Consider the following 129,518-nt stretch of genomic DNA (forward strand, 5'->3'; position numbering starts at 1 on the left):
TTATGAAGATCGACTTTGAACACAGTGAACCATACAACTTTACAATCACACTGTATCATAGCGTTAAAGTGTTGAGTGAAGCTAGACATGTTTCGAATATTTTTGTTACCATGTGTGTTTATTCCTGCCGTTACAAAAACTAGCATCTCAGTTAATGTTAGCGATTAGAGCTAGCTCACGTCACAGGCGACATGTAGTCTTTCTCGTTATGTCTTTTCCACAACTGATAGCCGAAGAATCTTATAATATACTGTCAAACTCGTAACATGAAAGATTATATTAAAAATTCACAGACAACATATGTTCACATTCATGGCACAATTCAAACGGGACCAGAAAATAATTATTTTCTCACATTCACTTGCATTGACGATTTTGGTCCACTGGGGGTTTAGCGGATGGGCGGGACTTACCAGTTCTATACTGTACACTAGAGATGGGAGATATTGCTTAAATGATAATTGACCATGAAGGCAGATGGCACATGCCACCAATACATCAGCAGTGGTATGGGGCCTTGCCAAGAGCAGCTTTATAATTCACCCCATTCTGTCCCCATTGACTGCACCAATGCATAGTATTATATTTAGTATATCATATTATATATAATCACACAAGCAAATATAACAGAGTCTGAAGCTTTGAAACGAGAGAGTGCAGATCAGTACATCAGGCAAACATTACACATAGAAATACACCATTTGAGTGTAGACCACATCAAATATTACATACACAGATAGACCATTTGAGTGTAGACTACATCAAATATTACATACACAGATAGACCATTTGAGTGTAGACTACATCAAATATTACATACACAGATAGACCATTTGAGTGTAGACTACATCAAATATTACATACACAGATAGACCATTTGAGTGTAGACTACATCAAATATTACATACACAGATAGACCATTTGAGTGTAGACTACATCAAATATTACACAGATAGACCATTTGAGTGTAGATTACATCAAATATTACATATATAGACCATTTGAGTGTAGACCACATAAAGGAGTGGAGTATACACAGTGGTGGGATGTTCACTCTGTACTCTTGAGTAAGATGCAGCAGTACACTAAAGATGTGTTATTAAGATAGCATTATACCTTTGTGCCTAAATGATTTGACAAAGCGATTCACTTCAGGATAAGATCTACTTGCAGGCAGTCTGAGGCTCACCTTATCAAAACCTTTCTCCTCCAGACGCTTGCCGAGAACCTCTCCGATGCCTGCTAGAGCATTCACCGACTTCTCGCCCATGGGCTCAGCCACAAACTCTTTATGCTTTTGGGATGTTGACGACATCTTGGTTCAGGTGACTTCCGTCAAGCGCCTCTGTGTAAAACAAACACAAATGCATCCTATTGCTGCAGCCTGGAGTCAACTGAATAGTCTATAGACAAGGCCTCTGTGTAAAACAAACACAAATGCAATCCTGTAACTGCAGCCTGGAGTCAACAAAATAGTCTTTAGACAAGGGTGTCATGCATGTAGCACTGCAAGGAAATGAAACTGAGAGTTTTATACCTTAATGGAGCTTTACTGTGTGGATAGGTTTCATTTTGAGTTTTTGAACGTAGTCTACATAGTTAGTAGGGGTTAGTTTTAATCTGTGACTAAGTGCAAATTTAAAGATGGCTGATTGTTATTGTTAACAGAGTTAGCTAACTAAGTTAAATCAGTGGGGATCTGCCAAAAGTAAACCTGTATTAAGAGTTCACAATAATATTAACTTTCCAAACGGAAAATGCAGCGATGCTAAATGTGCGTACAAAACTGGCAACGTTAAGCTTAGACTGGGACGCGAACCAATACCATCAGGTTGAAGTATGCTAACCACGACCATTAAGTTCCAAGGGGTAACGTTAATGTTAAGCTAGCTGATACGATTGAAACTGCGCGCCAAATCGCTCGGACACACTGAACTGACTGTTCAATCACAAGCTGATACCACATTTATATAATTAGTACATTTGCAAACAGCGGCCTCCACTTGCAGAGGGACTGGCGTTATATTACACTAGCTAAAAAGATACATTTAGTTATAGGAGTGTAACAACGCTTAGTTAGCCATACAGCTAGCTAACAAAAAGAACAGCTGCAGCCATGGAGTTGGAGGCATTTCCAGATAGCTAGATAACCGGTGGCTGCAGCTAACGTTAACTAGCTACAAATGATCTCATTCAAATTACACACTTATAAGAATTCTTACAACACAGACAGAAGACAAACAAGTTGCCATATAACTGATCAACACAACTACTAACTTTACTATGGCTGAAATAAAAAATAAAAGCATTGGCCTTTCTACCTTTTTGATAGTGTGAAGTCAGCAGTCTCTCCACTCAGCGTTGTCTACAAAGTAAAGGCGCTCTCAAATTCCAACATAACTTCCTGATCCGTTAGTGACATCACTTCCGCTTACACTGCCCTCTGAGGCTGGGCCCTCTGGTGAAACTTAAAACATGCAAAACAGGTCAGTCAGTCATATCTGATCACCTAATATCACTCTCTCTAACTGATCAATTATCTGATTTTCAGTGTTCCTTTTGTATGAATGAACAGAACATTTTCTTGGTTGCTTATACAACAAATATGTATGTATGTATGTATGTATGTATGTATGAATGTATGTTAGATCTACATAATATAGGCATATGTTAACCCTCAGGGGGCAAGCGTTATAGAACCTATTTGAAGAACTATAGAGCCTACTTTGTGCTTCTCTGTGTAACCTGTGGATGGTTATGGCATGGGATTTGGCAGACGCTTTTGTCCAAAGCGAAGGATGGTGTCTCCCCCTACAGCTGGATTCTCCCTGAATGAACAGTGCAGAAGCAGGTAGACTAGAGTCTATTCGCCTTAAGTAAACTTAAAAGTAAAATTATTCGACGACCGCTTTTCTAATTAATATAATGGGCCACGTTAAATATTTCATGGCCACCAGATGGTGGCACTGCACTTCGGGCCTTATTTGGGTGTATGCAAGCAGTGAAATGCCGTCATCTGGTGGCCGTGCAGCGCAATAGCGCCATGACATATTTAATTTAACACGAAATTACGGTAGAAAATCTTGTTGTTCCTTACAAATTGTTTGTCTAATCCATCTGGTGTTGTTCTTTTAAAACTTCATTCATTTATAAATTGTTATGTAGCCTAATATTAAGCTACATTTTTGAATGTAATTACTCTGACATTCAACATAAGATGGCCATCAATTTGAGCAAAGGGCAGTGTTAGGGGCTAACACTTTTGATAAGATTTCTCCACATTGCTTAAGCCAAATTCTGTTATCTTTGAGGTATATATTTTATACCAAAATGTAGTTTATTATCAAAGTGAAATGGTTGCTGGCATAAGTCAGCAGCGTTAGATTTAGCACATTTTCAAAGTATTGTTTTGATGTGTTGAATAGAAGTCAGTGGGAGCAGTAGATCTCAGAATAGCGGTGACCAAAGAATATTTCTCCAGATAGTGTGACGGCGGTTCGTTCCCCCTTTTCATTCTGCATCTCTGGATCCCCGAGTGAGGACAGTTCTATTGCAAAGGTAAATGGACGGGGATGTGGAAAAAGATTAAGAGATTACGAATTAAGTTAAAGTAATATGTATAACTTAATCTAAAGGGTAGGCTAGATCGCAGAGCTTTGAAAATGCCAATATCTTGCAATATTAATCTAAATGTTTTTATAGGTTACCATTATAAGGTTATCATTTTAACTGCCTGTCTTTTTTGATCAGCATTTATTTTTATTGCAGAAATTTAAGTGTGTACAACAGTTTAAATGCCCTCAGCCCGTACCAACCCTTCCACCCCCTATTGCAATAATACACACATCTACTGTCAGCCTGATCCAGTGCAGTAATACACACATCTACTGTCAGCCCGTAGCGATCCAGTGCAATAATACACACATCTACTGTCTGATTCGTCTGACTTGTCCTTACTGATGTCACCATAGACCTCTGAAGTTCGCCTACAAACAGGAACCAAAGCTGTCATCTTTGCCCATATAAGGAGATCCAAGTTTGAATTGAAACTAACTACCTATGGCAAGTTGCATTGCAAGTTAGTTCTGGGGTAGCAAAAATCTAAGTTTGCTGTCTTAACCGAAGATCACAGTATCCATTCGAAGGCAGTGGACATAAGTGTGTAGAGCAAAACGTCTGCATTTGAGATCTCTTGTCCCCTCGAGAGTTTAACAGGTGAGATAATTCAAATTCCATATGTTATTTTCCCATAGGAAAAATCGCAAGATACCAGATCTCCTTATAGGGGCAAAGATGGTAGCTTTTTTGTAGGCGAACATCAGAGGTCTATGGTTCATCATGCGCACTGCTCAGGCCCTTTTATAGCCTCCAGAGGGCAGTAGAGAGCCCCCTGGTGGTAGGAGAGGAGAGGCCATGAGAGGAGAGCCTGGTCAGGATGTTGCCTTCTGGCCATTTAACTGACACAAGGAGAGACATGTCTGGAGTTTGGACACAAGGCTGCATTGTATTCAGATGCAGGTAAGTTAAAACTAAACTAAACTTCAAAACCTTTTCCATTTTTGACAAATAAGCTCGCTGCTGTTCGTTCAGGCCCTGCTGGAGTCTGCTGGCCTTCTTCTATTTTTGACCAAAACAAAATGTTGCCTTTAATGAATTTCTTTGTTGTACTCTTTTCCATTTCTCCCTGTGTGAGAGATGCAATTCAATAGCATGGCTTTTTAATCATGCGTGCATGCATGAGAGTATTTTTTAGGTGTAATCCGAGATGAAACCATCTAAACCAATAGTATTTTAAAACATTTATGAACAATAATAACTAACTAATAACTAATAATAACTAACAGGCCACAAGGCCACAAGGTTTGTGGGAGGGTTGCTAAAATGAAGCCTCTGCTCTCAAGAAAGAACAACTGCCCGATTCAACTTTCAGAGGCCTTCTGGAAGTCTATTCTCTGGACAGGTGAGTCCAAAATAGAATTATCTGGTCCCAATCCAAATCATTATGTTTGGAGGAAAGCCAACAGAAAATAAAAGAAATGTGGAGGTGTGTTTTTCTGCCTCTGGAGCTGGATGACTATATATCATCCAGGAAACCATGAATTCTCAGGCCTAACTTCTTGATCTGAACCTCATGTCAGTCAGGGAGATGAAGCTAGGGAGGAAATAGATTTTATAACAGGACAATGACCATATAAGCATTCAAACAAAATGACCAAGGAATGGCTTGAAGGGAGAAATCCGGTGTGAAATGGATTTTGGATATGTCGGGCTACTTTGAGCCTTGTAAATGGTATAAAGGTCCCATATTTTACTTATTTTTTCAGCAGGTCAAAATAGACCTCTGGGTTGCACAAAACATGTTCCCGAAGCTGTTTGCGCAAAATTCCTCTCACATTATCAGCAGCTCCATTCTTGCCAGTTTCAGTCCCTTTCAGAACAGGCCATTTCTGGGACCTGTTGCCTTAAATCAGTGGTCCCCAAACTTTTTCTTCAGATGGCCAGCTCACTATGCCTGGCTCTAAGAGAGGGCAAGAGACTCGGAGTATGTCCGTAACCGCAAATAGCTTAATGCTGTGAAATAACAGCAATCTAGTAGAATATTAATCTATTACATTTAATTAGGCTATTGCAATCTAATACCATTGTTATCTGCGTTTATTGTATTGTCATCATGTCATATCAATATAAAATGTAGTTAGACATGGAAATACCTCAAATTAAATAATACTAATAAAAAGACTTTATAGCATTCCCAAAATTTTGCATACACAGCTCAAGTTGTGAACAAGCAATATCCTAAAAAATAGAAATAATCATCCCAGAAAGTCCCAGAAATATGACTTGAATAGAAGTTAGGCCTATTAACAATTATATGATAAACTTTTAGAATAATTTGAGCCCCGATGCAGTCAGCATAGGCCTATCTTTAGGTAGGCCTACATCTCATTTCGTTTTCAATGGCAAACTCGAAACAGCGCCAAAACAACCACTAGTGGACAAAAAAGTATTACATGTGTACTGTTATGACTCGCCATAGAGAATGAATGGGGATTGTTAAGGCGGTGCAAGATACAGCAGGCCCTCCATCAGTAGCCATCACACAGGTCCCCTGCTCCATCACACAGGTCCCCTGCTCCATCAGTAGCATCAGTAGCCATCACACAGGTCCCCTGCTCCATCACACAGGTCCCCTGCTCCATCAGTAGCATCAGTAGCCATCACACAGGTCCCCTGCTCCATCAGTAGCATCAGTAGCCATCACACAGGTCCCCTGCTCCATCACACAGGTCCCCTGCTCCATCAGTAGCATCAGTAGCCATCACACAGGTCCCCTGCTCCATCAGTAGCATCAGTAGCCATCACACAGGTCCCCTGCTCCATCAGTAGCATCAGTAGCCATCACACAGGTCTCCTGCTCCATCACACAGGTCTCCTGCTCCATCACACAGATCCCCTGCTCCATCACACAGGTCTCCTGCTCCATCACACAGGTCCCCTGCTCCATCAGTAGCCATCACACAGGTCCCCTGCTCCATCAGTAGCATCAGTAGCCATCACACAGGTCCCCTGCTCCACTCTCACCACCAGGATGCTCTCCACGTCTCATCGCTACCTAAACTCACTGCTGTTTTTTTCAGGCCTGATGGAGCCTGCTGGCCTGATACACCTGCTTTTATTTTATTTTTTACCAAAAAATGTTGCCTTGCATCGGAATTTCTTTGTTGTACTCTTTTCATGTCTCCCTTTTTAAACTATCTACTGTATTCATGTGTTGATGTTACTGTATGATTTTCAGAAGCAAACATGTATGAGTTCATGTCCAGCGCATTTGCTTATTGAGGAACTGTGCTTTAAAGGCTGATTTTATTAGCCCGACAGTTACCTCTGTAGACTTTTTTGTGAGAACAATTAAAGGACTCACACTTTGAATTGACCCCTGCATGCATGCACATAGTACAGGAACTACACCTGCATGCAAGTCCCAATACCTCGGATTTACAGATTTTTAATTCATGTGTCCAGTATAATAATGCGTCAGAAACAATTTCACACCATGTAAACCAGTACAAAGGTTGTTTTATTTTCAACAATATCAATATGTCAGTATGTTTTCAGAAGATCAGTAACTTCAATATAGTAACATATTTACATGTTATGTGTGTTTAATATCATAATGCCATGCATTAACTATTACCATCATACAAAAACTATTACAGTAATATTTTCTTAATTGTTTGAATCTCACTCATTTGAATGATATAATCGCAACAAAAACTAAACTACAGGAAGAGCGAGAGCAACCATATATATATATATATATATATATGGTATATAGTATATACAGTATGTATATATATATAGAGATAGATAGATAGATTAACTAAACTTAAGGAAGAGTAACTATGTAGGCCGAGTGAAAAACTGACTTCTTCTATTTGTTGAACTCTGGATTTGCTCGTGCAGTTCGTTACATTTCTGAGCACTGTCATCATATCCTATCTCCTTTGTCTTGTCAATGAAGTAATTTAGATGTGCAAGAATGGACATGCAATCCCTCTTTAAGCCAGTCGTCTTCAGTTTAAACATGCACCTGTAGGCTTTCTCCAGCAAATTTGATATTTCAGCCTTCGATTTATTCAGCTCCTTCTCAACTGCTTTCTTAACGTCCACTTGTTCACCATAGTGTTGTTTCAACTCCACAGCGTGCTTCACAACCTGTCTCTTTTCAGGTATGAAGATCTTCCGCTGTTTGACATGACTGGAGGCTGGGCACTTCCCAGTACACACTGTACACCTGTTATTTTTCATAACAATGCAAGAGGATGCACAATGGATCCATCCACAGTCTGGATAATGGCAGTTCTCCTGGCATGTGGTGCAACACATTGCTCCACTGGTCCACTGCCACAAAGACTTAATTGGAACCATCACTTTGTTGGTTCATCAACTTCAAAGAGAACATTTTTGTTGTTGTTCAATTTTCTTTTATTCTTTTCAAAGGCCTCGTCTGTCTGCTGAAGCTTGTTCTGGTTCATTATCTCCATGGTCAGGGTATCTTTTAGGTTACTGACACAAGCTTCCAGCCTTTTACGCTCTCTCACACTCATTTCTGATTCTGATGCATCTGTAAATCCCAGTTGGCTGTCTTCCAGAAAACCCCAAAACTCCTTCATGCTGTCCCTTCCTAGGTTCCATGCTGCATAGTAGGCGTGCTCTTGGTCCTTTTCATAGCGCTCGGTTTGTTGGTTGTTGAACAGAAAATGGAGTGGATTCCCATCAGGTTCTGTGGCACAGGGCACCTCAGCTTCACAGAGGGACGTTAGGACATTTGTAGCAGGTATTCCCTCAGAGTGAGTGATGAACACTGCGGTCTTCTTCTCTATACCTTCACCAAATTCTGAGAGAATGGGCTCAAAGATGCGGCGATGGAATTGTGAGAGGCGATTCTGTGTAGATTTCACCACAAGTCCCACAGCATCAATTTCATGGATTCCATCTGCACATCTGAACAAGAATCGCAAGTTCTCTGCAGTCTTCTGGTCAAGGTCCATCTGATCAGCACGTATATATCCCGGAGTGTCAATAATTCTCAGACATGAAGAACTAGTTTCCATAAAAACTTCATAAACTGTTATTTCAGTCGTGTGAGATTCTACTTGTGATGTGCAGCTATTGTTTTCTACTGTGATCTGAAACCAGACTCTGTCCTCCCATTCCACTCCCAGTATGAAGTTGATAATGGTGTTGATGAGAGTGGTTTTACCAGCGCCGGTTTCTCCGATCAAGAGGACCGTTTTAGTAGGTACAGTCTTGTCTCTTTCTCCAAAAGTCCATCTTCTAAGTGCTGAATTTCCATCAATGTCACTCTTCTCTGTTGGAAGCAAATAACATGCTGGTGTGCCTGTTTTTATTGGCTGACATTTCTCGATTAGTTGTCTTATGCGAGGATTCACTCTGAAAATGTACAAAACATATTTGAATAGTATTGATCTAAATGTATTATTCAACACAGTCATTGCAACAGCTAATCAGAAAGCCTCAGGATCATCATGATTTTTAAAAAATTCTAAATGTTCTGTAACAAGCAGTGTACAATATTTTACAAATTCCAGGTAATTGACATTTTATGGAATTAAATAAAAGAGACCAATTTAATTTTGTATTGTGATTTTATAGATTCAACATATTTGTCATTATGTATTTGTGAATCCTGTCATTTATTAATATTTCAGGTAATATTTCAGTAGATGTCATTTGGGCTCAAATTTCATTTAAGTAGAAAGAAACATAAACATATGCTTCAGCAACTCACTTGTCAGGTCTGCCATTGTTCCAGTGTTCACATGCTAAAGGATTCCCTGCAAATAATGTTGATTTGCTCTTTAATTAATTAGGTTACATAAGGGAAGAGGGATGTTACAGTAACACAAGTTATGGTTATGTCTAGACCCACAGTGATTTACTGATACTGAATGATTGGGACATCGTTTTCAACCGATACAACTCAATCAGGCCAATGAAATCGTGTATAGAGTCGTTAGGTGGGCTTAACATAATGATTGATGGCAGAGTTGAGTTGAAAACAAATAAGATGGATGTTGCTGTTGGCGAACAGTGTGACACGAGTTAAGGTTTTATTAAGTTGGCAAACGTTTGAACTAGCCAACTAGCTCCGCTGGTGGGAAACGCATGGGACTCATAGCGCTGCCGCTGTCCTATTGCGTGCAGAGGGAATTTGAAAGACAACTGATTATCCCGCCCCTCGAACTGAGCACTGCGAACGGTGAGTGCCCAGACCCTACATTTTAATGTGGGTCTGGCTCGTCAGGCCAGTGGAAAAATGCATCTGCACACAATTGGATATAACAAACCAATCAGAGCAATGAAATCATTTAGGGAGAACAGCATTGGAAAATGTCTTATTTGGCGTTTACAGGCTTTTCCCAAATCACGGAAGTAATGTTGACGCAGCAGTAAATAGTAGCAGATAGTAGCTTCCATCAGGCAAGTGTTATTTAAATAAACTCCTGGTGTACTTACAAACTTTTCAAAGCCTCGTTTTATGAGTAAAGAACATAGTTGTACTACTGTAGAAGTTTCGTACCATTCAGGGCATTATTAGTGGGGTAATTTACGAGATACTAAGTTGGTTCCATTATGCCTGCAGAAAGTCATTCGTTTCTGACAGCGCTACTCGACCAGGGTTCGACCAAGGGAAAACAGGTTCTGGGAGGGTGTTCGGCTCGGGGTCATGGTGCAAAGGACCCTAGGGTGAAATTACTCCGAACCATAGCTTTAAATGGCCAGTGTTTTCTTTATTCATTGAAACCTCTATGTTTACAGACTTGTGGCGATGCACAATGTGCTATAGTTGCCAAAATCGATGTTTGGTACTGCCAAATTGTTTTGTTTTGCCATGGTTCATGTGTGCAATAAATATTACACTTCGTGAGGGGGAAAAATCTATTCCTACAAGAATAGGTAGGCTCTAAGGTTAACTTGACATGCAGGACAATGAACTTGCAGTTGCAGAGCTCGGGGTCATTGCAGGGGAGTACAGCTTGCAGTTGCAGATCTCGGGGTCAAGGCAGCAGGAAAATATGATTGGTGCAGTTGCAGATGTTCATGGCACGTGATTAAATTTCAATTTTCACTTTTCACATTCAATTTTATGTGAACAGTCTGTGCCAATTCCAATATGCGTTGGTAGATGTTTGAGTTGTGCTTGAAAACAATGAGCGTTAGCTAAAATGTGCATTTGTAGATAAGGATATATGCTAAGGGAAAACATGGTCAGAATATAAGGATAGTTATTGAAAGTGATAAATGGGTGTTCCTGGTTTCTTCTTTGCAATATATATTTCTAGAAAACACTGATCTACCAAGGCATTATGGTAGCTGAACTGGAGAATAAATATGAACCTGCAGCATACACTTCAATGCAAAAAAAGCTCCTGCCACTTTAAAGGAGAAAAATTCCTTCCTTGTCCAATGAGCGACAGAGCAACGGCTCCTGTACTGTATATCAGCTGCCTTGAGTTTGGGCAAAAGCGATGCTCCCTTAAATACATTTGTGACCACCACATAGATTATATTTTGTTACTATTTCATGTAGACATGAAATGTCTTCTTTTGTTTCATGCAGCGGCAGAAAACTGACCTTATCTCTCTCACACACACACAGGGACTCCCCTCCATATTTGCGAATGCATGGATTAGAATGATCCCAGATTGTTGAATCCGGCTGAATGACAGTTCAGGTCGGTGTTCACTAAAGGTTGGTATCATGAACGCCGCAGCGTAAATTAAGTTCAATACTCATGCAAATTAACTTGTTCTAATCGCAGGTCAATCGCCGAGATAAAACTCTTTAAACAGGCAGCAGCAGTTAGCAGCTTGCATGTAAGAAACCTTAGCTGTTGAACACAGCTGGTTCTACAATTAAGGCTTCTTAAATTGAGACTTTAATATTAGGACTATAATCATATAGCCGGAAATAGCCTACAAGCTATGCTAGAAACCCATACAGAACTGCATAGCCTACATTGACACACTTAGGAGCAATACAAGTAGTAACAGTACAGTCCTGAGCTGAAACTGTTGTTGTTTCTCCTGCTGGATGTTGTGATTGAAATATGATACCTGTGTGTGTGGTGTGGATGACAGCCAGACCAGGGGCGATTCTAGATCTAGAGCTTTGCTGGGGCACAGGCCCCCAACTCCCAATAGCCTACATTAAAAAAAAATAAAAAATGTGCGCGCAATATGAAATAAATGGCTAGCCTACGGGTAGGCTACAAGCTTCAAAATCATTATTGCCACTGTCATACTGTAGGACCAGCACTCTCCCTCAATTGTTGTAGCAGCCACTATCCAGCAACATTCAAACACATAGGCATAAGTAGGCCTATACTCACTGCATGAATTTAATATGCTTTCCTACTAACACAAGGGAAGCTTATTTTTTGTCAAAATTGAGATATACTTCCCTCCCAGGCAAGGGTCCTATAGGGTTGTGGCTAGATGGGATACAGCTAACAACGGAAGTCACGTAACAGATAGTGAAATCTCCAGTGAAATCTCCATAGAAATAAACAGTATCAGGACAGGAAGTACCCTAACCCTAATCCTAACCCTAACCCTTAGCTGTATCCCTTCTAGACACCACCGTCCTATAGTCATCCTGGCAATACTGCAGTTCTTTGTAGCTTAAATAGTCTACTAAAGCCTTCATACTGACTTGATACTGACTGGGTGATCATTTCCAAATGTAGCCTATAATAATCTGCACAGAATCAGAGTCTGATTCTGTGTAGATTATTATAGGCTACATTTGCAAATGCAGCAAACTTATTTAAGTTTGCCATTAAACCATAGATCAAATCACAGCACTGGCTACCAACATAAATGTTAATGTTATCGTTAATGTGGGCAGTTATCATACCTCCCTCGTCCTCCTCATCTCTCCTCACTGTTCCTCTCCCTCTGCCCCTGTTCAGGAAGAATTTTCTAATGTCCATCTCTGAATAGTTAATCAGAAGGCTATGTTTAGTTTTACAGTAGGACAGCTTCACAAACAGTATAAGCTACTTTTACAGGACTCTCTCTACAGTATACGTAAATCATTATTAATTCTCCGCATGTGTGCATGCAGCCTACGCATGGTGTGAGGGAGAGAGCACAAGCTGGTAAACTGTTGCTAAATTTAGGCTATAATGACGCTAAGCATTGAAAAACAGATGCTAATTATGTGGGCAACATTCTCTAACAGCGATCAACTTGTCATTTTTTCTGTCAAACAAGCTGTGAATTAGTTGTAACATTAAAACAGGGGACGACTTACTCTGCGCTCAAAGTGATGTGATGAGCTCCAGCAGTTTCCACAATACAATAGCCTGGCCTTAATTGCCTTCCTACGTACTTCCGCTCGATTTTCATCTCCCTCCACCACTCCGTCTGGGATTCCGGCCATTGGCCGCGTTCGCAGCGGTAGATTCGACTCCGCGCCAATCAGCGAGCAGGAGGCGGGAGTTGTGAGAGACAACGTCGAGATTCTGCGCTGTGTTTGAATTGTTGTCCTCGAGGAGTTTGGCAATGGCATAAGTTAATGAAGCAATTCAGTCCGTGCTGGCTACGCTTCCAAATATTCAGGAACTGAACTCCGAACAAAAAGAGTGTTTAACACATTTTATTTCGGGCAAAGATGTCGTGGCCCTACTCCCTATGGGATTTGGGAAACGTTTGATTTGTATCGCGCAGTAGCCTCGATATTAAATTACAGCATGTGCGGCAGACCCGGTATGAATGAAGCGGCGTGTTTTCAATGATGATCACATCTATCTTTGACAGTTGTGATGATATTGTATCGCCGAGGCTATTTGCCCCAGTGTTGGGCTTTCTGTGTTCCCGGCGTGTGCGTGTGTGTGTGCGCGAGTGTTTGTGTCTCCCTCTCCCTCCTGTGTCATGGAATGTGTCAATGAGTTCTGATGTGTTTTGATTGGGGGGAGGTGTCCGGGAGGGAATATTTAGGTGTATGGATAGGTTAGCGATTGCTAAGGGGAGGGAATAGAATAGGGCAGCGTTTCTCAAACTGTGGGTCGCGACCCACTACTGGGTCGCGGAGACATGCCAGGTGGGGCGCGAACTGACGTGAAAAACAGGAGTTTTTTTAATTTATGCGCAATGGACGCACTGTGTTATTCACAGGGAAGCGATCGTGTCAAGGCAGCTTAGTTAGTCCCGACCTACATGAGATTTTGAACGTTGTTGTGAGAGTGGTGAATTTCATCAAAACCCGGCCCTTAAAAATCGCGTCTATTCTCCGCGCACTTTGCGAAGAGATGGTAGCTGACCAAAAGGCTGTACTGTTTCACAGCGAGGCAAGGTGGCTTTCCCGAGGTAAAGTGCTGTCGCGCGTTTGAGCTCCGAGTCGCCTCTTCTTGGAGGAAGAGCGCATGTTTGAATCTGCAAGCACGTTCACATAATGAACATTTCTTGACGAAGCTGGCCTATCTTAGCGATATATTTGATATATCTTAGCGATACATTTGAGTTAAATGTCCAGTTACAAGGCAAAGACAAACACCTACCTCACCTAGCAAATAAGATTACTGCATTCACCAAAAAAACTTGAGTATGGGACAGGCGCCTCGATTGCGCCTTTGAGATTTCTGAGCGAAATCGCTGAAACGTCTGATTGGGAGGCACTCTTGTGATCCCATGTATTAAACAGTAGGCCTACATCACATCCCTGCAAAGTTTATTTAAAAAATATTTCCCAACCAGCAGTGCTCAGTATGACTGGATTATGGATCCATTTAATGCAGCATGTTGGTATTTCATTGAATATATTGTACAATGCTGTAAAATGGCCTATGCTTCCTAATAAGTTGCTGGAAAACAGAAATATGTGTGTTATGTATTTATTTATTATTATATCTGCAGCACCAGCTGATGTTAACTCTGTTGAAGAGGATATATTTAGAACTTGTCATTATTTCAATAAATTTGACAATTGTAAGCTTGACCTACCACTTTCTTAGAGCAATGAGGGACGGGTGGGGCTCGAGAATGCCCCCTTGATCAAAGTGGGGAATGAAAGAAAAAGTTTGAGAACCACTGGAATAGGGGGTTCTAAGACGTCTAAGTTTAGTCAGAGTAGAAGTGGATTACGTGCGACTGAGTTGTGTTGCGTTGTGTTGTTGGCCGATGAGTGTGAATGACGAGTGATTGAGACCGTGATTTATCAGCGATCATTTTGTTGTTTTGTAGTGGACACCCCTGTTGCCCGTGGACTAGCCTGTACATCTATAGGAAATAAATTACCGGAGTTTTGGAACGATATATCAGCCTCCCCGTCTCCTAACTTCTCATCGGCGTTACAATATGTTATCTTCAACCTTACTGTTTAATAGTTATTTGCTATTCTTCCACTAACTTACATTTGTATCGCAAAGCTGGCATGGTCATTTACATCCATCTTGTTCACTTTGGTGGGGAATGATTGTTGTTGTGGGCAATTTCTGAGTGTTGTAGTGTAGCTTACTTCACGATCGAGCTGGCGCATAACATACGTCACGGCCAAACTTTAGCGATTGGGTGAAATCAGATCCAATCGTTTCAAACTTCTACAGAGTCCACGCATCCAGCTTGCAAACGTTCGTCAATAGCCGAGATCCCAGACCCTTGTAGAAGCGAAGCGTACCAAGGGGATGGTAAATTGCCAGGCTAACAATACAACGAAACACTCGGAAGAATCATGTGAACGATTTTCATTGGTTGTTGCGTTCAATCTTACCCAGCTACAGAGGTGCTATTTCCTGATTGGCTATTATGGCCCCTTTCTTTTTTTCCTTTTTTATTTTTATTGGCTGGTAAGTGACAGGCTCGAGTCATGACTAAAGCAGGCACGGAGATGCGCTCATGAATGCCGTTTACAGCGAGAGCAGCGCTAGAATTTTACTGGGGCACTGGAGACTTTTACTAAGGCACGTGCCCCAGTGAATAAGGTCTAGTGACGCCCCTGAGCCAGACTGTGATCTCCATTGCTCAGTGTGGTGCAGACACTGATGGTGTATTCTGTGTCTGTCTGTAGGTCGGAGAAGTTGTATCTGAGGGATTTTGTGTAGACGGTCTCGAGAGCTTCCCTATCTTTACTAAGGGTCAGCGAGTAGGAGAGCTGGTCTAGTCCTGCTGGCTTCCCCCATGTCACTGACACAGATGTCTCACCAGCTTCAGCAGTTAGGGTCTCTGGTGCAGGGATTTCTAATAAAAAAATGGATTGAAAATAATTGTGAAGAAGTCTTTTTTATGAAAAAGTATACAATTTTTTGTTTTAAATTAGACACAGCATTCTGTTGTTAAAGGAGAATTCTAACAAATTTTCACCTAGATCAATGTTTATCAAGGTCACAAGTACTGTCGCTGCAAACTAAAACTAAACAAATCAGTGCTACCTAGTTCAAGTTATGATTATGGTTGGTTATGGTTACGCTTTTGTCCAGAACCATGCAGCTACAGCAGTCAGGCAGCTTCACTCTGGGGGCATCTTAAACATCATTCTCCCACAGTGTAGCTGTTGGCTGCAGCGCATCAGGCTACTGTAGGTAGAAGCGTTTTTTTTGTTTTATTTCATATTGACTGTACTCGGTGACCTTGAGAAACGGAGATCTATGTAAAAAATCGCCAGAATTTTCTTTTAAGTTCGACGTCACAGGCCCAATAGCTCTTTCGACCAAAAACATTTACTAGCGCAGCCAGCCAGTTTTCACAACCTGTAAATCTTGTCACCATCACCTCTGTTTTAGTGAGGGTAAAACAAACCGCTTAATTCCAGTATTTAGCACTTTGAGTCCCTTTTCTGGTTTGTTTTGGATGAACTAGAGTGGTGGACACCAACATTTTGACGACGACTCGTTTTGAATCGCCTCTGAATGTTTCAGAGTGGCTGGCTATGGGTATGCACAAACATGTCCTTAAAACAACCCTTAACGTTCCTTTTTCAAAACTGTGCAACTCACCGAGTGGTTAGTGGTGTTTGTTGATTATTAAAAACAAACATATCTGTGCAATGTAGGATTTTGTAGGACATTGTTTTTGATGGTCTATATTCAAATTTGGTATCCGCCATACTGGATTTCAAAATGGCCATCATCAGGTTTGTTTAGAAATCATGTTGATAACTTCCTTGTTAGAACTTAAAATATTTTTTTGTCTAGTTTAATTTTGAAGTTGTATCAACAATTCTATTAAGAATGGTGGCCATATTTGAATTCAAGATGGCATTTAAATTTTTGATCACTAGTAGTATAACTGTGCCAAGTTTCAACAATTCCTTATCTTAGCCGCTATCATGATTTAACAGCCGGATTGAAGCGTATGACTGGAGGGATGTGAAGAAGAGATTCCAATTTCAACTTTGTTAAAAAAAATGCAATTCCTTGGCGTGAATTATGTATGAGTTAATTACCAAAATGTGATCGATCATTTGTCACTAATACACCTTAACATCTGAGGAGCTAGCTTAAAAGGCCCTTCAGGTAAATGTTGGGGAAAATTCAGTTGGCAGTTTCACTCTTGGCAATTTAAATGAAATAGTCTCAAGAAGCCAAAAGTCCGAATGTCATAAAACGTACACACCCGTGCATCCATTGTATTGTACTAGTAATTTAAAATGGCAAACCTGTGTGGACAGTAGTGACTGCAGCTTGGCTCTTTATTCCGTGCAGTAGCTGAGTGGATACAGAGACTGTGTACTCGGTGTTTGGCTTCAGCCCTGTGATGGCTGAACTGCGGCACTCTGAGGAGAAGGTTTGTGGCTCAGTCCCTTCACTCTGGTAGGAGATCAGGAAGCTGTGTGGAAGCTGCTTCGTCTCACCTGAGAGGCCTCAGCTAATGTTAGCCGAAGTTGCTGTCACTGAGTCTACTGTTAAATTCTCAGGGAGTAAGTCATCTGCAAGAAATGTAATGTATTGTGTAATGGTATTTTTGTATTGCTATGTTTACTAGATCATAATAATATTCTGAAACGTTAAAACAATATATTGAATATTTTAAATTGATAGTTCTGATCTTTGATTGGTTAAACCTTGTTCGCTGTTGTTAGTTTTAGAACGGCTTCGAACAAGGCTTAGCCAATCATAATCAAAGACTGGAACTGGAAAAATGTATTACCAATACCAATGTACTATTAACAAAATGTATGCATTTCATTAGCCTAGGGATCTGAGTAAAAATCACGCTCACTTCATAAGGTATGAGAAAACAATTTTTTACGAACAACAAATTTTACAGCTAACCAATACAAATAAAATGTATAACAAGCTTCTTCTTACCTGCCAAGTGAGCCAATGTGATTTTATTTGGAGCTTGAATAATCTTATTGAGTTCCTCTAGTTTCTGAACCTTCTCAATGGCTCCGGTTTCCTTCATCTTCTCAATGAGGAAGTTAATATCGCAAGCTTTGGAGTTCCTCTTCAATGCAATGTCTTCCAGTTTGACAATACACTGATATGCCTTATCCAACAAAGCGGCCTTCTTAGATATTGATTTCGTGAGTTCTTTTTCAATTTTTTTCTTGCACTCATTTAAATTTGTATATTGTCGCTTCAGTGTCTCGCTGGTCCTTGTAACCTCTCTGGTTTTAGGCTCATAGATCATCTTCTGCTTGACATGGGCTGAGACAGGACACTTGTTTGTACACACAGTGCAGCGGCCATCTTTCATGACACTACACCAGGAGAGATCTTTCACCCACCAGCAGCCTGGGTAGTGGCAATTCTTCTCGCAGGTGGTGCAGCATGTTGCTGCCTTGGATAAATGGCACCATGGGCCTTAGATTGGGACCATGGCTTTGTAAGGCTCATCAACTGCATAGGTGAAGTCTTTCTTTTTTCTTGATTTCCCTTTATTTTCCTCCAGGGCTCTTTGAGTCTGCTGTAGCTCTTTCTGTTTCAGTTCCTCCATCTTGATGGCGTCTTGCAGGTTGTTGACACAGGCCTCCAGCCTTCTGCGCTCTCTCAGTACACCCTTTGTCATCTTCAACTCTTTTGCGTCAATACACTCCAAAAAACTGAAAAAGCTTTCCATACTGCGCTGTCCCAAGTCCCAGGGCCTCCTGAAGTGTTCTTCTTCATGGTTTTCAGTTTGTCGGTTGTTGAACAGAAAATGGAGTGGTCTCCCACGGTCATCTTTGGCACTCAGAGGCACTTCAGCCTCTCTGAGGGCAGTGAGGATGTTTTCAGCAGGTAGACCATCTGAGTGTGTGATGAACACCACTATGTTTTCCTCTATATCTTTACCAAACAGGGAGAGAATGGCATCAAATATATACTTCTGAAATTCGGTAAGGCGATTCTGTGTAGACTTCACCACAAGACCCACAGCATCGATTTCATGAATACCATTTTCAGAGCTGAAAAGCATGTGCAAGTTCTGTGAAACCTGCTTGTCAAGCTTCTTTGAAGTAGTATCTCCATAACCCGGGGTGTCAATAATTCTGAGATAAGAAGAGGATGTTTCCATCTCATACACAGTGATTTCACTTGTATGAGATTCCGTAAGCGGCTTCTTTTTTTTTCCCTCCGTAATCTGAAACCAAAGTTGGTCATCCCATTTCACCCTTAACATGTGGTTGACCATGGTATTGATGAGAGTCGTTTTCCCAGCTCCAGTTTCTCCAACCATGAGGACTGTTTTAATCTTCGTACTCTTGTGTTTTCCTCCGAAAGTCCATCTTCTGACAGCTGAATTTCCATCAATGTCACTCTTTTTTGTTGGAAGGAAATAACATGCTGGATTAGGATTACTGTTAGTTGTTGGCATCTCTCTGTGAGTTTTTCAATTGGGAAAAATTCACTGGGATGGCTGTGAGAGAAAGGAAACATACTTAGGCTTTTGATGGGCTGTGTACAAGACTGGTGGAGGACTAGTTAGATAACTACAGAGACATTACCAAGATACACAAGTATCCCCTACAGGGTCTTTGATATCCCTAGCAAAATTGGTAACACTTATCCAGTTGACACTTTTCACTGTCAACTGGAGTTTTGGTCGGCCCATTTCCTACGGATAGTTTGATAATGGTGATCAAAATAATTTCATATTTCATGAAGTTATGACGCTACAGAGACTCTCTGCTCTACACTGGCATCTTGTCTGAATGCAGCATGTCCTCTTTCCTCAAGACCTACTCGTTCTAAACCTCGCCATCCATGGCTGACGAACAGTATAGTCTCAGTACGAAAGGAACTTAGAGCTGCTGAGAGGAAATGGCGTAAATCCAGAGATGGAAATGATCTTAGTAACTACCAGTCTTTGCTGTCATCCTTTTCATCCACTGTTACACTTGCAAAAAAGGCATTCTATCAAAGCAAGATTGAGAGCGCCACTGACAGTAGACAACTTTTTTCTACTTTCAAATCTCTCCTCAATCCTCCTCCACCACCATCAACTACTTCACTGTCAGCAAATGACTTTGCAACATTTTTCACTGAAAAAGTTGCTAAAATAAGTGCTCAGTTTGATGCTCCTATAAGGAGGGCTTTGCCTTGTGTTAGTATGACCCCATCATTTGACTCTTTCTCTCCTCTTGATGAGGAAGCAGTCTCTCAATTGCTTCAGCGATGTCGTCCAACAACATGCCCATTAGATCCTGTCCCGTCCACTCTTCTACAGTCTATCTCACCCGCTGTTCTACCAGCAGTCACACATGTATTTAATGCTTCACTCAGTTCTGGAATAGTTCCTTATTCTTTTAAACAGGCTAGGGTTACACCTCTGCTAAAGAAAAGTACACTTAATCCAACTGAGGTGAAGAACTACAGACCTGTCTCCCTTCTTCCGTTCTTGTCAAAGGTTTTGGAGAAAGTGGTCTTCAAGCAAGTTTGTGACTTTCTTCATCAGAATAATCTACTAGACCCTATGCAGTCTGGTTTCAAGAGTGGTCATTCTACTGAAACTGCTCTTCTGTCTGTGACTGAAGCATTGAGAGTAGCTAAGTCCTCTGCTCAGTCATCAGTATTAATTCTACTAGATTTATCTGCAGCCTTTGATACTGTTAACCATGACATTCTCCTATCTATACTATCTGAACTGGGAATTTCTGGAAAAGCTCTTGACTGGTTTGAATCTTACCTTAAAGGGCGTTCTTTCAACGTGTCTTGGCAGGGACAAGTATCTAAGTCTCATGCCCTCACCACAGGTGTGCCTCAGGGATCAGTATTAGGACCCTTGCTTTTCTCTATTTACACCACTTCCTTAGGTGATACCATTCGCTCCCATGGATTTGACTATCACTGTTATGCAGACGACACTCAACTTTACCTGTCTTTCCCACCTGATGACTCTAGTGTTTCCCACCGGATTTCTGCATGCCTTAAGGATATTTCAGCCTGGATGAAAGATCGGCACCTTCAGCTTAATCTCTCAAAAACAGAGTTTTTGGTGTTTCCAGCTAAAACAGCTATTCCCCAACAGATTAACATCCAGCTTGACTCAACTTCACTGACCCCAACTAGATCGGCACGAAACTTGGGCGTTGTAATTGATGACCGACTTAACTTCTCTGAGCATATAGCTTCTATTGCAAAATCATGCCGGTTTATGCTTTACAACATTAGGAAGATCAGACCTTATCTGACACAAGATTCCACACAACTTCTTGTTCAGACCATGGTCATCTCTAAGCTGGACTATTGTAATTCACTATTAGCTGGCTTACCCGCTTGTGTAACAAGATCATTACAGCTGATTCAAAATGCTGGAGCACGCCTGGTCTTCAATCAGCCAAAGAGGACACATGTAACTCCTCTCCTAGTTACTCTCCATTGGCTCCCTATAGTAGCCAGAATTAAATTTAAATCTCTCACTTTGGCCTATAGGACACTAACTAGATCTGCTCCTAGTTATTTTAATTCAATAATCAAGCCTTACATCCCCAACCGCCCACTGCGGTCTTCTGGTGAGCGTATGTTGTGTCGACCAGTCATAAAAACTGGGTCTAATTCCAGACTCTTTTCTTCAGTGGTTCCATGTTGGTGGAATGAACTGCCCAGTGCTCTCCGTTCCTGTGGTAGTTTTGGGTCGTTTAAGAGGGGTCTAAAGACATTCCTATTCAACATATACTTAGTTGTTTAAGCGCTTATGTGTTATGGTTTATATAATGTTGTTTTATTTTAATTGGGCTGTTAATTAATTTGACATTATTGTTTATTATTGATATTCTCCTTAATGTAGTCTTAGCATGTTATTGTTTTTATATTATTGATTGAATTGACATTATTGTTTTATTATTGCCTTTCCCCTTTTTTTACATTGCTTTTTTTATTAGGCTATTGATTGAATTGATATTATTGTGTACTACAACTATTCTCCTTACTATATTTGACCTAGATTTTAATCTGTTCCCTGTTCATTTTTAAATATTATTATGTTGTTTTGTATTTATATGTCGCTTTGGACAAAGGCGTCTGCTAAATCCATAACCATAACCATAACCATAACCATGAAGTGCTTGTCTATCTCAAATTCATAAACTAAGTAATGCACACAAATTAATCTAAGAAGAGGCTGTACATCTGTCAACATCCAACAACCAGAACAGCCCAGAAGTAAATAAGTGCTGTGACAGTGGCTGACATTCTATACTGTCAAAAAACCCAGTTCAAACCATCCATATAGCTGCTACCACTGATCATCTTTACTGGTGTACCCATCCATATTAACCTCATAAACCACACTCTTGACTACGTTTCGCTACTCTTCGGCAAAGAGTCTGGCCAAGCTCCAAAACGTTTTTTTGCAGGTGGGAGGGCACTAGTTTGAAGTTTGAAATCATTGGATTTCCTTTGAACCAATCACTAACAACCGGCATTTCGTCATACTGAGAAGTTTCTCTGCATCATGCCCTTAGCAAGCAAGCTTGCATCTTATCATTGATTCCAATGGGAAAGACAGCTAGCAGTCACATGTTTCTTTAAGTATAGTTATTAATTCACAGGACATTCAGTCCTTTCACTAACTCAACGGCTGACTTATTACTGACTTATCCCAAGACTACATTCATTACCAACATAATTCACTTCCAACTATTGCAAGGATTCCTTGTACTGTCATGTTTGGTTAATCTATTATTCGTGCTGGGGTTGGAGGAGCTGGTAGGGGGACAGTTGGCAAGTGTTCTTAACAGTCTTTTGTAACTCCGGGTTCGCTAACTACATTGTTGGTGCTACGTTTTATGTGTAGAGACCCTGAGCAAGCTACTGACAAGGTTTGGTACTGTTTTGAGCAATATTACTGATTAAAAAATGCTATTTGGGAAGCGTTTCGCTCATGGCCCTTAGCTAATCCACTGTTTGCGATTTGGGGCTATAGTGTATACCGTAGCAAGTTCTGGAGTGGTTGGTCAACAAAAAATACTGTCTCCACGGCTTACTTGATGTGTTTTTATGCAGAAAAACACCCTTGAGTCAATTTTCGCTGGAATTACACTTTAAATACATTTGTGACATGAAATGTCTTCTTTTAAATACATTTGTAGACATGAAATGTCTTCTTTCGTTTCAAGCAGCTGCAGAAAACTGACCTTGACTCCACATCTCTCTCACATGCATGGGGACTCGCCCCTCCCCTCCATATTTGTGAATGAATGGATCAGAACGATCCCAGATTGTTGCGGCACAGAATCCGGCCGAATGACAGTTCAGCTCTGTGTTCATTTAAGGTTAGCATCATGAACGCCACAGCACAAATTAAGTTCAATACTCATGCAAATTAACATGTTCTTATCGCAAGTAAAGCCCTCCTTACACTGACAGACTTTGGAAAGATTTGCAAAGATTTGGAAAAGATTTTTGAAAGACTACAGTCTCAGACCCTCTCACATCTAAAGACAAGTAGTAGAGTTTTAAGTCACAGACTATGATTTTGCAATGACTAGGGATCTTGCAGGGTCACTATTTACAAGACTGCAACTAGATTCCTTTAAATTATTACCCATCGTGCAATAGATAAACAGGAACTGAAATGATAGCATACTAAACTCAAAGTCTTATTTTCGTGTTTCTGCAGCAGTTTCATGCGTGACATCCCTAACCGATATAGAGTTGTTCCGTCACGCGGAAGAGCCGACTAAATATGTATAAGAAATGACAAATATTATAAGAATAACAAATAATCATATAGGCTACAGCTGTCGCCTACTTTGCCCCTTCCTGTTTGGTGTTGGAGAGAGGTCACTATTGGTTTTTATAGTTCACGTCACTATTTGCATGAGCCACGACTAGAAAGACTTACGATAATATCAAACATGTTTGATATTGTCGTAACGGCAAAACTAGAAAAAGACTGACTCGTACAATGTAAGGCCGCCATAAATCGCAGAGAAAGAGATTGCAGAGATCGCTACTGCCATGAGCAAAACACTTCTCAAATAGCATTTTTTTAACCAGTAATATTGTTCAAAACATCATCAAACCTGGTCAGTAGCTTGATGAGGGTCCTTACACATAAAACAAAGCACCAACAACATAGTTAGCGAACCCGTAGTTTCTTACAGAAGACTAAAAGAACACTTAGCCTATTAGCTCCTCTCGAAGGAAAGTCTGTATAAGGCATTACCTTGAGGCAATAGACGTCATGTCCCATGTGAAATCTCAGTCTTCTGTGAGATTAACAGTCTTCTGTGATAAACTCTGGGTTCGTTAACTACATTGTTGGTGCTTTGTTTTATGTGCAGGGATCTTGAGCAAGCTACTGACGAGGTGACGCTACATCTTTTCTCTCCCCATCATCTCCCATTCGCATCCCTTTCCCTCCAAGTTTTCACTTAGCATGTATTCGATCTTATCTACAAATGCACATTTTAGGTAATGCTCATTGTTTTCAAGCACAACTCAAACATCTACCAACGCATATTGACTCCTGCCAGCGCAGTACACTCCTGCATGATCCCTGCAATGCACTCCATGACCCTGGCTAGCGATCTTGTTAAACAAGTTTTGCTTGTTTGTTTTTTTCAGAATCCCAGCAGATTGTTACTCATTGAATCAGGGGTCATTGCAACTACAAGCTGTATTCCCCTGCACTGACCCTGAGCTCTGCAACTGCAAGCTATATGCCCCTGCAATGAGCCCAAGCTCTGCAACTGCAAGTTCATTAGATCAGTCTTTGTACCCATCCATATAGCCACTGATCAGTTTTTACTGATGTACCCATCCATATAGCTGCTACCAGCTGGCCCGGGTAACACTGTTACTTAAGAAAACGTCTCTCAACCCTGCTCAAGTTGAGAACTACCACCCTGTCTCACTCCTACCTTTCCTATCCAAAGGTATCGAACGAGCAGTCTCCAAACAGGTCGCTGAATTCCTTTCACAGAACAACCTTCTGGATCCAAATCCGTCTGGGTTTAAAAGCGGCCACTCTACCGAAACGGCTCTGCTGTCTGTAACAGAAGCCATAAAAGAAGCCAGGGCAACAGCTCGGTCATCAGTACTCATTCTGCCTGACTTATTGGCTGCCTTTGACACGGTTAATCACTGTATCCTTCTCTCTATACTCTCAAACATGGGAATCTCCGGCTCTGCTCTCTCGTGGTTTGAATTTTCACCTCAAAGGACACTTGTTTAATGTATCATGGCTTGGACAGCTGTCCGCACCTCACTATCTCACCAAAGGGGTCCCCCAGGACTCAGTGCTGGGCCCCCTTCTCTTTGCTATCTACACCACCTCTTTGGTACAGATTATCCGTTCGCATGGCTTCTCATACCACTGCTATGCAGACGACACACAGCTCTATCTGTCCTTTCCACCTGATGACCCCCTGGTCTCGGCATGGATCACGGATTGCCTCTCAGACATATCTACGTGGATGAAGGCACATCATCTCCAGCTAAACCTCTCAAAAGCTGAACTGCTGGTCCTCCCAGCTAAACCTACCATAAATCATGATAACAACATCAAAATTGACTCCTTGTCTGTTGCGACTACCAGGACTGCAAGAAATTTAGGAGTCGTTCTTGAAAACCAACTAACCTTTTCCGATCATGTTGCCTCTGTCGCCCAGTCGTGCCGTTTCACACTTCACAACATACGGAAAATCAGGACTTACTTGACTGAAGATGCTACCCAACTCCTGGTACAAGCAATAGTCATCTCACGACTTGACTACTGTAACGGCCTCCTGACAGGTCTCCCAGCCTGCACAGTGAAACCCCTTCAGATGATTCAGAACGCAGCATTACATTACATTACATTACATTTGGCTGACGCATTTTTAACCAAAGCGACTAACAACATGGTAAACAGTTTAAGTTTTAGAGCAATTCTCAACAATATTAGGACAATTTAAAAAACATAAGAATAAGTACAGTAAGAATAAGTGCATCAGTGAGTGCTGTTTTTAACAGTTACGTGTCCGTTTAAGACGGCTGGTGAGTGCTAGGATCAGCAAGACTTGTTGTAAGTGTTGCTATGAGAGGAGATGTTCTCTAAAGAGCTGGGTCTTCAGGAGTTTTTTGAAAATGGAGAGGGATGTCCCTGCCCTTGTAGGAACTGGCAGTGTGTTCCACCAACGAGGAACAACAGATGAGAAAAGTTTGGATTGGCCTGAGCGTACCGGAGGTAGAGCTAGACGTCGTTCGTCTGAGGAGCGCAGCGGTCTGGAGGTAGCGTATGTCTGTATGAAGGCATTCAAGTAGGTGGGAGCAGAACCGGAGACTACTTTGTAGGCAAGCGTTAGAGCCTTGAATTTGATGCGGGCCGCCATAGGTAGCCAATGTAGCTGGATGAGTAGCGGGGTAACATGTGCCCTCTTGGGTTGGTTGTAGACCAGGCGCGCCGCCGTGTTCTGGATCATCTGAAGTGGTTTCACTGCGCAGGCTGGGAGACCTGTCAGGAGGGCGTTGCAGTAGTCGAGTCGTGAGATGACTATTGCCTGAACCAGAAGTTGGGTGGCATCTTGAGTTAAGTAAGACCTGATTTTCCGTATATTGTAGAGTGCGAAACGGCATGACCGGGCGACTGAGGCAACATGATCTGAGAAGTTTAGTTGGTTGTCGAGAACAACTCCTAGATTTCTTGCAGTCCTGGTAGGTGAAACAGACAGGGAGTCAAATTTGATGTTGATGTCGTGGTGTATGGTAGGTTTAGCTGGGAGGACCAGCAGTTCAGTCTTTGAGAGGTTCAGCTGGAGGTGGTGTGCCTTCATCCATGTAGCTATGTCTGAGAGGCAATCCGAGATCCGTGCTGAAACCAAGGGGTCATCAGGTGGAAAGGACAGATAGAGCTGTGTGTCGTCTGCATAGCAGTGGTATGAGAAGCCATGCGAACGGATAATCTGTCCCAAGGAGGTGGTGTAGATAGCAAAGAGAAGGGGGCCCAGTACTGAGCCCTGGGGGACCCCTGTGTTGAGATGGTGAGGTGCAGATAGCTGACCAAGCCATGATACGTTAAACGAGCGTCCTGTGAGGTAGGATTCAAACCAGGAGAGAGCAGAACCGGAGATTCCCATGTTAGCGAGTATAGAGAGAAGGATGCGGTGATTAACCGTGTCAAAGGCAGCCGATAAGTCAAGCAGAATGAGTGCTGATGACCGAGCGGTCGCCCTGGCTTCTTTTAAGGCTTCTGTTACAGACAGCAGAGCCGTTTCGGTAGAGTGGCCGCTTTTGAACCCAGACTGATTTGGATCCAGAAGGTTGTTCTGTGAAAGGAAGTCAGAGACCTGTTTGGAGACTGCTCGTTCAATGCCTTTGGATAGGAAAGGCAGGAGTGAGACAGGGCGGTAGTTCTCGACTTGAGCAGGGTTGAGAGAAGCTTTCCTAAGTAACGGTGTTACCCGGGCCATTTTGAACGCTGTTGGAAATGTGCCGGAGGTTAGCGAGGCATTGATCACGTGTGTGATAGCTGGTGCGATGGTCGGGCTGATGGACTGAAGTAAGCTCGTAGGTATAGGGTCCAGCGAGCATGTGGTAGGACGGCTGCATGTCAGGAGTCTAGATACTTCATTCTCGGAGAGAGGCGTGAATGCTGAAAAAGATGATCTAGCAGTCCCTAGAGGTTGTAGGAGTGCGGTATCTGAGTCAAATGCGTTGAGTGGGCATGTAGAGAATTGACTGCTGATTGCCGCCACTTTGTTTGTAAAAAATGAGGCGAGGGTATCTGCAGTAAGGCTGGATGGAGGAGGAGGCATCTGAGGGTTGAGTAGCGATTTGAAGGTTGAAAAAAGCTTTCGAGTGTCTGTAGCGCTGTTGATTTTGTCATTGTAGAAAGCTGTCTTAGCAGCAGTGATGCTGGCTGAGAAGGAGGTCAGGAGTGTCTGGTAGTTTTTGAGGTCATCAGTTAGTTTGGATTTGTGCCATTTCCTCTCCGCGGCTCCGAGTTTGGTGCGCTGCGATCGGAGGGTATCATTTAGCCATGGATGAGAGTGTTTTGGATCGAGCTGGCCTTGTGGTAAGAGGGCACAGCTCGTCTAGACACAAGCTCAGTGTGGAGCAGAGCCAGTCTGTGGCCTCATTAACCTCCAGAGAGGAGAAGGTGTTGAGTGGAGGTAGACCGGAGGCAACCACAGAGGAAAAGTGCGTTGGAGACAGGTTCCGGATGTTGCGGCGGAACGTGACCATCGGCTGAGGAGCCGGAGGCTGTTCTGTCAGGCTGACGTTGAACTGGATGAAGAAGTGGTCAGAAAGATGGAGAGGCGTCACCGTGAGGGTGTCTGTGCTGCAGTTCCGAGTGAAGATCAAGTCAAGCTCTTTGCCAGCTTTGTGTGTCGGTGGGCTTTGAACCAGTTTGAGGTCAAAGGAGTGGATCAGGGCCAAAAAGTCCGCTGAGCCTGGGGCATCTAAGTGGATGTTGATATCGCCGAGAACAAGAAGCGGACAGTCATGCTCAGGGATGGAGGACAGCAGAGTGTCAAGTTCGTCCAAAAAGTCGCCTAGTTGGCCTGGAGGGCGGTAGATGACCAGCACGTAGAGTTTTGCTGGGGCGATCACTGTGATGGCATGGAATTCGAATGAGACATATTTGTTTGAAGGCAGTAGCGGGGTGAATTTCCATTTGTTGGAGATCAGCAGGCCCGCCCCACCTCCTCGTCCAGATGGACGAGGGGTGTGGGATAGTGTAAGGTTAGTGGAGAGTGCAGCCGGGGTGGCTGTGTTCTCTGGTTTGATCCAAGTCTCAGTGAGAGCAAGGAGTTCCAACGAAAGATGGTTGGCATAGCCAGCTATGAAGTCCGTTTTGTTGACTGCGGATTGACAGTTCCACAAGCCCATGGAGAAAGAGGTTTCTGTAGGTGAGGACCGTTTAAGTTGCTGTAGGTTAAGGCGATTTCTGCCCCTTTTGGCATGATGCCGCAGCAGCGCGTCTGGTCTACAACCAACCCAAAAGGGCACGTTACCCCGCTGCTCATACAGCTACACTGGCTACCTATGGCTGCTCGCATCAAATTCAAGGCTTTAACGCTTGCCTATAAAGTAATCTCTGGTTCTGCTCCCACTTATTTGAATGCCCTCATACAGGCATACACTACCTCCAGACCGCTGCGCTCCACAGACGTTGCGCTAGCTCTGCCACTGGTACGCTCAGGCCAATCCAAACTTTTTTAATCTGTTGTTCCTCGTTGCTGGAACTCACTACCAGTTCTAACTAGAGCAGGGACATCCCTCTCCATCTTCAAAAAACTCCTGAAGACCCAGGTCTTCAGAGAACATCTACTCTTGTAGCACTACCTTGTTACTTGTACCACCTGACTAGAACTGACTCTCGATTGTTTAAAAAACAGCAGCACTCACTGATGCTCTTATTCTTATTGTACTAGACCTTTTTTTTTAAATTCTCCTAGAACTGTTGAGAAAATTGCTTTAAAAAGCTTAAACTGTTAATCATGTTGTTAGTCACTTTGGTTAAAAATGTAATGTAATGTAACAATTTGTTGTGTTTTTATGGTCTAGGCTGGACCAAGTTCATTTTGTTGCTGTTTTGGAGCCTGGGCTGTCCACAGAGACTGCGTTTTTTTACAGTGTATTCAGGGAACAGGTAGCTAGCGGATGGTAAGGTGATTCTTCAAGTAAACTGATCAGTTTTTACTGAAGTACCACTGACCACTTTCTCCATTTCACACAGCCCAATGGCTATTAACTTATTGTATTGAGGATTGTGGATGATATAAATTCTAAAATAAAGCTCGCAACACAGAATGCATTGCATTTGATCAGGCTTTTGTATTAATAGTGTTTATGTTTTTGTTTTATAATTTAAGAAACCATCTTATCTGTTCTTGTCTAAGCAGAAGTATTTTTATTTTTCTATGATGGGAAACCTGTTACCTGTGGTTATGTTGTGGAGGACAGCCGTACTCCGATTTCCATTCAGGGTGGTACAAACACTTCTTGTGTATTCGGTGTCTGTTTGTAGGTTGGGGAATGTGTATTCCACAGTAGCTATGGAGACATTCTCCACACATTCTCCATCTTTGCAGAGTGTCAAAATGTACGAGACTTGATCCAGTCCTGCTGGTTTCCTCCATGTTACTGACACAGATGTGGCATCAGTTTCAGTCGCTAAGTTCTCTGGTTCAGGAACTGTCAACGCAAATTATTAAAAAATAAAATTCTAATATTAGAAATTAAACTGGAATATTTAAATATCATTATAATGTTTAATGTTTGTTGGAAACCTACATGGAGTTGTTGAGTCAGACTAAGAATAATATAATAAAATAAAACAAAGAGACACAAAATCCTAACTACCCCCACTTCTTTCCTACTAAATTTTGTGCGCAGCGAAGGTCATATAGGTTTAGTCAGATTTTTTTTTTTCTTTTTCGCATGCCCAAATTTCCGTCAAGGATTCCTGGGACACTGAAAGACCGGGGTACACGAAACTTGGTGGGCATGTAATCCCACATGGATAGCATGGAACCATCATTTTTCGTTTTGATCCGTAGCCCCCCCGCTGGACTGGACCCCCCGAAAGGAGGGTAGGGCAGACACAGTTTTCTGTGAATATCTCGAGAACCGTAGGGTTTAGGAGGACCATTTTTTTTGTATGTTGATCTCAAGGGGCCATGTCAACCCATTCCATAACCACTCATGTATTCATGTATAGCGCCACCTAGTTAAACACAAAAAAGTAAAAATGAGGTGTTGTAATCGCAGGTATCTGTGATCTAACATAGTCAAAACTGCACGAAATTGGAAGTGTAGGATCATTATGACACCCTTTGAATGCACGCCAAGTTTTGTGGAATTCCGTTCATGGGGGGCCACACAATTAATTAATTTATGTTACTATACACCAACTGGCCTGTAGGTGGCCGGAGACAGTTTTCTGTGAATATCTCGAGAACCGTAGGGCCTAGGAGGTCCACCTTTTTTATGTATGTTGGTCTTAAGGGGACATGTCAACCCATCTCATTACCACTTATTTCATGTATAGCACCACCTAGTTAAAAATTAAAAAGCAAAAAATTAGGTTTTTCATCACAATATCTCTGGCTGACAAGGTCAAAACTGCACAAAATGAAAAGTGTAGGATCATTGTGACACCCTCCGAATGCATGCCAAGTTTTGTGTACTTTCGTTCACGCCTTACAATAAAATAATTTATGTGTACATTTAGTGACGTACACCAACAAGGATTCCCGGGACACTGAAAGACCGGGGTACACAAAACTTGGTGGGCATGTAACCCCACATGGATAGCATGGAACCGTCGTTTTTGGTTTTGATCTGTAGCCCCCCCGCTGGACTGGACCCCCCGAAAGGAGGGTAGGGCAGACACAGTTCTCTGTGAATATCTTGAGAACTGTAGGGCCTAGTTAACCCATTTCATGTGCACACATGTGCACAAACAGATACACACGCACACACATACATTCACAGTAATCATAAGTATGACACATACTCACACAGTAGACATATGTATGCATGCATGCACAGGCACATACGCAGGCACACACACAAGCACGCACACACACACACACACACACACACACACACACACACACACACATAACATAAACATGTACATGCACACATGCACACAATTCAAGAATTTCTCAGAATTATGAACAGGCAAGATGGAGGTGGGGTTGTATAAAATGAATTTTACATGTGGAATCTATGAACTAATCATGTTTTGGTACTTGTTGTCTAGCAGATACCAGTGAGAATTGAGTGTGGATAATGCAATTTAGTGAGACAGTTAGAATCATATAGGCCTTTCAGCTTGATTTATTTTTGTGGAAAAAATGTGCTGGACTGGACGGCAGTCATATTTTGTACCGCTCTGCGGTACATCTAGTTTATTTATTTATTTCTCAGATTTTGTAGATTGCCTTATAGGCAGGGTATGTCTCTTACCTGAGGAATGTTAGAGGTTGTGAAACAGAAAGACAAATATGTAACTCTATTATGACAAACATGTAATTGTGATATAATCTGACACCTGTCATGATCGTACAGATAGCTTAGGTAGACGATAGATAGAGGATACTGAGAGTGTAGCTGAGTAGAGACAATTTTTTATGCTACTCTTCTTTACCTCATTTAAATGTGAGGCAAACTGTTAAGTTAATTATAACCAAAGCGATCCATTTTTTCTTTTTAACCTTATATGTTTGATTGGTCATTGTCGGGCCTTCAGGAGGGTGTACATCTGCTGGACTGGAGGCATCATCATCACTAAATATGCCACAGACAATCATTAAGAAGCCATAAATAAGCATTACTCTATAAACAATCATATACATGCCATAAACAATCATTAAGATGGCATAAACATTAAGGCATAAATATTAAGGCATAAACAATTATTATGCCATAAACAATTATTAAGATGCCATAAACAATCATTACGCCATGAACAATCATTATCACAATGTCATGAAAAATCATTATGACGTCATAACGATCTGCTAGCCTATTACGTGAGTAGGCTAGACTGAAAAAAAAACTTGGGGTATTCCAGAAAGCGGGGTTACTGACTTAACTGGGTATGTTAATCTAAGCCGTAAACCTGGGTTTTCAGTTCCAAAATGGTCAGGCATTGTAAGTCACTATGGTACCATAGGCTCTAAATTTAGAGGGGGTAGGTTTGTTCAGGCCATACTTGCCAGTTGCACAGTTTTGAAAACGAACGTTAAGGGTTGTTTTAGGACATGTTTGAGCATGCCTGTTGGCAGCCACTCTGAGTAGCCTAGTCAAAGGCGATTCAAAACGTGTCAGAAAAGTCGAGACAGGACCAATCGTCAAAATGTCGGTGTCCACAACTCTAGTTCATCCAAAACAAACCAGAAAAGGGACTCAAAGTGCTAAATACCAGAATTTTCCTTTAATTACAATGATATACAAATAAATATGTCACTTATGTTTTACCAACTCTTTTTCCATTTACCATCTTTGTGAATGTTTTTTCTGAGAATACTACATTAAATATTTACACTTTTCAGTATCACATACACATCAACAGGACGTGTTTTCAAATGACAACTACAAATGACAACTACAACTACAACTACGTTCAGTTCTGAAAAGTGTAAGCCAAACAGTAACTGTGATTGTTTCGTCCATACCTTTATCTGAAGAGAGGCGAAGTAATGCGTCTGCGTTCACCAAAGCGCAGATTTATATAGTGTGATGCTCCTCCCTAGCCAGGCCCGTTGCTAGAAGGCAAGCAAACCAAGCAATTGCTTGGGGCCCCGAGCTGGCCAGGGGCCCCAAGACAACGACTGGTTAAAAATAAAATGACAAACTGTGAGCGCCCCTTTGATAGTCAATGCAGTAAAGTGCAACGACACTGTTACCGGCAATACCGGGATCCCCCTCAAGGGGGCCCCTCTCAGTAGTCGCTGACAGCAGCCAGCCAGCCAGGTTTGTGGTCTCTGCTGCTGCCGCGAAAATATAAAACCTCGGCAGTCATAATGAAGCGGAGTTATGCGTCCGGAAGCCAGAAGAGAAAGGAAGAGGATGACAAGAAAAAACAAGATAGTGGTAAGTGATAAATACACTGGATAAAATAGCTCTACTTGTCTTGTACAAATGGTGTAATGTCGCAGCAGGAAGGCTAGCCTAGCAAAAAATGTGTATGTTAACTACCTGCCTGACGGCCCATGCTGCTTTCCGAATGGACGGAATATGGTTACATACTGTAATATGTTTATTAACGGGATAAGGAAGACACAGATCTGTTCCAGAATCACTGTTTATCGTATTTAATGACATAACATTGCTATAGCTTTGTAATAGGTTTTGATGAAAGTGGCATAGCTTCTCTGCTATACTAACTATTTGACCGTGATAATCTATTTACCAAATGGGGGTTAGGAAAACCACACGATAAATTCCGTGCATCAAAGCAGACTGGAACTTTCATGTCTAGTAGTATTCATGCACGCCAGCTGTTTACTGTCTTTAAAGCCAAGGGCGTCGTAGTGGGGGGACAAGTGGGAATAAATTACCCGGGCCCCAAGTAGGGGGAGGGCCTCTAAGGAGTTGAATTTTATTTTCCTTAATAATAAATAATTTCCTTAATTTAAAGATCTTAATAAATGTTATTAACTAATATAGATGCAAATATTTCGGGTAAATGCATCAGTTGATTGATGTATTAAATTGTGTCCAAGCCAACATTGTTTGAGGGCAGGCACCCTCTCCCTTGCACGAAATGGTTCAGTCCGCCTTCCCCTGCTAGGCGCATTTTTGAAGTAACGTTCATTCTGCCGAAGCGGCAATGCAGACGGTCACGGTGTGAAGATGTCTAAGTCTAAGAAAGCTAAATCCGGTTCCCAGAAAAGAAAAGAGAGGCAAGAAAGGGAGAAAAAAAGAAATGAGGGAAAACAAGTGTTAACAGCCGTCTTTCCCAAGAAAGGTGAGCCCAATGTGATAGCAATAGTCTACAAATGAAATGAACTCCTGAAGGTTACAAAACACTTCAATACCACCGCGAATCCGCGATTATCAGTGTTAAAACAGCATTAACACAACATTAGAAATAACATGATGCCTGATTTATAGCCTACCACAACATTTCAATAGCCTACTAATTCGAAAATTATTATGAGCTAATAGCTTAACTTAGTAGGCTCAATGTTATATAGGTTCATGAGGAAAGACTGTCAAATTAGTAGCAAAGCTAACTTGTGAAACGCATCACACTCAGTTTCAGAAACTGTCACAGAGGGTGATGTATGGAGGGGGATAGCTGTCAAAATATTCGTGTCCATAGATTTGATACACGTGCGTATTTGTCTGTAGTTGTGCATACAATAAATATTTGTGAATTCTCAAATGAGTCCAGTCGTGCATAAAATATATTGTGTGTATTTTATCCATCAGAATACGGATGGAAAAAAATATGAATTCAAAAATTACAAGTACGAAATCAAACTTTACAGTTAGGCTTTCTTTGGTACGAGTACGACTTCGCACAAGTGACTCAACTGTCAAAATACGTCATCGCCGCATTCACAGGCATTACTTGTTGAGAAAAGAAACATAGATCGAGATTCAAGACTGCGCATGCGCTGAGACGAATCCGGCGGGGGGAGTGCCATTACTGCGGGTTAGGCACGTCGGCGCTAACGTTTGTGATAGCTGATAGCTACCTGTGGAGTTGAACAAATCGTCTTTTCCCCCCTTCGTTTATTGTCTTACGATGTCGGGAAGAACCTGTTGTGTGTTCGGCTGTTACAACAGCAGTGGGAAAATACAGATATGGAACAAAAATATATAAGTTCCCCCGCCGTTATTACACAGCCTGCCCCTGTGTAACACCATACATAAGCACTACACAGATTCCCAGGGCGAGCCGAAGACCAAGCTGTTCGTCAGAAGTGGATTGTGAACATCAACCGAAAGGATTTTGTTCCGAACAAACATATCACGGTAAGTTTTGTTTAACAGTATTAATCTTAAATCTTGCCAGTTGCCACAATGACTAGCATGCTGTTGTCTAGTCTTGCATGGCGATACTTTAACGCTATCTATTGGTGTGTTAAGACATGGCACCAAATATTTGACGTAGAAGTAAAACTGTAAAGTAAGTGTGTGCTAGGAACTTCAGTAGTGGCCAGAATAATTATCTCCATCAACTAAATGGAACTATTGAAAAATTATTCGCTTTAACTACTAACGTTAGGGCAGCCATGGTGGCCATCAAATCAACATGATTTGGCATTGCAAACAGAAAACGTATGGAGTTCGGGGGCAGGCGACACTATGCTAGTTGCAAGATTGCTTTCCTTCTTTGGTAACGTTAGGCTAACCATGAAAACATCAGTCATTTGGAAAGATCTTAGTGCGTTTTCCTCCGATTCAGTATTGTAATAAACAGTTTTTGGGTAGCACTCACATTTAAAACTCGCTTGGATATTTAATGTAGATGTTTGTTTTTGGGTTAAATTTGTTGTTGTGCTGAGTTATAGTCTACATGTAAGTCAATGTCCTTTTCTCTATGTTTGTATTTTATCAGGGGTCAATGTCATCTGGAAGAGCACCTCCCAAAAGATGTGTTCAGCCCTCACAAGAGGACACATGTGCTTGGAACTTGTGCACAATGGAATAAAGAACAGTTGTTGATGTATTAATTACAGTTTATTTGAACTTGACACTTCATTTAATTTATACAATACATGTATCACACATACCAATTGTTGTTATATTATTATTACTACAATTACATTACATTACATTTGGCTGACGCTTTTTAGCCAAAGCGACTTGCAACATTTAAAACTTTTAAGAGCAATTCTAACAATAAAAAAAACCCATAAGTGCATCAATGAGTGCAATTGTCTGTAATAGTGCTATGAGAGGAGATGATCTCTGAAGACCTGGGTTTTCAGACATTTTTGAAGATGTCGAGGGATGTCCCTGCTCTAGTAGGAACAGGTAGTGCGTTCCACCAACGAGGGACGACAGATGAGAAAAGTTTGTATCGGCCATATGTACAAAAAGGTTCAAATATGCTACTAGGCCGAGGTCAAATAGACTGGACCAGGTCAGTCTCTGTGGAAAATATTTAGACAGGATATCAACAGTAATGGCTCAAATTTAAACTAATGATTCAAATATAAATATAATTCTCTGTGTGGATATAAGGGCCAAAAAGGTACACTAAAAAGTAGTGGTTCAAAAGGTAGGCATAGATTAATCAATAAATCCCTGTGTGGAAGTATGTGCAAAAAAGACACTAAACAGTAGTTATTCAAAAGGTAAGAATAGATTAATGAATAAATCCCTGTGTGGAAATATGGGTAAAAAGACACACTAAACAGTAGTAATTCAAAAGGTAAGTATAGATTTATCAACAAATCCGTTTGTGGAAGTATGGACGGAGCCTCATTAGAACAAGCAACAGTTGTTCAGGGACAGCTAACTTGATGGTCCTTAGTTGTGAGTGAAAAGCCATAATGGCGTACAAAAATTGCCAAAAACTGTCCATGCCCAAGCCTGTGTAAATTTTGAGTCTGTCATCCAAATCATAGGCCTACACTGATCAGTTTGTGTCACAGTCTTTTGTTGACTTAAAACTGTAGTTGTGGTCTGCAGTATCTGGACACTGGATGCCATCTTCTTTTGGGAGGTGCCATTGAGGTTTGGGAGATGACATTGACCCCTGATAAAATACAAATAGAAAAGGACATTGACTTACATGTAGACTATAACTCAGCACAGCAACAAATTTAACCCAAAAACAATCATGAACATTTTGCACAACATCTACATCAAATATCCAAGTGAATTTTAAATGTGAGTGCTACCCAAAAACTGTTTATTACAATACTGAATCGGAGGAAAACGCAATAAGATCTTTCCAAATGACTGATGTTTTCATGGTTAACGTTACCAAAGAAGGAAAGCAATCTTGCAACTGGGTGATTCTCCAACTATGGTACTTTTTCTGTCCTTGACATATATTTAAAAAAATAAAAAACATTTCTACTTTTTTATTTTTTTCACACTTACTACATATTTAGGGGAACCTATATATAAAAAATCATTGTTCAATTATGTTGTTTTTTATAAAATATAAGACATTTTATATGCGTTTTTTACTATTTTGCCTCTGTCCCTAGGCCAGACTTTGGGTCTTCGACCTTATCTCACTTAAAATCTAATACTGATATAATTTTAAATTCAAACAGAAAGTATGCATTATAACCCAATTCATTCAAATCTACTATTTGTTTTTATATTTCTTTTCGATTTGGCATATTTTAAACATGTTAAACACTTGTCCCTTGGGTTCACCGTCATTTCCACACCTCTGCATAAAATGCAATCCCAGGCTCAGTATTCTAGATTTGTATACTCATTAACCATAGCAACTGACACTCCAGAGGGATCCACATGGCTGAATGAAAGAATGATCCCAGCAGAGGTTAATACATAGGAGATACATCAAGGTAAATATGAGAAATACCGCGAGTATGTTTATTGTACATCATTTCTGAACCGCTCATAATTCATTCCTAACAGGCTAGTCAAACATGAGATATTAGAGGGAAAGTGGGAAAATGTCATTTCCACGACCGTCTTTTCCACATCTGTCTCCATGGTAGTGATAGTGACATGATCAATGGCTTCTGCTACAATAATACTGAATGGCTGTAACCCTATTACCTCAACCTGTTTCTGCACTGACGTAGTTTTTATAGTTTTTTATATTACCTTGTCTACATTATATTATACTTTGCTCTCCTATTTGTCCATATTATTTATGCTGGTCTCTAGACCTTATTATTGCACTGTTGGACTAATGCTGGACTACTTGTTGCACCTTCACCATGACACTCACTCTCCGAGCACCTTACCGTGCACACTTAACTTAAGGACTATTGTTGGACTACTTTTTGCACCTTCACCAGGACACTTACTCTCTTGAGCACCTTACCATGCACACATAACTAAGGGACTCCTGTTGGACTACTTTTTTGGCACCTTCACTCTCACTCTCTTGAGCACCTTACCATACACACAGAACTACTGTTGGACTACTTTGCACCTTCACCAGGATACTCACTCTCTTGAGCACCTCACTTTGCACACAGAACTACAGGCCCTGTCATTACAAGCGTCTCATACTTGACCACCCTTAAGCACACTGTTTCTTTTACATTTAATTTATATAGTATTTTTAGTTTTGTTAGCTTTTCTTATCTCCTACTGTCTCTATTGTACAGTGGTGTTTGGTTATATGTTTATACTTATACTTATATTTACCATTTGCTGTAAGTGCATGTTGTGTGTGATGTCTGTATGCTACTGAGACCCCCTGAATTTCCCCTTGGGGATCAATAAAGTATTTATCTATCTATCTATCTATCTGATAGGTAGACAGGTTGGCTTGTTTTTGTTCGGTTGTGGAAATGACCATTGCTTTTGCCATTGTCTGGAAAAATGTCAAAAAATACATATTATTCCATAAAAATCAGCACAGCCAACTTCAGGGCAGGCATCTAGGCATACTGGGGAAACAAATTATGCCAGTAATATTTTAATTAAAAATGTTTCATTTTCTGAAAATGTTCAGGTCCAAAAAGTACCATAGTTGGAGAATCACCCAACTAGCATAATGTCGCCTGCCCCCGAACTCCATCATACGTTTTCTGTTTGTAATGCCAATCATGTTGATTTGATGGCCACCATGGCTGCCCTAACGTTAGTAGTTAAAGCGAATCATTTTTCAATAGTGCCATTTAGTTGATGGAGATAATTATTCTGGCGACTACCGAAGTTCCTAGCACACACTTACAGTTTTGCTTCTACGTCAAATATTTGGTGCCATGTCTTAACACACCAATAGATAGCGTTAAAGTATCGCCATGCAAGACTAGACAACAGCATGCTAGTCATTGTGGCAACTGGCAAGATTTAAGATTGATACTGTTAAACAAAACTTACCGCGATATGTTTGTTCGGAACAAAATCCTTTCGGTTGATGTTCACAATCCACTTCTGACAAACAGCTTGGTCTTCGGCTCGCCCTGGGAATCTGTGTAGTGCTTATGTATGGTGTTACACAGGGGCAGGCTGTGTAATAACGGCGGGGGAACTTATATATTTTTGTTCCATATCTGTATTTTCCCACTGCTGTTGTAACAGCCGAACACACAACAGGTTCTTCCCGACATCGTAAGACAATAAACGAAGGGGGGAAAAGACGATTTGTTCAACTCCACAGGTAGCTATCAGCTATCACAAACGTTAGCGCCGACGTGCCTAACCCGCAGTAATGGCACTGCCCCCGCCGGATTCGTCTCAGCGCATGCGCAGTCTTGATCGCGATCTATGTTTCTTTTCTCAACAAGTAATGCCTGTGAATGCGGCGATGACGTATTTTGACAGTTGAGTCACTTGTGCGAAGTCGTACTCGTACCAAAGAAAGCCTAACTGTAAAGTTTGATTTCGTACTTGTAATTTTGAATTCATATTTTTTTTCCATCCGTATTCTATAATATATTTTATGCACGACTGGACTCATTCGAGAGTTCACAAATAATTATTTTATGCACAACTACAGACAAATACGCACGTGTATCAAATCTATGGACACGAATATTTTGACAGCTATCCCACTCCATAGTGATGCAGCAGCAGCAGACCTCTCACCATCTGATGTGGACTTGAGACAAGGTGAGCCTATAGTTTAAAATGAAATCACACGAAAGGCTATACTGCAATGTATATTTAGCAACACTGTCATGCTCTGTCTTTCACTGTAGTCTAGTCTAATTAGAATAGACCTTTTTTTTGCCACAACCATCAGAAAAATAAAATGTTCTTATGTTTTTATGAAGCAAATGAAAAATGAAATTTGAGGAAATTTTACACAGAATATTTAAATATTAAAGCATGTTCAGTCACATCCATAAGGCTACATAAGCTGAAACTGGTTAAAAACTACCTGAGATCAACAATGAGTCAGGATAGATTGAACAGCCTTGCCCTTCTCTCCATTGAAAGTCAGTTGGCAAGAAAACTGGACTTTAAGGACCTCATCAAGGATTTTGCCACCAAAAAGACCCGTCAGTGGGCACTAACTGGAGTGTAAATTTCAGTGTTTAGCACTTTGTGGAAGTCTGTTTTTTTAATTTTTTTTTTTTCTTTCATTGAAATGAAGCATTTTGTTAATATGCTCCTTGATAGATAGCTGTTCTCTTCAGCCAAAAGTGTTCAATTTGTATAGATAGCTGTTCTCTCAGTCAAAAGTGTTCAATTTGTATAGATAGCTGTTCTCTCAGTCAAAAGTGTTCAATTTGTATAGATAGCTGTTCTCTCAGCCAAAAGTGTTCAATTTGTATAGATAGCTGTTCTCTCAGCCAAAAGTGTTTTCATTCATTTCATGTTCTAGCTTTTAAACATTCTTCAAATAAAACAGAAATTCAGTGAAGTCTTGGGTAATAAGATTATTTTCTGTTATACAGTACATATAAGAGTTGTTAGATTAATTCAATGTGTGATTAGATAGTAGTTAGTTGTGAACCTCATGCTTCATTCTTACAGCCGGTGGTTGGTTGGTTGGGGGAGGGGGGGCATGGCCACCACTTGTGCATAGGGCCCAGAATTTGCTGCTACGCCCCTGGTCCTTATCAAATAATGACATCATGTCAAACAAGTTTTTGTTGTTTGTGCGTGTTTGTCTGATGACTATATGGGGGTGGGGGGGCAACTAGTGAAACACAGATAAGTGTGATGCTCCTCCCTTAGTGTGAGACTCAGGAATGCTTCCAGTCAAGTATGCTGTCATGTCTAATGGTTTAAGGGAAACCTGGACGTTTCTTTAAATTGAAATGGACCTTTTCCTACAGTACTTTACCTCGCTTGTACCTTGACGTACAGTGTAGGTGAGAGATCGAGTCTCGAAACGGGTTAAAATCCAGACCTTCCTCTGTTTGTTACATTAAAATCGTCATATATGAAGAATGGCCTCCCAAAGTTTTTTTTATTGTAGGGATCCACCCCCCCCCTTTAGTGAAACAGGACTCTTAATACTGATGTCATACTTAGGCCTACCTTCTATGTGTTTTCCCATTGTTCATTTATTTATGTCTATATTAAAATGTCATATTGCACAGTTATTTAAGTCAGAGGACTAAGCATTTCACTGTATGCTGTACTTTGTATAAATGTATGTGACAAATCTTGAATCTTAAAGGGAGTGACCAAGGGAGTGGGAGATCCGCATCGATATCAAGCGGCAACATTCTAATCTGAACAATGAAGCCAACCTGGAAGTTTGTAAAAATTGCAATAAAAAATCTATGGGTGACGTCACAGACGCTTTGTCCATATTTTATACAGTCTATGATCGATACCCATGGGCCCTTGGAGCCGAATGTGGTACAGACTCTGGTACAGGCAATGATCGATCGGATGGTGTTCAGTAAAGTAATGAGTGTTTGTATTGAGGACTGAGTGTGAATAATTAGCGAATAAGTGTGGCATTTTGATAGGTTGTGTTTTGAAAAACTAAATCAAGTTAATTGGGGGCCAAGCAGCGAATAGACTAGAGATAGACTGGCAGGTTCCACGTGTCATTGTTGATACAAGGCTAGTGTTTGTGGATTAGCCTTATATCTTACAAGAACTGGTGAAAGGGATTTTTTGAAAAAGCTTAGACTGAGCGACCTTAAAATGACAATGCATCCCATATAGCCTAATAGCCTAAGTTCAACAGTACAATTAGCAGCATTTCTTAAACATTATAATTTATAAGATATATATTTTATTATTATTATTTATTTTTTTTTGGGGGGGGGGGCGTCGTGGCGGGGGGTGTCCTGGATTTTCACAAATCAAATGTGGCAACCCTAACTGTCAACAGTTAAAGCAGACATCCACAGACCAGACATTTTTAGGCTATTGGATTTGCGTCATAGGCTGCAGATTTTCATTTGTAGATGCATCCTTTACAGTTAATAGCTGCCTCACATCCCTCCTTATTTCAGATTTAAAATGTGCAAGAGTGCATTAGTGTACAATTTAAATAGCCATTTTAATCACTATTTTCCTCTCATTTCTGTCTCAAAAAATCCACTACAGTAAAGGCACATTATGGGTAATTCTGTCTTCTTCACCTGTTGCGCAAAAGCCTCATTTCACATTCTTTCTTTTATTAATGGCCTCTGTACAAATAGTTAAAGGACTCACACTTTTAATTGATCCCTGCATGCATGCACATAGTACATGAACACCTGCATGCAAATCCCAATACATGTCTGCTTTACAGATTTTAGTGCATAAATGTTCCCATAATGCCTAACAAACAAAATCATGCCAATTAAACCAATACAAGTACAAAAACATTTTTGTCAGTAAGATCAATGATTAGAATATAATAAGATATTTCAAAAACGACTTGCAAAAGAGATTAAGATGACATTTCAGTAAACTATTCAAAAACAATATAATGCCATGGATTGATTACCATCATAACACAACTATTATAATCTTTGATTAATTGTGTCAGTTATGTAACTTACAGTAAACAACATTAAGAACCTGTATAACATGATTTCAATTAATCAATTGAACGGTAAAATCGCTGACTCTGATTATTCAAATACACGATTGAAAACATTATCTCCCACCATTTAAAACGAAAGTGAGCTCAATATCTTTTATGACCTAAATGACCTTCAGATATTTGCTATGTTAAGTTTGTACACTCTCCTCTCCTCATTCATTTCTATGTTATACTCCCAGCAAAAACTAAACAAAAGAATAAGTAACAATATAGATAGATAGATAGATAGATAGATAGATAGATAGATAATGTAGATAGATAGATCTAAAGGTCTAAAGCCGAGTAAAGAATTTGGCTCTTCTTCTTGAAGGAGTCTGGATTTGCTCGTACAGTTCCTTAAATTTCTGAACATTGTCATCATCTCCCATCTCCTTTGTCTTGTTAATGAAGTAATGTAGATGTGGAAGTATGGACATACAATCCCTTTTTGAGCCAGTGGTCTTCAGTTTAAACATGCACCGGTAGGCTTTCTCCAGCAAATTTGACATTTTAGCTTTCGATTTATTCAGCTCCTTCTCAACTGCTTTCTTAACGTCCACTTGTTCACCATAGTGTTGTTTCAACTCCACAGCGTGCTTCACAACCTGTCTCTTTTCAGGTATGAAGATCTTCCGCTGTTTGACATGACTGGAGGCTGGGCACTTCCCAGTACACACTGTACACCTGTTATTTTTCATAACAATGCAAGCGGATGTGTGCTGGACCCACCCACAGTCTGGATAATGGCAGTTCTCCTGGCATATGGGGCAGCACATTGCTCCATTGCTCAACTGCCATAGAGACGACTTAATTGAAACCTTCCCTTTGTACGGTTCTTCAACTTCAAAGAGGAAATTTTCATTTTTGTCCAATTTTCTTTTGTTCTTTTCCAGGGCCTCGTTTGTCTGCTGAAGCTTGTTCTGGTTCATGATCTCCATGGTTACGGCATCTTTTAGGTTACTGACACGAGCTTCTAGCCTTTTACGCTCTTTCACACAAATTTCTGATGCATCTGTAAATCCCAGTTGGCTATCTTCCAGAAAACCCCAAAACTCTTTCATGCTGTCCCTTCCTAGGTTCCATGCTGCATAGTAGGCGCGCTCTTGGTCCTCTTCATGCCGCTCTGTTTGTTGGTTGTTGAACAGAAAATGGAGAGGCTTTCCGGCAGGATCTTTGGCACAAGGCACCTTGGCTTTACGGAGGGACGTTAGGACGTTTGTAGCAGGTATTCCCTCAGAGTGAGTGAAGAACACTGCGGTCTTCTTCTCTATACCTTCACCAAACTCTGAGAGAATGGGCTCAAAGATGCAGTGATGGAATTGTGTGACGTAACTCTGTGTAGATCTCACCACAAGACCCACAGCATCGATTTCATGGATTCCATCCTCACATCTGAACAAAAATCGCAAGTTCTCTGCAGTCTTCTGGTCAAGTTCTGTCCAATCAGCACTTCCATATCCCGGAGAGTCAATAATTCTCAGACATGAAGAACTAGTTTCCACAAAAACTTCATAAACTGTGATGTCAGTTGTAGTGTTTTGTTTTGTGATCTGAAACCAGACTCCGTCCTCCCATTCCACTCCCAGTATGAAGTTGATGATGGTGTTGATGAGAGCTGTTTTCCCAGCACCAGTTTCTCCGATCAAGAGGACCGTTTTTGTAGGTACAGTCTTGTCTCTTTCTCCAAAAGTCCATCTTCTAAGTGCTGAATTTCCCTCAATGTTACTCTTCTCTGTTGGAAGCAAATAACATGCTGGTGTGCCTGTTTTTATTGGTTGACATTTCTCGATTAATTCTCTTATGGAATGATTCCCATCAGGTCTGCCATTGTCCGAGTCTCCACATGCTAGAGGCTTCCCTGCAAAAGATGTTGATTTGCTCTTTGATTAATTGGGTTTTATGAGCGAAGGGGAATGGTACAGTAACATGTTAAATTCAATTAAAAATGGCTTCCACAACTGAAGTCTTGTTGTTTCTCCTGCCGGATGTTGTGATTGAAATATGATACCTGTGTGTGTGGTGTGGACGACGGCCAGACTGTGATCTCCATTGCTCAGTGTGGTGCAGACACTGATGGTGTATTCTGTGTCTGTCTGTAGGTCGGAGAAGTTGTATCTGAGGGATTTTGTGTAGACGGTCTCGAGAGCTTCCCCATCTTTACTAAGGGTCAGAGAGTAAGAGAGCTGGTCTAGTCCTGCTGGCTTCCCCCATGTCACCGACACAGATGTCTCACCAGCTTCAGCAGTTAGGGTCTCTGGTACAGGGAGTTCTATAAAAACATTGTAATGGAATGAAAATAATATTGAAGTAGTGTTTAACAATTATACAGATTGTTGTTTTGAAACTGGACAAAGGATTGGGGCATATGATTGTGGAGGAATGTGAAAGAGAGATTCCACCTCATACAGGCAATTTGAAGTTTGTCAAAGAATTACAGAACACATTCCATAGCTAACTGACAAACACCCTGTCATGATTATGTTTGCGTTAACGATCATTTTGCCTAAAATACATGTGAGGAGCTAGCTTAAAGGGCCCTTCAGGTAAATGTTGGGGACAATTCGGGTTGGCAGTTTCACTCTGGAATAGTCTTCAGAAGCCAAAAGTTAGCAAAAAAGGACACACCTGTGCGACCAGTGATACATGATGGTGAAGAGTGATTTGAAATGGCACACCTGTGTGGACTGTAGTGACTGCAGCTTGGCTCTTTATTCCGTGCAGTAGCTGAGTGGAGACAGAGACTGTGTACTCGGTGTTTGGCTTCAGCCCTGTGATGGCTGAACTGCGGCACTCTGAGGAGATGGTCTGTGGCTCAGTCCCTTCACTCTGGTAGGAGATCAGGAAGCTGTGTGGAAGCTGCTTCGTCTCACGTGAGAGGCCCCAGCTAATGTTAGCCGATGTTGCTGTCACTGAGTCTACTGTTAAATTCTCAGGGACTAAGTCATCTGCAAGAAATGCAAATGGTAAAATAATTGTATTTCAACTAGCTATATCATAAAAATGAATACTTTAATTGTTGCATAGTTTAAAAGTAGATAGTTTAAAAGTTGAATGTAGATAGTTTAAAAGTTGTTGATAGACAGATAATTTAAGGAATGTTGATAGACAAATAGTTTAATGGATGTTGATAGACAGATAGTTGAATGGATGTTGATACACATAGTTTCTCAAAGTGTGGACCGCAGCCCACCTGTGGGCCATCAAGGTATTGCCGTGAGAGGTAGCCTACATTACTTTATTTATTTTCAATTTTGTATTTTAGATTGACATACTTAAAATTTAATGATTACAGAGTTTAAATTCAAAACATAGCTAGAGATATTAAGCCTAGGTCATCAAAGTGACATTCATTTGATGTTGATCCGGAACATTTTTGATGGGGATGTTAAGGCAGATAGTTTAATGGATGTTGATAGACAGATAGTTTAATGGATGATAGTTTAATCAATCTTGATAGTTTAAAAGTTGATAGTTTAAAAGTTGAATGTAGATAGTTTAACAAATGCTGATAGACCGTTTAATGGATGTTGATAGGCAGATAGTTTAGTGGATGTTGATAGACAGATAGTTTAATGGATGTTGTCTATGATGTCATAATACAGTGGATGATAGTTTAAGTTGAAATTTTAATTTAAATGTAGATAGTTTATGGATGTTGGTAGACAGAAAGCTTAATGGATGTTGATAGGCAGATAGTTTAATGGATGTTGTCTATGATGTCATAATACCAATGCAAAAAAATAAGCTTGTTTTTTGTTAATATCTCAAAAAGCATAAAGTTTACAAAAATGAAAAATACATAGCAGCCTTGTCCTTTATGCCCTATACAGACTACACGATTTTTGCCACAGTTTTGTCATAGCAGACAAATTTCCAGTGTCGTGCCCAAATATGAAAAGTCAAGAACGACGACAAAGGAGGAACGCATCTTGTAATGTGACATATTCAACAACCCGTGATTTATTGTCTGCGACGTTCCACGACTCCACGACCAAAAGTCTTTGGAGAATCTCCTACAACTCCTGTGTTGGCACTGACACTATGAGGAGATGGGACGAGAAGTCTACGATAGATAGGCTACATGATCTTGTAATGTGGCCAATCTCCCGACTAAGACGCAGGCAAGAATTTGTGGTTCTCTGATCGCCTAGTCTGACATGGTCAATCGTTAAAGACCATTGTAAAAGACAAAAAAAAGTGTAATCTGCATAAAGTATCAGACATTACAAAGTCTGAACGAAGTTACTTTAAACGGTTCAAGCTGAATTAATTAAATACATTTTGGTTATAGAATAATAATAATAAGATTTCAGATAACAGTACAGTGCATTTTGCCTGTAATAAATGTAAATGTAAAATGATTTCAATAGCATGTAAATGTATAACAAGTATCTTCTTACCTGCCAAGTGAGCCAATGTGATTTTATTTGGAGCTTGAATAATCTTATTGAGCTCCTCTAGTTTCTGAACCTTCTCAATGGCTCCGGTTTCCTTCATCTTCTCAATGAGGAAGTCAAGATGAATGAGAGTGTTGGAGTTCCTCTTCAATGCAATGTCTTCCAGTTTGACAATACATTGATAAACCTGTTCCAACAAGGCGGCCTTTTTAGATATTGATTCCTTGAGTTCTTCTTCAATTACTGTCTTGTACTCCTTTAAATCGGTATATCGTCGCTTCAGTGTCTCGCTGGTTCTTGTAACCTCTCTAGTTTTAGGCTCATAGATCGATCATCTTCTGCTTGGCATGAGCCGAGACAGGGCACTTGTTTGTACACACAGTGCAGCGGCCATCTTTCATGACGCTACACCAGGAGAGGTCTTTCACCCAGCAGCCAGGGTAGTGGCAGTTCTCCTTACAGAAGAGGCAACAGGTGGCAGTCTTGGATAAATGCCACCAGGACGACTCGATTGGGACCATGGCTTTGTAAGGCTCATCAACTGCATAAGTGAAGTCTTTCTTTTTTCTTGATTTCCCTTTATTTTCCTCCAGGGCTCTTTGAGTCTGCTGTAGCTCTTTCTGTTTCAGTTCCTCCATCTTGATGGCGTCTTGCAGGTTGTTGACACAGGCCTCCAGCCTTCTGCGCTCTCTCAGTACACCCTTTGTCATCTTCAACTCTTTTGCGTCAATACGCTCCAAAAAACTGAAAAAGCTTTCCATACTGCGCTGTCCCAAGTCCCAGGGCCTCCTGAAGTGTTCTTCTTCACGGTTTTCAGTTTGTCGGTTGTTGAACAGAAAATGGAGTGGTCTCCCACGGTCATCTTTGGCACAAGGCACTTCAGCCTCTCTGAGGGCAGTGAGGACGTTTTCAGCAGGTAGACCATCTGAGTGTGTGATGAACACCACTATGTGTTCCTCTATATCTTTACCAAACAGGGAGAGAATGGCATCAAATATATACTTCTGAAATTCGGTAAGGCGATTCTGTGTAGACTTCACCACAAGACCCACAGCATCGATTTCATGAATACCATTTTCAGAGCAGAACAGCATGTCCAAGTTCTGTGAAACCTGCTTGTCAAGCTTTTTTGATGTAGTATCTCCGTAACCCGGGGTGTCAATAACTCTGAGATATGAAGAGGATGTTTCCATCTCATACACAGTGATTTCACTTGTCTGAGATTCCGTAAGCAACTTCTTTTTGTTTTCCTCCGTAATCTGAAACCAAAGTCTGTCCTCCCATTTCACCCCTAAGATGTGGTTGACCATGGTATTGATGAGAGTTGTTTTCCCAGCTCCAGTTTCTCCAACCATGAGGACTGTTTTAATCTTCCTACTCTTGTGTTTTCCTCCGAAAGTCCATCTTCTGACGGCTGAATTTCCATCGATGTCACTCTTTTTTGTTGGAAGTAAAAAACATGCTGGATTGCCTGTTGTTAGTTGTTGGCATCTCTCTGTGAGTTTTTCGATTGGCAAAAATTCGCTGGGATGGCTGTGAGAGAAAAGAAACAGACTTAGGCTTTTGATGGGCTGTGTACAAGACTGGTGGAGGACTAGTCAGATAACTATAGAGACATTACCAAAATACACAAGTATCCCCTACAGGGTCTTTGATATCCATGGCAAGATTGATGACACTTACTTTTCACTGTTGACTGGAGACTTGGTTGGCCCATTTCCTATGGAATAGTTTGATAATAATGATCAAAATAATTTAATATTCAATGAAGTGTTTTTCCAGCTCAAGTTAAAAAATGAAGCAATGCACACACATTACTCTGAGAAGAGCCTTTACACCTGTAATCACCATGATCACCTTACATTTTGAGGGACTAGTTTCTCAGCAGTGGCAGAATTTTATCTGCTCCAGTTAGTAGTACTGCGCCGAAAAGTAAACAGACCTATGAAACAGACTATTGCAATGCGATGCAAGGGTAGTTTTATTTCTAACACTTTTCTATCAACACAACTCGTGGTTCAATTACAGACTGAATCAGATTGTCCTCCAGGATTTCCATGTATGTTGCTGAATTCATTTTACTTTTACCTTTACAAGCCTTCCAGGGCCTGCAATCGAGAAGTATCCCCACAGCATGATGCTACCAACACCATTCTCAATTTTGGTCTCATCAGACCAACAAATTTCTTCCATTTGACCATGGAGTCTCCCACATGTCTTTGGATGAACTTTAGTCAAGATTTAAAGAGCTCTGCCACTCACCCATAGAACTTTGACTGTGTCACGGACTGCTTCTTAACTTGACCCAAATGTAGGACAGCACACAAAGAGTATTCTCTCACCGACTTTACTGACAGAGTGCAGCACAGGAACAATACAACAATGACACATCACAAAACTAGGGGTTTATATACACAGGGATTTAACAAGGCTAACAGGGCACAGGTGGACAAGAGACAAGGTAAAACAAGAGACAGGTGACTGCAAGACATGGACTGAGAACTGAGACATGGCAAGACAAACAAAGGAGCACATGGCTGACAGGAACTAAAACACAAGGACAGGAAGTAAAACACAGGAGCATATGGCACAGGAGGCTCAGGGAAAACAGGATCGTTACAGTACCCCCCCTTTAAAGGCCGGATTCCAGACGGTCCAACAGAAAAAAAAGGAGAAGGCCAAGCAGGGTGGGTGGAGGGGGCCAAAGGCAGGAGGGTCAGGCAGACGGCCCGGCGGATGGCCGGTCAGAGACGGAGCCAGAGCTGGATCAGGAGCCAGAGCCGGCGCAGGAGTCTGATGCGGGACTGGAGCCGGAGTCGAACTCGGGACTGGATCAGATGCCAGAGTCGAACTCGGGACTGAATCAGGAGTCAGAGTCGAACTCGGGACTGGATCAGGAGCCGGAGTCGAACTCGGGACTGGATCAGTAGCCGGAGTTGGAGCTGGATCAGGATCAGGAGCCTGAGTCGGATCAGGATTAGGAGCCGGAGCCAGATCCAGAGCAGGAGCAGGAACTGGAACTGGAGCCAGGACTGGAACCGGGACCGGTGTCAAAGTAGGGACCGGAGCCGAAGTCGGAGTTGGGACTGCATTGGGGACTGGAGTCATGGGAACAGGGAGGTTAGGAACAGGAAGGGACCAGAAGTTGCAGGGAGGCGGGACCGGAGCGTGGCGAGGAGCCTTGACCGGAGGGAGGCGAGGAGCCGGGACTGGAGGGTGGAGAGGAGCTGGGACAGAGAATGGAAGTGTCACTGGAGGAGCGCACTGTGCGGCTGGCACTGAAGGACACAAAGAGCTGGCCACTGGAGGAGACAAGGCTTGGGAAGGTACCGAAACAGAAATGGCCTCTGCGGTATCAGGATCAGGATCAGAGGTGCTCAGGGAAACCTTCATGGTCTGTTGACCACTCCTCAGTGGACCAGTCATCGTCGTCTTCGGTGGACCAGACGTCCTCATTGTCCACCAAGAAATGCTCCCAAGAAGGCTCCCAAGGAACATTAGAATCAAAATTGAATTTCAAAAACTGATAAATGCCCGCTGGGTCTATGCTTTGCTGTGTCATTCTGTCACGGACTGCTTCTTAACTGGACCCAAATGCAGGACAGCACACACCGACTTTACTGACAGAGTGCAGCACAGGAACAGTGGAGCACATGGCACAGGAGGCAAACAAAGGAGGGGCAGGGAAAACAGGATCGTTACAGACTGGTGAAGAACTCAGGCAAAAGTTGTTGTGTGCATAGTCTCTCTCATCTCAGCTGCAGAAGCTTTTACATTCTTCAGAGTTGTCATAGGTGCCTTGGTGGCCTTACCCTCACCATTGTTCTTCTTGAACAGTCACTCAGTTTGTGGTGTTGGCCTGCTCTAGACAGATTTGCACATTTGCCATATTCCATCAATTCCTTAATGATGGATTTCACTAAACCTCATGGCAAGTTCAGTGACTTGAAAATTTTTTGTATCTATCCCCTCACTTATGCTTTTATGCTTTTCAATAACCTTTTCTTTGAGTTGTTTTGAGTGTTCTTTTGTCTTCATGGTGGAATTATAGCCAGGAATACTGATTGACCAGTGACTGGATCCTCCAGATGCAGACGTCTTTCTATTGCTATACACATTCACTGCACTCAGGCAATCTCCATGTCACTAACTGTGAGACTATTAGCACCAATTGGCTGGATCGCTGTTGGCGTAGGATGTAGTCACTTTAAAGGGGAAATCCGGCCGATCTTACCTGAATCTTGATCACTAGATGTCACTGAGTACTGTTGATAGGGAAAAAAACAACAAAAATCGGTGCTAGCAATCTGGAGTAGCTGCAGCTAATGCACAGAGCTCCCAGTTAGCTACAATGCCAGTTTTTGGGGGCATGTTATGTAACTGCACTATGTAACTACATTACTGTGCAAGCCGCAGGCATCATTTGGACCGTTTCCATGTAGTCACATAGTCACTGATATGGTCATAACCACTACAGTGCTCAATTACCTATTTTTGAGGGGGTACTTAAAGGAACACGCCACCCAATGTCAGTAGTAATATATGTTCTTACCTTAACTTTCACGAGTTGAGTCATACCTCTCCCGTGTCGGTACGTGCACTCAAACGCTCTGGTGCGCGGCTGGACTGTGTTAGCATGTTGCTATGCTAGCGGGCTTTGCCGTATTTGCGCGTGTTCCTTTAAAGTTTTCGTAGAGAGGGTATGACCTCCTAGCCTAGAAATCTAGACGCACCGTAGCGGCAGCAAATGTAATTTGCAGCCAGGGTAGTCTAGTGACTCTCCGTTGGCTTGCGAGCTGGAAAAACCAAACTTCGGTCAGGCCAATCACATTGGTGGACGGGCAACATAATGACGGCAGAGTTGCAACGGTTCCGTGTGAATTCCCTGCTAATTGAAAACATGCTAGATGGATGCTGCTGCTGGCGAACAGCGGTCTTTGAATCGTGACTCGAGTTAAGCTTTTTTTTAAGTTGGCAAAAGTTTGTTCAACTAGCCAACTAGCTCCGCTGGTGGGAAAACATGGGACTCGTGAGTTGTAGCGCTATCCTAGTGTAACCTGCGCGATTCAGTCCTGCACGCGCCCGGACTCGAACCCACGAACAGCAGCACCTCGGATCGGGAGGCGAGCACGCTAACAATTGAGCCAATAGCCCAGGCTAGGGCTGGGCGATATGGACCAAAACTGATATCCCGATATTTTGGGGCTGATTGGCGATATACGATATCGATACGATATTGATATTTCAAACAGAAAGAGCGAAGTGCTTCATATATTCACTCAACACAACAATTATGACAACACAGCCAGTTTTAATTATATTAATTTCAGACTGCTCTAACAGTGCTGTGCAAAAAAGTGTAAACAATAACATAGGCCTACAATAGGCGTAGGCTACACTTGCTCTGATAAAGCTGTGCAAATAACAAAAGACCAAAAGTTGACCCTGACGGACAACGCAGGCCTACATTGTACTGCACAATGCAATAGGCTATTTTGGGCACAACAATATTGAAAAAACCTGCAGTTTTGTCACACAATGCAGTTTTTTTTACCTGTAAGGGTTTGATAGGGCCTAGATGACAAGCAAATGTAGACTATGATGGCCTAGACATGTTGCTATCAACAACAAAAATAGTTTTAAACAATTCAAGGCTACTTAAACAACGTAACTGAGTCACTCATCAAGAGTGTGATATACGCTACCGTCGTTTTGTATGCGTTCATTTTTGCATGTTCCGGTTCGTAAGAAAAATCCCTATGCACGATTGAATGGGGTTTCAGGAATCATAAAAAATGATGCCCTAACTGCTCGCGAGTCGCGTGCATATCCTCTTAATAAAACCAGTGTGTAGGTTGTCTCCCTGAGGACTTTAGATCTGCTACTGTATATCGCTAAACGCAAGCATTCATCAGTGTATTTAAATTAGCTAGGCTATGTACCAAAAATGACATTTTACCGTGAGTCTGTAAAATGTGTTGTAACTTAAATCTGCGTGTACAAAACCGCTTGGAGTTCCAGTGGAATTTTGATTTCACAACGAGAATTCTCGGTCTAGCCGTTAATGTGCCGACGGAATAGGCATCAGCACCAACCTCTGATCAAGGTAAACAAAATCTGACTCAGTGTCCGTCATGTTTGAAAGTTTGTAGTGCTGCGAGGGAGAACGTGCACACGCAAGGGGCGCAGTTGAGCAGAGCTGCGGCTATCTGAATGGTCTGAACACAGAAGAGCAAGTGGTTTTGATAAAATGGCCTATTATTTGACATAATACCGGTATTACGATATTGTCTCAACTACATATCGTTTTCAAAAATATATCGGTCGTAGTCGTAATACCGATATATCGCCCAGCCGTAGCCCAGGCTACTGGCTTGCATGCCAGCAGCACTCTTGAGGCGTCGGGGAGTGAGGTTTACCAACGTTCCACAAGCACAGCTAAGCTAGCTGGCATCCGTTACACTCACCCCCCTAAACCTCACTCCCGATCCGGGTCACGGCACCAATGTAACCTGCGTTGTGTTGAACCTGCGCGATTCAGTCCTGCACGCGCCCGGACTCGAACCCGCGAACAGCAGCACCTCGGATCGGGAGGCGAGCACGCTAACAATTGAGCCAATAGCCCAATAGCCCTGGCTTGCATGCCAGCAGCACTCTTGAGGCGTCGGGGAGTAAGGTTTACCAACGTTCTACAAGCACAGCTAAGCTAGCTGGCATCCGTTACACTAGCGCTATCCTATTGCATGCAGAGGGAATTTGAAAGACAACCGTTTATCTCACCCCACGGATTGAGCACTGCCAATGGTGAGTTCCCAGACCCTACATCTTGATGTGGGTCTGGCTCGTCAGGCTAATGACCTCTGTGAGTCTATGTCTCTATGTCTTCTAGACTTTCGCTGAAGTGACCGATGGGAAAGGAGGTAGGTGACAGTGCAAACTTTACATTTAAACGGTTTCTGCACAATGTATGAGTTGAAAACACATCTTGTCACGTAAGGACCCTGTTCATGTTGCACAGAATTTTTTATTTTGCATTTTTAATATTTAATTGTTTTGTGTCTGTTAAGAGGCACAAAGGCAGTCTTTAGAACATGCCCCCGTAGCTAACAGGGGTCGTTTTTCCCCCCTATCGACAGTACTCGGTCGGATATCTCCTTTAAGGAGGGTGAATATGTATGCAATAGCTTATTTTGCATTATGTATTTAACATTACTTTGTAGAAATTTGCTTTCACTTTGACATTAAAGAGGGGATTTTTGTAAACTTCTGTAAAAAAAGGCCAAATTAAATTTACAAAGATTATTAAAGCAATAAAAGGGGAAATATTCAAGGGGGGTGGGTGCTTTTTATAGGCACTGTAGCTACTGCACTGATCAGTCTTGACTGACGTACCCATCCATATCCCTACTGATCAGTCTTTACTGGCATACCCATCCATATAGCTACTGATCAGTCTTTACTGGCGTACCCATCCATATAGCTACTGATCAGTCATTAATGACGTACCCATCCATATAGCTACTGATCAGTCTTTACTGACGTACCCATCCATATAGATACTGATCAGTTTTTACTGATATACCCATCTATATAGCTACTCTTTACTGACGTACCCATCCATATAACTACTGATCAGTCTTCACAACTCATCTTACTGTAATGCCTTAATAAAAAATGAGGAAAATCCAACCTTTAAGGACACCAATTTTCTTTGAGAATAAATAATGTATAATACATAAATAAATGTTTATGCCCCCTTAAAATACAGGGGGCATAAGTATACATACCCCTATATAATGCCTTATACATTATAACATAGGGGGCATAAGTATACATACCCCTACTTGAATGCCTTCATACAGATATACGCTACCTCCAGACCGCTGCGCTCCTCAGACGAACGACGTCTAGCTCTACCTCCGGTACGCTCAGGCCAATCCAAACTTTTCTCATCTGTTGTTCCTCGCTGGTGGAACACACTGCCAGTTCCTACAAGGGCAGGGACATCCCTCTCCATTTTCAAAAAACTCCTGAAGACCCAGCTCTTTAGAGAACATCTCCTCTCATAGCAACACTTACAACAAGTCTTGTTGATCCTAGCACTCACCAGCCGTCTTAAACTGACACTCAACTGTTAAAAACAGCACTCACTGATGCACTTATTCTTACTGTACTCTAATGTTTTTTAAATTGTCCTAATATTGTTGAGAATTGCTCTAAAACTTAAACTGTTTACCATGTTGTTAGTCGCTTTGGCTAAAAATGCGTCAGCCAAATGTAATGTAATGTAATGTAATGTAATGTAATGTAATGTAATAAAATTCCCATAGAGGCAGGCAGATTTTATTTTTTAAAGGTCAGTTATTTCATGGATCCAAAATACTATGCATCCTGATAAAGTTCCCTTGGCCTTTGGAATTAAAATAGCCCCACATCATCACATACCCTTCACCATACCTAGAGGTTGCCATGGTTTTATTTCAGTTAGCCTAATAGCTGGTTTGATTTGCATTGAGAGATGATTTTATGGAAAGTACCGATATGGTGAAGGGTATGTGATGATGTGGGGCTATTTTGATTCTTTAGCATGTGTATGTACAGGGTATGTAAACTTATGAGCACAACTGTATGTTCAGATTGAAACTTGTTACCTGTGGTTATGGTGCGGAGGACAGCCTTACTCTGATTTCCATTCAGGCTAGTAGTGCAAACACTTATTGTGTATTCTGTGTCTGTTTGAAGGTTGGAGAATGCATATTCCACAGTATCTGTGGAGACATTCTCCACACATTCTCCATCTTTGCAGAGTGTCAAAATGTACGAGACTTGATCCAGTCCTGCTGGTTTCCTCCATGTTACTGACACAGATGTGGCATCAGTTTCAGTCACTAGGTTCTGTGGTTCAGGAATCTCTGTAGAAGAAATATATAGCAGAATACTACATGGAGCGATTCATTAAACAAATTAATTCCTCGGTACAACTGTCAACGCAAATGATTAAAAAACAAGCCTAATATTAGAAATTAAACGGGAATATTTGAATATTATTATAATGTTTAATGTTTGTTGGCCACTGACATGGTTACTCTCAGAGTTGTTGAGTCAGACTAATATAATAAAACAAAGATATGCAATTCAAGTAATCATGCGTGCATGTATGAGAGTAGCCTGGCCATTTGCCATCCCCTTGGTACGCTTCGCTTCTACAAGGGTCTGGGATCTCGGCTATTGACGAACGTTTGCAAGCTGGATGCATGGTAGAAGTTTGAAATGATTGGATCTGATTTCACCCAATCGCTAACGTTTGGCCGTGACATATGTTATGCGCCAGCTCGATCGTGAAGTAAGCTACACTACAACGCTCAGAAATTGCCCACAACAATCATTCCCCACCAAAGCGAACAAGATGGATGTAAATGACCATGACAGCTTTGCGATACAAATGTAAAAGTTAGTGGAAGAATAGCAAATAGCAGATTACTATTCAACAGTAAGGTTGAAGATAACATATTGTAACGCCGATGAGAAGTTAGGAGACGGGGAGGCTGATATATCGTTCCAAAACTCCGGTAGTTTATTTCCTATAGATGTACAGGCTAGTGCACGTACGCAACAGGAGGTGTCCACTACAAAACAACAAACTGATCGCTGATAAATCACGGTCTCAATCACTCGTCATTCACACTCATCGGCCAAAAACGCAACACAACTCACTCGCACGTAATCCACTTCTACTCTGACTAAACTTACTAGACGTCTTAGAACCCCCTATTCTATTCCCTCCCCTTATCGATCGCTAACCTATCTGAACCCCTAAATATTCACTCCCGGACACCTCCCCCCAATCAAAACACATCAGAACTCATTGACACATTCTATGACACAGGAGGGAGAGGGAGACACAAACACTCGCACACACACACACGCACACGCCGGGAAAACAGAAGACACAGGGGAACGCAGGGGAAAGCCCAACACGGGGGCAAATAGCCTCGGCGACGGTGCTACAATATCATCACAATTGTCAAAGCTAGATGTGATCATTGAAAACACGCCGCTTCGTTCATACTGGGTCTGCCGCACATGCTGTAATTTAATATTGAGGCTACTGCGCGATAGGGGTGTGCATTGGCACTGCACTCACAATTCAATTCGATTACGATTCACCAGGTAACGATTCGATTCAATTCGATTCTACGATGCATTGCAATGCATTGCGATGCATCAAAATTCTACTGCACACAACAAGGGAAATTTTGAGGTCATGAGGCAATACAAGCAGTCAGATATTGAACAGATTTTATTGGCTGCTATGTGTGTATTATCACTCTCCTGTATCTTTGACATAAATGTCATTAAATAATGGAATTTCACCATTTTAGGGGCAAGGCTACTTGGCCTTCAGTTGGGCATATTTGGTGGGGGGCACAAAGGCCACATGTCAGGGCACCAAGGCCAAAGTTAATACAGTAGTAGGCTATACAAATGATCAAAGTTGTATTAAGCCTATTCACAGCAGTAGACCTGCATCACTGTAGCCTATGAAACATTACAAAAACATGAAACATGGCATATTACATAGAACTGTAAATCATTTGATCATCTAATATTTAGATATCTAGGATATATTTAACATTTATTTTATATTTGGCCTGTTATGAAATCATGTATTGAACAATTTAAGCACAGCTCAGTTTTAAGAAACTCAAATAGCATAGATGCATGCTTAGCATTTTGTGATCATTAAGGCCACTTTCACAAACTCTTAGTCAGCTGTCCTCTGATTTACCGATATCTAGGCGATATTTGTAACATCTATTTTGTATTTGGCCCATTATGAAATCATGTAGAATAATTTAAACACATTGTAAAACTAAAGCCCAAATTTGGAGACAACCATGCATGTCGAAATTTGCTGCAAATTCAGAACTGGATTACTCTGGAACGGCTAACTGTACAGGGGACTGCTTTACACCTTTGTGTTCAGTAAGGTCAGCTGTTTATTCTGATATATGGTTTGTTATGTGTTGAACGAAAGGTTCGAAGTATTCCACCGAGATTAATGTAGGGAGATGGGCGCAGAACCTTCAGTAGAATTATGATTAAATTGAATTATATATTATTCACTTAAGTGTAATTTTCTCGCGAACCGTTCACCACAGCAATTAACGGCTAAAAATTGAAACTTCACAACTTTATTGTCCACTCAAGGCCAGAAAATAAACAGGACTGAATTGCTTTATTAACTTATGCCATTGCCAACTCCTCGAGGACTACAATTCAAACACAGCACAGAATCTCGACATCGTCTCTCACTCCCGCCTCCTGCTCGCTGATTGGCTCGGAGTCGAATTCCCCATTGCGAGCGAGGCCACAAAAAACAGGTACAAAAAACTCTTTGGTGTTGCTTTAAGACAACGTTTATGAACAATAATAACTAGCAAAAGGCTACAAGGTGGCAGACTGTCGATAAACAGTTTAACACTGTGGCCAAGTGATGTGAGGTGTTGATGAGGTTATAAAATCTCTACATCAAAGCAAAATATTCTTGAAACAGGCCAGAGACACCTAAGGGTTTAGAGGTGTGACTGGGGTGCCGACTCAAACTGCAACGTGTGTGGTGATGAAAGTGAATGGCAGAATTCTATGACAGACTGACTGAAACCAAACAGAAACGAAATGAAAAGAGAAAGTGGACAAAGGAGGCTGCTCTACACTCCCATCCACATCACATGACAAGATAACAATACTATCAATCTATCAATCGCAGTGCAGGTCTCTGAGCAGGCGGGACCAGATGTTATCTTTGGTTTCGACACCTGTTTGTTCCTGTCTGACTCCTTACCTGTGCAAAAACACGCTGACACACCCTGACTATTGTTCCCATGGTCACCCAGTGTGGCAACTGTGACATCATACGTGACTCCTGGAGACAGGTCCTGTATGTTTAAGTTGAGCCCTCGCACTGGGAGAGAGCATTGAGCGGTGTGGCTGTTCCAGGTGACCCAGAATTTCTGCTGCTCCCCAATCAGTCCCTCAGGAGACCCCCATTTCAGACACACAGAATCTGGCTTCACTGCGGTGACCTCAATCAGTCCAGGTGGAGGAAGATCTGTTGATGAAAACAATACTCATTTATGCATATTAATAGGATTATGTAGAACACCCTACAGACAGGGCCTCTGTTCGAAACGGGAAAAACTGCTGCCTTTTAAGATATCTAACTGGGGAGCGAGGCTGCAAGAGCGGTTCGAAATGGGAAAAAACTATCTTTGCTGCCTTCTAAGATATCTGAAAACAAAGATGGCGGATTACATCCATAATGGCTGCTGAATCTGTTGAAATGTAATTTGTGTGACATTATTTTGCTTAGATTTGTAGATTTGTAATGCGAAATAAATGCTTTACTATCTGATTATACCATTGTTGTAACCATTGATAGCGTCTGGTCTATATGTGCCGCCCGTCAAACTAATTTCTACTGTTAGCCTGCTAGCTTCTGTAAGCAAATTTAGTTTAACGTCAGTCTTTTGCTAATGTCGTACTGTAGTGTTTCTAGACACGCACAAAGATTCTAGAGTGCTACGCTCATTCTTAAAAGATTCATTCAATTCAAAGTCACGTCTTGTGAGACAGCTCTCTATTTAGGGAGGGAGGCAGCAGGCAGCTGTCTTTCGTTTCGAACGGAGCCAGGGTGTGTCTCTTACCTGAAGAATGTTAGAGGTGAAACCGAAAGAAATCTGTATCTGTAATATGACACGCATTTAACTATGATACAATCTCACACCTGTCACGATCATATAAATATCTTAGGTAGACGATAGTGATGTAAAAATGTTAAGTTAATTACAGCAAAAGTGATCCATTGTTATTATTATGGTCAACACCCCTCTTTTTTCTTTCTCCTTGACCTCACTTGTTTGGTTGATGTCCGTGGACACTGTTGGGCTTTCAGGAGGCTGTACATCAGCTGGACTGGAGGCATCATCATCACTAAAGATACGCCATAATCAATCATTAAAAGGGAAACACTCTCACCCATTATGATTAAACTTAAATATAAAACAATGCAACAGTACCCAAGGCTGTGGTTCTGTGGGGTTTGTGACTCCATAGTCTCCTTCCTTCCACTCCACAATACTCTGATAGTTCATTAGACCTGCACAAGGTGAGACAAACCAGAGAAGCACTGAAGTTTTTTCAGATCGATCGATATTAGTTGCACTATGCATGAATGAATATTTGCAAATGAAAAACCACCTCATATCAGTTTTAGCACAGTTTAGCTCAGTGACAGCACAACGCAGAGAGGAACTTTCTCTTTCAGGTTGGATACGATAATTGGTGAAGTGTGCCATCGTGTTAGATGCATCTCCATTAGGAGTTGCATTAGGCATTTAAAGAAAGCAGGAATATCGGCAAATAACATTGAGCGCAGTTAAACAGATGCACAGTTTATTACTAAATATGTGTAGTGTGTGTTACCAACATAATATGTGTATAGCTTAGTCTTTGTGAACGTTTGTTTTTTTCCCCTGAGAATACTACACTAAAAATGTAGACTTTTCAGTATCATGTACACATAGATGGTCTAATCAACAAGAGGCGTCTTCAAATGTATTTCATCACAGTTATCTCAGTTCTGTGAAGAGTAAGTCTAAAAATAACTGTGATTAGTTAGTCCATACCTTCATCTGAAGAGAGACAAAGTAATCCTTCTGTGTTCACCAAAGCACAGATTTATACTGGTGTGGGGCTCCCCCTAAATGGTATGATCCCTGTAAATCTGAACAGTTCCTGAACAGGTAGGATTCCTCTGGCACGGTTTCTTACTCCACACGGATTCCTCTGGCACGGTTTCTTACCCCACGCTTCACAAACTATGCAGTAGGGCATTGGGACAAAGTGTGGGAGGTATCTAATATGTTCACTATTCAGAAGGACATTCAATTTCACTTTCTGGGAGTTTGTCTGTTGATAAATCGTAACATTCATTCCTCTGTGCCATAATGTATGGATGGATCTCAAATGTACAGTATATAGTGATCATACATGAGCTTTTTATTGCAGTATTACAGTTCAGTTATACCTGGTAATTATTTGGTGTTGTTTTGGAGTTTTTCTTCATGAACTAAAACAATTAAATGCATTAGGCACTGGAATGCATCAAGGTACTCAACTTTTGTTATACAGCTCTGGACGGAAATGGAAGCGTTAGCGTAAATTCTGTCAGGAAGACTCAATGCATGCGTCACTCATTCATTCATTACTTCCGACCAATCACCAGTCTGCATCAGCCTTTATAATCACTTTACTTTGCACCTGCCTGTTGCTTTCAGGAGTCAATTTTCTTACCTTTTCTTACACGCCCACAGCCCCGAGTTATCTGGAACGTAGCGCGCAACAGAGAACCCAGAAGGAAGGCCTCTAGGACCCGGAAGGAGGAAGGAGTTGTCGGCGTTTGAGAGAGCGTGGAAAACACTACGGAAAGTTTGAACGCTTACGGTAAACTACACAGTGAATGTAAATTGAACAATGGCTGAGACATCTGACGGTTCTTTTGCATCTTTAAGTCTAGACGCAATGCTTAATGATGGGGATATGTTTTGGGAAACAGTCACCAGAAAGAATGCCAGGCAAAGATCAGACAGCGAAGGGGATTCAGTAGTTTCAGTAGTAACGAAAAGAAGCAAAGCTAGCAAGCCTTTGAGAAATCAGGATGATGTTTGGAAAGTGGTTATAGTGTTTGAACAAAAAGGTGGACCAGATCTACATCCAATTCATATAACCAAAGCAATAGAGAAGGACATTGGAAAGATTAACCATGCACGATTTATGGGGAACGGGAGATTACTGATCTTTGCTAATTCTGAAGAACAACAAAGCAACATACTTAAGAAAACATCACTTAATAATCTCAAGATAACTTCTCACATTCCAGGGGCGGCATCTAAGAATAGAGGGGTAATATCTGGAATCCCAATCTCAGTGACAATAGAAGAAGTCATTGAAAGTTTAAAAGAACACGGTGTTACAGAAGCCAAACGACTGATAAAAGGTAAAGAGAAAACTGAAAGCTTGTCTATTCTCTTATGCTTTAAGAAAGAGATTAATCTACCATCTAGAGTCCAAATGGGATATATGTCTTATGCAGTGCGTGAATACATTCCTCCACCTTTAAGGTGCTTCAATTGCCAACGGTTTGGTCATGTTGCTAATCAGTGCAGAGGAAAACCAAGATGTGCTAAATGTGGGGGAGAACATGAGTATGGCAAATGCGATCAAGAAACGGTGTTTAAATGTTGTAACTGTGGAGGAAACCATAGTGCAGCCTATGGTGGATGTGAAAAGCACAAGGAGGCTAGAGAAATTCAGAAATATAAAGTTTCACACAAAGTTTCTTATGCAGAGGCTGTTAAGAAAATTGAAATAGAGAAAAGAGGCTATGTTATGCCAGCTAACGCTGTTATCCCCCCTTGTCCGATAGAGCAAACGATCGGGAGATCATCTGATAATCATCAAAGATCATTCAGTAGAGAGAATCAAAGGAGCCATAAGGAACAAATTCAACATGTAAATACAGCTGAACGCCTCCAGACAGAATGTTGTGAATTTAAAAAGATGTCAGAAGACATTTTGTTGATAAAGAAAAATGACTTTCTTGCTTTTATTTGTACAGTCATTACTAAAGTAACAGATCTCACAACGGGAAATGATAAGATCAAATTAATTGTGGATACTGCCAATGACCTTTTAGGATTTAGCTCACAAACAAGTAAGATACAAAAGATGATGAATAAACATGTTGGTCAAAATACTAAGTAAAATCTTAATGGTACTTCTTATTCTCCAATGGAATGCTAGAAGTGTAATTGCTAATGGTCAAGAGTTTAAGAGATATATACATAATTTACACGAGAAGCCTGAAATTATATGTATCCAAGAATCATGGCTAAAGCCACACCTTGACTTTATTCTAAAAGGATACAATAGCATCAGATATGACCGAGAAAAAGGTAGAGGTGGTGGATGTATGACATTTATTAAATCAGGAATAGCGTACAAACGCATTGAATCTAAAGACCATGAATGTGTAATAACTGAAATTTTTAATAAAGATTGTGGTACATTTACTATCATTAATTATTATAATCCATGTAAAGCACTTACTAATGAATTATTAAAAAGTGTTCTTACGAAAAGCCACAGAGAGATCTGGTGTGGCGACTTCAATGCTCACAATAGTTTATGGGGCAGTAAACAGACAGACTTGAACGGCGAAGCTGTTGAAGAAATGATGAATGATAAAATGCTTGTATGTTTAAATAATGGTTATGGCACTAGACTCAATATTTATAAAAATGAAATGTCATGTATTGACCTTACTCTAGTAGATAAGAACATTGCTAGCAGATGTGAGTGGACAGTAGATCAAAGTACTAGTATAGGTAGTGATCATTTCCCAATTACATGTCAAATAGATGTTGGCTTTAAGATAGAACAAGGTTATATACCTCATAGATGGGTGTTTAAAAAAGCTGATTGGGAGAAATATGTGGAATTATGTCAAGAGATTGGAAGCCTATCCATAGACAATGAGCAATCAATTGATGAAATGAATGGAATAGTGAGCTCCTCTATATTACTTGCTGCTTCCCAAAGTATTCCTATTAGCCAAAGGTTTAAGAAACAAATCAATGTTCCATGGTGGAATGATGAATGCTCAGAAGCCATTAAGGACAGGAATAGAGCTTTTAAGTTATTGCGTAGGACACTAACTATGGACAATCTTATTAGTTATCAAAGAAAGAAGGCTATAGCCAGGAAAGTTATTAAGGAGGCTAAGAGAGAGTCATGGAGACAATTTTGCTCCTCAATAGGAAAGGAAACCTCTCTAAATCAAGTATGGATGATGATTAGGAAGATGGTGGGTAAATATAAGCCTCCTCATATCCCTGTCCTAATGAAAGAGGGGATTAATGCTATTTCAGATATTGATAAAGCCAATATGCTTAATAAAGCATTTGCAGATATTCACAAGGGTAGCCATCTAGAGGAGCGTTTTAAGAAACGGAAAGAAGAAGTATTGAAAGCAAACAAGAATGTCTTAAATCAATTAGAACAAAATATGTCTATTATGGATGCAGACTTTAGTATGTCAGAACTTAAAAGGGCACTGAATAATACTGCATACTCTGCTCCAGGGAGTGATAATTTATGTTATGTAATGTTCAGGAAACTTCCTGACAATGTATTAGAGAACATCCTTAGTCTATTTAATAAGGTATGGAATGAAGGTAATTTACCAACCATTTGGAAAGGGGCAACAATTCTACCATTCCCTAAACCAGGTAAAGATGCAACTAGCCCAGGAAATTATAGGCCTATTGCACTCACTTCACATTTGGGTAAATTGATGGAAAAACTTATAGTTGTGAGATTAAATTATTTCTTAGAATATATCAACCCTCTAAAGGGATATCAAACAGGATTTAGGAGGTGCAGGTCTACAATGGATGCTTTGGTTAAGCTATGCAATGAAATTGAAAAAGCACTAATTATGAAAGAAGTAATGATTGCAGTCTTTTTGGATATTGAAAAAGCCTATGACACAATGTGGAGAGAAGGTCTATTGATTAAGTTAAAAAAGCTGGGTATTAATGGGAAAATGTATAATTACATACTTGATTTTCTTTCTAAACGCTCCATTAGAGTCAAAGTTGGTGATGCAGTATCTGCAGAATGCATTGTTGAAAATGGTATTCCTCAGGGAAGTGCTATCAGTCCCATTTTATTCAACATAATGATTAATGATATATATGAGAATCTGGGGGATAATTATGATGGTCTACTATATGCAGATGATGCTGTCATTTGGAGAAGGGGACGCAACATCTCATATGTTAATAGTAAGATACAAAAGGATATTAACATTCTTGAACAATGGGGAGTTGACTGGGGCTTTAAATTTTCTGTTCAAAAATCACAGGTGATGTATTTTACTAGGAAGAAAATTCATGGATACCATAAATATTTACTATATAATCAGCAACTGGAGGTAAGTGATAAATTTAAATACTTGGGAGTATGGTTGGATTCCAAACTTACATGGAAAAATCACATCGAGTATATTGAAACTAAATGTAAAAAGGTAATTAATATTATGAGGATGGTTACTGGGCATAATTGGGGAGCTCACAGACAGTCCTTGATTAACATGTATAAAGCACTGATAAGATCATCCATTGATTATGGCAGCATAGTATACAGTTCCGCATGTAAGAGCTCTCTCATGAAAATTGAGAGAATACAATATAAGGCCTTAAGACTTGCCTTAGGCGCATTTAAATCAACCCCCACTAGTGCCTTATTAGTAGAAGCTAAGGAAGCCCCTATTAATTTAAGATATGATCAATTATGTTTGACTTACTGGGTCAGGTTAAAGGGAAGTTTTAACAACCCTTCTATGTCTGTACTAGATGATTGCTGGGAATACTCAAAGAAGTCCTGTGGATTTGGTTGGAGCATTAACAGTTTAATCAATGACTATAGGTTAAGAGACATCAAGTATGGCCCAGCATTAGCATTAATCTGCATTCCCCCATGGCTACTTCCTGATCCAAAAGTTAATGTTGATTTACTAGCAGAAAAGCATGAGCATCCTACCAAACAAAGCTTCACTGATGCCTGTTTAAATTATATGAACAACTATTATGGGTATCTAAGAATATTCACTGATGGTTCTAAAGATCCTAGTGGCAGATGTGGTATTGGTATATATATTCCAGAATTTGATAAAAAATATAAATATAGAACAAGTAATTATTTATCAGTATTTTCTGTTGAAATGACAGCAATAATAACTGCTCTTAGGTGGGTTGAAGAGGTTAAACCTCTTAGAACAGTTATTTACACTGACTCTATGGCAGTACTTCAAAGTTTTATTACAGGTAATTCTATGCGTGAAGATCTGATTTTAGAAGTAAAGTACCTCTTATTAAATATTGTTAGTCTAGGGTTAGTTATTCAGTTTTGCTGGGTACCAGGGCATTATGGAATTATTGGTAATGAAATTGCAGATAAACTAGCCAAAAAAGCCCTCGAATCAAATATCATACAAATTCATACACCATTAGGCAAAGGGGATGCTAAAGCCTTTATTAAAGCAGAAATTGCACATAGATGGCAAGATGAATGGGATTCAGAGAGCAAAGGCAGATACTATCATAATAATCAGAGTAGTATTGGAGGTAAAAGAATTACATCACTAGGTCTTAACAGACAGGAAGAGGTAGTCATAACCAGATTGAGACTGGGTCATAATGGCCTTAATTCTACTTTATCTTTAATGGGCATAAGTAATGGTTTATGTTCTGAATGTAAGGTCTTGGAGGATGTCACTCATGTTTTATTTTACTGTAAGAAATATGAGCAATTTAGACAAGTATGGAAAGAGCTTGATGAGAAAAACGACATTCACAATATATTACAGGAACAAGGAATGCAAGGATTAAGAATTGGATATCTCATTAGGTATCTAATTGATTCAGGTATAATTAATAGAGTGTAATTTTTTTTTTTTTTTTTTTTTTTTTTTTTTTTTTTTATTTAATTTTTTTTATTTTATGATTTGAGATCTCAATTGCCAACGCTCATTTTACACACTCCTGTGTAGTACCTCAGTAGGTGGCGGTATATAACGAAAGATATGACCCGCCATGAAATGAACGAAGAAGAAGATGTTGCTTTCAGGTGCTGATTTTCGATGTTCCGTATCCATGCACGGGTAGCTAGTCATTCACTTCGCCACAACTTTAACATGTGATGCAGTCATAGTAGCTTAGCCTACCTTACGTTCGCTTCAACCGAGTTGGACGCATCTCACCTAAGTCTCGGGGGTTTCCATGTAGGATAGTAGCTCGTAAACGTCGGAGAGTAAGGTAGGCCAAATTGTTGCCACTGTTCGGGTTGTCCGCCCGGTCTTATCAACGGAAAGAGACAAGTTCCGCGGCTTGAAGGTTCTCTTTCACCCTAGTCTCGTGTTAGATCCTAGTTGCTTAATGAGGTTAACGTCGTATCGCTAACAACGGAAATATGGTTGCTAAACTTTTCTGACGAAACCGTCAGACTTATCAGGCTACGCTGTTAACATACATGTACGGAACCGTTTAAAAACTCCGTTACTCCAGTTATCGACACTCTCGATGGTTTCCTTGCCAAAGCTGCCATGATACAGCTTTGCTAGGTCCACATCTAGGCAAATTGTCTCGCTGGTCAGGCTGTCGTGTATGGAAGGCCAACAGGGACAAAAGTACTCCCCCTAGTCCCTGTCCCTTTCTAGGCTACTGTCATTAACCATACTATTTCCGATGCACCTGAAGGCCATATTAATCTTATTTTCATTCTCCTGTCTGGCTGATCATTATCGTCTGTCATTGTCTGTTACTGTCATTGGTTATGTACATAATACGTAGGTCCATACATTGTGTTTGTTGATTTAACTAATGGCAACGTAAATGTATCATGGCTGTTTATTTGCCTGCCTGCTAGGTCCATTTGAAAATGCTATGTCTCCTCTCTAACCACTCCATTCCTCCTTGCAGGTCTTCAGGCTGTAGGGACTAGAACAAGATCTTTCCTCAAACTCTTCCCTGCCAAAAGAGCAACACCTCTAGCAGGCACAAACTCTCCTTCAGGCCAATACTGCACTCACTCATATACTTTTCCAAGCACAATGCACTTTGCTCGTCGTCATTCGTAATCTCCCATTATGTCACGGCAGCCGCAAGCACAGGGATGGCATTCCTTCCCATTTCTTCATTACTTAACATCTTAATAATCTTTCCATTTCAGGAGCAGCTCCTCTTCGTTTAATGTAAATGCCTCTCTCTATAATTTAAGGGTATGCATCTGTTGGCAGTGGAGTACTGACCCTCACCGTAACTATCTACTTCATGCAGGGATGCGGGGCCGGTTCACGTAGGCCTATAGCCAAAACGTTCATCGAGGGACAGTGCTTTGGTTCATATTTAATCTTACTTCATCCAGGTCATGTGATGTCAACTTATTTACCTCCTCATCTAAGCTATACGCTAACCCTTCATGTCTTTATCCCACCACAGTAGGAGCAGCAGAATAGTGAACTTGCATTGTTAAATCATTAGGTTTTGCAATTCACTATCGAATATCCAGATGTCCTCGAATCTCAATCACATAATTCTCAATCGTCATATAATCAAATCAACCAGCAATTATTAGGCTACATCACCAATTCACTCTAACTATTTAATTTACTAGGTCTGTGATGCTGGATCACATATTCTAAACACCCACTTACTCTTGGCTCTGGAGCAGTGCTTTGCTCACATTTAATCTTATTTCACCCAGTCAGCATGATGAGGATTACTCTTCCATCTTTTTTTTTAGTTATGCTAAATCATCCACAGCGACCATCCATAAGTGCTAGTGTACTGTACTGTTGATTGTATTTTGTCTTGTCCTGTTGTGTCCTTAGGTCTGCTGCTGGTTAGTTAACCCTGGCTCTCTTTTCACTCCCTATCAATTCACTCCTTGAAGCCGTGTTCCTCATGGCTTTCTATGGGTTCATGCGCTCCGGGGAATTTTGTTCTGACAGCCAGGTTCTTAACCCTTCTCAGGATCTGGCTTGCTCAGCCATCCTCTTCTCCTCCCACTTCTATGTATTTCTGAAACATTCCAAAATGGACACCTCAGGTTCTGTTGTCATTATCAGAGATTCTAATGTAAATAACTCTTCTGTCCCTATAATTCTATGATCAACTATCTTAAACTTCACCCACACACTTCTCCTAATACACCTCTTTCTTCTACCCACTGGGTTATCTATGTCTAAACAATGGTTCAGAATCCGCTTGTCGACAGCGGTTGGTAGCTGCGGGCTCTCAACCTCCCAATATACTGGCCATCCCTTTCGCATCGGCGCTGCAACGTCAGCAGCCGCTCTAGGATTACCTGCATCCTCTATCAAGTTGCTCGGAAGATGGTCTTCGTCGGCTTACGAGTCCTATATAAGACCTCAGGATCAAGCCCTTCTAGATGCGCAAATAGCTCTCGCAAGTGTCAAATAAGGTAAGCTACCTTTCAAAGGTCTGGTGGTGGTTATTCGGCTCAGCTAAAGCATTATATTAATTACGATGGACCCGAGCCACTCTTCTCCAGTCACTACGCACAGCCGGCACTTTAGGCACAGAATAAAGTGTTAATACATTCTAGTCACTACGCACCGCCGCCCTTGGTCTAGCTTCTGCAAGCAACCTCGGGTAATCACGTCACAACAGTTAATTTCCTTTATCCTTCCATCACCCCACTTCACTCATCATATACATACGCAACTCGACTCGACAGTCGACTCGAATCGCATCATCAAATCGCAATCAATCGTTATCGAATCGAACGATCATTAAGCACTTACCACGGGGATTTGCACCACATTGCATTACATCTTGCCGTGCAAGAACCGAGCTTACGAAAGCTCTGAGCTCGTGCAGCTCCCCGCTGCAATCGCTGCAGACCATGCTGGTTATGTCTTCTGTACCCGCAAGAGAGTACACTTTTCCTATCATCTGTTCTTGGTTTCATTTCCTTTCATGAATCACTTTACTATTAACGAAGGATTTGTCTCATATTAATGTTCTCTTTGATTATGCTCTATTCCAGGAAGTGTCCCAGCCTCACGTCTACCCTCGGGTAGGCCTTTCCCATCTTTCTCTTTGGGGGTAGGCTTCGCCCCTGCCGTATTCACCCGGCAGGATCTGCGAGGGTCTCCACGCTTCGGGTCCTGGACTGAGAACGATCATTAAGCACTTCCACAGGGATTTGCACCACATTGCATTACATCCTTGCCGTGCAAGAACCGAGCTTACGAAAGCTCTGAGCTTGTGCAAGCTCCTCGACTTCGCTGCAATCGCTGCAGACCATGCTGGTCATTTCTTCTGGATGCGGCTTGCTCATGGAAAGTCATCACATTTAGGGGTCGTACTTAAATCGTATATAATCAGTCATGGACACTACACCGTGCTGTTATTTTGGGTAAGTCAACATAATTAATTCATTAATCTAAACCTGGCTCGTTTACATTTCTATCCTAATAGTAGGCCTATACGTTGTGCTATTTAGCTTCTTTAACATGGCTTTACCTCTGCCGGATGGACAGTAGTCTGTTAATTTCATCTCCTGTACATCTTGTCCTTGCAGCTTCTGTTCACCATTGAACCGTAACAAATGGAGTTCACAAACTGTAATATTTTAAATCAACTTGCTTATCAATTAAGAGCTAGCTACTCCATTTGCTAGTCACAAGGCTCACAAGAATCTATGGACTGTATGGTTTCTGAGTTCTTAATTACTAAAGACTCACTCCGCAGTAATGAGCATTTTGTAATCAATGTACTTCCTCTTGCAAATGTCTGGTGGTGGTTATCTAAATTTAATCATATTACTCATCTCTTCGTTCTGGTGCCCGTCTGGCTTGGTCGCATTTGTGCAGGTCATAATCTTCTTTAACTGCAAGCACTATTTCTTCTGCACTAACCTGAGCTTCTGCAACTGCAAGCTCATTGTCCCCCGAGCATTTGCAACTGCATGCTCTATCCCGCTGCACTAACCCTGCGCATCTGCAACTGCGAGCTCTATTCTGCTGCACTGACCCTGAGCATCTGCAACTGCAGGCTCTATCCTCTGCACTGACCCTGAGCATTGTAATTGCAGGCTCTATCCTCTGCGCTGACCCTGAGCATTTGTAATTGCAAGCTCATCGCCCTGCACGTTGTTAGTCAACCCTTAAGCTAAGATTCTGCAAGCACTAGTCACTCAAGCAGTCTTGTTCAATGGGTTGAACATCTACAAGCGCAATTCCCTTCCATAACTTTAAATCAATCATAGAATTTGAGTCACAGGTGGTTGAATCCATCATCATAATCATCCACATCAAATTATCAGTTTATTTTATTAATAGTATATTCTTCATCTGTCTCTGCTGTCTGTCTTGCTATCTCTGATTCATCTCCCGAGCTCAACCGGATAATACAACATGCACTGTTTAATGTTGTTATGCTTTATTTCAGAGAGGATAACCATCTAAGCATTCTGGTGGGTATCTTTTTCTTATTCTTTGGGGGTAGGCTCCGCCCCTGCCGTCTCATACCGGCAGGATCTGCAAGGGTCTGCACACTCTGTGACCTGGACCGAGGACGGGGCCTATGCCAAAGACTGTCTTATTGTTGCTTATGCCTTTTGTATATCCTTTAATGGATTAAAACATGTGTTATCTTTCATTGTACCTTCCTGAGTCTTTCTGATAGAAATGGAAGCGTTAGCGTAAATTCTGTCAGGAAGACTCAATGCATGCGTCACTCATTCATTCATTACTTCCGACCAATCACCAGTCTGCATCAGCCTTTATAATCACTTTACTTTGCACCTGCCTGTTGCTTTCAGGTGCTGATTTTCGATGTTCCCACCCTCCCTCCCTAACCACCATCAGTTTGGCCTTGTCCAGGGGGTAGGCTCCGCCCCTGCCGTCTCATACCGGCAGGATCTGCAAGGGTCTGCACACTCTGTGACCTGGACCGAGGACGGGGCCTATGCCAAAGACTGTCTTATTGTTGCTTATGCCTTTTGTATATCCTTTAATGGATTAAAACATGTGTTATCTTTCATTGTACCTTCCTGAGTCTTTCTGATAGAATTAAGAGACATTCAAATGAGTTGACGGTCATATTCAAATGTTTCTTTTTTTTTTTTTTTTTTTAAAGTATATTTTTTTGGCCTTTTTATGCCTTTAATGATAGTGACAGTGGAGAGTGACAGGAAGCGAATGGGAGAGAGAGCAGGGGTGGGATCCGGAAAGGACCACGGGGCGGGAATCGAACCCGGGTCGCCGGCGTACGGTGCAGGTGCCCCAGCCAGTTGCGCCACAGTGTAAAATGTCTCTTAATTTGGAATATGACGTCAACTCATTTGAATGTCACTCAGCAACCGTAGGATGACATCCAGTGGTCTCTTAATTTTTTCCAGAGCTGTATATTAACAATGTCTTCTTAGAGGTTGCTCAATCTTAAACTCTTAAACTTTGTTAACTATCGCACTTGAGTTTCTTGAGAGACACAGAGAATCAGTGCCCTTGCCAAAATTGCTCATGACAGTCATCATGTCAAACAAGTTTTTGCTGTTCTTCTTGTGTGTGTGTGTGTGTGTGTGTCTGTCTGTGTGTGTGTGAGTGTGTCTGTGTGTGTGTGTCTGTCTGTCTGTGTGTGTGTGTGTCTGTCTCTGTGTGTGTGTGTGTGTGTCTGTCTGTGTGTGTGTGAGTGTGTGTCTTTCCAGCCGTAAGTGATGAGGCCCAGTGTTTCTCCCAGCACCCAATGCTAGATATTAACCTGCATATTCTCTCTTTCAAATAGCTATTGTGTATCAGTCATGCTACTTGTAATAGCACCTGTAGTAGCATCATAACCATAATAACAGCTGAACAACAACGATAATAACAATATTGTTATAGCTAATTGCTATATATATTAGATTGCTGCTATATCGCACACTCTAAAACACGGATTTAGGCTTGCTCAGTCTGTTACTGTATATTACAAGCTTCATAGATGACATAGTAAATGTGCGTGTGTAAATGAGTAAATGTTTGACTCAGCTTACAAGATTGTTAGGTGTCAGCTAAAACCAGCTGTCTATGGAGATGTTTTTGGTTCATCCAAACCTTGACCAAAGCCTTTAGCGGTTGGCTACAATTCTGTGGTTTATTTCTACAGATCCTCTGTAATTGTTCAAATGAATTAATGTTGTAATGAATGCATTTGTTTTACTGTATCACTGAGGATCACAGAAAACACACACACACACACAATGCACCCTGATATCAGCTGACTTGAGGCCAGACCAGTTCCAGGGCAATACAACCTTATTTCCTGGTAGCCATTAGTGCACTGCAGCTGCCTCTTTCTTTCTGAAATCTACACAAATGTAAGGGCCAGGTCAGTGTGTGTGGATAAAAATAAGATCCAGATATCCTAGTCGATTCAAGTCAAGTTTATTTATATAACACATTTCATACACAGAGGTCATTCAATGTGCTTTACATAAACAAAAGTAAAGGGTAATAGTAAATAATATCGTAGAAGAGAAATAGAGAAAATAGTTTAGAAAGAAAAGTAAATAATATAATTAAAGAATAATTAAAAAGAAAGCATAAAAGACATAAGGTAGAATAATTAAAGGACAGATTCCAAATTTGTAACTCAGTGATAACAGGAAGTTAGCAGAAGGCAGTACTGTTTCATGACGCCGTGAATTAGTGAAACACACTCAGCACACAGTGAACACACAGTGAGGTGAAACACACTAATCCCGGCGCAGTGAGCTGCCTGCAACAACAGAGGCGCTCGGGGAGCAGTGAGGGGTTAGGTGCCTTGCTCAAGGGCACTTCAGCCATGCCTACTGGTCGGGGTTCGAACCGGAAACCCTCCGGTTCCAAGTCCGAAGCGCTAACCAGTAGGCCACGACTGCCCTATACTGCTAGGTATACTACGATGTGAGATTACTAGCTTACCCCGGGAGGAACCTGTGATCTCCAAAAGATGTATTGCTTCGGAAGTGAGATTTGAGATCAGTGGGAGTACGCAGGTAATCTTGCTTCATAGTTACTTCAGAAGTTACTAGTACAAGTACCAGTGACCTTGCGTAGATCAGTAATTCCCTAAATAAACATTTGACACTTCAAGCAACAGATGTATACCTGCACAAAGTTCTCACACTGGTAATTTGCTGTAATTGAGTAAAATTAAAAAAGAAAATGGCAAACTCTCCTCCCAACAAAACTAAACAGAGGCTACTGTGACCACGGGGTGGACAATACCCACTCAGGTTGTCTTCACTCGTAAATAATTGAATTCAATGTTAAAAACTGTTAATCATATCTGCCTTGATTAAATGCTGTTTTACAATTTTCTGTACATTACAAACTTCTCTTATGAAGGTGAATTTTACTGTCCTCTTGTTAGCAGTTCTAATGACTTAGTGAAAGTAAAGGAATAAAAAGAAGAGTAACGCTTTAGAATAACATGTGCTTATTAGGTATTAACAGTGCATAATAAGCAGTTAACAATTCATTACTAACAGTTAGTTAACTGTTGTTATCCTTTAATAACATTAACTAACTGTTAACATGCAGCTTGTAAGTGTTAATAAGCAGCCTTTTAAGTTACTTACAAGCATATTTGTTAACAGTTGTAAGTGTTAACAAGCAGCTTGTTAATGCTTGTTAATGGTGTATAAGACAAAGAGGTGGATAACTAATACGCTTATAAGACCTTTCTTACCTATTTGTAGTAAATTTTGCAGCCCCCCAATCTAAAGCGAGGACCATGTAGCCTATAGTTCCACAAGCCCAACCTTCTATCTCTATATACTGTATCTCTCCATCTAGCTTGGTTTAGCTGTGAGAAATGCACCTTCAAAATTGTTGCAGTGAGCAGGAATCGAACCCCGGTCTCCTGCATAATAAGCGTATTAGTTATCCACCTCTTTGTCTTATACACCATTAACAAGCATTAACAAGCTGCTTGTTAACACTTGTTTCACAACTGTTAACAAATATGCTTGTAAGTAACTTATAAGGCTGCTTATTAACACTTACAAGCTGCATGTTAACAGTTAGTTAATGTTATTAAAGGATAACAACAGTTAACTAACTGTTAGTAATGAATTGTTAACTGTTTATTATGCACTATTAATACCTAATAAGCACATGTTATTCTAAAGCGTTACCAAAAGAATTGTATACACCCAAAATAATATAGGTCAAAAACTAATTGCGGAGGGAACTGGAACAGATGTGAATAGCCTAGGACGTATCCTCACTCTGTATGTCTTCCATTTGTATCAGGGGTTGCTGGTCATCTGCTTCTTTATCAGAATTTGTAAAAGGAAGTTTACTTTTCAAGTCTTTTAAGCACTCTGTCAATCAAAGATAAAGGAGAACATAATTTTAGTCATAGTCTTTAGTCTTGTAATAATGCTTATATGCCTTACTTATTAGGATGCCTGCAATTGCAATAAAAACAGGTTAAAGCCAAGGTTTGCATCTGTGTATATATCCTGTTATTAATAGCCAGTGTCAAACTATATGCATTCATGTAAGGGTTTGTAGGGGGTGTTTCAACATTATATTTACCCGTAACCTTGTGTATGGGGTCTGAAGACCATTGGTGTGGTGATGAAGCTTCCCTTTGTATGTTTAATTCTTCCAACATCTGAGCATTCACATCATCTCCCCTCTCTTTCATCTTCTCAATAAGGAACTCCAGATCAGGAAGATTAGGAAAAGCATCCCTCTTCAAAGCAATCTTTTGCAGTTCTACGATGCATTGGGAGACGTCCTCCAACAACTTACATTGCCTGGCTTTTATGTCACTTATGTCTTTTTCAAGTGCTTTCTGAATATCTTGCTGTTCATAATGTCGTTTCAATTCCTCAGCAGTCCTCATCGCCTTTCGGTTTTTAGAACATACATGAACATCTCTTTGACATGATCAGAGACAGGGCACTTGTCAGTACACACAGTGCACTTGCCCTTACTCATGACGCTACACCAGGAAAGGTCTTTCACCCACCAGCAGCCTGGATAGAGGCAGTTCTCTTTACACTTGGTGCAGGATGTTGCTCCTTTGTTCAAATGCCACCATGGCAACTCGGCCTTGACTTTGTAAGGCTCATCAACTTCAAATTTCTCTTTATTTTCCTTCAAAGCTTTTTGACACTGCTGAAGCTCATTCTGTTTCAGTTCCTCCATCATGATGGCATCTTGTAGGTTAATGACACAGGCCTCCAGCCTTTTGCGCTCCCTTATAACCCCTTCTGTCATCTTTACTTCTGTTCTGTCAAAGTCTTCTAGATTGTTGAAAATCTTGTTCATACTTTTTTCCCCCAAGTTCCACAAAGCCTGGCAGGAATCCTCCCGATCCTTGTCATGGGTCTCATTTTGTCGGTTGTTGAACATGTAATGAAGTGGTTTTCCATGTGGGCCTGTTGCACAAGGTACTTTTGCTTTTTTGAGAGCCTCGATGAGGAGGGGAGAACCCAGACCATCTGAGTGTGTGATGAAGATCACTATGTTTTTCAATATCTTTACCAAACAGTGAGAGAATGGCATTAAATATATATGCCTGAAATTTAGTAAGTCGATTCTGACTTGCCTTCACCACAAGACCCACAGCTTCAATTTCATGAATGCCATCTTCAGATCTAAACAACGCAAGCAAATTATCTGCAATCTGCTTGTCAAACTTAATTCCTCTTGTATCTCCATACCCTGGTGTGTCAATAATTCTCAGACATGAATAACTTTTTTCCAGAAACAGTTCATAAACAGTGATGCCAGTAGTTTGAGATTCTGTCTGGGACTTCTTTTTATCATCGTCTATGATCTGAAACCAAACTCTGTCCTCCCATTTCACCCCTAACATGTAGTTGACCATGGTGTTGATGAGTGTAGTTTTCCCCGTTCCTGTTTCTCCAACTATGAGGAAGGTTTTAGTAGATTTACTCTCTTCGTCTCTTTTACCATAAGTCCATCTTCTGACTGCTGAATCTGTCACTCTTCTCTGTCGGAAGCAAATAACATGTTGTGCTCCCTGTTTTTATTTTCTGGCATTTGGGAATCAGTTGTCTTATGTTGAAAGAATTTCTGGAAAAGATGTATGAATGTATGAAATTATCTTCATTATTTAAAAAAAAATTGCTAGTTGGTAAATGGTAATCTATTTTGATATACAATATTTATATAATTTATTTTTAGTAGGGCTGTCGAAATAACTGATTAATTTTGATTAATTAATTTGAGAAAGAAATAACTGATTAAAAAAATTAGTGCAGATTAATCGATTCCGTATGACCTTTGACCCCGAGACGTTCTAGTCAGTAAAATTTAGACTGTAAAATGAAGGAGAGAGAAGAAAACGTGCTGCCTGGATCATTGATTGGAACATTTACTTTTAAAAAACGGCCTGATGGTGTTGATAAAAAATAAAGTGTTGAAAATAAAGTCCTTTGCAATGTCTGCAGCAAGGATTTGCATATCACCGGAGTTCATCAACTCTGTAGTTGCACATCAATGCAAAGAAATAAGTGTTGACATTGAGGGGAGTCAAGAATTATATAGAGAATGATATATGCGATTAATTTAGATTAATTAATCACAGAGTATGTAATTAATTAGATTTTTTTTTAAAGATTGACAGCCCTAATTTTTAGCTTACATTTATTAATAGTTTACATTTGCTTAAAAACCCATCAAATTACATAGAACATATATAATTACATTCCAAACCAATAAATAGTCAGTGCTATGAGGAACAGGAAAAATACACTAATATACAGTATAACATATCAATTACGAATCATTTCATCATCTAGCTCAGATGTTATCTAGGCCAACCTCATGCATGCACATACAGGGAGTGAGTGTGTGTGTGTGAGAGAGAGAGAGAGACCTGTATCCTGTAGGCCCTTATTCACAAAGCTTCAAAATGGCAGATTTAAGAGAAACTCTTAACTCTCATAACTTTACGACTCCTAATTGTTTTGACTAAAAATTATTTGCAAAGCATTCAATGTTAACACTAGCACCTAAGTCTGGGACGGCTTATAAGTATTTAAGAGGATTCCAATCTCACTAAGACCTATTCACAATCATAAAGTAGCTGTTTGCATCATTCCACATCATAATGTTTTGAAATGCACATACAGAACCACTTACAGGAGATCTCAAACAAGAGGGAATAATTGTTGCATTACTGTATAAGGGATGTGATAATGGCAACAATAACACAAAGGGAAATGCTCAAATACAGATTGAGGTCATTACCGGTCTTATAGATTTATGTTCTTAAAAACAGAACTATGATACTTACCCTGCATCTGGGTCTGTACCATTGGAAATTATGTCACGTCCATTGTGTTCTTTTACTAGACACACTACACATATTGCAGTCTGGTCAGTCCTGCAGTAAAGCCCAAGTTCTCTGTTATGCTGCAGACACTTATTTTTTCCCACTTCTGTATTTGCCTCCACCAGCTTGTGTCCATGCAGAGCTGGAACAGTGTGATGTGGAATGATGCATCTGCCACAGTAGGAGCCTGGGCAGGTCAGACAGGACTTCACAGCTGTTTTCTCACAAACAATACACACCACACCTGCAGGGCTGGTGGTGTGAAAATGTTAGTAATTTAGTAATAAAGTTATATGTAATATAATTCCAAAACAATTCATTGGATACAAAATGTTACAATACACAATGCTGGTGTTATTAGGACTGCTTGTAGACACCATTGGCACCATGGTAGTCTCTGATGCACTGGCTCCAGACATGCCTTCTGTATACAAGTCAATACTAGCACTACAGAGAAATGAGAAAGACAACAAGAGCAGCATTGATTAATGGTTTCACACAAAGCTACCTTATTTTGCTTGTTTGTGCATAAAAAATATGATTATTGTGTGGAAAAACCTACCTAGAGAAACTGTCCCATTCTATGTCAAAGCTTTTGTTTTCCGCCATTGATGGCACAATACAAAGTCAACTGACCCTGTAATTGGAAAAGTCGTTATTGTCAGAAGATAAAATAATAGTGTAACACTGAAGATATTTTAACAGGTTCTATGCACGACTCCATTTTGGATTCGTTTGTACTGGCATAAACTAACTATGGCCGTTCATGTCGCATGCGATGAGTCAGTCAGTGAGGATTTGTAGCCGTGGCAGAATAGTGCGAGCAAATATCTTGCTGGCAAGACTGAGCAGAGATATTCCTCTGAAGTTGTTACAGTCTGCATGGTCCCCCTTTGAAAAGACTCCCTAAGTTATATGTTTATTATTAATATATTGTTTCTTATTCTTTAATGTACATATAATTTTTAACCGGCACAAAGTCCTTTGAGAAGAAAGTGCTGCAAAGAAATTGCAGGATTCTATGGCTGTCACCAAACCACGCCCAGTTTACCTGCTGGGAAACCCCGTAGCTCCAGAGCAGGGGCTCAGACTAGATAAATTGTTTGCTCGCCCTGCATTCACTCTTTTGTTCATCAACCCAGCACTCCAGTGTGTCCTGTGTCGTGTGCGTCTTTTGAGTTAACGTAAGTTATCATTTAATGACCTTCACTTTGACTTATGTGATGTTTATGAGTTAGCTCTGCCAGCCCATATTGTGTAAAGTTAAGGTCTTTGTTTGTTGGTTCAATGTGTTTGTGTTTGAGTCCCATGTGAGAGATGGGATGATGCTGGTTGATTTGGGATGTCAAGTATTGTTTAGTTGTACCTTATATAGCCATATGATTTAGTTTATTGTTTAAATATCAATTGTTTGTTTGTGAGTTGGGATCTGTACTGATTTCTCCCTTCTCTGTTTATTTCCTCTTTGGTGCAGCACACACGCAAACCCCAGTGAAGAACAAAGAACTAAATTGAAAATCAAAATAAACTGCTTGTGTTGCACCGAAACCCTGCCATCTCCGTGTCAATCACTCCATACCAGTGAGCCTTCTAACCGGGGCTCTGCCTGCTCACCACACACTCACTCTCCTCGACCCACATCGCCCCCTACAGTTCCTTCAATGGTCCTTCGAGCCGGAGGACTGAGTGAGTGATACCATGGCAGGCAATGGTATGGAGTTACCAGAGGGAGGTGCAATGGATAGGAACACTCCTTCAATCAAGTCCCAGAGTGCATCAGAGACCACCAAGTCTGTGCGAGAGAGGCGCCAACCGGACCACTATGGCTTCCCGGCTCCTGATAGGGAACTCTCCAGTAAGCCCAAGAGCCTCACTCATCACAGCCAAGCAGCCGAACCATGTCCTATCACGACTGCTGCTGCGCAGGCAGCTACCCTGGGACACCCCGATCAACAGCCTGAAGAGGAAGAGGAGACAGCAGTGGAGGATGGAGACGTAGAGAAGGAAGAGGAGACCGCAGCCGTGGAGGGAGAAGTGGAGGAAGAAGAAGAAATCACCCACAATTATGTCCAGCCCGAAGCAGCGGAGGAGCAACCAGCTCCACAACCAGCTCCACCCTCACAGGGAGAGGTGAGACTCGACAGATCTAGAGGCAAGAGGGATAAGCGTGAGTCATTACCTAGGTCAAAGAAGGCCTCCTCTTATACTTATACTTATGCCAGTGGAAGTTCCCGAAGCTCTCGTAAGAGCCACCAGATGGAGCTCACCCCGCTACAGGCAGCTATGATTGAGGAGAAGAGGAAACTTGGAGAACTGCACGAGATCCAAAGTCAGATCCAGGAGGAACAGGCCTTAGATGACCGGGCTCAAGAACTAGACAGGCAAGCACAAGCAGCGTTGAAGGAACGAGAGAGGTTGACCCGATCCATGACGCTACAGCGACGGCTGCGTAGAGTTCAGCGAGAATTGGAAGAGGCTCGGCTAATAACCTCGTTCACCGGAGAAGTGACTACTGAACAACCACCTGCTCCACCTGCTCAGTCTAGTGTTTATAACCCCCTTCAAGGGTTGGCCCCTCTTTCCATGAGCTCAAGAGTTTTAGATGCAAGTGAACCTGTCGATCTGTTCTCAGTGCAGCATGCTCCCTCTGGCGGTCCTCAAACATCTGCCTTCAATCCTGTTCCAGTGAATCAGCCAACCACTATTCTGTTCCAATCCTTACCTATGACTCTAAGTCAGCCTGTCAATACTGTGAGTCAGTCTGGGACTCGCTATCCAGTTCAAGGGAGCCACCCAGTAGTCCAGACATCTAGTCCAGAGCAGGCCGCCACTCCCTCACCTCCTTCATTCCACCATTTAGTGCGGACCGCACCTCGTCCTGCCAAGAGTCAAAGACCCTCAAATCCAGTCCCTGAGAAACCTGCACCTCTTTCCTTGCTTAAGCCCGGTGAAAGGGCGTCAGAGGGAGCCAGCATCATGGAGCTGTTAGTGGCCACTGCTTTTGGCATCCCAAAGCCAAGACTGCCTTATTTTGAGAGTGGAAAGGAGAGTGACTTTGTTCTGCTTAATATGGCGTTGGAGAACCTGTTAGATATCCACGCTCACCTCTCTGAACAATACAAGTTCCAGGTCCTCATGGACCACTTGAGGCTGCCCAGTGCGTACAAGCTAGCAAAGTCTTATATGCACGCCTCAACTCCCTACACATCTGCTCTTGCTGCCCTTAAGGCAAAAGTATGGCCAGCCACGGCAGTTGGTACAAAGTGAAATAGCCAGCATCCTCCATTCACCACCTGTCAGATTAGGAGATAGCAATGCATTCCAGGACTTTGCTCTTTCAGTACATTCATTGATCGGCATGCTGCGATCAGTGGACGGTGCAGGTGGAAGTGAGTTGCGGTGTGGCTCTCATGTCGACAGACTACTTACCAAGCTCCCCCTTCACTACCGGGACAGTTTCGTTGAGCACTGTTTGAATCGTGGCATCTTGAAAGATGGCAAAGAACAAACATACACCTTGGAAGACTTCTCTGCCTGGCTCCAGATGAAAGCCCAGGCCAAGAGTATTGCCCAACAAGTCTCAGTCCCTACTTCAATGGAGAGACGAGAAGCAGTCCAAAAGATCCAGGGGAGAAAGGGGACACCTACCACTATGTACCTGAGCAATACAGCCACGGTGGAAAGCCAGCCTAGTGTCCAACAGGGCCGCGGAAAGAGGATGACCATCTTTGGTAAACCCAAGTTCCAACCTTTCTGTCCATACTGTAACAACAACGACCACTTCCTGGGAACCTGTCCAAAAGTGAAGGAGTTTAGCCCATCAGAATTGAGAACATGGATAGAAAAGAATGATCGTTGCTACAGATGTGCCCGCTGCCATAAGCCAGATAAATGCACCCTCAAAAAGCCTTGCAACACGTGCAAAGAGCTGCATCTCACCATCCTGCATGGCATCGCACATCAACTCTCCACCAGCTCACAAAGCCCTGGGAACTCTGCTACGGCAGGCATTCTCAATGTGCTCGTCCGTGCACCCTGTGCTGAAGACACACTGTACATCGATCAGCCAAACCGATCTCCTCGTGTGATGTTGAAGGTAGTTCCAGTCTTCCTGATCAATGGCCGGCAGAGGTTGCAAACTTATGCCATACTCGATGATGGCTCAGAGAGAACGATCATTCTGACTTCAGCAGCGTCCCAGCTACAGCTTAAAGGCCCTGAAGAGATCCTAAATCTCAGAACTGTGCGGCATGAGGTAATTCCCATGAGTGGCGAGACCATCTCCTGTCATATCTCCCCTGTGAGCCGGAAGAAGATTAGGTTCTCTATAGCCAATGCCTTTACTGCCCCGGTCCTCAATTTGGCTGAGCATTCTTGTCATGCCTCTGACCTGCAGAGGGAGTATTCCCACTTGAGAGGCTTACCTTTACCAGACTTTGTCCATGCTCGGCCATTAATCCTAATAGGCTCAGATCATTCCCACTTGTTGGTGCCCAAAGAGCCTGTCCGCATTGGACCTTATGGGGGACCCATCGCTGTCCATACTGCTCTGGGATGGGCTGTCCAAGGCCCAGCCAATGCCTTACCTCGATCTCCCACTTCAGAGGCACAAGCCTTGTTCACTCTCTGTGACCGTGTATCATGCCCAGCTACTGCGGAATTGATGGAAAATGTGGAGAGACTGTGGAGGCTGGATTCCTTCCCACACCGTAAGGACAAGGAAGTAACCCGATCTAAACAGGATCATTATTGCCTGGAATTGCTTGAGACTAAGACTGCCGTCAACAAAGTAGGTGAGGTCTTGCAGTATGCTACCCCACTGCTCAGAGCACCCAACAGTCCACAATTATTCTCCTCAGTCCATACCTTGTTGCCATGGCTCCGGGGAACTGAGCGCAGACTGAAGAAGGACCAAGAGCTAATTGAGATCTACAACCAGGAGATCCAGAAGCTTGTTGATATGGAGTATGTAAAGGAGGTGGATCCCAAAGATGACCAGCCAGGGTCAGAATCTTGGCTAGTTCCACATCACGTCATCAAACAAGCCAGTGGGAAACATCGACTGGTTTTCAATTGCTCTTTCCAACTTCGTGGTCTTAACCTGAATCGCAGCCTCCTTCCTGGCCCAACTCTCGGTCCCTCTCTTCTTGGCGTGCTCCTCCGTTTCCGTGAGCATAGTTTGGCCATCAGTGGTGACATAAAGTCTATGTTCCACCAAGTACATCTACTCCCTGCTGACAGACCACTACTCAGGTTTATCTGGCGGGCCATGGCTCAGGCAACTTACCCAAAGACCTATGAGTGGCAAGTGTTACCTTTTGGCACAACTTGTAGCCCTTGTTGCGCCATTTACGCCCTACAGCGTCATGCCAAGGAGCACCCGGAGAGTGACCCTGAAGTGTTGAATTCTGTCCTCAGAGCTTTCTATGTTGATAATTGCCTGCAAAGCTTCGACACATCAGCCGCTGCCAAAACCCTGCTGGACAGACTCCGGGCCACACTGTCCAAAGGGGGATTCGAAATCCGCCAGTGGGCAAGTAATGACTCCAGGGTGGTTGAACACCTCCCCCCTGAGGCAAGATCTATGAGCACTGCCTGTGGCTCTCACAAGCGGGCGTTGATCCCCAAGAATCCACCTTAGGCTTGCGTTGGAGCTGCCTTCCTGATAGCCTGGGATACAAGCACCGGGTGACGGCAATCAAGATTCCCACACTCCGCCTCATCTACCGCACTCTTGCCAGTCAGTATGACCCATTAGGATACATCTTACCTTATACCACCCGGGCCAAAGTGCTGGTACAGGATTTGTGGAAAACCAAACAAGGCTGGGATGACCCCATCACTCCATCCGAACTGGCTGATCAGTGGCTGAAGTGGGAAAGTGAACTGTCTGTCCTCCCAAGCATCAGACTGCCTCGCTGTTATGTGCCCCCTTGTGCCGACCAGTCGGATGTGTACCGAGAGCTTCATGTCTTCTGTGATGCTGCAGAACGGGCCTATGGCGCTGTGGCTTACTTACGTGTCCATGACGACCAAAATCACATTCATGTGGCCTTCATCATGGCCCGCTCCCGAGTGTCACCAAAGAGACAGTTGTCGATGCCCCGACTCGAATTGAGTGCTGCCTTATTAGGGGCACAGTTAGCCAGTACCTTGAGGTGTGAACTCACCTTACCCTTGGCCCGAACGATCCTTTGGAGCGATTCCACCACAGTGCTGACTTGGTTGAAATCCGAGTCATGCCACTACAAGGTTTTTGTCGGCACCCGGATCGCAGAGATCCAGGAACTCACAGACTCTGATAAATGGAGGTACGTTGACAGTCCAAACAACCCAGCGGATGCCCTGACCCGAGGCAAGAAACTGTGTGACTTGGCTCAACCCAACTGCTGGACGACGGGGCCGCTCTTCCTGCAGAAGCCTGAAAATTGCTGGCCTGTTGCACCTGATGTTGCCCACTCATCACCACCCGCAGACAGCACTGAATTGAAGAAAGCTGCTCTGTGCCTGAATGTCTCTGCTACTGTCAGTGCACTGCCAGATGCCTCCCAGCATCAAAGTTGGGGTGACCTTATCGCCACCACTGAGCAGGCATTGACACAGTCCAACAAATCCTACACAGCAGCAGCTGAAGCCTTGCTCCTGCAGCAAGCCCAGGCGTCATGTTTCCCTGAAGAACTTGACGCACTCCAGAAAGGGAGACCTCTGCATAGGCACAGTCGTCTCCTCTCACTGTCTCCGGAACTGGATCCAGATGTTGGGCTGATGAGAGTAGGAGGAAGGTTACGTCGAGCCCAGGACCTGGATCCCGATGTTATTCACCCAATTATCCTGGACCCGAAGCATCCAACTACACAGCTCATCATTAAGGACTATGATGAGTCCCTGCTGCATCCGAGCCCAGAAAGGGTCTTTGGAGAATTGAGACGCAGGTATTGGATCGTAGGAGGAAGACCAGCCATCCGTAAACATCAGTACAGCTGTAGGGAGTGTCAAAGATGGAAATCCTCTCCTGAAGTGCCAAAAATGGCCGATCTACCACCAGCGAGGCTGCGTCTTTTCAAACCACCATTCTGGTCCACTGGTGTAGACTGCTTCGGACCTTTTGTCATCCTCCATGGCCGTAGAACAGAGAAGCGATGGGGAATCATATTTAAGTGCTTAACTACTCGTTGCTTGCATCTTGACCTGCTGGGAAGTCTAGATGTTGATGCCTTTCTCCTAGCTCTCCGTCGTTTCAGATCACGTCGTGGCCAGCCCTTTGAGATCTGGGCAGATAGAGGAACGAACTTCCGCGCTGGGGACAGAGAGCTGAGGGAATGCTTCCAGGCGATGGAACCCAAGCTCCAGGAACACTTGGCCAATCAACAGATTTCATTCAACTTCAATCCACCAGGGGCTCCACACTTTGGTGGAGTCTGGGAGCGTGAAATCCGATCAATAAAGAATGCCCTGCGAGTGATTCTGGGAAAGCAAACCACTTCCGAAGCTGTCCTCCAAACTGTTTTGATCGAGGTAGAAGGCATCATGAATTCAAAGCCTCTAGGCTATCTTTCCTCAAACGCCGCTGATTCTGATCCGGTCACTCCCAATTTGCTCCTGATGGGGCGGCGGGATGCCTCTCTACCACAAGCCATGTTTGCCAACAGTAAGCTCCTTGGGCGAAGAAAGTGGCGTCATAGCCAGATGTTGGCTGACCACTTCTGGACGCGGTTCATTCGTGACTACTTGCCTAACCTACAACCCAGAGGAAAGTGGCTGAAGGAAGTCCAGAATCTGGAAGTAGGGAGGACTGTTCTGATTCTTGACCCACAACTGCCTCGGGCCGACAGGGCGCGTCACAGCTGTCACGGCCGGTAGAGATGGGCGTGTCCGATCCGCTGATGTCCAAGTCGGCAGTCAGACTTACACCAGACCAGTGTCACGTCTGATGATACTTCCTGAGCTGACTGATGACTGAGTCTTTTTCCGGGAGGAATTGACTCCAATTCCGGGCGGCTATGAAAAGACTCCCTAAGTTATATGTTTATTATTAATATATTGTTTCTTATTCTTTAATGTACATTTAATTTTTAACCGCCACAAAGTCCTTTGAGAAGAAAGTGCTGCAAAGAAATTGCAGGATTCTATGGCTGTCACCAAACCACGCCCAGTTTACCTGCTGGGAAACCCCGTAGCTCCAGAGCAGGGGCTCAGACTAGATAAATTGTTTGCTCGCCCTGCATTCACTCTTTTGTTCATCAACCCAGCACTCCAGTGTGTCCTGTGTCGTGTGCGTCTTTTGAGTTAACATAAGTTATCATTTAATGACCTTCACTTTGACTTATGTGATGTTTATGAGTTAGCTCTGCCAGCCCATATTGTGTAAAGTTAAGGTCTTTGTTTGTTGGTTCAATGTGTTTGTGTTTGAGTCCCATGTGAGAGATGGGATGATGCTGGTTGATTTGGGATGTCAAGTATTGTTTAGTTGTACCTTATATAGCCATATGATTTAGTTTATTGTTTAAATGTCAATTGTTTGTTTGTGAGTTGGGATCTGTACTGATTTCTCCCTTCTCTGTTTATTTCCTCTTTGGTGCAGCACACACGCAAACCCCAGTGAAGAACAAAGAACTAAATTGAAAATCAAAATAAACTGCTTGTGTTGCACCGAAACCCTGCCATCTCCGTGTCAATCACTCCATACCAGTGAGCCTTCTAACCGGGGCTCTGCCTGCTCACCACACACTCACTCTCCTCGACCCACATCGCCCCCTACAGTTCCTTCACCCTTCTTATAATAGATGGTGATGATGTTGGCATCTCTGAGGACATCTGGGAGATATCCACTGTTCCAGCACGTCATAGACAGATGATGTAGCACAGAGTACCACCTGACTTGTAGACCTCAGGGGGGAGGCCGTCAGCTCTAGGAGACTTGTTATTCTTAAGGGCTTTAATGGCAGACTTGACTTCCTCAATGGTAATGTCTTAAGGACAGAGTGCTCTCGAGGTGCCAGTCGTGGGGGCTGAGGGTTAGTGCGATTCTAGAGTCTGTGGGGGCCCCAAGCAAAAATTCCAAGGGGGCCCTACCGACCAGTGTTCATTATCATTATGTTAGGCTATAAATATCCTGACACCAACGGAAAATTTATTAAATAAAACCTTTTTTTATTATTCCAAATGTTCCAAACATGAAAAACCTTGTTATTTTGAAAATATAAATGTAAAGAATAAAATAAATGAATTAATACATAAATAGAATAGAATAAAATACAGTAAATTACTTAAAAAACCCAAAATAAAGTATAGAAGTGAAATAGTTTTATTGGGGTCCTATACCCACAATTAGTTATTAATGTATCTTGATGAACTCTGTTTTAAGTCCCCTTTCAATATTGTGAATAGTACATGTGGGCACTAGGCTGCAATAATTTTGGCATTGATGGACAGTTTAACACAGAGCCTGACTTATTCTAATTACTTCTTTGGATAAAGTCTATCTTTTAAGCTACTTGGTTGTCCCATCTCTTGACAATGTTACAATGTTTATTGTTTGCTTACAAGAAATATTAGCATGCAGAGTGAGAAGCGCACTGCAGGAGTTGGAGCTGGGAGAAAAATAGCTGAGCCTATAAACAGGAATGGAAAGAAAAATTTGCGTTCATCTTACCCAGTTTCACAAATGCAAAACCTATGTATCTGATGTGCAACAATGCTGTCGCTGTTTGAAAAAAATATCATACCACACTACGAAATGCAGCGGCACGTTCAAGGTGGCCTATTTGCTCCAAACAGAAGCACAAAGGCACAATATTGAAGCGCTGGCCGAGGGCTATGCACAGCTAGCAGGATCCAGTGTGTTCTGGTGTTCTTTTCTCATATTTGTTTAAGCACCAACTCGCAGTCTGATTGGTGAATAGGCTATTTGTAAATCGATATCTTAAAATAAATGATTTTAAAAAATAGGACTGCCAGAATAATTTGACTGGGCCAAACAATATCAGTGGCGGCAGCTTTGGCCACCTGTTGCCAACATGTCGTAGATTATAGTTTAAACTTAGTTTCAGTGATATTTTAATTCCATGTCGACTGAGCCGACAGGGATTTTTTTAAGTAACGCCCATTCAGCCAACCTGGAGTTCAGAACTGCGTTAGTGTTAATAACTTCATGACTATGGAGTATGGAGGACCACAGGTGTCACTTAAATGGCAAATTAAGTTGGTTAATTTGCACATACAAGTGCCTTGCTTTTTCTTGGATCTTCTGTTGATGACAAACTCACACAAAACCCCACATTGAATAGCAACTTCACTTTAGTCATCATGGCATGACAAGATGTAGCCTATAAATAATTTATGTTCTACTTGCGTATAATGAAATATTTCAAGAGCTCACTATATTCAGCTCACTATACTCTGCTCCTTATAAAACTAGAAATGTGCAGCGAACCAGTTAAATACACAAGGACAAAAACTATGTTGACCTACCTTTAAGCTGGTACTGCTCTCCTGGTTCATAACTTCATGCAAAGACAAGAAAGAACTAACCCAACTTTTCTTACAGGTGATAATGTAGATCAGTGGCACTCCCAAAATGTTGAGTTTAGCCTGGCCCCCATTTGTAGATTAAGGGAACTCAAACCTTTCCTGATACAACCCCAAATCAGAAGAAGTTGTGACGTTGTGTAAAATGCAAATGCACATCAGTGGTGGTGGTGTGGTCAGTGGTACTCCCTAAATGTGGAGTTTAACTTTGAAGATCATATGACTTACTGTAAGGGAACTGAAACCTGCTGCAGCAGTTCATAACAGAAAAGATAGTTTGCAGACTTGACTTCCTCAATGGTAATGTCTTAAGGACAGAGTGCTCTCGAGGTGCCAGTCGTGGAGGCTGAGGGTTAGACGTCATAATGGAGAGATGAGATGCTCATAGAAAGCGCCCGGGCAAATATTAAACGAAAACATGTGTACCCAGGTCAAACTTCCACCTCTGGACTCAATGCTACGGATTCCAGTAGAACACAGTTATGAGTTGCCCCACGGTGACCAGCTGACTAGATCTATTGCCCCGTGACCATTGGCAAAGTGCTCTTCTGCTCACCAGGTGGCTGATGTAACGGATGCCAGCTAGCTTAGCTGTGCTTGGGGAACATTGGTAAACCTCACTCCCCGATGCCTCAAGAGTGCTGCTGGCATGCGAGCCAGTAGCCTGGGCTATTGGCTCAACTGTCAGCACACTCGCCTCCCGATCCGAGGTGCTGCTGTTAGCGGGTTCGAGTCCGCTTGAGTTCACTCCCAAAATGTTGAGTTTAGCCTGGCCCCCATTTGTAGATTAAGGGAACTCAAACCTTTCCTGATACAACCCCAAATCAGAAGAAGTTGTGACGTTGTGTAAAATGCAAATGCACATCAGTGGTGGTGGTGTGGTCAGTGGTACTCCCTAAATGTGGAGTTTAACTTTGAAGATCATATGACTTATTGTAAGGGAACTGAAACCTGATGCAGCAGTTCATAACAGAAAAGATAGTTTGAAATTCAAAATTTTTGTTTATAAACATCACTATTTGGAGGACTCTGGGCTTCATTCAAGACATTATCAAGAAAACTTGAAGAAGCTGCTGTAAAGTTTAACACACACACATTTCAGCTTCAGCTGACTGGAGAGGTATTTCACAGAATTTATAAGGGATTAAGCTGGGATTTCTTTTGGTTATATCCTGGCTGAAGCCTTGACTTTTTTTTTACAAAAGAGATGTCACATGCGTTAATTTTAGCCAACCCAAATTCCTCATATTTGTTTCCTTCTCTTGTGCTGGGCAGGATTTGTTGGTCCAAAGCAGGTGGCAGGCTGATCTCCAGGTGGTGGTGTCCCCTCATTGTTCTAGTTGCTGTACACTGTGTCACTGTGCTGTCTCTTTGTCTGTTGTGCTCAAATGTCATGCCTAGACTTCCCCTTTCGGTCAGCCTGTTGCTCTGTCTGCTTTTTCACTTTTGAATGAAGTTCCAGTAGTTGCGGAGTGATATGAAAGACCTGAATTAGAAGCCATTGACAGCGGTCATTATTTTAAAATGATTAAATTATTTTAAAATTAATTTAAAATAATGACCGCTGGGAAATTCCATTCAAGTCAATGGAGCGTTCTTCTTGCATTGTGAAGAGCTCCTGGCCCTGTTTGCTGTTAGTAGTAGCCCCTCTGGACCTATAGGGCCTCATACAATATCTGGGTGCAGCCTGCTAGTCCTGTGTGTTTGGTGTATGTCAATGTTATGTCCTGTTGTTGTTTTCTTGTCTATGCGTTTGGACGTGTGGCTGCGGTGTGCAGTGTTTGGCTTTTGCTATTATTTAGTGTTTATTACACGGCTCTTCACAATGCTAGTAGAACGCTCCGTTGACTTGAATGGAATTTCCCAAAGTTCTAGCGGCCATCATTTTCGACTAAAGGACCTCTGAAAAAAATAATGACCGCTGTCAATGGCAACAGTTTGTGAAAAAGTGAAAAGCAGACGGATGATCAGCTGTGTTCTAAAGAATGTTTGATTCAAGTTCAGCGTGTGTTGTTGCCAGAGCCTCTGGTTGTTGCGAACTATTTGTTTCTCAGCAAAAGCCACGATGAACGGTAACAGCTATAGCCTAGGCTATGTAGGCTAAATAGTCATATCGTGGGGAGTTTATTGTTTCATTTTGGCAAGTAGCCATGTAATAAGCGGGATAATGTATAGAACCCCGGTCATTATTGGGAAAATAAGTCCCTTCAGGGCGGAACAAGACCCCTCCGCTGTGTGGTGCGATTCACCCTATCAGGACTTATTTTCCCAGTAATGGCCGGCGTTTTATATATTATCGCTTAATTGTAACATACTATAGCATGTAAACAGTGTAGCAGTAAAACAGTAGGCTAGTGGACAGTACGTACACAAACATGGAGAAGGTGAAGAGGCAGACTATGCAAAGAAATCTATCTCTCCTCTATAAGTGAAGCAATTAGCTCAAAGTGTCAGAACCACATTATTATAAATAAATGAAAGTAATATAAGTAAATATACTCTTTTGATCCCGTGAGGGAAATTTGGTCTCTGCATCTATCCCAATCCGTGAATTAGTGAAACACACTCAGCACACAGTGAGGTGAAGAACACACACATCCCGGCGCAGTGAGCTGCCTGCAACAACAGCGGCGCTCGGGGAGCAGTGAGGAGTTAGGTGCCTTGCTCAAGGGCACTTCAGCCGTGCCTACTGGTCGGGGTTCAAACCGGCAACCCTCCAGTTACAAGTCCGAAGCGCTAACCAGTAGGCCACGGCTGCCCCTTTAACTATAAAAGGAGAGAGAAAATATATATTGAGTCTGAACTGAAAGCTAGAGAAAAAATATGTTTTTAAATTAGACTAAAATTAGGAGCAGAATTAATAGAGGACAGATTATTCCAGAGCAAAGGGGCAGCAACAGAAAAGGCCCAGTCCCCTTTGGTTTTGACTTATTTATTTTATTTTGAGGGGGAAGGAGTACCTTTTGGGGGGATCAATAATATATTGAGGAGCTAAGCCATTTAGACCTTAATACACATAGTAAACATTTGAGATCAATTCTGTATGTCACAGGTAACGAATGTACATTTTCCAAAACAGGAGCGATATGCTGTTTCTTTGTTCCAGTTTAAAAGGCCGGTGGCTGCATTATGAACAATCTAGAGTGGAACACGTCATCAACATACTACAAAAGATTACATTACAATGATCCAAACCATATCTCCAGATCCACACAAAAATGACTTACTGAGCACAGAATCAAGCTTTTGCGATGGTTATCCCATTACCCTGTTCTGAACTCCAAAGCACTACAGTAGAAAGAGAAGTCACAAGAGGATTTTGGAATCTGGGTGACCTTACAGATGAGATGAATACTGTCAAAAAGCGGCTTCCCAAAACTATTAATACAAGTGTGCCAATAGCTGAGGCAGTTTTGTTTTCTAAATTATTTTTCTTAAAATATACAGTATTGTATAATATGTATACTGTCATGGCGACAGTGCCTCATACATTAGGACGATGAACATGAAACCGAATTAGCATTCAGGGCATGAAAAACGGAAGAAACTTCACGAGAATGAACAGCTGGAACAGCAGTCGGGTAAACTTGTGTTCGTTCCATGGTTTGATGTCTACACGCATCTCTCTCCAGCGTGTGTTGCTGGCCTAGCCTAAGCCAACCAAACAGGGAAGTGAATCCTCTGATCTGTCTGCGGCTTAATTGCTTGCCAGCCTTTCCCAGTCACGGTACTTCGCAAATTTGCATGTCCAGTTTTTTGAATGCGAAGGACTGGCTACATTTTTGAGAAAAAGAAAAAAAACCCTCATCTTTAAATGCGCTCAGTTTTTCAGCAGAAACGTGCGAGAACCCGTCAAAACTAATCTGTGATGTCACTCTTCCCACATTTGAAAAGTACCACCGGTAAATGTTTGCAATATTTCAGTCAAGCTTTAGTTAGTTTAGCAGAGCCGGTTCAGACCTCCATGGGGCCCTAAGCAAAATACTGCTAAGTGGTCCTCCAACCTGAACTCTGAGGGCCAAAATGTAACCATTGTTTTTTACAGTCGCATCTGACACCTCAGTGCTCCCAATACAATCATCCCACCCCATTTTGGATGTCTGGGCTGCTTGCTTTTGATGCTTGCTGGACATATTCCCTTACAAAATATAACTGCAGTTTTTTCAAAGTACAGTGTAGTTATTAAAATACTGGGCTACTGCACTGTAGCCTACTGTAGTATGTCAAAAATACTGCATTTCTGCAGTAAAGTACAGTATGATGCAGTTTTTTTTCGTGTCCAAAATACTGCATTTCCTGCATAAGAACTGCCGAAGATAGAAGAGCGGCTCTTCTATCTTCGGCAGTTGTATGGACCGTGAAATACTGTACTGGCCAACGTCTACCGCTGATTTCCTAGCAGATATTGAGGCCACATTTACACATAGCCGGGTATTTAGAGAAACGAATATTTCCCCCCCTCCGTTTTCAAGAATAACATCGTGCACACAACATTGTTTTCAAAAAACCTGTCATTTACATCAACCCGCATAAATACGCTGTGGAGCGCCATAATAACTATGCCAAACCTATGGGTGGCAGTGTAGGGAAAGGAATAAAGCCATGCTGGCCAATCAAAATCCTCAGAATCGACACCAACGACTAACACGAGCAGTAAAAATGCTGACCTCCGTGCGATCCTTCGCCTCTGCTCCACCATGTAGAGCAGTTGTTGCAAATGCAAACAGGCCAGAAGCGTTTGCACAAAAGTACAAATTAGTAGCACCTTAACAGCATCCATGATAATCCTGATCAGTAGCCAAAGAAACTGTAAACATCAGGCGCTCACATGACGTTAAGGATTTTCTGGCGCATAATGTGACGTTTAAGAAGCTAAAACGCCGTTTATCCCTGTTGACACAGCAGCACATAACCGGCGTTATCAGAAATCTCCACTGGCCCTGGCTGGAGGTTTTTAGAAATAATCGTTTTCTGGGATAAAAACGGGGTTTTGGTGTAAACGAGAGGCCAAACCGCAGGGGAATATCTGCGTTTTCCCTTCGTGTAAACGGGGTCTGACTTGGGACTATATTGGGGCGAAGCACAGGTAAACTACAGGTGAAGCACAGGTAAACTACAGGTGAAGCACAGGTAAACTACAGGTGAAGCACAGGTAAACTACAGGCGAAGCACAGGTAAACTACAGGTGAAGCAGTGCTACGTGGGTGTAGAGATATCACTTATCTAACTCTAGGGGAGACGGTGAATAACCCACTTTCATAAAACGGTGGCGTGTGGAACATTTTTACCTCAGCTTTTACTACATGACACTGCTAAATATGTTGAACGTTATATTGAAAGTTATATGGACAGCATCTCAAGATGAAAGAAAACTCTGTCGAAACCACCTTACCTTCAACAGGCTTCATTCACATAGGTTACATTATTAGCAAAAAATAAATGAGCATTTGGAAAGGCATGGTGTGCACTTTATTTGGTAAAGGTCGTAATTACTGAACTGAAAAGCCATCACAAATATAGATACAGCATTGAAAAGATATATCAATAAATCAATCATAGCACATGAGTAAATGTCTCCTTTCAGTAATTCCAATGATGTGAATCAAATGCTCTATACAACAAACTAACAATTTAAAATGTGTTACTGTATGTTTGGGCATTTGCATGTCTTTACATTCTGTACATAAAATCTAGAGTAAGGTTCACATAAGTTATGCAACAGATCTAGGTGTGTGTGTGTGTGTGTGTGTTGAATTGGGAACATGTAAAGTCTGCTTCCGTTACTTGGTGATGGTGTTTCTGTGGAGAGAAAAAAACAGAGCAAAGGTCAGACTAAAAGTGAAGGTGACACAAATTTGTTGTTAGCGACTGCCGTATTTATTATTATGTCCTATTGTGTGTGTGTGTGTGTGAGACTCACGCGTTCATGCTCTTGCCGCTGCCACTCAGGACGATGTAGGGCGTCTTCTGAGACTTCTGCTTCTCCTGCAGCAGAGCCACCGTACCCAGAGGAGTATCACTGCTGCTCATCTTCTTCAGCAGCTGCAGCAGAGAGAGGGAGAGCATCAGTGTAACACACACACACACAATAAAGAGTGTCAGTGTAACACACACGTACACGCACACGTACGTACACACGTACACACACACACACACACACACACACACACACACACTTACAGCTTCCTCCTCCAGCTTCTTCATCCTCTTCTCTGTCTTCATCTTCCCTGAGCCTTTGCCATGGAAACGGTGCGACAGCTGCCGGAAAGCCTGACACAACGAGAAGGGATATGCGGGTTTACAAATACACGTCTGCAAGCAATTCTCCCTCTGTTATACGCACATACACACACAACTTTTAAAGCTATGGTACCATGACAGCTTTGTTAATCACAACAAGGATCGTTCCATCAACTTCAGCTCCAGACAACATTGAGAAATTCAACTAAAAATTGTGACAAAAAACCAAACAAACAGACATGACATCAGATATGCCACAACTGCACCTTGACACTAGATTTGTCAGAAAAAAGTAATAAAATAAAAAAGCTGACTCACCTCTTTGGGAGTGAGATAAGAATGCTGACTCACCTCTTTGGGAGTGAGATAAGAATGCTGACTCACCTCTTTGGGAGTGAGATAAGAATGCTGACTCACCTCTTTGGGAGTGAGATAAGAATGCTGACTCACCTCTTTGGGAGTGAGCCTGCGGCCGGACTCGTCCACGTACTCGATCTTAACGTCGGGCTTGTAGCTGTCCTTCTCCTTGAACTCCTGCGTGAAGCCGCGGTACTCCTCCCTACGACTGTACTTGTCATCGATCATCCTGAGAGGACCAGGAGAGAGGGATGAGGATGGAGGAGAAGAGAAGAGAGGACCAGGAGAGAGGGATGAGGATGGAAGAGAGAAGAAGAGAGGGATGAACATAATAACAAAAAGGGGTGGAAAGAAAGGGATGAAGAGAAGGGAGGGATGGAGAGAGGGATGAGGGGTGGAGAGAAAGAGGGATGAACAGAATGGAGGGGTGGAGAGAAAGGTATTTAGATTCAAGAGGGTGAACACACTGGTGTCACATGACAAGTCCACCACACTCCCTCCCAAATGCTGAAGACTGCATGTGTGTTTAATCTTACATGTCCGCCACCAAACATATATGACACTCATCAAACAGATTTAACAAACATGGAGGGAAGATCTCTCTCAGTGCAATCAGACAAATGCTGACTGGATGGTGTGAGGTGGGATACCACTACTGTACTGGCCCAAGTGATCAATCCAATCCACAGGGGCCCTCTAGTGGACAGACTATAAACTGCACCCGATTTCCCCTTTACTCTCTGCTTTCCCTCTCTCTTCTTTGCTAACCAAGACTTTGGCTTACATGCAAAACTACACAGTCAGCAGGTTGTGATCCACAATCAGACATTTAGATGAGAATGACTGAAACAAATCGTCAGTTAGCACTCAGTAGCGCACACACAACCCCCCCCCCCCCCCCCCCCCCACACACACACACACACACACACACACACACCACCGGAGACCCACTCACATCTTGTCCTCAATGCAGTAGTTGTCATCGTGGACCACTACTTTGGGAGCCTTCACCCTCGCCACCTTCTGCATCTGAGTGTCCAGCAACCCTGCCACAGACACAACAACATTACATCACAGGATATGACATCAGTAGCCACAGACACAACAACATTACATCACAGGATATGACATCAGTAGCCACAGACACAACGACATTACATCACAGGATATGAAATCAGTAGCCACAAACACAATGGTGTCTGTCTGACCCACACATAACACATACTCCAGTTATGACACCATCAGCAACAAATGAATTAATTTAATACATGCAACACATACATCACTCACAGAAAGCACAATAGGCACTCACACCAATAGAGCTCTTCACTCAAACACAGACTATCACACCAGTAGATATCTTCACTCAAACACAGACTATCACACCAGTAGATATCTTCACTCACTCAAACACAGACTGTCACATCAGTAGATATCTTCACTCAAACACAGACTATCACACCAGTAGATATCTTCACTCACTCAAACACAGACTATCACACCAGTAGATATCTTCACTCACTCAAACACAGACTATCACACCAGTAGATATCTTCACTCACTCAAACACAGACTATCACACCAGTAGATATCTTCACTCTCACACAGACTATCACACCTTGTGTGAGGCTCTAGTTATGGAGTCAGCAGCCTGGCAGCTCTGGGTCTGCTTGTGTTGTGCAGTGTGACGGCATACATCCCTACATAAGGTCACATAAACCCAAACGCGTCTCCAGCTCACCTTTGTTCTTGCAGAGCAGCAGGGCGGCAGACAGGCCGGAGCTCACGATGGGCTCCTCATCCAGGATAGTGGTGGAGGCCGTACCAAACTACAGGGAGGGGGGACAAGAGACAGCACGTGAGAAACACAAAGAGGTGAAGAGACTGTACCAAACTACAGGGAGGGGGACACAAAGAGGTGATGAGACCGTACCAAACTACAGGGAGGGGGACACAAAGAGGTGAAGAGACCGTACCAAACTACAGGGAGGGGGACACAAAGAGGTGAAGAGACTGTACCAAACTACAGGGAGGGGGACACAAAGAGGTGATGAGACCGTACCAAACTACAGGGAGGGGGACACAAAGAGGTGAAGAGACTGTACCAAACTACAGGGAGGGGGACACAAAGAGGTGAAGAGACTGTACCAAACTACAGGGAGGGGGACACAAAGAGGTGAAGAGACTGTACCAAACTACAGGGAGGGGGGACAAGAGACAGGACGTGACAAACACAAGGGGGGGGGGGGCAATGGGGAGGGGATCCCACTACACTACAGGAGTTAGGTGGGTCATGGACAGATGGATCTACCCAGTCAGATCTCTGATGACTGAGATGTGATGGCAGAGGGATCTAGCAACAGACATCTCATCTGACAGAGGAGGAATCTGACAAAAGCAGTCATATCATCTGGTACAAGCAGGATCTGTCAAGCAATACATTGATTTCTGTGATCTACTGAAGGAAGAATCAGCACAGCAATTACGTCCAGCTGAAATGTGTACTGAGAGTTACCATGTCGTGTGGGACTCAAAATGTATCAGATCTAACAGAGTGGTGACAGAAAGCAATCTAACTGGTACGAAACCCAGGTGGGTGGTGTGACAGGTGGGTGGTGAGACAGGTGGGTGGTGTGACAGGTGGGTGGTGTGACAGGTGAGGGGTGTGAGAGGTGAGGGGTGAGACAGGTGAGGGGTGTGAGAGGTGTAACAGGTGGGGGGTGAGACAGGTGGGACTCACGTCGGCCTGCTTCTGCTCCTCGTCCAGGTTGACGGTGCTCCAGCCGGCGTTCTCGTCCGTCTCCGACTCAGAGCCGCCTCCACCCTCTCGCTCATCCTCCTGCTCAAAGTCCTGAAACACACACACACACACACACCTTGAATTTCCACTGGGGATCAATAAAGTATCTATCTATCTATACATGTCAGTGTGTTTTTCCCCAGTAGTGCCTCAACACTCTTGTTTATTTCTCCTAGGTTACTGGAGGCCTGTCTGATGAGCATCCTGCACTTTTACACCAATGAAGACTTTTGTGATGGAGGCATTCCCCTTTCCTTTCCCACTAGTCTGGTTCTGGTTCAGCACGCACACGCACACGCACACGCACACGCACACGCACACACACACACACACACACGGCTTTACTGATTCAGGCATAGGCGTGTGTGTGCAAGTGCATGCCTAAGAGTGCTACTGTGCTTCGCTGTGCATCAATCAATTCATTAATGAATGATTAGAGTGCAGCATCACCATGCATCATGGTCTTAATACACTTCACAAATGTAGACTAAAACTAGATGTACCGCAGAGCGGTACAAAATATGACCGCCGCCCAGTCCAGCACATTTTTTCCACAAAAATAAATCACGCTGAAGGCCTATATGATTCTAACTGTCTCACTAAATTGCATTATCCACACTCAATTCTCACTGGTATCTGCTAGACAACAAGTACCAAAACATGATTAGTTCATAGATTTCACATGTAAAATTCATTTTATACAACCCCACCCCCATCTTGCCTGTTCATAATTCTGAGAAATTCTTGAATTGTGTGCATGTGTGCGTGTACACGTTTATGTTTATGTGTGTGGGTGTGTGTGTGTGTGTGTGTGTGTGTGTGTGTGTGTGTGTGTGTGTGTGTGTGTGTGTGTGTGTGTGTGTGTGTGTGTGTGTGTGTGTGTGTGTGTGTGTGTGCGTGCTTGTGTGTTTGCCTGCGTATGTGTGTTTGTGCATGTGCATGCATGCGTACATATGTCTACTGTGTGAGTATGTGTCATACGTATGATTACTGTGAATGTATGTGTGTGCGTGTGTATCTGTTTATGCACATGTGTGCACATGGAATGGGTCAACATGACCCCTGGAGGCAAACATACGGAAAAAATTGGTCATCCTAGGCCCTACGGTTCTCAAGATATTCACATAAAACTGTGTCTGCCCTACCCTCCTTTCAGGGGGTCCAGTACAGCGGGGGGGGGCTACAGATCAAAACAAAAAACGATGGTTCCATGCTATCCATGTGGGGTTACATGCCCACCAAGTTTCGTGTACCCGGGTCTTTCAGGCCCCCCATGAACGAAAGTTCACAAAACTTGGCATGCATTCGGAGGGTGTCATAATGATCCTACACTTTCAATTTCGTGCAGAGATATTGTGATGAAAACAGCTAATTTTTTGCTTTTTAATTTTTAACTAGGTGGCGCTATACATGAAATAAGTGGTAATGGGATGGGTTGACATGCCCCCTTAAGACCAACATACAAAAAAAAGGTGGACCTCCTAGGCCCTAAGGTTCTCGAGATATTCACAGAAAACTGTCTCCGGCCACCTACAGGCCAGTTGGTGTATAGTAACATAAATTAATTAATTGTGTGGCCCCCCATGAACGGAATTCCACGAAACTTGGCGTGCATTCAGAGGGTGTCATAATGATCCTACACTTCCAATTTCGTGCAGTTTTGACTATGTTAGGTCACAGATACCTGCGATTACAACACCTCATTTTTACTTTTTTGTGTTTAACTAGGTGGCACTATACATGAAATGAGTGGTTATGGAATGGGTTGACATGGCCCCTTGAGATCAACATACAAAAAAAAATGGTGCTCCTAAACCTTACGGTTCTCGAGATTCACAGAAAACTGTGTCTGCCCTACCCTCCTTTCGGGGGGTGCAGTCCAGCGGGGGGGCTACAGATCAAAACGAAAAACGATGGTTCCATGCTATACATATGGGGTTACATGCCCACCAAGTTTCGTCTACCCCGGTCTTTCAGTGTCCCGGGAATCCTTGACGGAAATTTGGACATGCTTCGCTGCGCGGCGGTCATAATAAGACCAAGCATCTCCCTGCTCCGATGTCCGGTCCTAAATAAGACCAAGCATCTCGCTGCTCCGATGTCCGGTCCTCACCATGAGGTCTTTAATACACTTTACACATTTAGACTAAAATAAGACCAAGCATCTCCCTGCATCTCCCTCCCCAATAAGAGCATCTCCCTGCTCCGATGCGCGGTCCTCACCATGATGTCCTCCTGGTCCTCGCGGTTGCCAGAGAGCCCGTAGGTGGGGATGTCTCCCAGTGTGCGGCAGAACTCAGAGGTGGCGTTGAACACGATGTTGTTCCTGTGGTCAGGGTCGTCGTCCTCCATACCGGCACCTCCACGACCCCTCAGCTGCTCCATCACCTACAGTGGACAGGACAGCGAATATTCTTAACGTTACGAAGAGACATCCATCACCTACAGTGGACAGGACAGCAAATATTCATAACGATACTAAGAGACATCCAAACGCAGAGCATTTTATATTTCGGGGAGGTGAAAGGTTGTACTGTTTCGGGTGTAGAGTAGTGGCACTATACTGGATGGTATATCGGTCAGAATATAGGACGAAGAAGAGATGGGTCTGAACTCTGTATTGTTCTTTTATAAAGAAAAAAATAAGAAATTAAGAAATACAGCTATCCCTCATGTTATGCCAACATATTTAATTCACCTGAATACAGGCTACAGTAGATAGAGGCTTATGGACATCTGGACACCTGCATATAGGCTACAGTAGATAGAGGCTTATGGACATCTGGACACCTGCATATAGGCTACAGTAGATAGAGGCTTATGGACATCTGGACACCTGAATACAGGCTACAGTAGATAGAGGCTTATGGACATCTGCTGTTGTCATTGAATTGATTCAATGTTCAATTATTACCTGCTGACTAATGCAAATTACTGATTGCTTTCGAAGAATTTCACTTGCACATGCTCTCAGTTACTTTCAGATGTCAATGTCTTTCTTTCATTTGTAAGGCTGCACATTATCCCAACTAAAGTGTGTGCGTGTGTATTGACCTTCTCTGCGGAGTCGCGGAGCTGCTGCTGTTGCTGCTTCTGTTTGAGTTTTCTCTGCTTCTCCAGCTGCTTCTGCAGCTCCTGCTCAGCCTCGTCCTCCTCCAACACCACCGGCTCAGACAGGGCTACACCCTCTGCACACACACACAGGGACAGGGACACACGCACACGCACACGCACACACACACAGAGGGGAGAAAAGTCAAAGGATGAGGAGGAGACAGAGTGAAACGAAGAGAGAGGGAGATCAGGAGGCATCATGGGAAACAGTATTGCTAAATACAGTGTTTAATAGCTTAGCACATGTATTCAAGGGCTATGGGATGATGTATTGCTAAACACAGTGTTTAATAGCTTAGCACATGTAAGGGCTATGGGGAGATATATTGCTAAATACACTTTCCATCATCACTAAAAGATGCACCACACAAATGTGTCTGACAGAGATGATGCAGCCTTCTGTTCTAGTTTAATAAAACTTTTAAGATGCATTACTTCAAACCAATATCCTAAAATCAGAAGGGTTTAGTTTGTATAGGAACTTTAGAGACAAGGCTTCACACACAAACACACGCACACACACCGTCATCACTCATGTCCATGTCTGCAACTCTGATGTCATCTGACTGCCTTGGAACGTCCACAGCCAATCGGCTGCTGCTGCTGCTGCTTTTTTCCTCTGGGGGCTCCGCCCCTTCAGCAGGCTCCTCCCCCTCCCTCTCCTCAACCATCTGCCGCTGGCCACGCCCACGAGACCTGAGAGATGACATCAGCAGAGAGAGGGATGGACAGATGGAGAGAGAGAGGGATGGAGAGCAAGAGATGAGGGGGAGAGAGAGAGGGATGGACAGATGGAGAGAGAGAGGGATGGAGAGCAAGAGATGAGAGGGAGAGAGAGGGAGCAATATCATATCTCTAATCCAATATCTACATTGCCCTTTATCAGCAACCATTCATCCAATGTTCCAAAGGCACATTCTGTTTCTCATTGGAGAACCCTTTTGCAATAATGTAAGCACATAATGTAATGTAATGCTGCCCTGATTTAAAAAACAATGCAACTGATCTCAGCTGGTATTCTGTCTATAATGGAGTGGAATGGACATTTCTAAGGGACCCCAAACTTTTGACCAGTAGTGAACATGCATGGAAGAGTAGGTATTTGTGTGTGTGTGTGTGTGTGCAGGTGTGAGTGTGTATCTGTGGGTGTAGGAACACTCAAATGTGGGTGTGTTTAAGTGTGTGTGTGTGGGTGTGTTTAAGTGTGTGTGTGTGCATTACCTGGAGCCGAAGTCTGTGCTGCGTGTGTCGTCCAGGAGCTCGTCGGCCGGCACCACCTTCTCCTTCTTCCTGATCTTCCTCACCCTCTTCTTGGTCTTATTGAAGCCCACCTGCGGTCACACACACACACACACACACACACACACACACACACACACACACACACACACACACACACACACACACACACACACACACACACACACACACACACACAGAGCACAGCCATTTAAATACGCTAATCTTCCTCATCTTCCTCACCCTATTCTTGGTCTTACTGAAGCCCATCTGCGGTCACAGAGCACAGCCATGTATGGTAGAATGCTTTTGGGAGTTGAGAGTGTGAGAAGTGCAAAATGTCCAGCCCACTGAAAGTGGCGGCATCTGCAAGCTCTGGGCCTTGTTGCGGAGCGCACGTGTGTGTGTGTGTGTGTGTGTGTGTGTGTGTGTGTGTGTGTCTCCTGATCTGTGTAGTACTCTGAGGCGATAGTCAGTGCGGGCATCTGCAGACTCTGGGCGCCGTGGCAGTGTGTGTGTGTATATGTGTGTGCGTACGCGTGTATGTGTGTGTGTGTCCTCACCATCTCCTGCTCTGTGTAGTACTCTGAGGCGATGGTCAGCGCGGGCATCTGCAGACTCTGGGCGCCGTTGCGGAGCGCCTCTCTGATGGCCTGCAGCTCGCGCTCACGCTCTCCCTCGGCACAGCCGGCCGCGTTCAGCCTGAAGCCCGTCTTCTTCTCCCCCTCGATCTCCTCGTCGTACTTCGCCAGCATGTTCTTCGGCTTGAACTGCAGACACACACACAGGATGAAGAGAGTGTGACAGGTGAGGAAAATGACATGATAATGCCATGACCTCACTGAGTTGTGTCACAGAAACGCAGGGGTGTGATTGGCAAAGGTAAAAAAAAGGAAAATATACATAACACAGAGTGAACCATGTGATAGGCCTACTGATATTGATTGAAGAGGTTGCAACTTGAAGGTTGTTGATATTTCAGTTTCAAAGAGAATCAAATTACAACAACCCCTCTCCTCCCAAAGTAACACTGTAGGTCCTACACCTCTCCTCCTAAAATAAATGGTAGGCTCTAACTGTTATATGCTACTGCGCCAGGATTGTGTAGGCTAAGCGGCTACAACACTAGTTTTACAAGTGCACACACTCAATGGAGAGCTAGGGTTAAATGCAGACTGCGCCTTTAAATTGGCGACTTTTATCTATCAGCACAATGCTACAGTAGGCTATTTCCACTAAATATTCAGCTCAATATTGTGTGCAAGACTAACGTTTACTAAGCATGCCAAAGCTTTGATCTCTTAGCACTGTCACCATATCATTACGTTTTCTCATGTTGAGATGGCATCCTGAAATACATGGCATGACATGAGATGGGGCGCAAGGTTCACGGAGGTGAACGGCTGGACAAACGCAAAATGACAAGGTGTTAACTAAACAATTTAGTAGGCCTAAGGTAGGCAGGCTTTGTGGTTAAAACTATAAAAACCAGTAACGTTAGGCTAGTCTGTCACAGCTCACTTCAGCTTACACGCGCAGAAATAAAAATTCAATATCAGCATCACAAGATTCATTATCGGAAAATCCTGACAGGTCAAACTGGAGGCGAACCCGACGCAAAGCCAAAACGAGAAAAAAACAACTTCATAAATGATGTCCTTTTAAATCAATTTGTTGACCTTTACTGTTTCATGGCTTCTGCCGAGAAACTAGTTCGCCACACACACTGAACTTGAATCAAGCATTTTTCAGAACGCAGCTGATCAACCCGTCTACTTTCACTTTCAATGAAATCCACTAGTGAACGGACTAGGCTACTTGTGGCGTGATATTCGGAAAGATGTGAAGCACAAAACCCGTCGTCATTGTCAGCGGCCTGTTATACATAACAATGGTCTGTGTTATACAGAAATATAGCTGACCGACAACAACCCCCACCCCAAAAAAAAAAACCTCAGCGGATCTATACGAATTGCGTGGGTCTCATTTTCAGGTCAAAAAAAAAAAAAAAACACACAAAAAAAAAAACGAAAATCACACTCCTGGAAACTATAAGCCAGAGATTTTGGGGAAAGGTCTGAACTAAATCTATTTTATACAGTCCATGAGCTAAATCCTACAATCCTACATCCTACATTGTAAAACCAACTGTTAGGCCTATACAAGTGGTCGGCATCTCGGTCAAAATTTTATATTCAAATTTCAATGTTGAAGCTATTTGTAACTATGTGTAGCCTATGCAACCTGACTGTTGTAGGCTTTGCCTACCACTCTGCAGTGCCTTGCCTACCACTCTGCAGTGCCTTGCCTACCATTCTTGCCTACCACTCTAGTTGTAAACAAACGGTGACTTAACATTAGAACGGAGGTGCAAAACCTTAATAAAAGCGGTTTAGTCTGACTGACTGCAGAGTGCATAGATAATCTCACAACATTCATGTTTGAGTATGTTAAAAACATCACGCTGGTTCAGTAGTGTATTTACTGCAATAGGATATATTTATATGAGGTAGAGCAATGTGAAGTACTATATCCTTAGGCTCCTTTAGTGAGGACGTACCGCCACCATGTCGTCCACGGTCTCCTCCTCATCGTAGGGCTTGTAGTCCGGCTTCTTCTTCTTCAGCTCCACGTTCTTATCGGCCTTCTCCTTGTCAACCATGCCCACGTTCACCAGGACGTCTTCTTTCTCCTCCAGCACTCCTACACACACACACACACACACACGCACACACACACACACACACACGTTAGTTTCGTACGTTTATTAATGTGTCTGCATGGATGTGTATCAACATGCAGTACGGATGTAACACTGTGTGTGTGTGAGTGAGTGTGAGAGAGAGAGAGAGATAGAGAGAGAGATAGACAGAGGGAATGAGAGACACACCTTTGTCTTCCAGAGTGAGGATGACCATCTCTCCTTCTTTGAAAGACTCTAGCTTGTGCTGCACAGTGAGGCCTCTGAGATCACGAGACGTGTATGCAGCCTGCAGAGGAGAACATCACACACACACACACACACACAACACTGAGATCACGTGAAGTGTATGCAGCCTGCAGAAGAGAACATCACACACACACTGAGATCACGGGACGTGTATGCAGACTATAGAGGAGAAACTCAACGTTATCACACACACACACACACACACACACACACACACACACACACACACACACGCACACACGCACACACGCACACACGCACACACGCACACACACACACACACACACACACACACACACGCACACACACACACACACACACACACACACACACACACCACTGAGATCACGGGACGTGTATGCAGACTATAGAGGAGAAACTCAACGTTATCAAACACAGCACTGTAAACTGTAACAGGAATACTTTTACAGGCTACTAAATTAAAATAATATCATACTACAACATTAATTATCTATCTATTCATAAGAATGATTAATGAGCCAATTGTGCTGAATTAGAATAACAATCATGTGGACTGCAGTAGGGAAACTATTCAAATTACTTGAAGTCAACCTGAACACACTGTGAAATATTTACAATATATTTTTAAAGGCTACATGCATATTCAATAAAGTGAAATGATTATTAAACTGAATCCCACAATACTGATATATCTAAAGGAGTTCTACTCATTTACAGAGCCAGAGCAGCAGTCTCCTGTTAAGGATGGCAGAGAGAACCCACCATTTTGTCCTGGGCGAACTCCTGCTCCACGAGACTGCTCACACCAAACTCCTCATCCATCTCCTCAAGCAGCTTAGCCTGGAGGGCAACACACACACACACACACACACATTAATTACAGATGCCACCAAAAAAAAGACAATGAAGAGAAAAAAACAGAAACAAATATGATTCGTTATTTATCTAAATCAGTAGCCCATGATATGATTCATTATATATCTAAATCAGTAGCCCATGATATGATTCATTATATATCTAAATCAGTAGGCCCATGATAGATCAAATTAACATTTCATTTAAATATACTATGATGCTGCACACCCTTGTTGTTTAACTGCGACATGACAACCTTTAAACACGCAACATCCATTCAATGTACATACTGCAGATTCAAAGCAATAGTTTGCTACTATGACATCTATTAAGGGTAAAAGGTCCAGAGAGGAGAGAGATACAGGGAGCTGCTATGATGCTTTGGACCATTCAGGGCTATAGAGAAGAACTGCAAGCTGATTGGACCATTCAGAGCTATAGAGAAGAACTGCAAGCTGATTGGACCATTCAGAGCTATAGAGAAGAACTGCAAGCTGATTGGACCATTCAGGGCTATAGAGAAGAACTGCAAGCTGATTGGACCATTCAGGGCTATAGAGAAGAACTGCAAGCTGATTGGACCATTCAGGGCTTCAGAGGAGAAGACCTGCGAGCTGATTGGACCATTCAGGGCTACAGAGGAGAGGAACTGTGAGCTGATTGGACCATTCAGGGCTACAGAGGAGAAGAACTGCTTGGGCTCACCCTCTTCTCGGCCAGCTCCTTCTCCTTGGCCATCTTGCGACTCCTCTCCACCCAGGCGGAGGTGTCGTCCAGCCACGGCTCCTCCTCCCCCCCCAGAGTCTTCACCTTACTGAGAACACACACGGGTTTACACACAGGAGAGGAGGAGAGACAAGAGAGAGGAAGAGAGATAGATAGATAGATAGAGATACTTTATTGATCCCCAGGGGAAATTCAAGGTCACAGTAGCATACAGACAGCACACACACATTCTTTAACAGCAGAAAGAGTCATTAAAAGTATATAATATAAAAACACAACTAAGCAATAAGGACAGTAGAAGATAAAGAATATGCTAAATATACTAAAATACAAATTATACTAAATAACAGAGAGAGAGAGAGAGAGAGAGAGAGAGAGAGAGAGAGAGAGAGAAATACAAATTATACTAAATAACAGAGAGAGAGAAAGAGAGAGATGGGGGGAAGAGCAAAGAAAGGAGGAGTGAGAAACAGAAAAGCACAATAAGACAGGTAGAAATGAGAATGAAAGTGGCACAACAGACAAACTTAGAGATTTCACTGATACATGTTAGTCAGTAATTATCCTGATCTGAACCAGACCACTCAATGCCCAACTCAATGATCTGAGCTATGCTACGCTACGCTAAAGGTGGACCCTTCAATGCCCACCTCAATGAGCTGAGCTATGCTACGCTAAAGGTGGACGCTTCAATGCCCACCTCAATGAGCTGAGCTATGCTACACTAAAGGTGGACGCTTCAATGCCCACCTCAATGATCTGATCTGAGCTATGCTACGCTACGCTAAAGGTGGACCCTTCAATGCCCACCTCAATGAGCTGAGCTATGCTACGCTAAAGGTGGACGCTTCAATGCCCACCTCAATGAGCTGAGCTATGCTACGCTAAAGGTGGACGCTTCAATGCCCACCTCAATGAGCTGAGCTATGCTAAAGGTGGACGCTTCAATGCCACTTCAATGAGCTGAGCTATGCTACGCTAAAGGTGGATGCTTCAGACGGAGTTACTGCATGCACAGCCACAGAGATGAGAGGGGTATGCATCATCTCATCCAACTCTAGGGGAGATGGTGAATAAGCTAATTTACCAAATTGTTGCCGTGTTCATTTAATTGTATTTAACCAAGTTAGGATGTTCACATCGAGACGCCATCTCTCTTTTCCATGTAAAAACTGTGTGTGGGGAAATGTGTGTGGAAGTGTGCATCCCTAGTGTGCGTGTGCGGAAATGTCCCTTACCCCAGTGTGTGTGTGTGTGTGTTTATGTGTGTGTGTAACCCCTACCCCAGCTTCTGATTGAGCAGGCGTTTCTCCTTCATGGCGGCCAGCTTCTCCCTCATGTCCTTCTGCTGCCTGATGGTGATGGGGTTAATGGTCTCCGCCACCATCGGCTCTTCTTTAGTGCCCAGCTCTGATTAAGGACACACACACACACACACACACACACACACACACACACACACACACACACACACACACACACACACACACACACACACACACACACACACACACACACACACACACACACACGGGTAAGGTTCAGAGGTTCAGCTCTGATGGACACAGACGGGTCATCAACTACAGCACTGAGGTGCAAAACAACCAGTTTGTGTTCGAAAATACCTATATTTTATATTATACAATATTGTTTGTCTGGGCAACACTTCTGCATGTAAGCCAGGAACAGGCCTTAAAGCATGGCAAAGTGATGTGCCTGCACTTTTCAGAAACTTTTTAAACTATTGCATATTTTCAAATCTTAATCGGCCAGGCTTACGCTTGAATTAGGAATAGTATTTGAGCGCTATGAAAGTTGTGTAAAACTAGCTACTTTACTAACACCAACCAGTATGTTAGCTTGGTAACACGTTAACTGGTATCTTTAGGATGATATAGTCAACAATGTTAACATAAGATTAATAACACTTGGTTAGATAAGCAGTTTTTGCAGTGTAATGTTGCTTTAAGCCCTGCCAAACTACATTCACAGGGATACAACCAGCTCCAGGGGAAGACAATGCAGTGTTTCCCATACATTGACTTATTTGTGGCGGCCCACCACAATATCAACATTGACCACCACACAATGATTTTCCAGGTTGTACTAAATTGTGCTTAAATCTGGTTAGCATCATAACCACGCTGTGCTAATTTGTTAAAAACTGTTGTAATCAAGTTAATTTTGCAAACCAACCACCACAAATGGAATTCAATTCTGTGGGAAACACTGCAATGTGCATGTTAACATCTAGGCTAAAACATAAAACTTTATACATCTCTCCAAAACACATCTGGTATGATTACCAATCACTTAAAATTCTATTGTCGTTTTATCTAATACATATTTCCCCTTTTACGGTTTTGACATGAAAATTAAGAAAAAATACATCTAAAGGGTTATAGACAGACACACACACAAACACACACACACCTAGATGTGGTGCTGACAAGATGACTTTAAATTACCTTTCTTGTTTTCATTCAGGTCCAGGGGCTTTAGACCAAGTTTGGCCCTCAACTTGCTGTTGAAGAAACACAGTTACAAATCATTAACATAACTATTGCACTAAAATGTATATTTGGACAATGTGCCCAGTAAAGCATCTCATTCTGCTGATGTTTGGCATAAATGCCACTTACTTCGTATCCTCAATGCTAAGGGAGGCATCCCCACTTGCAGACTGTGGTCCAATTTCTGAAAGCCAAAGAGAATTGTAGTTGTTAAAATGATGTCTTGCCCTTTCTATCTCTCAAGACATTCGCAGAAATGTATATTTTGATTACATCATTACAGGACTATTTGGCAGATAATGAGCTTAACAAGATATAAACAAAGATGGACGTCTACATAGTAACTTGACTCGGGATTAGGCTGTAACATTACCTGCTGAACAGTTAGCTAACGTTACAGATTAAAAGCTCTTACCTGTAGTCTCTTCATATCCAGGATCAACTTTCTCCTTTTTAACTCGCGGTTCTCCGCTGCTTTTATCGCCTTTGCTGCGACTTTCCTTCTCCGCTCCACGACTACTTCGTTCTCTGGACCGTGACCGCTTTCTCTTCTCTTTATCTCGGTTACTGTCCCGTTCCTTATCCCTCTCACGGTCCTTGTGACGGTGTTTTTTGTGCTCACGGTGTCGCTCCTCGGCATCTCTGTCGCGGTCCTTTTCCTTGTGTTTCTTTGAAGAACCCATGGTCTAGAAAATTGTCAGCTAACCAGCTAGATGGCTAACCTTGTGATAGCTTACCTTGCTAACTGTGTTATTTCAGATGCACGGTTACAAGCTGTCTGAGGAAAAAGCTGAGGTATCTTAAGAAAAAATAGCTAATTATCTCATGTTGATATGATACAAGTGCGCGCGATGTAAACACACAAGGCTTGATTGACTAACGCACTTCACACGTACAATAATGAGAAACGACAAGGAAGTATTTCTATAACCCTTTCTTCTAACTCTTTAACTTCCGGGGCAAGAGTTATTTTTCTTCTTCTCCTATTTTGACAATTGACAAACAGCTTTTAGGTGCATTACCGCCACCTTCTGAATAGGAGTGTAGGTCTGAATTCGACATCACTAAATTCTATGAAATAATCCTGTTGTTTTCATATAATAAAACATACATACATCTAAAACATTGTTCCCCAGAATTTCTTTGCAATATATCGGTAAAAAACTGTTATTGAGATATGTGATATGATATGGTGTCAACAAGGCTAAATAGAGGATTATTTTATGGAATTCTATTAAAAATCATAATCTATGTCATACTTCTTATATTGTTGCTTCAAGTCATAGGCAATTGTTTTCACCTCTCTCATATTAAACCTCTTGGGGTTTATACAGTGAAAACCAATCTTGTAAATTAGCACTGAGCCAAGTTCAAGGAAATCCTAGCATTAAATCCAAGGCCAATCTGCTATTTAATTATGGGGTTGGTTGTCACATTTTTTGTGGGGTTGGTTGTCACATGTTGGCATATGGACCCTTCAGTATTTCATATCTTGGTTTCAATCAGTACACTTTTACTTAATTTTTATGTACAGCAGATTTTGTAGGTTATAATTAGGGCGGTCAAAATAACGTGTTCATTTCAATTAATTAATTACAGAAATAATAACGTGTTAAAACATTTTTACGCTGATTAATCGCATTTCATAGTTACATTTGACCCAGTGCAGTCTAGCTATCGTGACTGAATAAGGCAGACGAGAAAGCACTGCTTTGAATGAAAGATTTAGCCTAGGCCTACGTTTTAAAAAGAACGCCCAGACTAAAACTGTGAACAGGAGCATCAGTCTACTATTTCTGCAGGAAGGAATTTCCGTTGCCTAACATAGGAGTTCGTCAAGTCCAAAGTAGCACCTCAATGCAAAACAATCCGGAGTTAGGCCTACGAGTTTAGCACACCTCTTGATGACATGCCGAATGCTAGCCGCCAGCCTTGTCTTTAACTTTGCTAACGATTCGCTGAGCCTAGCCTATGACAGACTAACTAACCGACAAACTCCCTTAATAAATTGACTAGGCTACATTTGTGGCACACTTGAAACAAAATGTCTTCAAAAGTATGTAGATGGTGATTACATTTATTTCCATTCCAATAACTTCACACATTATATTTCCGTTTGCACATGTAGGCTATGCTACTTTAAAGCGATGGTTCGGAGTAATTTCACCCTAGGGTCCTTTGCACCATGACCCCGAGCCAAACACCCTCCCAGAACCTTTTTTCCCTTGGTCGAACAGCGCTGTCAGAAACTAATGACGTTCTGCAGTCGTGATGGAACCAACTTTTATCTCGTAAATTACCCCACTAATAATGCCCTGAATGGTACATAACTTCTGCAGTAGTAAAACTATGACCTTTAGTCCAATAACGAGGCATTAGTGAAAGTCCTGGCAGGAAGCATGCATAAGGATGTAGATCCAGGAATGCACTAATATTTTGTTCGTAGTCCAGTTTGCAACAATTATTAGTTAACACTAAGTTGTAAACACTTCAGAAAAAAATATAAAAAACTGGATATACCAAAAAACGTTGCTGTAATCGCTTCCTATAAGGACTTTTACGGGCTTTTCCCAAATCACGGAAGAAATGTCGACGCAGCGGTATAGTAGCAGATAATAAGGCAAGTCTTATTTAAATAAACTCCTGTTGCACTTACAAACTTTCTAATGCCTCGTTATTGGACTAAAGGTCATAGTTTTACTACTGCAGAAGTTTCGTACCATTCAGGGCATTATTAGTGGGGTAATTTACGAGATAAAAGTTGGTTCCATCACGACTGCAGAACGTCATTAGTTTCTGACAGCGCTACTCGACCAGGGTTCGACCAAGGGAAAAAAGGTTCTGGGAGGGTGTTTGGCTCGGGGTCATGGTGCAAAGGTCCCTAGGGAGAAATTACTCCGAACCATCGCTTTAACACCTTTGTTCCTACTGTTTAGTTTATTTACTTGAACTGTTATTTCTTATCCTGGACTGCCACCTACTGGATAGAAAAGGCAACAACCTAGTAATTATGTGAATAAAAATCTACATGTTTGAATGGCCAACAAAAGGATAAATCATAGGTGGTATTCCACACATTACCTTGGTGTTAGGGTAGCCTACTCTGCACATGTCATTGACAGTGAGTGGTAACTTTAGTTATTTGCATTTATCATGCTAAAAATCTGACACCAGGCACTATGCTGATGCCTGACCCAAAGGGACAATTATAATAAAAGAGAGACACGTTGAACTTTATTAAAGTCTATAATGTCGGTTTGGCTGTTCATTGATTCACTCTTCTGCCAAACCTGTTTTTAAGATATGTTCATAGCAAAAATGGATGCATGCAATTCATTTAGATCAATTAATCACAGAGCATGTCATTAATTAATTACATTTTTTAGTTGATTGACAGCCCTAGTTATAATTGTTTGTGTTCTTTTGTCATTTTTGGTGGGCCAAGCATAAAAAGGTCAACAAGAGCATTTATCCAAACCGACATACAGAGACTATAGCCTACAAATTGCAGGGGCCATTTGATAAACGTGGCCCAAATACAGACGTAACATTTGATAAACGTGGCCCAAATACAGACGTAACATTTGATAAACGTGGCCCAAATACAGACGTAACATTTGATAAACGTGGCCCAAATACAGACGTAACATTTGTGCTCATAAGGTTTTTTTTTCTCATTCATTTTTTTATTGTCAAAAACAAAAACATCCTGTTATAGACACACACAAGTAATATTACCTACTAACCCCCTTCCCCCCCTTCCCCAATCACCATACCCCCCCTCCCCCCTCCTCATACCCCCCACCACCACTCTCCTCCCACACCTCCCAACATAGTATTAAGACAGTCACAGACAGGTTATGGTTAGGCGTTAGATCTTTCAGCTTACATATCAAGTTCTCCTATATCACTATTGTATGTGGCTGAGCGTTATTTACTCTAGCTGATGACAATTCCATGTAAGATATATCCAAGAATGTCCGTAGCCAGTGAATAGTAGAAATGTCATGAGGGTACTTCCAGCGCTGCGCAACAATCTTTTTGGCTGCAGTGAGCCCTGCAAGCCATACCTTACGGGTTTTTTCCGGGTTCATAGGGAACTGAACTCCTGTTAGATCTGTGATAATTTCGGTCACCCTTCCCCATAATCTAGACTCACCAGATGCAGCTGAGCCTAGTGATGCACCTGGTGTGCGTAGGGATAACAGGCCACGCCCATTTGGGTTTGGGAGGGGGAGGGCCCGCCCTCGTGGCGCACACAGTAATGGTAGCGGGAGGTTGGCTAGTACCGTAGGACTAGAAGATATGGTTAGAGGTCCAGTGGCCACTTCCACTCCCCTGAGGGATCCTGCCTGTAGGCCCCGTACAAACAGAGCCACACTAGTGTCATGTGCAGCCCCTATGTCTACACTAGCGTCAAGTGCAGCCCCTGCTTAGGCAGCAGACAACATTGGAGGATCGTGGGACAGAAGTGGTCACGATGTTTGTGTCTCATTGTCCAGACCCTGGTCTTGTTGTGTCTCTCTCGTTCAAGCCTGCAGAGAGATGGACGCTGGCGGAGATTCAGGAGAGGCTGGATGTGCGTCAGAGGGAGTTGAAGAGGAGTGGGGGTGTTGTTCGTCAGCCTCCTTTGCCTGTGTCCACAGACAGTGTACGCCCACTCACTCAGTCCACTGTTCAACACGGAGAGCCACAGCCCACAGTTATGGCTCTGCAGATGCCCCAGTCATATGGCCCATCTCCATCTGAGTTTGTCCTGCCACCCAGTTCCACTGCAGCTGAGCCGAACTTGTCTCATGTGGTCAGCATGTTAGACAAAGTGCTTTCAGTGTGCACTGCCTCCATGTCTCCACGCTCTGTGCCAGCTCAGCAGAGCCGTTCCCCAGACAGTCAGACACGCCAGCCTTGCAGAGTGTGTGGCACACTGCAACACACCACATTCAATCACTGCAAATTGGACCGACTCTGCCATCACTGTCTGCAGCCTGGGCACATCAAGAGTGGGTGCCCAAGAGTGCGTCAGACACAGAGCACTGTTGCCCACGTCTCATCCATACAGTTAAACTAGAAAGCCCATGTAGTGAGAGGGGAACCATGGGCTCCTCTAGTCAGACCCTCAGTGAAAAGGATTTGGAATCTATTTATGTAAATAGTTGCACTCTTTTGCCAGCCAACACCACAGCCATTTACCTCAATTCACAGCGGCTTGAGGGCGCAAGTGATCTCTTTTACACTCCAGTCGTAGTCAGGGGCCTTGTTACATTGAAGGGCATGTTGGATTCAGGATCCATGTCATGTACGCTGAGTGAGGAGGGTGAAACGCGGTTAAAAACTTCTGGTGTTCTCCCCTGTCCACAACCAGTTCCCAGCAATATCGTTCTCATCGGTTGTGGTGGGCTGTCCACGCGCCCTAAGTGCATATACGAGCTGGAGATTGAAGTGTCTGGATCGAGGTTCCTTGTGCCCACTTTTGTAATATCTGGTCAGCGTGATGAGTTTATCATAGGCACCAACGTCTTAAAGCCTTTCCTCAATAGGATGAAGTCTGAGAAGAAATACTGGGACCTTGTCTCTTCTCGTGACTCTCTCGTCTCTTCTCGTGACTCTCTTGTCTCTTCTCGTGACTCTGCCCCTGAGTGTGAGCAGGTTCTAGAGCTCCTCACTTCTGTTTCTCACTGGGCAGGCCCAGAGTCAGTAGGTCCTATTGGTACAGTTAAGCTGAGGCGAGCAGTCACTCTGCTTCCGAAACAAGAACACTTGGTGTGGGGCAAGCTGCCTAGCAATGTTGCAGTGTCACTTGGCAGCACAGTAGTAGTGGAGCCCACATAAGCACGTTCAGGTCCTAAAAACATTCTGGTAGGGAGAGTCATTACGCCTATTTGGGGAGACCACTGGATCCCGATGAGAGTTCTGAACCCCACCGAACACCCAGTCAGGTTGCGTCGCAACACCAAGCTGGCCGATGTGTCACTGTGTCTGGCTGTCGAGGATCTGCCATTGACCCAGGGCCTGGCCCGTAACAGCACTATTCAGTCCTCCACAGACTTCCAGGCATCACTGCACCCACCTAAGCAATGTTTGGATGCCTGTGGCCTAGGAGATATCGACATTGATGCCTGTGAGGTTTCAGATGAGTGGAAGTCCAGGCTGGCTGAGCTACTTTCCAGGTTCCAAGATGTTTTTTCCAAGGACAAGCTCGATTGTGGAGAGGCCAAGGATTTCGTCCACTGAATCCACCTCACTGACGATCGCCCGTTCAGGCTTCCTTACCGCCGGATTCCCCCTGCCCACTATCTCAAGCTGAGGGAAGTCCTGGGAGATATGGAGGAAAAAGGGATAATCACTAAGTCCATCAGTGAATACGCCTCGCCTCTGGTTATGGTTTGGAAGAAGAACGGGGACCTCAGAATATGTACAGACTTTCGCTGGCTTAACGCTAAGACTGTGAAGGATGCACATCCATTGCCACACCAGTCTGACTGCCTCGCTGCCCTTGGTGGAAATTAGTGCTGCCACTAACGACTAATTTTCTAACGACTAATCTTTCGACTAATTTTTCGATTAGTCGACTAATCTAAACGACTATTTTTTTTTAAAATCAAGTGTTTGTTATTTTGTTGTGTACGTTTTATTTTGAACTCAACTAAAGGGAAAACGTAAAATATTTATCACCCTACTTTTGTTAGAAGCTGTATTACTGTAAGTAAACTGTTCAAAAACATTATGTATTAAAAAAAAAAACACCCATTTAAAATGCTACCTTCAGATCTACAGTAATGTCAGACCTTTGATAGACTTTATTTGTATGCCAGTGTTGCCATCGACATAGACAACTTCTTTGACCTGAGGCCCGGTCATGGCATACTTTGGGGTCATAGGGCCCACCTACATGAACCCACCCCCCATCAAATTATCATTATATCACATCACAATTATTATTGTTATGCTATATTGTTATACATGCACTTCAAAGCAGCCAGTGTTTAAAGTGCTAACATTGTTCACAAAAAGTTTGAAAACATACACATCAGAGGACTGCTTTACTAATGTAAAATATAATTAGAATAGTTCCATTGCTTTTGCATGGTTGCATGATAAATACTTCTCAAAACAACAGCAATTATATGGGTGTCATCGTTTTGGGATGTTTCCCTCTTGCAAGCATCATATACTGGTAGGCAAATGGAAAGAATATTTACATATTTAATTATGCCACAAGCTTTTGGCCACGTTATTCAAATTTGACTATACAATACTCTAGATAGTGTATTATAGTCTGTGCTCTGTTTTTATGGAAGTTGCATAAATCCACATTGTTCTATTAAATGTAGTTTCATAATTAAATAGCTTTCCAATAGGTTGAATTGGAGATTAGCTACCAACGTTATCAAGTGGTTTCAGTTTCTCTCGCGCATTGAATGAACGCTCATACCACCATTTAATTGTATGCCTCTATGTTTGATGACACCAAATTAGCAAGTAATTCATACTGATTGCAGAAAAGTTTGTTTTCTTTTTCTGTCGGTCCGCGGTTCCTTGATCAATTGCGCAGCAAATTATCAGACGAAGCCCCGGGAATAATTTCACTCCGCGGCTCCGGACCAGCAATGTCCACGTTACGGCCGGTGCTGGTCCGCGCGGCCCATAGTTTGAGAAACGCTGGACTTTGAAAGGCGACAGGAGTTGAGGACTTTGCAAATGAGCCTAACATCAGCATGTTCAAAACAATTAGGCTACACGCACTTTGCGCGTCTTACCACATAGGTTACTTCACTTTATCAGTTGGCTTGAACGCTAAAAAAATATGCGTCGTGACTTATTGACCATGGGAAATGACGCGCACCTTGATTGTTGATATCACGGGCGGCGGCATGTTCGGTTTAACGTTTTTTTGTATTATGAATTACAGTAATGACACGCCGTTGCGTTGTCAACGTGAGACACTTCACTTCATTTATTTCAATTTCCACAATAGGCTACTATATTAGTCAGAGTCTGGACTAGCGTAACCTACTAGCTTAGCTCCCCCCACTCTGCCTAATAATTAATTGCGCTGAAAGCAGGCAGGCATGCAGCTTTGCTGCTGGCGTTAACACTTGCGTGCATAGTGGGGTTAAAAAACATGCCAAAGTCTTAGTAGCCTGTTTAACATCCAAAGACAGTCATTGTACTTTTCAAGAGTTAATAACATAGAGTTAATATAAGATTACAGCCGTGTGAGACCAAAAATAAATAGGCGGTCAATAGTAAAACGACTCTTCGACTAAAAAAATTGCCGTCGACTAATTTTCATGGTCGATTAGGTCGACTAAGTCGACTAATCGCGGCAGCACTAGTGGAAATGCACTGTTCAGCACCATGGATTTGACATCTGGGTTTTACAACATCCCCCTCCATGAGTCTGACAAGAAGTACACAGCCTTCACAACTCCACTCGGGCTTTACGAGTACAACAGGCTCCCTCAGGGCCTGTGTAACAGCCCTGCATCATTCATGCGCATGATGTTGAGCATTTTTGGCGACCTCAATTTCTCCACTCTCCTGTGCTACCTTGATGACCTCCTTGTCTTTGCTCCATCTGAGACTGAGCCTCTGTTGCGTCTTGAGGTTGTCTTCACCAGACTGAGAACACACAACCTGAAACTCTCTCAGAAGAAATACCACTTTTTGCGCAAGTCTGTGAAGTTTCTCGGGCATATTGTCAACGTGAGTGGCGTGTCTGTCGATCAGGAAAAAGTTGATGTCATCTCTAGCTTCACCACACAGGACCTTATGATGGGGGACGGCTGCACACCTTCTCAGAAGAGAGTTCGCTCCTTCTTGGGAATGGTGATGTATTATCAACATTTTATCCCTGGCTGTTCGTCCATCGCCAAGCCACTGTTCGCGTTGACTGCTGGCCAGAAGTGCAGAGGTAGGCATGACAGGAAGCTCAGGAGACCTGGCACCTACCGTGAGCTGACTCCAAGGGACTGGACTCCAGCCTGTGAGACAGCTTTTGAAGACCTCAAGAGAGCGCTGATGTCCAGTGCAGTTTTGGCTCATCCGAACTTCAACAAACTGTTCGTCCTGTGCACAGACGCTTCACTTGATGGCTTAGGAGCTGTTTTATCTCAGGTTCAAGATGGTGAAGAGAGAGCCAGACCTATCGCATTCGCCAGCAAATCCCTCAGTCGGAGCCAGGCCAACTATCCAGCACATAGGCTTGAGTTTTTGGCTTTGAAGTGGGCCGTGTGCGATAAGTTTAGTCACTGGCTCAAAGGCCACACTTTCACCGTATGGACGGACAACAACCCACTCACGTACATTCTGACAAAGCCAAAGTTGGATGCATGTGAGCAGCGGTGGGTTTCCAAGCTGGCTCCATATACCTTTGATATTAGGCATGTCCCCGGGACCAAGAACGTGGTGGCTAATGCTCTGAGTCGTGACCCTTTCGTGAAGCCTGTCAGCCAGCGGCTCCTGTCTGAGTCATACACAGATCTGTAGCAGCAAGCCTCTGACGTGGACAACAGTTGTGTTCAAGATGTATTTCACCTCACTTGTCATCCTCAGGCCATGACTGACTCCTCCCTCAGTGCTGAGCAACCCCTATCCATGTCAGGTGATGACGTGTCAGCTGCTTTGGACACACAGCAAGCCTTTCAATGACTTTCATTTTAAGTATGGATATCTCTAGAATGTTTCTCAAACATGTTTGTATTTTGATGCATTAAACCTGCTCCAGTTAATGACATGGTCATCATATCAGACAGACCAAGAGAGAGGAGGCTTGCAGAAGCAATAAGGTATGTGTTGTTGTCTACTACTACTATTACTTCTTAACTCATTGAGTGCCAAAAACGTAATATTACGTTTTTGCTTCCCATGCGTTGAGTGCCAAAAACGTAATATTACGTTTTTAGCTTTTTTTTTAAATTACGAAACGAGACACTCTAACACACCTTATATGTGATTTTGGGAACTCTGTGATGAATGGAAATTAAATATATGACGATCGTGAAAATCATGAAAACGCACAATCTGGACATTTTATCTGGACATTTTATCATAACTCGGTTGCCGCTTTGGGTCGAATCAGTGACACATGCACGTCAGGTCAAAACCAGGCCATTTCTGTGGGTCTATCACTAGGTGGCATTCTCGCCAGGTCTCGCAGATCACTTCACGGAAAATTTACACAAGTAAGTAACAGGCAACACTTCGTATTTCATGAAAGACGTTATATCTCCATTTCTAGAAAAAAACAGCGATTTTGATGAAAACTAGCCACTGTTTAGCTTGGGATTTCTCAGGAACAGAGGCGTGTAGAAATACACGATTTGCACCCACCGAGAGCTTAAAGTCTCGCCTTTTAATCGAGCTATTGTATGTGTTCATAGCTATAACAGAGAATATGCTGTGGCTGTACAAAAATCATCAACAATGGTCTAGATTGCTGGCACTCTAGGACAAAGCTCCCGAAAACAGCTTGGCATTCAATGAGTTAATTATAACACATTTGTTTGTCTTTTTTTCCACAGAAGCAACTTGTATAAAGGAGTGAGCTGCCCTCTGCCAGACATCTCCACATTAAAAGTTCAGGAGGCATACCATGGACTTAGTGCAGATGAAGCTCCCATGATCACAGCAATGGCGCTCTCCAGCAATGTTCCTCTGGTTGAGTCCATGTTCGGTACGGTGCAGGAGGGAAGTGTGCTGTCCTATCAGCTACCAATAAGGACAGTCCCCATTACCCGTCCCCACACAGATGCCCCTTCCCCTCCGCAGCTGCCACTGTCATATTACAAACTCGGACCCTCTACCTGTTCATTTGTCCTTTCTGAACACCAGCACCATCATTTGGTATCCCTCGCGACATCTTTTGAGACAGCACACCAAGTGGTATCCCTCGCGACATCTTTTGAGACAGCACACCAAGTGGTATCCCTGGCGACATCTTTTGAGACAGCACACCAAGTGGTATCCCTGGCGACATCTTTTGAGACAGCACACCAAGTGGTATCCCTGGCGACATCTTTTGAGACAGCACACCAAGTGGAAAAGAGCACACAAGAGCAGAGTTCCTGCGTTGAGTGGCACCAACTGAGGAGGTGCCGCATCACATCTACCAAATTTAGAGAAGTTTGCCACACCAGGGGGGAAAGTTCTGCTGAGAACCTTGCAAAAAGGCTTCTGGGATCGTGTCATCAGACTGCTGACATGCGGCGGGGTCTTGCCTTGGAGCCTGTAGCAGTAGAGGAGTACTGCAAGGTAAGGGAGGTCAACCACTACCCGTGTGGGTTCCTGATCCACCCTGAGGCACCATGGATGGGGTCAACACCTGATGGAATAGTGTATGATCCTGTGGGGCAGCCAGTGTTTGGCCTATTAGAAATGAAATGCCCAAACGTAGCTAGCTATGTGGACTGCCCTTACATTATGATAAAGGATGGGACACAAACACTGAGACAATCCCATCCTTATTACTGGCAGGTCCAGGGACAAATGTTGGTTTCTGGGTGTGACTGGTGTGACTTTGTCGTTTACACAGCACATGACATGTTTAGCCAGAGAATTCCCCGTGACATGGAAGTCATACAAACCATTAAAGAAAAAGTTGACTGTTTCTTTTTTTATTTCTACCTCAATGCCTTTTTGGCAAACTAACGAATTGATGGCAGTGTAAATGTTTTTGAAGCTACTGTGTAGGAAATAAATTTCAACCTCATCAGTGAAATGTTGCTGCATTGTGTTTTTATTTGTGATGTAATGTTTAGGGTCAATGAGTAATAAATTACTTGGATCTAAGCATTTCGGTATAAGTTTTAAAAGGTAAGAGACAGTAATTAAAAATGAGACCAAACAAAAGCAGATTGACCAAAGAAGTATTTTAACAAAGTAGCAAAAGGTGTATACAAACAAATATAACAATATTTAAACAAATATACACTCAACTCTATAAACAACTCTATAAACTGATAAGATTAAGGAATTGAAAGGGGTTTAAAAAAGGATTCTTGAACAAAATTAAGATTTTTAAATGTACATGTTAGAAAGACCTCAGACCTCAGCCTTCTTTGCCCAAGCCTTTACCAGTGGCCCATTTTCATAGTTGGTAAGCAGACAAGCCACTGTGTAGAGTTGGTTAATGCTCCCAAAAACCCGTAGGGGAATCACTGAATCAAAGAACTTGTGCTGCTTGACCCGGCGAATGGAGCGTTCAACATGCACCCTTAAACGGGCTATGGCCTGTGTCTCCGTAACCTCAGAGGCAGACATCTGAGACCTGCCAGAGAGGAAGGGTGGCCTGTAAACCTTGCAAGGCACTATGTCATTGATGAGGAAGCCCCTGTCTACCATGACAGCCATCTCAGGTTTGAGCAGACTGAGGACACCAGACTCACGGGTAATCTGTTTGTCGCTAATAGACCCAGCAAACAGCGCGGAGACGAATGTCTCTGGCCCATGTGGCGCGATCCCAATGAGCCCCTTCAGAGTGCAGTGGGACTTGTAGGAGGAAAATACCTCACTCTGGAGGAGAGGGGAAGATGGCCATCGACACCTCAGCTCACTCTGGAGGAGAGGGGAAGATGGCCATCGACACCTCAGCTCACTCTGGAGAAGAGGGGAAGATGGGCATCGACACCTCAGCTCACTCTGGAGGAGAGGGGAAGATGGGCATCGACACCTCAGCTCACTCTGGAGGAGAGGGGAAGATGGGCATTGACACCTCAGCTCAGTGCAGTCAAGGATGACTGTGGTGTCAGGGTAGTCCTTAAAGTCTGCAGGCAGATTTCTCCGTATCTCGTCTTCGGGTATCCAGATCCTCACTGAGCCGAGTACTGTGAACAGGAAGTTGCTCCAGGTTGTTATAATTCTGCTGACCGTGGACTGATGGATACTGTACCGGTCGGCAAGGTCCCGTTGCTTGGACCCAAGGGCAAGGTAATTCAAAAATAAGAAAAACTCGTCAATGGGCTGCAGGGAACGGGTAGCGTTTGACTCTGTGAAAGCTCCTCTCTGTGCTTGTCGAACACTGACCATGGATGGTAGAGAGTTTGCAATCAAGCCCCAGAAACGCATCAGTAGATCATATGATGCAAACCTAAAGAAATGGAATACAGATACAGATAATAAATAAATGTGCATAATTAACTACACAAAATGTACACAAATAACTTGAATTAAATGTACCTGGGTGGCGGTGTTACTATTACACCACAAGAGTTTTTCTGACAGAACACACATACTGCAATCCCCTACATACAGTGTGCTCCTGACTCGTTGCTTATAATCGTCATAACATTAACATAACATTAGTGGTGTAGTCTACGTGATAGTATACCCACTTAAAAAGCATCACCACCTCAGTATACCCACTTAAAATAGGCAAGGATATGTATTATTTGGGGTTCATCACAGTATACCCACTATAGCTAACTACTACATCACAGTATACAGTACCTACCACAGCTAACTTCTACATCACAGTATACCTACTACAGCTAACTAGACTACACTATAGCACAACATGATCATTGTACTTTACAATCTCCCCCAACACACACACACACACACGCGCGCGCAGGCTCAGCCTACATATCTAGAGTAGACTTACCTTGTAAAGAACCTGATATCCTTGTCCGATGCCGTAAAATGGTGAATGCCGAACCGCTGCCTCAGTGTAAGGCCCTCGATCTGTTGGCGTAACAGGCGAATTTCCTCCCGGAGAGACATATTTTCCTCCAACACCAAATCAACGACTGCTGCTTCAGGTTTCGACGCGTAGTCGTGTTGCATGAGGACGTCGAATGCTACGTGATCCGGTGTACCCTCCCAGTCATCCTCTGGCAGCGGTCTTTCCCTTCTCTCCCAAACTCCTGGTCTTATAGGTGGAAGGGAGAAGTTGTTCCACTCAAATAACACAGGAACAGACCCCCTTTTCAACAGCCGTCGACCTGTTTCTGCTGATGGTTCACGGATGTCTTCAGTTTTGAAGTGCCGGCTACACACCCGGGTGTGAGGCGTTACACTAAATTTGTCCCTGCGGATAGCGACAATCCACTTACGCCTCAGCTCCTCATCGGCAGGAAAAGTAAAAAAACTATTGTACTTTGCAGATGCCTGGCACTGTGGTACACAGCAGTGTTCGGCAGTTGTACCAGACACTTTCTGGTACTTAAAAGTTGACTTTTTCATGTCTTGTCAACTAACGTTAGCGTAGCAGCTACCTACCAAAACAAGTAGACGGCTATGCTACCGGAAGCAATCGCGGTGGCTGACATTTCAGCGGAAGGACGTCACAATAGACTTTGGCATAAAGCGAATTGATCTATTTGATCTAGAACTCAAAATGAATGAAATGCCCACACTCTGCTAAAACTCCCATATATTTATTAAGTGTTGCAACGTTTTGACCCAGCTGGGTCTTCCTCAGGCAAATGTCATTTAGCAGTGGCTCAAGCTGGGCCAGGTTAAAGTCATCTGGGGCCCGGGGCAGAGGCCTCCCCGAGGGCCCCCCTCCCCTCATTTCTTTCAATATATATTAATAATAATAATAAAGATACATTTTATTTGTTACATAGCGCCTTTCAAGTCACCCAAGGTCGCTTTACACACTAGACATTGAGACAAAATGCCAGACGGAGCGGCGTAGTCGCCAGCGTTCCCGTGACATCAAGACAAACAAACAAATTTACAAAAGACGCACAAGACAAAAGATGCCTGATGGAGCGGCGTAATCGCCAGCGTACCCGAGACACCTAACGGTAGACATATAAGACAGACAACAAACAAAAATGAACAAGTAATAAAATACATAAATAAATAAGAAATTAAAATAAAGAAAAGTCTGTGTTAACTTAACGTTAGTCCCACTCAGTCCAATGGCAATATGTACAGCTGTGTCTTCAGACCAAACCGGAGGATTTAACGTTAACAGGCCTTCAATAAGTGATGTTAGTAGGCCCTAGGCTTCTTGTAACAGTTAGACTGCAGTCTAGCTAGATCACTGGAAGCATAACCAAAGTTCCTGCTTTAACCCTCTCTGGCATAACCGTCTGAAGTCGTGGGCGATCTTGCAGATCAGCAACTCGGTGGACTTATGACAGCGACAGTTTGATGCTCCGAGAGATTGCAGTTCTTCAACGTAGTTTCAAACGTTAGCAGCACAATCCAGACTCCAGGCAAGGCAGATGGCAGCTCGCAGGTCTGCAGCAGCTCGGCGGCCGCGGTAGATCTTTCGCAGAGTAGCATCTAGGTCCAGCTGTCCCGAGAAATCTCCTCGACCAGACAGTGAAGTGCAGCACCGCTCACGGATGGATGGATGGAAGAATGTCAGTCCAGGGCAAAAGCTAACGTTAGCCATAGCAAGCTCCCAATGGACCAACTTTAACGACATCAGCCGACTTGGAAGCAGTAACGTTAAAGGGACTAAGAATAACACGAAAACTATCAAAAATAACGTAAATAAAGAGAGAATACATTTAACTACACAAATCAATAAAAAAAATGAACATGACATTACATAAAATTACGAACATTACATAAAAACAAACAAAAACTTGGTGCCAGACGGAGCGGCGTGTCTCGCCAGCGTCCCCGTAACCTAGCAACCATATTACTATTATTATTATCAATATAAATTAGACAGAAAGACAGAGATTGGCAATTAAATTATGACAGACATAATGTAAAAATGAAATCTGCATTTATATTGTGGAACTGTATAACCAACATACAATTGTACCAACATACAAAAAACAAGTAGCCTAAAAACATGGGCCAATGCACACAAAAAAATCAACCATGAAATATTATATTATTACCATCAATTACTTCAACTAAGGCTTGAAAAAAACTGTCAGCGGTACCCAAGGTCAGCCTAAAATGTGCAACTCCCTAACTCTGAACTCATTAATGTAGCCTAGAGTTTGGCGCGCACGCACACAGCCACACCATGATGCATTGTAACACGCTGTCTGTAATACATTGTTAACACACAGCCCTAGCCAGCCACAACGTCAAATACATTGAAACACGCAGTCTAGCGCGCACACACATAGCCCAACCACATCAAATACAAACAAGGGGGGTGTCGGAGCCGATAACGGTAACGTTGTCAGGGACAGGGGTACTTCGGTAAAGTTAGACAGAAATTGGCAGATTCGGAAGATTCGCGTTTTGCGGTTCAATAAATCATAGGAGAAACGTTTTCATTGCACAATAGAACAGAGATGGGGACTCGAGTCTGAGACTTGGGGCTCTATCTTGCACTTCGGCACAATTGACTTTGTATACTTGTGCTTTTGTCTTTCCTATTTTCAGTGGTGGAGGAAGTACTGAAACTCAGTACTTAAGTAAAAGTAAAAAGTACCTGCTTTTAAATGTACTTTAAGTATTAAAAGTAAAAGTATTTGCATAATGATTTATTATCTTAATATCTATATTCTAAAAGAAAAATCAGTATGGGCTGTGGCATTTTAATTAAGCTAGTTTTATGTTATACTCGACTAGATAGTTTTAAGCTAATGCAATTGTGCTTATATCATCTGTGGCCCAGTTTACATTCTGACCTACAATTCTAGAGACTGTAATTTTGGTTATCTACTAGGGCAGGGATTCCCAAACTGTGGTACGCGTACCCCCGATGGAACGCGAGCTCATGTACCCCCTAGCTTCTAGGGGGTACATGAGATGCAAAGGGCTATGGCGGACAGGTGTAAAATGAAAATTTTAAATCTTTTGTAATTAATTCATGAATAAATGCATAATTTCGAATCAGGTCATAATGATATGGAAACATGAAATTAAAGGGTATAATTTATAAACTCTGTATGTGTTCATCAAAAAAAGGGCAGCTTATTAAACATGACGCCTGGAATAGCTAATAGAATGCGTTACTTTTGAATGTGTTGGATGGTCCGTGGGGGGAAAGTTTCGCGGATATAACAGGTTTTTGAAAACAACAAAAACAGAAAGGAGGGAAGGAGCAAAGCTAGGAGTTATTTCAAATGGGCAAGAAAGGTAACATTAAGCTAGGCTTTACATTTAACAAACTAAAGGTAGCCTAAGTTTAGCCTTTTTAGGCTGTATAGCCTAATGTTGTCCAAACGAATACATCCTTGTCAGGCGTTGTTGTAGGCCTATTATAAGATATTGTATGTGGATGTAGTTAGGATACTATGCAGGCTACTTTTCATAACTTTTTATTCATAACCTCGTGATTCAGTGACAGTGATCGATCCCAAAACATCGGAAAGTGACATTTCTGTATTAAATTTTGTCAAGAAGAAAAATCAATAGAAAACTGTTCCCAACTGACTATAGCTCTGTGAAGTGTTCTAATTTTCAGCAGTCACTAAAACAGAGTTGGCTATTGTCAATATATTGATGAAATATAGTAGCTTGTAATCAATTTATTGATTATATTTTATTGCTCCACAATATATTTTTTTTACTTTAGTTGTTTACTTTTGGTTTTGCTATTAATGTATGAGGGGCATTGCTTTGACAGGGTGGGGGCATTTTACCCCACCCTTGGGGGGCGTTTTACCCCACCGCTGGGGCAAAATGCCCCTTTTGCTCAATTTTTGTTGTTATTGAAATACTAATTAACTGTTAACTCTGAACAATTTTCATATTTGGTTTATAATTCATGACATTGTCCCTCAAAACTAAGATAGCAATTCTACACACATTTAGCTTTTTGTTTCACAGAAATATCACATATTCCTTAAGGGGGGCGTTTTCCCCCACTCTACCCTACTAAAAGCCCACTATGAATATTAAAATACACACAACCATGTTTCCTGTATCATACAGCTCTTCTACTGGGAGGTTTACAACTTATTCTGAGTCAATTTACCCAAGTTTGTCTCTAAACTACAGTACATAGGCCTACTTGGAATACCCCTCAGATGTCTGAATGGCACTGATCTCACTTAAATGTTTATGGAACCTTTCTGTGAACTGTGAATAATGCTATTGATGGAACTTTTCTGTCAACTGTGAACTATATTTAACTCATCAAACATCCAAGATGGCGGCCCCACGTCTCGCCAGCGCCAGTAGGGAGTAGCGGTCGATGCGGCGTCTACTCTCTATTATGTCTATGAATGCAACTGCAGCTTCCTGCACACTCACTGGTTTTTCCATTGTGTGTTTTCCGTATGCTAAGAAGAAGCATCTGTTGAAGGTATGTGTGTGAATAATAGCTGTCGTGAATATAAATATGTAATGTACTTAGAACGGTTGGAAAGTGACTCTTAACCAAAGTAGTAATGCTTAATGTTAACCTGTGTCGATTTGCTGTGTGTTCAAGTTGCCTAGGCGTTAATTTGTCCGTGTGAACTTTGTATACAGGTGTTAGCATGATGAGTAAGTTTAGCATCATAACTAGCGCCAATGATGTGTATCTCGTCTTGTGGATCCGCTAGGTCAGGGGTCCCCAACCTTTTATGTTAACCTGACCCTAGCCAGATGAATTTCGCTCTGCCTAGCTCCACTCATCCATCTGGAACCGATCCATTGAAGTGTTGCTTCAGAAGGCTGGGCCTAATCAAAAAATGCTTGCATATGATTGAATAAGCCACTTGTCCGTCATCTATTGACGTGCTACTTCAACCACTCACATCGAAGCCAACCCGTGACGCTGATAACAGTCTCACAGTCAGTCGCTTCTACGCTATGTCACATCTATGAAACTCCCGCCCTGCGTCCTGATTGGCTGTACCATAAAATCGGGTGCAGAAATCACTCTCAATGGAAGAGGTCCCAGATGGATGTGAGTGAAGCTAGGCGGAGCTAAGCGGAACGAAATTCATCTGGCTAGGGTCAGGTTACTTTTATGTACCATGGACCGGTTTGATTCCTATTTTTTTTTTCACGGACCGCCGGAGGGGGGTTCCATGTTCCATATGTGTTGTGCATGCATTACTTGAAAAGAACTAGCTCCAGTTATGTATGAACAGTGAAGGTAACGATCTCTTGTGAAAAACGTGAACTTGAAGAAGTAAAAATTGAACAATATGAACTATGAATATTGAACAACTTGAAGCTACATCTATAAGTGTGAACATGCTTAACAAAATATGGGAACAAAACATGGGAACTAAACGTGCATTACGAATATAATCAGTGGGAGCCCTGCTTGTTTCCCTGCAACAAGAAGCTTCCATCTGGGGGTGATGGAAGACAGTGACACCCTCAGTGTGTTTGAAATGTCCAGTCGATTGCGCAATTTGGTCTTAGTTGCAGTCATTGCAGAAAACCGCATAGATACGTGATGGGAAACGTTTTCAGCGCTTTTACGGCTATCTCGCGATATTCTGCTTTGGTTTTGATCCAAAAACCCGCCAGAGAGGTTTCCTTATACACACTCTTAAGGCCACCGTCATTTGCAATTTCGATCAACTGCTCTTCCTCCTGCGCTGACAAGTTAGGACTATTCGGGATATTGACAAATGGGTTGCGGACCCACTCATTGGTTTGCCGTGGATCTTTGGAAGTAACGCTCAAACTCATTTGAAAGCGCAACAAGGTGATCGCGCACCAGCTGCGAGAGAAAGAGCCCTGCCTCAGTCTCTCCCAAAACCCCCACTGTTTGGAACATATCAAATACACCCCGGTCCACTCGTCGTCCCCACAAATCAAGCTTGGCTTTAAATGCAGCGACTTTATCTGCCAGTTTAAAGACAGTCGTCATTCTCCCCTGGAGTGACAGGTTGAGGTCATTAAGCAACCCGAATGTCACACAGGTAAGCGAGTTTTGACACCCAGTCCTAATCACTAAAATGTGCAGCTAACGGTGACTTTTTTTCTGTAAGAAATCTCTGCAGCGGC

The 129,518-nt window shown here is 42.4% G+C and overlaps 4 protein-coding genes, 1 long non-coding RNA gene and 2 pseudogenes across 5 annotated transcripts in view; all 7 read right to left on the reverse strand.

The window, feature by feature from the left end:
• The window catches only part of LOC143112147 (barrier-to-autointegration factor), a 4,029-nt gene extending 1,605 nt beyond the window's left edge, over positions 1-2,424 (reverse strand). Inside the window, exons 1-2 of the mRNA XM_076274400.1 lie at positions 2,322-2,424; positions 1,190-1,345 (exon numbers count right to left, since the gene is read on the reverse strand). Of these exons, the coding sequence (XP_076130515.1) occupies positions 1,190-1,315 (126 nt within the window). The 5' untranslated portion in view covers positions 1,316-1,345; positions 2,322-2,424. The remainder of the gene's footprint in view (positions 1-1,189; positions 1,346-2,321) is intronic.
• Positions 2,425-7,366: 4,942 nt separating this feature from the next.
• LOC143112007 (uncharacterized) lies at positions 7,367-12,973 on the reverse strand. The gene is made up of 3 exons (XM_076274258.1): positions 12,923-12,973; positions 9,314-9,381; positions 7,367-8,955 (listed from the first exon to the last, which is right to left on the reverse strand). Exons 1-3 carry the CDS (start codon positions 12,971-12,973, stop codon positions 7,929-7,931), a joined length of 1,146 nt encoding a protein of 381 aa, XP_076130373.1. The 3' UTR covers positions 7,367-7,928.
• Positions 12,974-14,895: 1,922 nt separating this feature from the next.
• On the reverse strand, positions 14,896-19,323 carry LOC143112010 (uncharacterized). Its single transcript, XM_076274259.1, has 3 exons — positions 17,835-19,323; positions 17,183-17,452; positions 14,896-15,765 (listed from the first exon to the last, which is right to left on the reverse strand). Exon 1 carries the CDS (start codon positions 19,321-19,323, stop codon positions 18,334-18,336), a length of 990 nt encoding a protein of 329 aa, XP_076130374.1. The 3' UTR covers positions 14,896-15,765; positions 17,183-17,452; positions 17,835-18,333.
• A 23,311-nt stretch (positions 19,324-42,634) lies between these two features.
• LOC143112012 (uncharacterized) lies at positions 42,635-60,163 on the reverse strand (annotated as a pseudogene).
• Positions 60,164-60,173: 10 nt separating this feature from the next.
• On the reverse strand, positions 60,174-61,177 carry LOC143112221 (uncharacterized). Its single transcript, XR_012984693.1, has 3 exons — positions 61,088-61,177; positions 60,479-60,558; positions 60,174-60,392 (listed from the first exon to the last, which is right to left on the reverse strand). It is a non-coding gene; the product is annotated as an uncharacterized LOC143112221 (long non-coding RNA).
• A 14,625-nt stretch (positions 61,178-75,802) lies between these two features.
• Positions 75,803-78,810, reverse strand: LOC143112013 (uncharacterized; annotated as a pseudogene).
• A 15,555-nt stretch (positions 78,811-94,365) lies between these two features.
• Positions 94,366-110,392, reverse strand: sart1 (spliceosome associated factor 1, recruiter of U4/U6.U5 tri-snRNP). The gene is made up of 20 exons (XM_076274620.1): positions 110,110-110,392; positions 109,824-109,878; positions 109,650-109,705; positions 108,465-108,591; positions 107,161-107,269; positions 106,363-106,440; positions 105,559-105,658; positions 105,229-105,371; positions 103,232-103,438; positions 102,651-102,760; positions 101,953-102,125; positions 101,370-101,503; positions 100,539-100,703; positions 98,256-98,366; positions 97,257-97,344; positions 96,471-96,561; positions 95,609-95,744; positions 95,099-95,188; positions 94,839-94,960; positions 94,366-94,717 (listed from the first exon to the last, which is right to left on the reverse strand). The coding sequence occupies exons 1-20, from the start codon at positions 110,375-110,377 to the stop codon at positions 94,699-94,701; spliced, it is 2,382 nt and encodes a 793-aa protein (XP_076130735.1). The 5' UTR covers positions 110,378-110,392; the 3' UTR covers positions 94,366-94,698.
• Between the last annotated feature and the right edge of the window lie 19,126 nt (positions 110,393-129,518).

The sequence above is a fragment of the Alosa pseudoharengus genome, unplaced genomic scaffold (genome assembly GCF_046254945.1).
Source record: "Alosa pseudoharengus isolate Yale_2024_CS ecotype anadromous, Long Island Sound unplaced genomic scaffold, YU_APseudo_1.1 YU_APseudo_1.1_scf_8, whole genome shotgun sequence".
Taxonomy (NCBI): domain Eukaryota; kingdom Metazoa; phylum Chordata; class Actinopteri; order Clupeiformes; family Clupeidae; genus Alosa; species Alosa pseudoharengus.

Bases quoted from the DNA above. Each gene is read 5' to 3' on its own strand.
- LOC143112007 (XM_076274258.1), bottom strand. From the start codon at position 12,973: ATGGCCGGAATCCCAGACGGAGTGGTGGAGGGAGATGAAAATCGAGCG. The intron at 9,382-12,922 runs GTACGTAGGAAG...AATTAATTAAAG, and splicing joins GAGATGAAAATCGAGCGGAA to AGCAAATCAACATTATTTGC. The intron at 8,956-9,313 runs GTGAGTTGCTGA...GTACATTTTCAG, and splicing joins AACAATGGCAGACCTGACAA to AGTGAATCCTCGCATAAGAC.
- LOC143112010 (XM_076274259.1), bottom strand. From the start codon at position 19,323: ATGCCAACAACTAACAGTAATCCTAATCCAGCATGTTATTTCCTTCCA.
- sart1 (XM_076274620.1), bottom strand. From the start codon at position 110,377: ATGGGTTCTTCAAAGAAACACAAGGAAAAGGACCGCGACAGAGATGCC. The intron at 105,659-106,362 runs GTGGGTTCTCTC...TCTCCTCTGCAG, and splicing joins AGTTCGCCCAGGACAAAATG to GCTGCATACACGTCTCGTGA. The intron at 95,745-96,470 runs GTGAGTGGGTCT...TGGTCCTCTCAG, and splicing joins TACTGCATTGAGGACAAGAT to GATGATCGATGACAAGTACA.